The sequence below is a fragment of the Podarcis muralis genome, chromosome 7 (genome assembly GCF_964188315.1).
Source record: "Podarcis muralis chromosome 7, rPodMur119.hap1.1, whole genome shotgun sequence".
In the NCBI taxonomy this organism is placed as follows: domain Eukaryota; kingdom Metazoa; phylum Chordata; class Lepidosauria; order Squamata; family Lacertidae; genus Podarcis; species Podarcis muralis.
In genome coordinates, this window is record NC_135661.1 from 25,687,515 (window position 1) to 25,790,224 (window position 102,710).

At 49.3% G+C, this 102,710-nt stretch overlaps 1 protein-coding gene and 1 non-coding gene across 3 annotated transcripts; both read left to right on the top strand.

The window, feature by feature from the left end:
• Window positions 1-23,026: 23,026 nt before the first annotated feature.
• On the top strand, window positions 23,027-86,966 carry SEMA4C (semaphorin 4C). 2 transcript variants are annotated; one of them, XM_028740612.2, is made up of 15 exons: window positions 23,027-23,119; window positions 44,787-44,992; window positions 72,497-72,645; window positions 73,660-73,722; window positions 75,935-76,033; window positions 76,155-76,251; window positions 76,570-76,686; window positions 77,280-77,431; window positions 77,913-78,088; window positions 79,397-79,541; window positions 81,053-81,248; window positions 82,080-82,195; window positions 82,837-82,994; window positions 83,463-83,533; window positions 84,651-86,966. In XM_028740612.2, the coding sequence occupies exons 2-15, from the start codon at window positions 44,875-44,877 to the stop codon at window positions 85,490-85,492; spliced, it is 2,499 nt and encodes an 832-aa protein (XP_028596445.2). In that variant the 5' UTR covers window positions 23,027-23,119; window positions 44,787-44,874; the 3' UTR covers window positions 85,493-86,966. The 2 variants fall into 2 exon arrangements, with proteins under 2 accessions (XP_028596445.2, XP_028596444.2); XM_028740611.2 differs by lacking the exon at window positions 23,027-23,119 and adding an exon at window positions 23,314-23,687.
• On the top strand, window positions 80,093-80,165 carry TRNAK-UUU (transfer RNA lysine (anticodon UUU)). The gene has a single exon. It is a non-coding gene; the product is annotated as a tRNA-Lys (tRNA).
• Window positions 86,967-102,710: the final 15,744 nt, after the last annotated feature.

The following is a 102,710-nucleotide window of genomic DNA, read 5'->3' on the forward strand; positions in this document are numbered from 1 at the left end:
AACACCAAGGAAACTAGCGCTAATACATCCAGGAACCTCACCAAAATGCTGGAGAGGGTGCACCTCCACAGGCACATACCTCCACATGTGGTGGGAGTGTCCCAAAATCCAACTATTCTGGACAACAGCCATACAAGAAATATGTAAAATAACTAAGCAAGTATTAGACTTCACCCCAGAATTGGCCCTACTAAACATCTTCCAAGACAACAATGCCCATTTACACCCCACAAAGAACTCATAACCCACCTACTTTCAGCAGCCAGAAACACCATAACCAGACACTGGAGAGACCTGTCAGGAGTAAGCATGGACCAATGGTACCAAATAGTATGGGAAACAGCACTACTAGAAAAATTAACTAATAAACTGAAACTGACACGGGGACAAACAGAAGAAGACGCCTTCACCCCGGTATGGCTCCCCTTTATCACATACACAGCCCAACAGGACAATGACAATAAACCACCAACAGCATACAAATCAATATGGCTAACCTGATCCAAAACACCCACCCACCTCACTCACACACGAAAACAAAGATCACCACAGCCAATCACAAACAAACAATCACACCCTAGGCCAACCCCAACCTCTCTCACCACCAAAGAAACACAAGTGAACAACACAAGCACGCTGACACCAAACTCTACATACATTAAGCATAATAGAAACACCGCTACCCGACCCCACCCCCATCCATTTCCCCTCCCTCCACCCCCCTTTCTTTCTTTTTTCTTCTCCCCCTAATGCCTCAACAAATGAAACAGATTTGTAAAAATGTTACATGGGGAAAAAAATACGAGGCATTACACTTGCACTGTAAAACAAGAAAACCCTTAATAAAATATTTTTAAAAAATAAAAATAAAGCAAGGGATATTCTAGAGGCAGCTTATAAATATAATTAAAACAATCCACAGATGACAAATCAGAACCACCAACAATTCAAAGAGAGCACCCATGTTCAAAGCCAATGAGGAAGCCAGCATCTTCCTTTTCCTGAAAGTCAGCCGAGTGGGTCTGGCTGATGGAAATGGACAGGGACGTCCAGAGGCAAGGAAGGTGCCATAGCAGACACTCCTGTTCAGATGTGGGGGGGGGGGGCTGAGCAGGCCCTGTGGGCCCTTCTCCCATCTCAGACTTCCCAGGCAAAGTAATGGCCAGCTTCCTTGCAGAAGGACTTTTCCACGGCTGATTTGGCACAAAGGGTTAACCCAACCTTTGCTAACTTAGTACTGTCCAGTTGGCAGGGTGTGTGCGGTTCTGTAGAAGTCCAGTCCTGAGGTTTCTCACCTCCTGCTGTGCCCACTCCCTCCAATAATCAAAACAGTCAGGCCTGCCTTTGCAACAGTAGTGGCCTGAAAGGTCCCCGGATTGCATTCCTGACTCCCCCTACCTGCCATCCAGTTCTATGGTTGCCACCCTCAATTTCCTGCCATGCAGCCACACAAAGTGTGCGTGCGTCCACACATGGGTGTTCTGCATAGGGCCAGCCTGCTAAAACAGTTGCTGGATTGAATGAGCAGCATATTTTACCTGTAAGCAGAAAATGCCAGTGGGCATGGATCTGGCCTGCAGCCATTTTCACTAGGGCTGAGGAGTCGCTGCAAGCAGCTGAGAGGGGACCTGTTGGGCATTCCCATTAGGAGATGGATGACTTCTTTGTCCATTTGTCATTCAGGGAAGCAGTTGTGTGGGCGGCAGTTTGTGTGCAGCAGCAGCAGCAGCAAAGGTGTGATTCCTCTTTGGGTGGTGGAATCAGGCAGCCCAGATGCTTATGCCTGCCAGGACAGGGGACCACTTCTGTCGGGGCTCCATGTGGGAATTGGTTTCATCTTGGAAGTTTCCTGCCTTTTGTGTTGTCTTCTACAAGAGCTCACAGTGAGAGGAGGCAACAGTTGATCCACCATGCCCATTCCACAGGCAGAAGCCAATGGGACTGATGGCATAGTGTCCTCCAGGACACCTGAGACTGCAGGCTGGGCCACCTAACAGAAGGGTTGGTCCAGGCCAGAGGTTTCCCTCCTGTGTTGTGTAGCAGTGAAGTTACTGAACTATGAGCAAAGATCCTTTGTTGCTTCTGCTTTGAATTAAGCAAATTACTAACACTCCCATTTGGGGATATCTCAAGGGTATAGGGTGCCTGGCTTTGGTTGGTGGATCAGGGCCCTGACTGTGGCCTGATTTAAGGTTGGTTGCAACAGCAGCACTACCACCATACAATTATATGGTTCAAGATTAAAAAGGAGGCCCCCCCAAAAAAATACATTTTTGTGTCTGAAAAATCCTCTACACACAGAAGGTCCCAGGTTGTCCAGTACTCTAACCTAGCTTTCGCCAACTTGGTGGCCTCCAGATGTTTTGGACTTTAGCTCCCATCAGCCCCAGTAAGCATGTCAGTATGCTATTGGTGGTGTTGGGCAACTCTTGGTGCAAGCAGGCAGGGAACCAATAGCAGTGAACAACTCAGATTGCCATATAATTTACTCATGTCAAATCTGTATCCTTCAATGCATCCCATATATGCATACCTTTACATGTAAATAAATGCTAATGAGATTCAGGGCAGGGGAAACCAATGATGTAAGCAGAGTTCTAGGTTGTGACTCCCACCCGTCTCTTAAAATGCAAGGGCACTTTCCCAGCACAATGAAGTCAGACAGGTTGTGTCCTGTGAAATCTATGTGGGACAATGGTCCTGGGATTGGTGATAAATCCCTCAGGATTAGCCACTGAGCTTCTCTATCTTTAGCCCTTTGAGGAAGGGACAGGCCAGGCTCTTAGGCTAGCTGGGGACTTTACAAGCCACCCAGGCCCTGTCCTGTTCAGTCACCAGTATTGTTGGCAGGTCAGTGTCCCAACTGCAATGTAAATATCCACTTCCAGGGTGGGAGGTGCTCTTCTGGATCCAAGGAGGGCCAGAAAAGATATTGGGGGAAAGGCTGTGGGTTGCACGAGGCAGGGTCTCCCTTTGCCTTTTTCAGTGATTCCCTCACTGCATCCACAGGCAGCAAGGTGCAGAAGCTGACTCAAGCGGTGGACTTTTACACATCTATTTCACAGATATATACCCTGCCTATTAGCAAATCTTTTCACAAGACAGCTTACAAAGATATAAAAACGATACAAATGCAAACAACAGATTGCCAATCTGTACTCAAGAGACAGTGGAGTGTCTCTGGGTGTGAAGTCAAAGCACTGAGAATCACAGCACCTGCTGTGGCTGCGGAGAATGGTAACTTGTGATTGCTGCCTCCTGCGTTGTTTTTGTTGCATTAGGAGCACCAAAGTGACCTCTCCAGGATGCATGCTTGGGCCGTGTGTATGGACTGCTCAGATGACAAAACAGCCTTTCTGATGTGGTTCAAAGGAAATTATAGCAATATGTTTGGCACCAGCTTGGCTGCAGGAGTTGCTGGAAGGAGATGTATGAGGTGCCCTCCAACTGTCTTGAGGACTCCACTCCAGATTTGTGTAGGGTTTACTTCTCACAAGGCAGCGGCTACAAATTTTTCCTCAGGGTTTACTGCTTTCTTAGGAATGAATATAGCTGCAAAGCAATGGAGATTTAGGATCAGAGTTTTCCTTCTAGAAGGGCTACCTTCCCAGGTTGACAAGCCCCATCTGCCCCTCATTTCCCTCTACAGCAAGTGCAACACGTCCTTCTTGGCCATTTAACCCACTCTTGGTCTTGTCTGCTCAATTTGCCTGAACCTGTATTTGCATGCAGGGGAATTCCCTAACTCACCAAGGGTTTCAGACCCATCAGCTCCCCTCACCTGGTTTAGCCAGCCAGTGGAAGCCATTCCCTGGGGTGTGGCTGCTGTCGCCTGCTGACAGCTTGTAAGAGCCACAGGTGAGATCTGAGTACACGGTAGGGACCAAAGGTGCACAAACCACCACAGAAGGAGCATGACTTGGCCCCACCAGAGGCACTGCCCCTCCCCCAAACCTTTATACAGATATGGTTACATTTAGGGTGACAGATGAAGGCAGAAATGAATTGCTGAATGGTGCAGCAAGCTTCAATGGCGCTAGCATGGGGTAGGGTTCTCTGCACCAGGCAGCAAAAAATATTGGTGGCACTTGTTTTACTTGGCAGAGTTAGCACACAGCTTGAAGCTGGCTATGTATTGAATCCTTGCTGGGAGAGCAGGCTTACCTTGGTTGCTCACAGAAAATAAGAAAGCTTAGGTTTATTTTAGGAAACACTTACTTGGGTAGAAAAGAGTTCCTAGTTCTAGCCAACTAAGTTGGAGCTGCGGAGAGTTGTGCTTGCCTCTTGCACTCAGCGGAGAGACGCACAAATATGTCCTCTCTCCATCAGCTTCAAAATGAAGAGCATGAAGAAAGGGGAAGCAGGATCCTGGGTCAACAACTCTAAGAATATCAGCCTAACATCAATAGAAAGGTCAGCACAGATTTTGTTTATAGTCCTTTTTGTTGGTCTTCCCTTCTCCATGACGTTCCGTCTCCAGCTCCTCATATTTTCTTTCTTCCAGGTCAAACAAAGACGGTATCTGTCCAATAGGAACAAATCTCCCAAAGTCCAACCCAAGAAAGAAGTCCCCCTCAAACTTGTTCATTCTTTGTTGGCTCAGTAATCTGGTTATTCCGGGGGCTTCTCTCTTCTTCTGGCCCTGCAGACTTGTATTCCCTTGGTTGTCTTCCCTGTTTCTTTGGTTCCCAAAAGTTGCAGGTTTCTGTTTGCATTCTTGTTGAACTCTTTCTTCTTCTCCTTCCCCCAATGGGGTTATCTCTCCTTCTGTGGCTGCAGATTTTTTTTCCACTTGTTTGGTCCCATCGACAGAGATGCTAAGTTTAAGACTGAAGGTCACCAGCTGTTCAGTCATGATTGCGCTCTGTTCTTGCAAGGTTCCCACCAGACAAAACATTTTTTGTATCTCTGCCAGTAATTTTCCTTCGGCAGCCATTGCAATGTCATCAGTTCCCTCCAGGGGGATTTCCATCATAAATCTCACCCAACAGTCAGTTACTTTGTTGTTAAAGATTATTTTGTTTCCAATCAGTTCAAACAATTCAGTTTCAGTGTAGCACTTAATCCAAAAAGGCAGTTGTAACACAGTTCCACGTTTCGGCTAGTCGTTTGACAGCTCTTTTTGACAGCTGTCAAACTCCTTATTCTGTTTCTCGGGCTCCCGCGCAGAGCGCCCCCCGGGTCTGGGGGGGGTCAACTTGAAAAGCAAAACCTCTGGAATTCCTCTCTCTTCAACTCCTGCACAAATTACTTCTTAATTCAGTTTATGAAAGTTCTCAGTTTAAGCACCAAAGTCTTTCCGACCTGGTGCTCTCTCTTTGCTTTAAGTCTTTTGGTGGGGAAGGGGGAGTGCGGACTTCCTTTTTGACACGTCCCCCCGATCGTACTCGAATTCATAAATAAGAAACTTTTAGTGCCGAAATTTCCTTTTACTCACGGGTTGCATTTCCAATCCAAATTTCAGGAAGAAAGACAGCGCTCTCCGGTCATGGCTCGCGGCTTCGCTCCGCCAAGGCAGCGATCGACTCTCAGCTCCACGCCACTCTCCGGTCCACTCCGTAGCCTTTAAAAAGGCTCTTCGCGGGTCAGGGAGGGCGCTTAAGGAGCCCACCGAGTCACCATGTCCGCAGGCTTCAGCGCCTGCGGTTTCTGAGGGTCCCCGTGTCGCCGGCACGGCAAGACCCGTCCTTAGCGGAGCCGATTCCCTCCGGAGCTCGGAGGGAATCCGCCATTACCCGTTCGCGCTATCCCGGAGAGACTAACTGGGGCCTGAGGGCCTCGGACGTGAGAAATCCGGGCTAAAACTGTTGTCTTATTTTGAGGATACTTATTTGGGTAGGGGCAAAACGGGGGCAGGGGGGAGGGGAATGTAAGGTGGTAAAAACCTGGGATTTGGAACTGAAACATTATGATTTTGGATTTAATATAAAGAGGGATGAGTTTGTGGGAGAAAAATTAGGCCGACCTTGGAGAATAGATCCAAGATGGGAAAGGGAACATGTAAAAGTATGACAATTTAAAAATGGGAAACAGATAAATTGGAAGGAAAGATTTGAAAAATTTTTAAGAGATTTAATAAATAATTTGCTGAGTTATGTAATGAAAATGGAAGGTGGGCAGGGGAGTGTGGGGAAGTCACTGAAAGAAGGGAATGAAAATTTGGTTATGTTTTGTTTTGTGTTTGATTTACTTTTGTTTGGATTTCTTTTATGCAAGTTGGTTTTTTTTTTTTTTTTTTTAAATTGAAAACTGAATAAAAATTATTTAAAAAAAAAAAAAGAAAGGTCAGCACAGAGATCAAAGGATAGTGAGACAGATTGGGAATCTTGGAGGTTCCCTTCTCTATCTGCTTGCAAACCCTGCAACAAGCTGAGTTGCATCCCAGCAGGTCCAAAAGCAATAACCACACTCTGAATGCACACCCTACCTTCTCTGAGCTCTTCCCAAAACATTTTGGAAGCCTGAGGTGTATTTCTAAAGTAAGCTAAAGTGGTACAGATAAGTTGGCATATGCAAATTGTATGCAAAACTGCCTCTTCTTTTCTTCTCCTTTGGTGATGTGTTTCCTCTTTTTCTGTCAATGTGTGAATGATCACCCTAATGAGACACAGTCTGCAAAGAATGCAAGAGAACTTCCCTCTGGATGGTAGCCAGTGGGTGATGCCCGTCTGCCTGTCACTGTTAAGGGTGCTCAAAATCCGCAAATTGCTAAGTGGGAAATGGCCTTGGAAGCAACTTGGCCAGTCTTCCTGCAGGGTGCGTTGGGACTGGCCAGATGGCTGTGGGCGGGTTGCCAAACTGATAACAGGAAGTGTTGGGAGAACTCTGTCAAAGGATGCTTCCTTACCTTGCTTTAGGCAAAGGAAGGCAGCAGATTCTGGTTAAGAGGCAGCAAATGGCCAGGATTCTTTTTTAAAAAAATAATAAACACTCTTTTAGCTATGTGCAGAGAAAGTGGGAAACCATTAAGATTTCCTTTAAACCACCTTGGGCCAGTCAAAGGGATGAAGAAAGTGCTGCTTGCCCATGACTTGCCCTTCTTGCAGTTGTTGCCTTTCTTGCTCACATCCTGCTTCACCTCAGCCCCAGTTCAGCCCCCTCGGCCCTCCAGTACCTGGAGAGAGGCTGGCGAACTGGGAGAGAGGGGAAGCAATACCTGGCAGCTGAAGCAGATCCCTGGTTTCAACAGAACTGGGAAATCCCAGGGTGGGGTTAACTGTCACACAAGTAAGAACAAGATGCACATTTCTATTTATTGCAAAGAGTAAATGTGGAAACAAAGACTTGTTTTGGTGGAAAAGGACACACTGCTATGGCTGAGAATGCCCAGTTGTGTAACAAAGGTGTTGCAGTTTGGAATGGTGGTTAAGCACATGAAACTTAACCCAGTCTGAAAGTTCCCTCCGCCTCCTTCCATTTTGCCTCCTCCTGCAGGGAGTGTAAGTGGGGGGGGGAGGGGGGAGGGAAACGCTCAAAAAGTGCTCTGTAAACATCCGCCATTGTTATTCTCTCTATACTATGGCTGTGTCTTTCCATCAACTCAGAAGTGTACCTACTCAGTGCAATAACTCCAGGTCACTTAACACTATATATAAACTTTTCCAGCACATATTTTTGTATATGTGTGATGCGAGATTATTCCAATGCATGTGAAATAATTGTCATTGTTGAAGAACTGGGATAGTATGTATTTGGGACAGATACAGTCTAAAAAAAGAGCTTTTTCTTTTTATTACTATTCATCCTGCCATTTCTCCAGAGAGCACCATAAATTTCAGCCTGGCTGTAGGATGATAAAGGGTAAGCAGATACTTGAGCCGGTATCTCCTGGATCAAAGTCCAGCACTCAGTCCACACACACACACACACAAACACCCCCCAACCCCCCCCCCCAAAGCTGACCTGAAGCCACAACTGGAGGGTGGGCACTATGATTCTTGGTGAATATGGATTTACACAGGGATTCCATCACATTGAGAGAAGCTGCCGTGTTTCAGCTGTTCTATTAGCACAGACCCTTTTTATGCCTCTCCACAAATAAACTTTGATTTCCGAAGTCAGATTGTGGCCCCCCTGCTACCCCTCCCTTCCCTGTTGCCGTTGAACTATTGTCAGAGACCATCTGTTGCTTCAGCTGCGGTCTCCCTCACGCTATGGGTGGGGCTTCTGGACAGCTGCAGTTTTTGACATTTTGCACCACAAATACGGTTTCCTTGCAGATAAGTTTTTCATGGGGGGAGGGGGGAGCACAAGCCCTTTTCAAACAAGCCTTCACAGTCTGAGATTGTTGCTTGTATCACTTAGCAAAAGTGAAATGACTTCTCTTAACCAGATAGATCATTAATTCCCAAAGTGTGCCTCAGCCCAAAGAGCAAACCTGCAGAAGAGGCTGCCTACTGATCTCTGCATGATTCAGCATCCTGGCCTACCATGTCTTCAAATAGCTGCCACTGGGAACGGATAACTCTGCACCTCTCCGCATCAGGTGCAAATGCTTAGTTCATTCCATCACTTCCATTGCACAGAAGAAGCCAAATTAGCCATCCTTGAAGAAGGCTGCCCATTGCATCTCTGAATGAGTTGCTGCTCTGGGCAGCAGTCCCAAATCAGTGGCCAAGTACATGTGACATTATTGCTGCAGAATTTTCCTTATAGAAATAGCCTGCACAAGTGACCTGACTGTGGTGTGAGGAGGCAGTGGAACTTTAACGCATTGCCTCCACTGCACTCTAGACTCTAATCAGTGCCATCCAGAAAAATATGCAGCTGGAACAAATGGGCATTTCTCCCCTCATGCAAATTGTAGGCAGGGAGGACTGATCTGGATTGGGACTGCAGCAGGGGAGGGGCTAAAGCTCCTCTGCCCCCATGTCAATGTTCTGATGCAGATTGGGCCCCCATGCCCTCGCCATTTCTGTAAGAAACAACCCTTCCTTAAGGCAAGTGAAATAATTAAATGGGGATGCACACCTTATTTGGTCCTCATGCACACACACAAGGGAAGAAGTGCAGTCCTTGATTCTTAGCCTTTATAGAAGTCAACCTTTCCCCACCCCCAAAGTGGAAGAATTATTTGTGTCCCCCAACTTCTAATTCAGGGAGGGGGGGAACAGTGTGTCCTCAGCTTATCAGAAGTCTGGGAAACCCTGACCATACCAAGACACAATTCAGCCTATTCTGTGGGAAGATTCACACCATCAAACTGGCCAAGGCAGAGCTCATGAGCAAGGGTGCACATTTCAACCCATGGCGAAGGACTAGTGTGCCCGTGCTTTGCCCCACCACTGAGAGACCTTGACACCTTAGAGGAAAAATCCAAATGTTGCCTTCCTCTCCCAATATTTAACATGATGCATAACTGGGAAGGTATCTTGCACAATCGCCACCAGCATGAATGGATGCAATGCAAGAGCATTGCCAGCAGCAGCAATGTTATCCTCTGTAAGGAACAAAATTGTAAACGACAGAACTATTGCTAGAGAAGTCCCTCTCAAGCAGTGCTGGCTAGGGTGCTGGGAGTTATAGTCCAGAACACCTGGAAGGGACCAGCTTGGGAAAGGCTGCAGTGTTATGTGGCCTCTGCCCCTTCTCCTGCTCCCCGACTTCAGACATCTACACCACGGAGTGAAACTGGTTTAAAAGGAACGCTTTATCCCCCAGGGAAATGTTCTGGAAGGAGTGCTAAAGATTTCTCAGCTAAACAGAAATGATCAGGAGCAATCTATAATTTCCCAGAGGTTTTTTTTGTCAGGGTGGGGGAACAATGATAGTTAAAACTGGGATAAAAACAATATAAAGTTCCCACCACTGCATGTCATTCCAGCCTTCCTTAGGAGGCTCAGTGGGGCTATATTCTGAATCAACAGCCAGGATCAGGTTACATACTATTAAAATAATTTGGTGATTCACCCCAGTTATAAGGAGCCCTTTTTCAAACCACCTCCTTTGCCCTTGTTCTGGCTCAGGTGTGATCCCACCTGAGGGCTCTCTCCAATTGCAGGTTTTTGCACCACTTCTGGGCTTGGCTAATTATAGCCCCAGCCAAGGAAGGGTCAGCAGCTCCTTCCAGGGAGAGCGAGGTCTGGCCCATGGGGCTCAGATGGGATTGCAAATTACTTTTAGAAAAAGGAGCAGTAACATGTGACTAACCTGAGCAGCCCCAGGCACCAGGTAAGTATCTAGTGGAGAGAGAAAAGAAGCACATTTATGATGTGATCCACCGTGAACAGCACAGGGAGCAGAGGTGAACCGGGAGCTCAGATTAGACTGAGCAACTGTTATTTCTTCCGAAATTCAGAAGGTTGGCATTTTCCACCTTTACTATTAGCCATCACCCCTCCCATGCCTCTGCCCTGCTCCCAGCTGCTAAAGGACAGCTTAACTGGAGGAAACAGTAACGCAGGCGAAGCTTTCCCTGAGAATGTGAGACACAGAGGTCCCAGTTTGCATCTCATCTCAATCGATCAGGATGCCAATTTTTTAACTGCCTGCTGCTCTCCTACCTTTAACCATTAGTGGATCTGCACATGTTGACAGAGGTCAGTGCTGACATGCACAAAAGGCTCCTGCTAACTTACATTGTTAAAGTTAACTCTTTCCCAGCCTGGCCCACCTTACAGGGTTGTTGCAAATCAGGGATGGGGGTACCTGTGTCCCTTTTGATGCTGCTGAGCCTCTAACTCCCAGCACCCTTAACTATTGGACATGGTGACGGGAGCTGATGGGAGTTGGAGTCCAGCAACATCCAGGGATGATGCCTGAAGAAGTGCTTTGGGGACTAACATGTTTGGGTGCCTACATGCTAATTCATTGTTATTTGTCATCCAGCTGGGGGAGGGATTCAGGATCTAAAGGTGGCCTCCGGAGCCACTTCCCCTGCCTTCTTCGGGGCCCCTTCAGAGACCCTTCCCTGCAGCAGCAACACCCACAGGGTGGGAGTCAGCGGAGTTTTATTGCAGTAGTAGACCAATCGAAATTAACTTAGTCATGTTCATTTTAATGCATCTACTCTGAGTAAAGCTTTGTTGACTACCACCCATAGTCTGCAGCGAGGATCTCCTCGCTTGAATGGGTTACAAGCAACTAACATTTAGTCAGAGTAGACCATTGAGATTAATGGACCTAAGGTAGCCATGGCCATTAATTTCAATGGGTCTACTCTTAAGTTACGGTAAGTAGTGTATAACCCAGTGACTTTTAAGTGCTAGGCTAAGACCTTAAAAAAAAGCCTAGACATTTAGTATTTAATAAATGCAATTCTGTTGCTTAAACACACACACACCTCTACTTAGCGAATTAATGATCACAGGCTGCCTGAGGAGAGACATGGGAAGCAGGGCATATTCCACCAGCTTTGCTGGAAGAGCAGCTCCATCAAGAATGGGCTGCCCCTGAATTGCTTCCATTCAAGCTGCACATTATAAAAACTGCTGTTTAAAAATTGGTGCCTGCATTTGTCCCACCCCCACCTTCCTTCCTTGTCCCTTTTTCCTTTTGTGTTGTGTTTTCTAGATTGTAACCCTGCGGGCAAAGACTGCCTTGTTTTAACAGATTGTATGGAAGCTGCTCTGAAAACCTTTCTGGCTGAAGTGTGGGACACAAATGTTTTAACTAAATGAATAACCTCCTAAGGCAGCCCAGTAAGGACTGAACTTCCTCAGTGGCTGTGGAATGCTGACTGGCTGTTGGGAGCAGGGCGGATGGGGGGGCACCAAAAAATGGCTGAGAATCAGTGTGGCTGGCTGGCTGGCTGCCAATTCCCCCCCCCCTAAAAGGACCCAAACCCCAAAATGGCTCTTCTCCTCATTTTTAACTTTGAAAATTAGGATTTGGTTCCTGAAGATCTGATAACCCATCTGACGATTGCTGCAAGGCTTACGACCGCAAATGTTTGGAGAAGTGTGGTGCTAGTCTGACAATAACTTGGCACCAACAACTGTGGAGTTTTGTGCTCATGGACAAACTGACTTGGCAACTTTGTGCACAAGGAGAAGTCAGAACACTGATAAATTTTATGTAGTTTGGTCAAATTTTATATCTGATTCAGCCACTAAGCAACATAGATTCAGGCAGACAGGTTCTCATGGAAATCTTTCCATGCCAGATGTAAACGCTTCACTGGAACTGGCCTCTGCACTCCCCATTTGTGTTGTGTTGGTTTCTGAAAAATGAATAAAAATAGTTGTTCTATAAAAAACCTTTATGTTCCCACACATGGTGATAAATGATGGGCAATGTTTCATATGCCTAATTTCTGCATGTTAGTTTGCACCCTAAAGCACTGAAGAAATAGAATCAGCTTAATAGCTGGTTAAGAAATAGGAGGAGAAGCTGGGAACCAGTGCGTGCTGCGTGTGAATGGAAGAGGACTGGGGTTCCAGCAGGCACCAGATGGGTGGAGAGAGAAGTTGTGAATGATTGTGGGAGTGAAAGCTTCGAAGTTCCACACGAGGTCCTGAGCTTGTGATGGATGAGTTCCTGTTTGGAGATCTGCGCAGCGGGAAACTGTCTGTGTGGGTGGGTTAGGCAGAGAGACCCAAGCGCTTGCATTGTTCAGCAGAGGGTGGGTGTGGAACAGATGCAGGCCTGATTAATTAATTTCCCTTTGGATGAAAAGGAAGGAGAGCGTAGATTAGGAAGCAGATTGGGATGGGATTGATCTGCTGGCTGTTTTCCTCCCCATTAGGAGTGTAGCAAATGGGTGTGGGTGTGTTAATCGTTTGCCCTGGTCTCTCCCACCCCATACTGAGGCTCATCCATCTGCTCCACTTGTGACTGACACATCCATAAAACGTAATGCTCCATGTAAAAGGAACTCAAGTGCTGCTCCATTGGCTGTTAGAGAGTTGCCAACTTTTCCTCTTGCCTCGCTCCTATCCCTTTCAATTTAGCTTGGCACACTGACATAGAGTATAGCTATTGTGGCTAGTACCCATGATGTGTGCATGGTGGACATTGGACACAGCTCACAAACCTTTGCTGTTACTGCTGCTTGCCTCCCAACTACTGCTGCCAGACAGAGCCAGCTGCCTCACTCTTCCCAATGGCTGAGCCGGCCCTGGCCACCCTCTGTGCTAGCCTCAAGAGCAAGATCTCCTTCCTGATTAGCCACTGCCAGTCCAGAAGGGGTGCATAGAGATTTCTTTGCTCTGTTCGTGTGCAATACTTTAGCTTTCCTTTCCCTGAACCTCATTTGACTTTTTGTTCTCTATTCAGTCAGACTCTGGAGAAATCCTGTTTGGATCTCTTTACAGTTTATGTGGAGCTTTCACCATCCTTAGTGACAAGCTGCATATTCCCCCCCACCCAGGAGATCAACAATTTCACATCTGAGTTCTTGGAGAACTCTCCAGTGTGTGCCATATGAATCAATGAGCTTAATTTTTAATTTGTCAAAGGTTAGCTGTGGAACATCAACACTTGCCATCCCTGTCTGACGTGCTGGATCCTCAGTACTTAACTCCTGATCCTAATTCTCATGGGATGACGACGGATGATGACAGGCCAGCAAGTAAAGATACGTCTTTCAGAGGAGAGGTGCTGTCATAACCAGACACTCTCCATATCCTGCAATAGCCCAGATCTGCGTCAGTGAACTCCAGCCCCAGTCACCACCGCCAAGGCCAAGATTACACACTGCCAGGCACCCCGGCAGGGGAGAGGAAGCCTCTGTTTACACAGGCAAAGCTGGATGATCATCTGCAACAGAGACAAGGGAAATGCTGAGGCAGCAGGGCTGTTCAAAAGGGGCCTGTGTGGTAGAGGGGAAACTCCCAGGCAAAGGGATTGGACAAAGGGTTATGGGGCACCACCCTCCCCATAAACAGGGGGAATTTGCTCCTGTGCAAATGTGAACCCAGACTAGAGCCTCAAATTAACACTGCCCATCCCCAACAAAATCCTGGCCACCTCCATGGATGCATGAGCCCTTATAGTGAGTCAGGCCTCTGGTCCGTCTTGCTCAGTATTGTCAACACTGCCTGGCAGCAGCTCTTCAGGCTTTCAGGCAGGGAGCCTCTCCCAGCCCCACCTGGAGATGCCATTGGGAATTGAACTTGGGAGCTTCTGGATGCAAGGCAGATACTCTGCCGCTGAGCTATGGTCCTTCCCCAGTCAGACCAGCCAGTTTCCCATTCTAATAGCCTTGCATCCAGACCCTGCACAATGTGCATTGGGAAGCAAGTTCTGTTGGGACTTGCATACCTATTAGGAACCAGCTTTCATATGGTTGAAGTTAAGAAACACCTGACAGCAGCCTTCCCCAGCCTAAGAATCTCCAGTTGTTTTAATCCACAGCTCCAACAAATATGGACAGATGGTGTTGGGTCTGATGAGAGCTGTAGTCTAAAGCATCTGGAGGTTACCAGGTTGGGGAATTCAGAGGAACGAGGAAGGAGTTAAGAGGGTGGGAGCCAAGACAGGGATAGATGGTCAGGCTCTGCTTATTACCGTTCCTCTGGGCAAGAGCACTGTCCTGCTCAGCTGGAGAAGCAGAATATTAAGGCCTTTGTGGCCAGCAATAAGCTCCATTTCCAGAAGCAAATGTATAACGTTAATGCAGGTTCGAAGAAAGGAAGCTTGGCATGGTTATTTACAAATGCACATAGAGAGCAATGCCCGAGGCACAGTTGCTCCTGGGTGCAGTTTAGATTGGCTTGTGCTGATTGATTCTGGTGCCTCTGGGTGCTTCAGAGCGATCTGAATCTCAAAAGAGTGCATGATTTGGGAGGTGCCTCCTTGGCCCCTCAAACTGAGCAAGCTTTGATGTTGATGGCTTCCTGGAATTGAGAGGTGGGTATACTTAGGGCAAAGAAAGCTGCTGACATCCCAGGAGCCAGCCAAGACAGTTTGGGCTAAAAAAAATTTTTTTTTGAATGTGGGAGGCTTGAGCCAATGTGCTTCCCTAGACACAGACCAGCAAAGGAGGGCGCAGGGAGCAAGGTGACAATGCTCATTCCTTGCATGCAGAAGGTCCCATGTCAACTTCCTCACATCTCTAATTAAAAAGGATTTCAGAGTAGCAGGTGATGCAAAAGGCCCATTCAGAGCCCAGTCGTGGACTAGAAGGGCGATACCCGTCTGGCAGGCTGGTATCAGGCAGCATCCAGAGTTTATTAAAGTTTCACTTTGTTCATTAAATGACTTAAACATCTACGGTATTTCAAAAGAAACTCATCTTGCAGAAGATTAAAATGTACAAAAATTAAACAATAATATAAAACAGTCTAAGGAGTACCACGATACCATAGCCACATTATCCTAGCAGACAAAACATCAGGGATAATCAGCTAAAAATATGCAAAATAACCATCCCAGCAGATGTTTGCAAGAAGAAGAACATCGTGACTTGACACCGGAAAGATGGCAAAGTCAGCGCCAGAAGGTCTTGCAGGGACAGCAGTCCATGGACAGGGGGGCCTCCCTCCTCCCAGGCTAGCAGCACAGACTCTCCAGCAGATGGGCATGGAGGGACATCTTTGTCAGCTCCCCAACACCACCAGCTCAGTTTGCTCTCCAAATGTTTTGAACCACAACTCCTACCAGCCCCAGCCCTGTTGGGATGGGAGTTGTAGGTGAGCTCCAGGCTGGTGAAGTAGCCCCTGAAACACACTCTTGGAGGTGAAACAAGCTTGTGATGCCATCACTTCGCCAACTCTGTCACATTAATTTGCGCAGGATGTTCCCTGGTTCTCAGCGCTGCCTCCTCCTCCCACTCCTTCATGGCTGGTTTTCTCTCTTTTGAGCCACCCTCTGCAGCTGGGCCTTTAGCAGGCAGCCAGCAGGGAATGAGATGGTGTGTCTTATTCTCTGTGACAGGAAATGCCTCCCCTCCTGATCTCCCATCCAGAGGCTTGACCAGGCCTGAAAACAGGTCCAGCTGGGCTCTGGTGGCCACGGCTGGACACACACCTCCCTGTTCCTTCTGCCACACTCTTGCACAGCTCCTGTGAACCTCAGAAAGGCTTGTGCTGCAGGACAACTTCCCAGCAGCAACTGGAGCTTTGGGGATCCCCATCTACAACTATGCTTAGCTGGAGTTGATGGGAGTCATAGTCCAAAACCCCCAGAGGGCACCAGGCTGCCTGAGTGGTTTGCCACACGTCTGCCACCAGGCCTGGCACAGCAGCCTCCCTCTGTCCCCTGCTCCCCTTGCCTCTCCAGAATATTGCTTTCCTGATTCTAATTCAGTGCGACGCTGACGTAGCACTCACCCGGGACTCTCTAATGCAAGGTGCTATATAGATGCAGAATCCCGCCTGCCTTCTCTTAAACGGATGCTGGAGCTGAAGAAGACAGGCGGTGCTGCCTGGTGGCTGCCTTTTTCAGCTGTTGCAATTACACTCCCATCACCATCAACAGCAGGCCCACTGTCCTCTGCACCCCTTCCCTGCACAACTGCTTCAGAGACTAAAGCTCAGCGATCTGCAGCAGGGACAACTTGTTTTCTCCCAATATGGTAGGAACAATAGTGGAACAGCGTAGGAATCTGCCTCCAATGGAGCCACTGATCCATCTCTAGCTCATTATGGTCTGCACTGCGTGGTAGTGGCTCTCCTGGCACCTCGGGCAGGAAGACTGTCCCAAGTGCTGGGGGCTGAATCCAGGACTTCCTGCATGCAAAGCAGATGTTCTGTGACAGCTGAGCTGCAGGCCTCCCCCAAAGCTGCCGAAAGCCCAGTTCCTTTTGTGGAAAACTCCTCTCTGTCACATAAGGGAGTCTCAAGGAGAGACCCTGAAGAACAAGCAGCCAGCAGGTTTGTTAGAGAAGAAAGGAAGGAAACCACATCTGACAAAGGAAAACTGGAGTACCCTGAGGCGTTCATGATTGCCACAGGGCTTGTCCTATGCCAGCTCTAGACTTCTGCTTGTGTGCTGTGTACCCTAAGAAATAGAGGCCAGGAGAAGGAGAACAAGGGTGGATTAAGGTCGGCATCATTTGTTTCTGGCCCTTTATCAGCCACAAGACAGGCAGACATTCAAGAGGTGATGCTTCCCCAGAGGATGGGGGGGGGGTGCAGGAGGATTCGCTTTGCATGTTTTTCTACTTGCGGCACAGCAGTGAATCTTTAAAGATGAAAGGACAGGGCATTTCTGCCCGCTGTGCACACAGGAACATAGGAATCTGGCATATACCAAATCAGACCATTGGTCCACCTTGCTTAGTATTGTCTACACTGACTGGCAGCGACTCTCTGGGGTTTCAAGCAGCGGTGTCTCTCTTAGCCCTACCCGGAGATACTGGGGATTGAGCCTGGAAGCTTCTGGCTGCAAGGCAGATGCTCTACCACTGAACTGCGACCATTCACACACACTGAGACCACTGCCTGGTTTTGATGCTAGCCATACTGGGAATGGAAATGGCTCCGGATGCCTGGAAAAGGCAGCAGCAGACATGGCTCTGCTGCAAGGCAGCAAACATGTCCGCTGCTGGGGAAGGTCAATTTTGATTATAGCAAACTGTCACATCTTCTCCTAAAGCATTCTGGGAATTGTAGTTCGGTAAGAGTGCCCATTTTTTTATTGAGAATTCATAATCCTCTTTCAGAGAACTACAACACTCAGGTTCCCCTGTCCTGGGAAAAGAACAATTATGCATTGCAGGGGGTTGGACTAGATGACCCTTGGGTCCCTTCCATCTCTGATTAAACCAGTTTAAGGCTGCAATGCAGCCTTCCTAAATCTCGTGCCCTTCAGACGACAGCTCCCTCCCGCCATCCCCAGACACCACAGCCATGCTCCCATCAGCTTCAGCATCAGCACAGCTGTGTTGGCTGGGGCCGAGGGGAGTTGCAGCTGAAAACATCTGAAGGGCACCAGATTGGGATAAGCAGTTACAGTGCACACACCAGAGGTGGCAGGTTTTAGGTGCAAACTGGGAGGTCAACTGAAAGATTAATGCAGGAAATTGAGAACTACAGTATCATCAGGAGGCCCTGCTGGGTCAGGCAGAAGGGGCATCTGGTCCAGCATCTTGTTCTCACAATGGCCAAGCAGACACAGCGGGAAGCCACAAGCAGGACTCTTCCCACTTGCAATTCCCGGCGGCTGCTCTGCAGAGGCATATTGTACAGAAGAACGCAGCCATCCTGGCCTTTGGCAGCCTTCATCACTTTGTCTAACCCTCTTTTAAAGCCATCTCCTATCTTTCTGAACGCGGGTGGTGCTGTGGGTAAAAGCCTCAGCACCTAGGGCTTGCCGATCGAAAGGTCGGCGGTTCGAATCCCCGCGGCGGGGTGCGCTCCCATTGTTCAGTCCCAGCGCCTGCCAACCTAGCAGTTCGAAAGCACTCCCGGGTGCAAGTAGATAAATAGGGACCGCTTACTAGCGGGAAGGTAAACGGTGTTTCCGTGTGTGGCTCTGGCTCGCCAGAGCAGCGATGTCACGCTGGCCACGTGACCCGGAAGTGTCTCTGGACAGCGCTGGCCCCCGGCCTCTTGAGTGAGATGGGCACACAACCCTAGAGTCTGTCAAGACTGGCCCGTACGGGCAGGGGTACCTTTACCTTTATGAAGCCCTTTCCGTGAGGTAGAACCCCACCCCCACCCCGAGGGGGGACCAAATCCATCAAGATGTCCTTCTCCGACACAAACTCATTTGAAGGCCAGTGTGGTGTAGTGAGGGATTGCCCAGGGTTCAAAGGCCAGCTTGGCCATGATGCTCACCAGGTGATCTCTCAGTCACCATCTCTCAGACTAACCCATCCTGGAAGGTTGTTATGAGGAGAGAATGGGGAGGCAGAGAGCTGTATGCACCAACTGTAGGCTCCTTGGCAAAAAGGCAGGACAGAAATGTAATAAAATGAATGAATAAAAGAAATAGGAGTTGGGCAAGAAGAATGGTTTTAATTAGGCTGGCTCGGAAGCAATTATTGTGCTGCATATTCATTGGTGGGGCAAATTGTTTCTTTTGCCTTAGGGCACATATTTTATTGCAGCCCCAGAGAGGATATCCTGGGGCCAGTCTTCTAAGAATGCCATGTAACTCTCCTTCCCCCCATTACAGGCCTCTTCACACCAAGTTTCTTGCACTCATAAACCAAGTCTTTCTGGTGCTCCCTTTTGCTGACCGTCACTTGAGTCATTTTGGTTGCAACTTTAAACTCCGCCAGGCAGATGCAACAGCTGGAGTATTGCTTGCATGATCACCTTTCCAGGGATGAAGACAAGATGCGTCACTGTTGTTGCTGGAAAGTGCTGCTGCTTTCCCCATTCACTGCAATGTCTGCTGGGCAGCTCCAAATAGTTTTGGTGTGGAAGATCCAAATGCAAGTCCACACGCAGAATTATTACATGCCAGTTTGCGAGCCCCACAGTGGAGCACCTTTTTTGCATGCAGAAGGTCTCAGGTTCAGTCCCTGACATCTGTTGATAAAGGATCACGGAGCAGGTGACAGAGAGGACCAGTCACTGCTGGAGACTCTGAGGAGCACTTCTGGGTTTCCAGCCCTCCCATGAGAGGAATGTGCCATGTAACCATGATATTAATGCCCCTTGCTTCCCTGGATGGAGGTGTGCCTGTGGAAGACTCAGACTTTTGCACAGCTGGGGTGCAGCCTCCCGCACAAAGGTAAGAGCCACATCCCTTTCTCTCCTTCTCCTCTGCCTTTGGCCTTGCCCCCACTGGCATGCTTCTCTCAGGCTGAAAAAGCCCCCCCCCCCCCATCCGCAGTGAGCTAAATGGACAATAGCCCATATGGAGGAGACAGCTTCCTGTGTCCCACGCAAGCCCCTTTGATCTGGAGGCAAATGGGTGTTGTGCAAGAGCACAGCCCAAATGACAGGAAGGCAGAGATAACAGGATTGCATGGATGGGGAAAGCCCAGGTGCAGGGAAAGAGGAGTCATCAGCTTATCTATTTAGGCAACTTGTATGCTGATTCAAATGCGGTTTCCAATAAAGGGATAAAACAGAATCAGCAGAGAAACACAACCTGGTGCCCTCCAGGTGGTTGGGCTACAGCTTCCATCAGCTCCCCCCAATGTAGCTCTAGGATGCTGGGGCTGATGGAAACGCAGCCATGCAAGCTGGTGCTGTTGGGAGTTGGGAGTCCAATAGATTTAGAAAGTACTAGGCTGGGGAATCTGCCATAGGGCCACAACGTGTTCAATGAAGCCATAAAAGATAAGGGCACCCAGACAAAACAAATAGCCCTGTGCCAGAGATAGGCAGGAATCAACCTTCCCTACCCAACTGCTTTCTCTAGGAATGTCCCCCCACTACCACAAAACAACAACAATTGTGCTTCAGGAAGAAGCCATCTATTGGCGCCCCAGCATTGCTGGTGGAAAATCCCTTCAGGTGCTCTGTTGGTGACCCATGAGGTAGGCTGTGTGCAAAGCTGAAGTTGGTTCAGCCCACCAGTCCTGCAGAACATCAGCAGGACCTCCCAGCTTCAGGTGTTTGCTTGTTAATTGCAATCACCTATTAGGATTGTTTATATGCTGCTCTTTATGCCTGAGTTCAGAATATTTGTGGGGGTATCAATAAGCTACAACAGGTGACTTGTGAGATGATTCCTAGAAGTCTTTCCTGCTTGGCTGTGCCTCTTCGGTGGCCTAACCTCAACCTGGTGCTGCCAGGTTTTTGGACTACAATCCCCATCGCTGTTGACAATTGACCATGCTGGCAAGGGATTGATGGGAGTTGTAGTCCAACCTGGAAGGCACCAGGTTGGAAAGGACTGATCCAGAGACAGTGGATCATATCCAACTAACTTTTACTAACCTAACTGTATATTAATTTCAATGGGTCTACTCTGTGTAGGATAAAACCAATTCATGTTAGAGAGCAGATGAACGAGGGACTGCTGTTTGTGGTGCGTATAGTCACCCCATTTTTGCCTCTAGTCATAATCATAGAATTATAATCATAGAATTGTAGAGTTGGAAGGGACCCAGAGGATCATCTAGTCTAACCCCCTGCAATGCAGGAATATGCAGCTGTCCCATACAGGGATTGAAGCTGCAACCTTGGCATTATCAGCACCATGCTCTGAAAAACCTGCAAGACCTTTTTGGTCAGATGGGACAAAAGATATGTGTGCACATCAGGACAAGTAAAACCTCTCACAAACCCCTTTTGATGGAACAATCTCCCCTCCCCTTACCCCACATGCTGTTGGGGGGTGGGTTCTCCTTACCTTGTCAGAGCCAAGTAGGAGACAAGGGTACCATGGCACTAGCAGGACTCATTACACTATTCATTTGGCTCCAGCTCACTGCCCGCATCCAGTGCCATTCATTCTCAGTGCCAAGAAACCCAATTCAAAAGTTACCTGTGCTCAATTCAAAAGTTACTAGGACAGGGACCTTGCTTAAGCCAACTCTCTTGCCATGCCCTCTCCCACTTGCAATCTGGGGATATTTATTCAGACCTACTTTACAGAGTTGTTATAGGATTACCAAAGAACTTTGAATAATTTAAAGTGCATTGTTATTGTTGTCTTTATATTGCCTAAGAGAGCAGCTTCTGAGCCACATGAAATCCTGACTGGCCTTCAGGAGGGATAGAGCAGTGATGGGGAAGAGGGGTCTTGGCCCCGGGAGCCCAGAAGTGATTGGGAAACTGAGACAGAGGCTGAAGCTCAACAAGCAAAGGAGCTGGCTGTAAGCCTGATGCTCGTGATCAGCAGGTGACTGAGGAGGTTCCCCCCTTATTAGATCCCACAGCACCAAAGTTCATAGAGCCAGAGCCAGGAGGAATCTCATGGGTGCCTTCCTTCAAGCCAAGTACCCAAGGCCAACTGTGGAACTCATTCCCACTGGAGGCAGCAACAGCCACCAACTTGGATGGCTTCAAAAGAGGATGAGACAAATTCAAGGAGGGCTAGCTATGGCTCCTGGCCACAATGGCTATGTTCTGTCTCTACAGTTAGAGGCAGCAATGCTTCTGAACACCAGTTGCTGGAAACCACAGGAGGGGAGAGGGCTCTTGTGCCTGGGTCTTACTTGCTGGCTTCTCATGGGCATGTGGTTGGCCACTGCAAAAACAGGATGCTGGACTAGATGGGCTCTTCTGGTGTTCTTAAGTACCTACACCACCAGTCTTAACTCCCTGTTTCAAATTGCACTTCCATCAGTCATCTGAGTGGGCATGGATGTCTTCATCTGGTTCACTTGTTCAATTGGTCAAAGCTTGCGGGGGCTGGGGGGGGGACACACATCAAAGCACATTATTTCTTGAGAAACTCCCAGATAGATGTGAATTGTGGCTTACGTTCTTGTGTCCACATGGCTTCACAAACCAAACCACCGGATGCAGAACAAATGGGCGTGTGAACACAGCCCAGGAGGCAGAGGCTGGAAAGACCTCAACCAACCCCAGTCTTGTTGGAGCAAACTGCGTGCTCAGGTCTTTGGGGTGATGTGACCACTGGCCTGATCTTTTTTTGCTGGGTTGCGGAGAAAGCAACGTCATTGTGATGGGAAGGCAAGTGGGATGGTGCTCCCTCCTCCTCCCAAATTACTTTTTTACTATGCTTTATTATTGTTTATATATTGCACATTTGTGAAGTTTGTGTATGCTTCCTATATCCAGTGTGTGTTTTTCTAAAAAAAAATGTTTAGGGGTACTCTCATTTTGACTCAAGAAAACCACCCATTTCAAATGGGGTAAAATAAATACAGTAAATGGACAAAAGTACAAAGATTCACAAAATGTTTAGGGGTATGCGTCCCCCTGCATCCCCCCCAGAAAAAAGCACTGCCTATATCCTTAAGAAAAAGCATTTAGAAGTGGCAATTGCTTGTGAGCCCCTCGACCCGCCAACTTCCAGCACCTGCCAGGAACATTAGCCGGCACAGCATTTGGCCCTAGAGCCATTTCACACATGCACCCCTTAAACAGGCTTGTGGCCTTAATCCTGTATCTGAAACCCGCTCCTGCTGGAAGGAAACTCAGCCAGTAAAACGAATTCGCGGGGAAGGGAAGGAAAGGGAATAGGAAGGTAACATCCAGAAAGCATCTCTGCCCGGCAGAGGGCAGCGCTCAACAGGCGCGAATGTGCTTGAATAATCCGTGTGAATCCTTCCCCGGCGCCTGGACGCGGAGCATAATAGGCTCGGCTTTGTTTCGCGGCGAGTGAGCGCGGAATGGTGGCTCCGTGAGTTGTAAGCACCCAGGTAGACACGTGCACCTGCGAAATCAAGAGTCCCGGGCCGGGGGGCTGCGGGGCTGGAGGGGGAGATGCTGGAGGGCCTCCCCAGGGCGCCTTCCTCGGCCGCGGAGGGGCGCGCTCTAGGGAGCCCGGCGCCTGGGGAGGGCGGCGGCCGAGCGACCCCGTCCCGCGGGAGCGAGGAGGGCGAGGGGTGGGGGGAGAGAGCGCGCGCCCTGGCCGCCCCTCGCTCCCGACTCCCGCCTGGCGGCTCCCGCCCCGGCCCTGACGTCAAGGAAGGAGGAGAGTGAAAGCAAAAGGGAGCGAAGGAAGGCGGGAGCGAGCGAGGGAGCCAGGAAAACACTCCCGCGCCAGCCGAGCAGGGCAGCAGCCGAGCGGGAGGAGCAGCCGGAGCAGCGCCGCCTTAGGAACGGCCGGAGGGTCGCCCGAAGTTCTGGGGTGGCCGCGGGGTGCGGGAGAAGCTGGGGCGCGCGCGGGAGCCTCTGTCCGGGCGCCGACTGTGGATCTACGCCTTTCCCATCTGGCGGAGCCGAGGAGGCGCAAGAGGACGGCGCGCGGGGCTGGCTGCCGGAGAGGTGAGCGCCGAGGAGCCCGCGGGTCTTCCCCGCCTTTGGCGCGCTTGGCTCCTCTCGGGCCGCCGCCGCTATTGTCTCGCCGCCGGTCTGTTTACCTTGCCGGGCGGGGTCCGGGGAAGGGGTCGCTCGAGGGGCGGACGCTGCGCGCAGGCGAGAGAAAGGAAGCAGAAAAGAAAGCGCCCCCATCTCCTCCCCGGGGCCAAAACGGCGTGTTGCGTGGCGGCGGCGGCGGGGGGGGGGGTCTGCCTTGCGAACGCCCAGCCCGGCCAACAGAGAGTTTCCTTGGGGAGACCCCCGTCAGATAACGCCACCCCCTTTGCCTATAATGCCGTGTGCACGCGCGGGGCCCCCTCGCCTTCTCCTTCGCCGGCGCTTCAGATGCTCCCATCCTCTGATTTCCCCACCATAACATCAACATTGCAGAGAAGCGCTTCTGGCGTGAAATTAATTTATTTGTCGGGGGGGGTGGAGGAGAGAAAGACGATTCCCTCTTGGAAACGGGCTCGGGGTGTGACGATATACCCCCCGCCCGTCCTTCCTTCCGTTGCTTTCTCCTGGGATCCAGTAGATCGCGCATTGGCCAAGGATGGGCTTGGCCAGCGCCTTTCTCTCCGGAGAGGGTTGGGGGTGTTTGTGTGTGCGTGTGTGTGTGTGTGTGTGTGTGTGTGTGAGAGAGAGAGAGAGAGAGAGAGAGAGAGAGATGATCTGCCTATTTGTTGCTGGCCCCGCATATTTTTTTGCAAACGACCAAGTGTTATCTGGAACGTGGGCGCGATCCTGTTGCACGTTCATTGAGGAGTAAGTGCCGCTGGCTGCAACAGTTCCCAGGGAAATATGCGCTGGATCGCTCTTCTCAAGAGCTTTTGCGGAGCACCTCTGCCCCACCTCAATTTCTCACAAGGGCTTCGTTTTCCTTTCTTCTTTCTCGTGCTAACGCAGGTTTAAAATGTTGTTTTAGGCTTGCTTCCCTCTTATGGGCCTGTTTTCTTTTTAAGCCAAAGAAAAAAACAGCTGTGGAAAGTTTTCTGTTCGCCTCTCGCCTTCCTTCGCAACTCCCCCCCGCCCCCCGAGCGCGCTGGGGCGTGTGCCTGTGTTTGCTCCGGATCAAGTTTCTTCTGGTGACTTTTGGAGGAGCGCGTTACGAGATCTCCCCCCCCCCCGCCTGCCCGGGGCATTCCCGCCCCCCCCCGCCCCTCTGCATCATTTGGTAGCCGGACCCTCCTGCCTGCCTGCATAGTTGTTGTTGTTGAGTCGTGTCCGCCTCTTCCTGACCCCCTGGACCAGAGCAGGCCAGGCACTCCTGTCTTCCACTGCCTGCCTGCATAGTTACTTAGAAGCAAGTTCCCCGGCCTTCCAAGCGAGGCATGCGCTCATCCTCTGCGCTCTTAGGCTCGCAGCCCGATCCCATTGGCGCTTCCCTGGGAGCAAATCCTGTTAAATTCAGTGGGGCTTGCTTCCAGGTAAGGGGAAGCCTTGACTCTTGGGTCGGATTGCAGCATTCGGTGGGCCTTGGCAGTCCTCCCCCAGGTGTGTGGAGCGGGGAAGGGTTGTCCCTAAGCCAGCTGTTCTGGCTTCTTGCTTGGGGCCCAAGAGCAGCTGCCCGGCCCAGGCAGAGAATCGTGAAAATTATTCTAGCAGATATTTGGCTAGTGATAGCACTACTCAACCTTTCCTATTCCTTTCCTTCACCACTAATATATATCTCACAATCTTAATCTAATATTTATTCCTGCTGCTGCAGTTTTTGGGTCTGTTGCCCTCCCCCACAGACAGGCTCTTCCCAAAAAAGGAAAGGGGAAAAAAGGAAAAGGAAAAAGAAGATGAAATACTGATGTCTCTCTTGTCAGCAAACATTTGAACCCTGCATGTCTGGGGCGGCCTCCCCACTTTTCAAACAGAGCAACACAAAAAAGTCCCTTCTGTGTATGTGTACACAACACCATCTGGGCTGCTTTTCTTTTCAGCCTCTATAGTCCCTTCCCCCTCCTGCTTTTAATGTTATTTTCTCTCTCTTTTCTCTCTCTTTTTTCTCTTAAGTAATTTGAAAAACGCAAATAGATCCCTGGGGCTTGTTCACATCAGTACAAAGCATGGGAGGCAACAGCCGTTCAATGTAGCTTTTTATTTTAAATAAACTCTCCAGTTCAAACCTGGCCAGATAGCCCCAGTCTCCCTTGCCGTTTCTCCACACCCACACATCCCATAGCCACACAGAATAGGGTTGCCAGCTGACCAGGAAAAGCGAACAAAAAGCCCCTTGCTAGGCTTGCTCTTGTGGCCTTAATAATAGCCTGATCTGCAGAAGCAGCAGGGAATGCTTTTCTGGGCATGGGGGTAAGTGTAATGGCCAGCTAATACCTGCCAGTGAAGTTGCAGAACAGCTGCTTTAGCAGGGCGTAGGACCGCTGGACAGTTGGGAAGTAAGCAACTCTGCATACCATAGAATCACAGAGGGATGGAGTGTGATCATGTATTTGATGGAAACACTTGATGTGGATTCTTTGCTCTGTAAAATGTGCTTTCCACACAAGCAGAGAAGGATCCCCCTTCTCAATGCCTCATTAAGCCAGATATAATTTGCTCTGTGTGTGTATCAGCCTTTGAAATTGTTGGTAGGTTCAAGGTTGAGGGACGCGGGTGGCGCTGTGGGTAAAACCTCAGCGCCTAGGACTTGCCAATCGTCAGGTCGGCGGTTCGAATCCCCGCGGCGGGGTGCGCTCCCGTTGTTCGGTCCCAGCGCCTGCCAACCTAGCAGTTCGAAAGCACCCCCGGGTGCAAGTAGATAAATAGGGACCGCTTACTAGCGGGAAGGTAAACGGCGTTTCCGTGTGCTGCGCTGGCTCGCCAGATGCAGCTTGTCACGCTGGCCACGTGACCCGGAGGTGTCTGCAGACAGCGCTGGCCCCCCGGCCTCTTAAGTGAGATGGGCGCACAACCCTAGAGTCGGACACGACTGGCCCGTACAGGCAGGGGTACCTTTACCTTTTACCTCAAGGTTGAGAAAAAGGAAGGACTTATTTCCATGTGAAGTTATGAGCTTGTGGAATTCGCTGCCACAAGATGTGGTGATGGGCTCTAGCAAGAAGGACCAGGCACATTTGTGGAGAGGGGGGGGTGTCTGCTTGTGAGTCTGCAGAGGTGGAAATAGTTAGCTGGGCTTCTCCATGGGACTCCGCTCCATTTAGCTGGGCTGCTCTTGGACTAATAGCTTTTGCTCAGAACCTGTTTGTTGTGTGTATGCCAGCTGGGTGTCAGTTTTCCCTCTCAATCCACTCTGGCTGAGGTTTCTAATCTGTGAGCTGATTTTTGGTGTGGAGGCGAGGAGTAATTGTCCCTCCTTCTTAATTAGCACAGGAGTAGCAGCATCTGCAAAGTAAGTTAGCAAAGGAAATGTGGGCAGTCTTTGCTTATTTATTCCTGCTTTCTCTCTTGCTACTCAGGTTCCCCAATTTTCTTCTCTTTCTAGACTCATTTTATTTGAGGGAACCTTCCTCACAGGATTACTGTAAGGATTCAATTCGTTTAGATCATCTTAGTAGGGTTCTGATAGTTACATGACTCTGGGTTGGGGGCTAATGACAGCCTCCCACGTTAACCCCCTGTCAACACCTTGCTGGTGCTAAACTGAGGATGTTGGTCTTTCACGAAACTGTTCTACCTCTACAAGTGTTTTGCAAGATGTAGACTGCTTAGGACTTGAGTGAGATGAACCCCAGGTGAGTTTTCCTCTGCTGGAAAAAGCAAATTGGGTGCTAAGGAGGGACGCATCCTTCCCCAGCCTTTCCCGACCTGGTGCCCTACAGATGCTTTGGATGACAACTTCCCTCAGCCCCAGCCAGCACAGCTGATGAGAATTGTAGTCCAAAACATCTGGAGGGCACCTGGTTGTGGAAGGCTGCTTTCACCTGAGCTATGCCTTCTGCTTGGACACACAAAAGGGAGCGGATCCATATTGTCAAATCCCTCTCTCTCTTACAGAATTGGGGGCCAGTGGGATGACTATGTATTCCTTTCCAGCAGGGGGCACCCTCATGCCCTCCTCCTCTTCCCAAAGGAGGGGAGTGGTCTCCCCCCCCCCCTTTCTATTTTCTGTTCTGCAGGCAGGATCTGGGAATCTTCAACTCAGAAGCATTTTGGGCTTTGTGGGGGAGGGGTGAGAGGAGGCAGTAGTAAAGCTAGTTACTAAATGGCTCAGAGCCACAGATCCTCCTCCTTGATCTCTTGACGGCTCTTTTATCTCAGACTCTGTGGCTTTTGCCTCTGGGGTGGAGTCGGCTTCATGGCTTCCAGAGGACTGAAGTGGCTTTCAGAGGGGTACTAATTTAAACACACGCGACACTGGTGTTAGCTTTTTGTGCCAACCAAGATCTTCCCAGCCAGGGCAGGAGGCGGCAAAGTGCATCTTTTGTTTTCTCTCTCGTTTCCTCTCCTCCTTTTGCCTGCTTTCCCCTGCCTGCTGCCAACACAGCATTTCGTCAGGGATTGCCTCTGATTTCTGCTGCTGGGTGGCTGCAGCATTTGGAGCTGGTGGCAAATGTCACCAGGGCAGTAGTGGGCAAATGCTTTCTGGGGAGGGTAGATTTGGGCATGAAACAAGACACCCCCCAGTTAGACCTCCTTAACCCAAAGATGGACTCATTTTGAGGCCCCACAGATGTAGAGCTGTGCATACCCAAAGGTGTATCCAGTGTTAGTCCTACGCAGAGTAGACCCGTTTAAAATTAACACACATTACTCTGTTCAGTCCATTAATTTCAATAGGTTTGGTCTGACTAAAGCCTATTACTTTTTCTATTTATTACCTGCCCTTCAGGAACAGGCATGCTACATGGGAAATAACATCAGGGGATCAAAGCAAGTGAGTCAAGCTGTAATGCAGCTGTGCTGGCTGAGGCCGAGGGGAGTCCAAACCAACTGGAAAGGCTGCCATAATGAATTGCCTGTGGAAATGTAGTTAGTTGTCCGGGGTCCTGCCCAGGCCCAGTCCGTGATATAAAAAGCCAGGCTGTTGGGACCTCCAAGTACTTCACTCTCCCAGTCTGGGGCCTGTTCCATTTCACAAGCGGCCTCCCTCCACGTGGTTCTTTGCTCATTTTCATGAGGGGTGGGGGCGACTGGAGGTGTGTAGGTGCAGGTGCTGCCTAGCAGGGCTTTTCCTCAGCCAGAACTCGCTAGAACTCAGTTCTGGCACCTCTCAGATGGGGGCACCATTGCCATTATATAAGAACAAGGGAGGTGTTCATAGTGAGTTCCATCACCTCTTTTTCTAGAAAAAGAGCACTGCATTTTGGGGAAGGATCCTTTAATGGACTCCTACAGTTTGCCACTCTTGTTCCTGTTTAGTTCTGCCTTAAAGAAGAGGCCCTGGACTAAGCCCACCCACCCACTTGCTGCAGTGGGTGCTCTGCACCATTGTTCAGGGCAAGCTGAGAGACCCACAGCCACCAGGGTGAAACTGAGGGGACTGCAAGGGCTGTTGCTCAGGGGCACAGTACCTTCCTTGCATGCAGAACATCTGAAGCCAGGGCTGGGAATTGTCTTCCAGCTGAAACCCTGGAGAGCTGTTGCCAGTCTGTGGACAATACTGAGCTTGATGGACCAATAGCTCTAAGCTTCATATGTGCACAATGCTTCTATATTATATAATGCTAATCAGCAACCTTTACATGAGCCCTAAAAGGTTGGCCAGTGCTGTTATCCCCATTTTGCAGATGCAAGACTGAGGGTGAGAGAACTGTAGTGTTCCTAATGCCATTTAGTGGCAGAGTGTAAGAGATTAGAACTGCAGACTTCTTGGTGTGAATCTCTGCCTCTTAGCCACCAAGGATGACACCAATGATTTTGTTTTTATTCCTAGTCTGTCTTGCCAAGGTGTGAAACTCCTCCGTGGAGGGACAGGACTGATTGGCATCTTACAGGCATTCATCTTGGATGTGTTTTTCCCACCACAGAAAGCATCCCGATTTCCTTGCTGGAGCAATCTAGACTGAGCCAGCCTGCTTTGTTCCTTCCTTCTGCCTAAATTTTAGCTCCTTGGATGAGGAGTTCCCTTTGTATTCTTGCCTAAGACTGACCCACCATGTAGTACAGCACTGATGGGGGACCTGTGGCCCTCCAGGAGTTGCTGGTCTTCCAGTTCTCATCAGCAACTAGTGTGCTTAGGGGTGATAGGGGCTATAATTGAACATCTGGAGAGCCACAGGGTCCCCATCTGTGTGGTAGTCTAAGGTAAAAAGAACCGCTGCCCCTCGACTTATGGGAGACAATCCCCTGGAAGCCCCGGTGGAATGAATGGAACATCCTGGGAGATGGTCCACGGTGGCCAGATCTGTTTGTGTTCCTAATTACTCTCTTTATTGGCACCCCGAAATCCATCCCCATGAAGTAGCCATTTCAGGTGGACTGATCTAGGCTGAATCATTTTTATTCAGAACCCAATAAATGTGCTTCCACAGTCTTGCTCTTCTGCCTTCTCTCTTGGGGCTTAATTTTGTCCTCTTCCCCTCTTTGACTCACTGGCTGTTCCGGAGCCTCTTTTAGTTGGGAGTTGTGCAACTGCTCTGCTGACTTCGACGGCTCTTTTCTTCACAGCATCCAAAAATGGGAAGATCTGTGATAACTCAGTGGGAATGTATATTCACGCAATATCTCTAGTTTAAAGGATCCAGTTCCTGATGGGTCTGAGAAAAGGTCTGTTTCAGGTGTGGGGACTTTTGGCCCCCCAGATGCTGCTGACCTACATCTCCCCTCAGGCCCAGGCAGCATGGCCTGTGGCCAGGGATGATGGGAGATGTAGTTCTGCAGCACCTGGAGGCCCCAGGTTCCCCAGACATGGCTTATCGAGACCAGCATTCTGCTGCCTACAGTGATCTGCCAGATTTATTTAAAAGATTTGTTGCATTTCTATTGCAACTTTTCCCAGGAGGAGCTCAAGGTGGTGTCCATGGTTTTTTCTCCAGAAAGCCCATGAGGAGAACATGAGGGCAGTGGTCGTCTCTTGCTTGTGGCAATCAGAGACCCCCTGCCTCTGATCTTGGAGAGGTTATATGGCCATTATGGTTAGTGACCAATGCCTAATCTCCTTTTAAATTCATATTTAAAACATTTAAAATTCACCACATCTTGTAGAAGCAGATGCCATAGTTTAACTATGGGTACATTTTCTAAGCGCTGTTCACATACTGAAAAATAAGATGGCCCCTGCCATCTGATAGGCTCACAATTTATTCATTTATTTAGAAGCATTTCTAAACTGCTTAATATTTTAAAGCAAGATACAGGTACAAACAGGATTTCCAGGGGGCGGGGGCGGGGGGAGAGTCCAGTCTTGAGCTCCTTGGAGGAAAGGTAAATGTAAAAATAAATAAATAAATCTTATGGGTCAAGAGAAAAATGTTTATCCACAAGACACAGGAAGCAGTTAACAAATGATGCTTCACGTAACTGACATGGCACGAAAGGAAAAAGGATTGGGGAGGGAGGAAGAAGAAAGCGAGCACTGGAGCAGCTGTGCCTTCATTAGATGATGGATGGGGCCAGGTTGCCCTTCCCTTTGCAGAATGTTCTTCCTGGGAGATAGGGAGACATGGTTCCATGGCAGAGGCCAAAGCGTGTCTCGCTTCAGCTCTGCAGTCTCAGGTAGCTTTGGTGGTTCTTTGATATAGCCATAGGTAAAAATTGGCTCCTTCCTACTGAGTTGGCATCAGCTGGTGAAGTAACGGTGGAATGGCACAGATCTCCTTTCAGCCAAAGTGGAAAGGCCTTTAAATTCTCCCCCATGGAGAGTGAACGCCTGGTGTTACCGTCTGCACTAATGCAAATTTCTCCAGCCTGTTGGCTCACTTAGGCAACTGCAACTGTTTTGAGATGTAAGCCGCTATCTAACTGTAGCAGCTGAATATATTTGCATTGGAAAGTAGTCCTCACTGGTGTATAATTGAGAGCTACCTGTGTGTATTTGCATTAGTAAGTGGCCTGGTGGTTTCTCTAGTCAGGATTTCACTGCCGCCCCTGGAGTCTGATGGACACTTCAGCATTAATAGGAATGTTCCTGCCACCTTTTGCCAACATAATCAGCCCCCTATCAAAAGCATCCTCTGACCCGTTTGAAGCTGCTCATGCAGGCCTGTGGGCAATGGTGGATTTCTTGCCGCTTGGCTCTTCAGCGATTGACGGGGGCGAGGGGGGGTGTCAGGTTGGAATGTGCTGCTTGTTAGTGGATGTAGACAAATTTGCAAGTGGCTTCTAGGGTGTCTGTGGCTGGAGTCAGACGATCCTCCCCCTCCCTGCCAGAGTTTGTTAATTTTATTTCATAAAATACAGTACTGCATGATTGTGAAAAACAGAACAAAAACCTTCAAAATGTGTTGAAGTGCTTTGAGGAAAGTTTTGATGGGGGCACAGCAGTGCTGGCTGATGGGGATAGCAGTCCACCTGTAACACAGCCTTTCCCACCCTGGAGTCCTCCAGATGTTTTGGATGGCAACTTCCACTCATTGGGAGCTGTGGTCCAAAACATCTAGAGTGCACTAGGCTGGCAAAGGATGTGTTACGGTATAAACTGATTGGCACACTTCGTTCCTGATGCACCGTCTGGGAAAGGGGCAGAGCATGCAGAAGGCGTGAGCTGCAACCCTTTTCCAAAATCTTGGAGAGCTGCTGCCAGTTGGTGTAAGGATGGACAAAGAATCTGACTTGGCCTGACGCAGTTTCCTATATTCCGGTTGGGGGGGGGGTCGCCCCCATTCAGTCCAGTAGCTTTCTTGTTGGCGTGCATGGTTTGGCTCAGCCCAGATGCATAAACCAAGAGGGGGGGGGATTGCGGGGCAGGGTGTGTTGCTGGGTTCCAAAGGTGTGCACTAAACAGACTTTTCCACATTTGTTGCTTATCTTGGTCTATTTCTGATCTGGTTGTAAGCACCTGCTCAACACTTGCCAAGGTTGCTGCCATTCTCCTGAGATCCAGCAGTGATCTACAGATGTGGCTTTCCTGCAGAGGGTGGGGTTTCCTGCTGCCACTGACTTTCAAACACCCCATGGTACCAGAGTGGGTTTCTCCTTTGCTCGCAGTGCAGGAATTAGAAGGGTTTGGCAGGACTCTGACCAGCCAATTCAACCTGCCTCCGGCCAGCAGCACTTGGGGGAGGGGGGAGTTCCAGCTTGAGTTCCACAGCCCCCAACTTGCAAGCCACCCAAGACAGCCTAACCAAATATACAAATAGCCGCAGTTGTCTGTTGCAGTGAACACATCAGGGTCTTGTGGGACCTTCAAGATTAAGATGTGTATTATGTCGGGGATGGGCAAGGCAGATTTCTGGGTGATTTGAAGGAGATCAGAAGCATTTCTGACTCAGTTTGTTTAACAGTAGCAGCAACAAAACTCAGCCAGTTCCGGTACCCAGAACTAATTCCTGGACTCCAAATTATTTAATTCTAAGCACACATATTTTGCACCAGGCTCTAATTGGTGGATTTGGGGGAGTTAAAAAAACAACAAAGCAAAGCCTTCTCGCCTGCTCATCCCTGTATTATAGGGTATACTTTCGTGGATTACAGCATGCACAACATCAGGTGCATGGACCTCTCCTCAGATGGCAGACAGATTATACATTTTTCAGATGGGAAGGGGAGGTGACCTGTGGGGAGAAATGGGAAGAGAATGCAAAATGCAGAGTTTGTGACCATTCAGTTAATGCTAAAATGTATGCAATATAAGCCCAGTGGATCATTCGTGGAAGCATTAATTGGTGATACAACACAATCATTCTAGATTTGCTGTGTTATTTAAGAGGTGGAGTGGAAAAGGAAACCCCCGCGCAGATAGAGTCAAACTTCTTGATAAATTCTAATCCAGCATTTTCACACTGGAATCTCTCTTCACATTTTAAAGTTTCTTATGACTGAGCACAGATGAACCCCAAGTTGAGTGTTTTCTCCTGTGCCCCAGGGAGCTGAATCTTTATGAAAAAGGCCTGGAGGAGAAGCTGTTGAGTGCTGGAATCTTCCTGCCCCCTTTATTCCAATTTTCACATTTGCTTTTTTTATAACTGAAGTCTGGTTTTTCAGGCAGCTGCTAATATTAAGCAGTGAGCTATTTTTAAATTTGCATAAATTTATAGTAGCCTAGCACATCCAAACCCACATGAATTCCGGGGTGAGGAAGTTTGTATAACATGATTTCAAGTGTAGTTTGCAGGGTGGTGGGGCAGGAGAGGGAGGCTAATTTGCAAAAAGAGGCCTGGGGGCTGCAGCATGTCTTGAGGTTGCAGCCTTTGACCCGAAGCAATGCTGTGCTATCCTGGAATCTGTGAGAAATGCATTCTGTACGTGTTCAGGGTGCTTATTTTATTACTCCACAGTTTCCCCCGATTCCTTCATGAAGTTAAGTAGGAGCAGGTTTGAGGAACCTTCAGTCTGAGGGCCGCATTCCCTCCTGGCCAACCTTCTAGGGGCCACTTCCCAGTAGTGGGCAGGGCCAGAGGCAAAAGGAGGTGGAGCAATGGGTGTCACCTTTCTTTCTGTACTGAAGGGGACATCTGTGCAAAAAGCACCATCACAGTTGGGTGATGCAGTTCCAGCAAGGAAGGAAGCACTCTAGGAGAGCAGGGCTGGCAAGAGGTGGGGTCCAGGGAGAATCCCAGGGGCCTGGAGGGGCCACATGGCCTCTGGGCTGACTCCAAAATCCTTCCTTTACATGCTTCTCCCACAGTTGATGGTGACGGCCGAGATCCAAGATCCGGCTCTGCTTGGACTGTGCTTGGTGGTGGGGCTTCCTGGTGTAATAGCCTTCGGTTCCCACAGTCCACTGACCCTGTTCCTTCTTCCCTTTCCGGAGATCCATTTATATGCTTCTTTCTGCCATGAACTCTGCCTCCTTCGGGGACCTTGGGAGGAGGGAGGGCTCTTCCTGTTTCCCTTAATGAAGAACAATAGCAGCTGTGACTCCCACCATCCTCAGGCCAGCTGAATTCTAAAAATGGTCTTGTCCAGGGCTTTCCAAATGCTGCGCAACTCGCCCTGACCCTGCATCTCAGAGGTGCTTATGGGAATGTGGGCTGTGTGCTCTGCAGCCAGTTCACCCTTTGCACGCTCTGCACTTGAGTCCCACTTGACTTGCCCTGGAGATGTGAGCTCAAGCCCAGGGTGCCAAGACGTGTGATGTCTCTCAGTTAGTGCTGCAATCTGTAAATGATGGAAGAGTCAAATCTGAACCAGTCCCAGGAATCGGAGGTATCCCTCAAGGCGAGAAGGATAAAAACAAAGTTGCCAATAGAGGAATGCCCTTGTAGCAGGGGTGGATAGCCCTTTTCAGCCGGAGGGCCACATTGCCTTCCGGGGGCCGCATCCCAGTGGTGGGTGGGACCAAAGGCAAAAGTAGGTGTAGCAACAAGTGAATTTTAGCTTTATACCATGGGCTAGTGTCTACACCCCCATCCCCTGCTATTTATTCTCTGCCCTGGCAAGTGGGAGGCATGATCAGAGGTCCAAGACAACAGTCCAGCCAGGCAAGAACCCTCAAGGAAGGTGCAAAGCAGGTGTGGTCTTGGGCAGCAGCTAGTCCTGCTAGCTAGGCATGATCAGTCCAGCAACAACTGGCGGACCCAAGTTTGAGAAAAGCTGTTCTAGGGGGAGAGGGTGTGGCTGCGGTACAAACCCAATTGCCTCAGATAGAGCCTCAAAGGGCCACATTGTACAGACTTAGTGGGGCCACAGTGTAGATAGCACATCTCTGAAAAGGGTGGCGATGATTGTCAAGGGATATATTGCAACAATGGGGAGGGGGGGTTAGTGTAGAAAAAAGATGTCTGGGCATGTGGAGGATAACAGAGGCCTATCAAAGGATGCGCGGCATGGAGAAAGTGACCCCCCCCTCACCCCCCCTTTCATAACACTAGAATCAAGAATCCTGCAATGAAGCTGAAATGCTGGGAGATTCCAGGACAGAGGAAAGGAAGCACTGCTTCATGCATGTAAACTGGGAATTTGCTGCTGTAAGATATAGTGATCATCACCTACTTAGGGATTAGGCAAATTCACACAGCATGAAGCTATCAGTGCCCACTGTCTTGATGGCTGTATCTTACCTCCAGGAGAGACAGCATCCCTAGGAATGCCAGCCGGAGGAGACGACTGCTGCACTCACAGCCTGATGGTGGGTTTCTGAGGGGCACCTACTTGCCCACTCTGGGAAATGGGCTGCTGGACCTGAAAGGCCTTGACTTTCATCCAGGTTCTCATGTGGGCATCACTACACAGAATTCACCATGTCTAGGTCCCTGCATGCACAGTGGGTCTCTCTGGTTGTGACAATCCGTCTCGGTGATCTACAACATCTGATTCTTTTTATGGAGAATACAGCAGCTAGTTCAAAAAAGGAATTGCCCTCCAACCCCAAAGGAAGATAATGGACCCGTTTTGGCTTGTTTTCCCCAATCTGGGATGGAGCCAGGCATAGCCAATGCCATGTCCTCAAATCTTGTGGTCTGCAACTCCATCATTCCTGCCCATTGGCTGTGCTGACAGGGACTGGTGGGAGCTGCCGTCCTCCCATGCGTCACATTGGCAACCCCTGCTTTGTGGCATCTTGGAGTGAGCCTGCTCTCCACCCCAGGTATTCGGGGGCCTGAGCGGGAAAATCAAAGTGGATTTTCTATTCTGTCCACTCCACAGTTTAGGTGCAGGCACACTCTAATCAGGAACTTCTCCTATGCAAACCCATTTGAAAGGAACAGGAACTGTGCCAGAATGCTGCTCTTGGAGAGGAAGTGGATTCTGCTCCAAGAAAGTATGCCCCATAATAATACGTTTGCTAGTCTTTAAGGTGCTATAATGCCTTTTGTTTTCAAGCTAGGGTTGATAAAGTACCAGGGAAACACAGCCTGAGTAGGGCAAGGCGATTGGGTTGAGTTAATGAAGATTCACCTGTGGAGGATGCACCAGAAAGACCAGCCAGCAACCATGAGCATCTTGATGTCCCCCTCAGTTCCACAACAGTCAACATTAGAACTCTGCTTCTGTGTCATTTGGTGGTCCTTGATGTCGTCCAGGATAAAGAAGTCCACATTTCTTCCTGTCTTGACTTACTGCATCTTTTCTGCTCTGTGTGTGTGTTGGGGGGGGGTACCTTCCCTTGTCCCACATCAATGCTTATTTGGGGATTGTGACGCATGATGGGTGTGTTGTTTACTGATCCATTACCCGCCTCTGCAGCCTCCTCCTGTCTTCTTGGGGATTTCTGAAATAGAACTTGGCAATGGCCTGGTGGAGACCATTGGTGTAGCCTGGCATCTGAATGGTTGTTTCAGCTGCCAGCAAGTGAGATGTCTCTTCCGGCCTCCACCCCCCCATCCCCCCGGGATAAGTCAAGTTTTCCGTAGGTCACTCACCCCCCGGCTTCTGGCTATTCCTAGCCATCTTGGGCTGAAGGTGCCAGGTTGGCCCAGTGGCATGTGAACCGGAAAGCCATTGGCAATGGCTGCCCCACCGTTGCATGCTCAACTGGATGTTTTGAGCGAGTGTTCGTAAGCCGTAAGAGGGTGCTCTGTCCTGGCCTCCCACCCCATTCCATACAGAAAAGCTGAGCAGGCTGGCGGTGGAATCTCTTGCTTCAACACAGACAACAGGTCAGGCTCCTCTGCGACACGCAAGAGCAGCAGGCATGCTTGGGGGGCAGATTTCCTGCTGGATCAGGCCTCTGGCCCACCTAGTTCAGCACTCTGTGCTCACAGCGGCCAGCCGTATGCCTGTGGGAAGCCTGAAAAGCAGGGCCTGAGCACAACAGCACTCTGCCCACATGGGATGCCAGGAGCTGGCCTTCAGAGACGCACTGCCTCTGACCGTGGAGGTGGGGCATAGCCACCGTGACCAGTAGTGATGGGTGTATGTGTTGTGCACGGAGCACCAAAGCCTTTGCTGCTGCTTCCTGCCTCCCAGCAGCCGCAGCCAGAGGCACCTGCTTCCCTCTGGCCAGTGGTTGGGCCGGACCTTCAGGGCAGCTGTGTCTATGCTGGGAAAGGGCCATAGCTCAGTGGCACAGCACCTGCCTTGCAAGCAGAAGGTCCCAGGTTCAGTCCTGGCATCTCCAGGTAGGGTTGGCAGAGACTCCTGCCTGAAATCCAGTCGGTGTAGACCGTGCTGAGGTAGATGGAACATGTAAGACAGCTTTCTGTGTTCTGTGTTGTTTCTGCTCCTGATAAGGTTCCTTCCTAGTTGATGCTTCGCTTTTGTCAGCCTGCACTGCAGCTTTTCCCTGAAAATAAAAAAGGAACACAGGAATCCTGGCTTTGAGACTGCTGGCATGAAGTGGTAGCCTCTGAACATGTACAGAGTGCCTTTCTCTCTGCTGTGAACTAGTAGCCAGCTTTTGGTTGGATTGAGGACCGGAAGTCTTCCCTTCTCTCCTTCCCTCCCGTGCCGCCTTTCACAGCGCCTTGCATCCTTCCCAGAGTTGATGGGGGGGGGGGGGGGGAGGCGTGAGTTTGGCCAGGCAAGGCTGCCTTTGCCAGAGATTGCAGAAGACGTGATCCATCTGCGTTCTTGGTAGTGAGGCGGACTTAGCTCCCAGGGGCAGAGGAAGGTGTGGTTGCAGTTCCGACTCAGCTGGAAAAGGAAAACATTGCTGCTTTTTTGGAACTGTTAATTGTTTCGTTCTCCCCCCCCCCCTTCCTACATGCAGCTGACTCAGCGCTGGCCTCATTCGGAAGACAGGAAGTGGTTAAAAGCACAGGAAAGCCACAAGAAAGGGGATTTGACCAAGGGGGGAGGCTTATTTGGGGAGAGTTGGATCGAAGGATTTGTGGTGAGTTGGCTGGGCTGCATTTCTAAGTCCTGGCAGAGGTTTCTGGTGTGGAGGGCCGTGGCTCTTGGCCTGGATCTCGGAGAACATTGCTGTTTCTTTCTTTTAAAATAGAGCCAGTGCAGGCTATTTTGCTTCCCCCATTCCACCCCCCTCCACACAGTTAGTGGATAATAAAACTGGGTGGAAACCTAGTTTAGATCCTCTAGTCATCTACATAGTGGTTCGTGCTGCATGACCACCCGTGGCCCTGGTGGTCAAATAATTGGTGATATTTTTCTTTTCTTGTTCAGCTGTAAGCTTGAGGTGAAAAGGCAGATTTTGCACTGGCCTTTGCCCCCACAGCCTTTTGAAAGCTATTGGGCCCTGACCCAGCCTGCCCTCAGCAGAGACCCACACTTGGCTCTGCCCCCCAAAGACCAGGGAAACGGCAGCATTTTCACTTTTGTTAGTTGGTGGCTTTGTAGGCATAGATGCAGCACTTCGTAGATAATGACTAAAAAGGGTTGCATCCCATGCTGGTCCTCCTCAGAGGAGACCCTTTGATGTTAATTGACACTTACTCATTAATTTCATTGTAGAAATTAGTTGGATACCAACCATATACAGAAATGTAGCAGGATGGCTGAAGGAAGCAGGTCATTCAAAATGGACTTATTTTACTACTTTATTTTTGGCAGTTAATATACTTTTCAGTCAATAGTGCCCTCTGGGTGGGTCTGCCATGAACTTTTCGCTCAGACAACTGGCTCCCAGTCGTTCCTTTTCGCTGTCTGTGGACCTACCTTAAAGGGTTGTTGTGAGGATTAGTGAGGTAAATGTTTGTGAAGCAATTCTGAACACTTGGAATAGGTGTGGAGATGCTAAGTAGTGTTTTTAGGTCTGCACTTTTCCCGTTTTACAGACTGCGCCCCTGAGGCTGCGGGGCAGGAGTGACTTTGCCAACCTTGCCTAGGGAATAACTGGCAGAACATTTTAATGGGCCGTGTTCTTTACATTTATCCTTCCAACAGCAGGGCTGTCAGGTGAGCTCCAAGTACCCCCAAATTACCCTGGTGCCTGAGTGGCTTGTGGGTGCACGTGACCAAGCGCAAAGCTGATCCCAGGTTTTCTAGGTTCAAATACCTTGCTTTGCTCTGTAGGTATATATAGTTACTTTAATTTTAAATTAGCCCTAGGAGGTGGAGTGCCGCGAAAACTGGTTCTAGCGACCCCATGGGCTGTTACTCATCCCCGGCTTGTGATCTGTTAAGTGGGCATAATGATGCAGGCCAAATGGCTGCGGCTGTTGGGAGCCTTGGCAGGGAGCTTTGATGATATTAAAAAACCACGGCGTCCTAATTGGCTTTGTGTGCCTGATGGGGGAGGGGAGGGATGGGCCTCGGCTCATGGGGTGGGCTCTCTGGGGCAGTTTTATACTATGTTTTAACCGGCACACTCTGCAGTCTTGCTGTGTGAGTCCTGCTGACCGGAGGGTCATGTGGGGAGTTGACTTTGCTGCTTCCCTGTCTGGAATAATTTTAAGAGAAGGCAAACTGGCTTGCAAACAAGCAGAGCCAAGAGACAGGTAGCCCCCTCACTCCTGCCGACTTGGAAGGAAGCCAGTTTGGGAAGTGTGGCGTGAAACTCTGCCCTTGGGAGGAAGGGGGGCAGCCAGCAAATCACATTACTGGGGACGAGGAGAGCAAGGACTCATTTTCTCCTCCAGCACATGTGCGCATGTGTGTGAGCACATGTGCGTCGTGGGAGCAGCACGCAAATATATAAATCACTGTGTCAGATGACAGAGCCATCTAATCCAGTATTCTGTAAGCAGCTCGCCAGCTCTAGGAAGCTCACAGGCAAGGTTTGTGAAGGCGGAGATGTTTTGTAAGAAGGGGCCTGGCTCCTGGTTCGGGCCAGTAGCCCATCCAGTCCAGCACCCTCTTCTCACAATGGGTGACCCCCAGGTGCCTCTGGGAGACCTGCAAGGAGGACCTGAGCACAAGAGCACAGCTATGTAAGCCAGGCGCCAAATGGCTCCTTAAACCAGGGTTACAGTTGCCAAAATTGAATGTCTAGTTTCCACTTTGGGGCCAGACTGCTCAAAAGTCGTATTTTTCAATACAACTTTTTTGTTCCCGAATTTCTTTCTGATTGTGCAGATAAAATATCACAAATAGAATTCTAAAGGATGTGTTGCTAGTGTGTGAAAACAGACAAGATCCCCAGGCAGGCCCCTCCAGGTGGTGGAGACGTCAGCTGCCACCCTGACACCTGGGCATCTTCACTTGGTCGCAAGTGGCCAGTAGTCAGGTGCAAAATGTGCCCGGCACCTGGCAGGTTTTGAACACTGGCGACAATCACTAGTGGTTGTGGATAGCTGCCTTCTTCATGAATTTGTCCGCGTCCTCTTTTGTGGGAATCAATTCCCTACTTTTAACAATGTGGTTTCTCTGCTCTTTCGCCACAGCGCCTGATATTTGGAGGTATACTTCCTCTGTACATGGAGGTTTTGTGTTGTCCTCTTTGCTACTGATAGACCAGGCAATGTTGGTACTCATTTAGCCTTGCTGCTGCCTTTTTGTGTGGATTGCCTGCTGCTGGCAGGATTCAATATGTGCGTGGAGGGGCACTTATTAGCCCCAGAAGCCTTTTCTCAGATTACACGTGGGGAATTGAAACTGAGTCACTTGCATGCTGCCACTCAAGTTTGTGGCTGGGTGGGGATTTGAAGCCCCCCAAGACTATGAACCTGCGCAGAGTGCCTTTCCCTCACTATTGGGTAAAACCACAGCCGGTGCAGCAATTGCACATTGGGGCAGATTAGGAGACCTTTGTGGCAGTGGAAGTCTTCAGTTGTGGTCTGCCTTGGCTCAGAACTAAGCTCTGGTCGCTGGCAAGGAGGATTAAACCCAGCATCTCAAGTTGGAGGCAAAATTTAGGAAGCTGTCTTATTCCATCAGTCTTATCTAGCTCAGTATCATCTACACTTGCTGGCAGTGACTCTCCAAGGTTTCAGATCTGGGAGAAGAGGAATGTTTTTGCCCGGCACTTACAGATATATAATGAAGGCGCCCGACAAGCCTCCCTGGGGAGAGCATTCCACAAGCAGGGAGCCACCGCAGAAAAGGTCCGTTCTTGTGTTGCCACCCTCTGGACCTCTCATGGAGGAGGAGCACAAAGAAGGGTCTCAGATGATGATCACAGGGTCCAGGTTGGTTCATATGGGGAGAGGCAGTCCTTGAGGTATTGATTACCTACCACAGAACTATGGCACTCCCCCTAATCAAGTTTGGGGTGTTGCCAACCTGATGCCCTTCACAGTTTGTTAGACTGCAATTCCCACCTGTCCCTCCCAACAACCTCTGGAGGGCACCAAGTTGGCAATGGCTGGCCTAGAGTTTTGGGATTGGACTGGGGAGAGCTGAAATTAGCTGTCTTGTTCAGAACAATTTTCTGGATTTATAAAGTCCTGAAATGAAATAGTATACAATTACTTGGTTGGCTGGTTCTCAGCCTGGTCTCTCCATTCTCTCCTTCCTGTCGGGAACGTGAGTGTTCACGTTTGTTTGTAATTCTCCATCCTCCCCCCCCCCCTTCCACTGTGCTTTGCTGGATGCTCAGCTTCTGATTTGGAGGGCTGCGCAGAGAGGGGCACCTGAGGCCCTGTCTGCACTTGTGTGCTTTAACCATTTTCAGACTGTCATGGTTAACCAACCTGGGAACATAATTCTGCAAGGGGGGGGGAGGGGAGAGAGCGCATTCTTGATGCCCTTGAAAATCTTGTCTTTCCAGAGTTCTACAAATCTCAAGCCAGGTAAGACTTAGAGGATCTCAGGCTGCTGCTGTTGGATTGGTCTAGCTATTGGCTATTCCGAGGCTGTATTCCAGATGTAGACAAATGTATTGGCTCAAGCGTGTGGGCTAGCCCTGCCCCTGAATGTCAGTTAGATTCAGAAGTGATGGGGTTTAAGCACATTCTGCACATGCTCATGGGCTTCAGGTGGAGAAATGGGAAAGACTCAGAACAACTTCGGACATAGTAAGCTGCCTTTAACTGAGTCAGGCTGTTGATCTATCTTAGCCAGATTCTGAAAGGAACCCTTGATCAATACAAATTAAGCAGCAGCTGTGGCTCTGTTGCGCTTGGATGTGATTCACCCACAGGTGTGCGGCAGGAAGTTGTGCCGCGCTCTCCTTGGGAGAAGTGAATGCCTGTTTCTGCAGAACAGGAGTTTGAAAGTGACATTTTCTTGAAGAGGTGCTATCTGTGCAAATTGAGCCAGGTATTCTGGACTTGCACAGCAAGAGGCAGGTTGCTCCTTCAAAAATTGTGTCAGGGTTTTTTTGGTTGTTTCCCCCCAGAATCTAGTTTCTATGTTTGAAGCCAGAAAAAGATTTTCCTGGGTTTGAGCATATGGCAGATCAAAAAGGATTTGGTTGATTCGGCCAACTCTATGATTCTATGTATCTACCTTGTTCTGCCTAATCCTACTGTAGAGAAGACCAGTTTAAATATGGAAAAAATGCCTTGCTACTCTTTTTCTTCCCAAAGTTAATATTCCATGGCGAACAAGTTGGAAAGAAAGTGATGAGGAACTTATTCTATCAAATTAAGCCAGTGTAGTTCTGCACTGTTGGATGGTTTTTCTCTGTGGTGCCCACCCCATTCCAGCTGTGTTTAGCAAACCCAAGAGCAAAATGTAGCAAGGAGGCTGTTAGCACAACAAGTAATCCGGCCAAGCTGGGCCTGCACGCAGCACAACAAGCCCACCAGCCATTTGACCCGAGGGAACCCTTAACAAGCATTGTGGTTGGTTGGCTGGTGAAATTAAACCAGCAAATTATTATAGCAGTTAGGTTTTCTTTCTTGAGAAACATTACAAATATTTTTAAGTCTTAGGGCAACAATCAAAACTGCTGAATTATTAGTGTACATTTATATTTCACCTTTCATACTCCTTCTCTTTATTATATCTTCACAACCCTGGGAGGGAGGTTGTGCTGAGAGATGGTTGGCTGAGGGTCGCCCCCAGCAAGTGGCGTGGCTGAGTGGGATTTGAACCCGGCTCCCCAGGCCCTGGTCCAGCACTCTAACCACCACACGGGCCACAGCATTTATTTCCCCGAGTGCCCAGGCCGCTTCTGGAGAATTTAGGGATAGGGTGACGTGAGTGGGATATGAATTGTGGGGTGTATGAAATGGTTTAATATAACTTGGGGTAATGCACGGGGAGAATGGAATTGATTCGGAGTAAGACATCTTGGGGAATTAATTATGGGTAAATGAACTGAAGAGGAGCTAATTCACACTCCGCCACTACAGTAGTTCAGTTTCCCCAAATTCTCCAGAAACACTCTGGGCACTTGGGAAAAGATCATGGCTTGTAGTGTGTGTATATTCACCTCACTCTTGACTCTGCTTAATAGTTTTGTGGTGGGGGCTGGCCTGCTTCTAAAAACAATTTGAGAAGAGGACGTGGCGTGAGTGTGTGTGTAAGTAAAAAGCAGGTGTTTGACAACCAGCCTCTCCCAGCCTGATAGCCTCCACATGGGGATAATTGGAGTTGTGGTCCAAAACCAATCACCCTAAGAAGCAAAACCTCTCCAACTCTGCAAAAGAAGCAGCTGCCCAAACTGCACCAAAAAACACAGAGGAGCACACATGCTTGCACATTGACATTCACCAGCTGGAAGTGGTGGCTTGAAGGAGCCTTCACAGATCAAATCTCCCCCCCCCTTCCCCGCCGCCTTTAAAAAGAAGGTCTTCTCGTCTGCCTCCAGCCTAGGAAATGCATTCATAACCTGCTGTTCCTCTGTCCGAATTCCCCAGCTTGAACTCTGCTCCCAAGGCTGAGAGTCTTGGTACACCTCAGATCAGAAACCATTATCAGCATCACAACCTTAATGGGCACATTAGTGGTTACCTTTTTTAATGCTCTGGGCTATATTTCACAATGACTCTCTTTCAAGTCAGTGCCCTGTGATGTCCAGGAAACCCTTTTCTTGATATAGACACACAGGAAGTGGAATTTCAGAATTGGACAAGTGATGTATATGTGCTGGGGGGGGGGGTCCTTCCATTTCCAGCCCTGGTTACTCACAGCCTGACTCATCCTCGCTGCCACATGCTCCTTCCCTTCAAGCAGGAGCCGATCATCGCAGTACCTGAGTGGAAACTCTCTCAATGCCCCCTTTGTTCCCCTCTGCATCCTCTTTCCCTCCCCCTTCCTTTCCCACCATCCGATTCTGACACTGTTCATTCATAATTGAGGCCGCTGTAACCTTAGCCAGGCTAACCTCCTTCCTTCCATTGTTGTCAGGGCCCCTGACGGAGCGAGAGGAAGGCATCGCAGCAGGAGCCTCCTCGGAAGGCAGCGGGAGAAGCGGGAGCCTTGCGTCCTGGTCAGCATGGCCGCCAGCCCAGCCCTGGGCATGTGTTTCCTGGCCTCTGTAGTTCTGAGTGTGGGCGCCTCCTCGGTTAGCAACTGGTGGAACCTGGTGCCCCGGAAAACAGTCCCCTACAAAGGTGAGTCAAGTGCGCCTTTTTGACCCAACCTGTATGCCAGGGTGAAAATGGAAGCTCGATAGATGTCCACTGTGTGCTTGCATATCCGCAACAGAGACCTAGATAACATCTCCCTTAAGTGGGCAGTGAGGTTACAGGCTTTCCTCTCCCCTTCTCTTCTATTTTAAATGCGTATTGGTGGCTTTATAGAAATCACAAATGCATAGTGTTTATTTTAAAAAAGCAGCCGCTGCCCCTGAAAAGCAGAGGGCCTTCTTGGTAGTGGCGCCCGCCCTGTGGAATGCCCTCCCGTCAGATGTCAAGAAAATAAACAACTACAGTGGTATCTCGGGTTAAGAACTTAATTCGTTCTGGAGTTCCGTTCTTAACCTGAAACTGTTCTTAACCTGAGGTACCACTTTAGCTAATGGGACCTCCTGCTGCTGCCGCCACACAATTTCTGTTCTCATCCTAAAGCAAAGTTCTTAACCCGAGGTAATATTTCTGGGTTAGTGGAGTCTGTAACCTGAAGCGTCTGTAACCTGAAGCGTCTGTAACCTGAAGCGTCTGTAACCTGAGGTACCACTGTATCTGATTCTTAGAGGACATCTGAAGGTTTAGGGAAGTTTTAAATGTTTGATGTTTTATTGCTTTATTATTATTAATATTCTGTTGGAGCCGCCCAGAGTGGGTTGGGAAACTCAGTCAGGTGGACAGGGTATAAATAATAAATTATTATTATAATTATTATAAACAGTAATATTTTAAAACAAGGTTGTAATGGTGACCAGACTGAACAAGTGACTGTAACAGATGCTAAAGCTACAATGCAAAAGTGTCCAGTAGTTTTCTCTATAGCACATTTTAACTTTACAGATCTATTACTCTGGCCTAATGTCTTACCCACTCTTTGGAAGACTCCAGATAAGACTTTTTCATGTCTGAAACCCTTTGTGAACTAGAAATGCACCTCTTTCTCCAATAGAAGGGTGGGCTGGCAGTGTTAATGACATGTGGGCTAATAACTTGGAGGTCCCCTCCCTTCCCCCAGCCACTCTTTGAGCCAAATGTCTTGACTCTTCCTTGCCGTGAGCCTAGTTTCAGAGGAGATGGAGACCGGTGCCTCTGGCATCACCCAGCTATCTGCTCTGCTTGGATTCTTCTCTTCTTTTCTCCTCTGAGCTTTTCCTTCAGCAAACTGCCTTGGATGGGCTGAGGGCTAGCCAGGACTTCAAAGGCAAACAGGCAAAGCAAAGGAACCCAGAGACAGAAAGCGGGTGTCAAGCGCAGCCAGGCAGCTCTTCACGGGGAGCTGATTTTTATATATTTAGGACACCATCCAGCTAACACGGTGCACTACCAGTGCAAAGATTCCCCTCCTGCACCCTCCCCAGGTCTGCTTTGGAGGGTTGGGGGAACCCCAGAATGGGTTTAGGGGCACAGGGGGAGCGGGGTGTGTGTGTGTGTTTCTATTGTGCAAGTGGAAATCCTTGTGGTGGCAGGTTGCTTAACTCTGCACTTCTTTTGGAAACAAACCATTATTTCTGTGCTATCCCTGTAACTGAGAATTAGGAACAGAGAAGATGATTTTGAAAAGCCATTGTAAATATGTGAGCAGCCCACAGATTAAGATGTAAAGAGTTGTAGAAAAGCTCCAGGCAAATGTGGGTGGTGCTGTGGAAAGGGGCCTTGGAGGGAGAAAAGGGGCCTAAAAATACCACATTTGATCCCCAGGTGAGCTGCTCTGGAGAGGGCATTCCCTGAATGGGGCACCAAGACATCTCTGTCCTTGGCAGCTGCCCACCTGAGGCTGCCCCCAGCCCCCTCCTCCTCCTCCCACTTCTTTTTAGGGTGAAGCCAAAGAAAGCAGGGCAGCGCCTTGGGCTTTGGGTGATCTGGGCTCCAAGGCAGGCAGGGACTCAGCAGAAGTTCTCAAGGGTTGTTGGTTAAGGGACTTTTACCTCTTTTGACCCTCGTGGTATTTCCTTCTAACTTCAGGCTGTGGCTGGCTAAGGGGTTGCTTCGTGAAGTTGCAGCCCAGATGGTGGAATCAGACCTGGGCCTGAATTTGAGTCCTGGCTCTGCCTTAGTTTACTTGTTAAGGACCATTTCTATACCATTTGATATATATAAAAAATCTCTACGACAATTAAAAACACGGTAAAACTATTAGTAGAAACTACTAAAACAATTAAAGTTACTACCAAAGCAGTTAAAGCAAAAAACAAATGAGATAAAGCATTGTAATATACTCAGGAGGAAGTGTCAGTGGCTATACAAAAGCAACACTTAATCTAGCTTTTACTGTTTTGAAAACTGGAACTTTATGCACCGCCCTGCCAACAGTCACTGAGCTTCTAGTCCTGATGGCTGAGGTGGGAATACGTTTGAAAAAGTGACTGGAGCAGATGCTAAAGCTGCAATGCAAAAGAGTCAAGGTTTTTTTGTTTTTGTTTTGTCTTTCTTGAATGCAGTTTGGGCCTTGAATGGGAACCGTATGGGGTGGATGAAAGCAAGGGCTGTGGATCAGGGTGACCTGGCAGAGTCACCTGGCTGGTTGGTGTGGTTACCCAGCCTTTTCATTAGATAGAGCTGCTCCTGCCCCTCCCTTGCAGCACATGTGGGGAGGAGGAGATGCCTAGAGTTTCCACCCAGCCAGAATTGTACAGGCCTGACCAGAATTCTGTCCTTTGGGCCATTTGCCAGAACCAGGAGAAGGCAAATGCCTGCCAAGCCAATGCTTGCTGTTATTGTGCTCTAATCGTCACAGGGCTTGCCCATACGCCAAAGGGATTGGGGGGGCGTGCTTGTTGGGTGTTGTGCATGCACAGTGTGCTGCCCGGTGGGGGGACGGGGGACTCTGCCCCAGAGCAAGAGGAACACGGAAGCAACTGCTGCATTTTGCAAGGCGTGTGTTGTAGTCTGTTTCAGAAGGCTGTGCTTCTATGTGGGCAGGTCCCACTCCTGAAGGCTTGAGGCTCCTGCATGATCTGGAACCTTGCCCTGTGGGATGCAGTACAATTGCATCTCAAGTGGGGGTTTGCTCCCAAGGATTCTGCATATGCCCAAACCCTTGGAGCTGCTTCCATGTGAGCAGCCCACAGCTTCCCTCCACTCCCACACAAGCAAGGCAGAGAGTTTTCCCAGCACAGAAGAACTTTTAAGCCCTCTGCCTTGCTTGGAGAGTGCTGGCCCCAGAGGCCCTGAGATGCTCTCATGAGATCTTGGGGGGCTGTCTGAATTCCCATGAGAGCTGGTGGGAGCATCCCAGACCTTGCTTCCCAAGGAAAAGCTGGTGCAAAAAGAGCTTCGAAGCTCTCCGCCTTGCTTGCATTTAGCTTGTGGGATTTCAGCCAGTGGCCTTCAACCACGTACAATTGAAATCATGCAAGTTAAATGCGTGTAAGATGCAATGGTACTGTATAAATGTAATGAGTAAATAAATCAAATGTAATACAGTTGTTGGGTTGCATTGTAGCTGATGTGCATAGGTTCCCTATCAGATGTCTGTGTTCAACCCACTGCCTGTGTATGTGTATGTACCTGCTGGTGCATCTCTATTTATGTATTTCCAGCATCTTCTGAAGGGCTGCGTGTGTTGCATTTTCCAGCTGCCATGTGGGTACACCAGCCAGCCCAAAGTACACCTGGGCCTTCTTAGTGACAAACGTGAAGCATCGTCTGTTAGCGGCTCCAGGCATCTTGTGAAGATGCATCTTTTTGCTCAGGCTTTTCCTGACTCGTGAGATTGGACTCCAGGGCTGTGCAGCCCTTTCCCAACCATCAGGAACATGCCTTATGCAGCTTCAAATGAGTGGTCGACCCAGCACAGTATTGCTTGCACAGACCGGCAGCAGCTCCCCAGGGTTTCAGACCAGAGCCCTCCCAGGAGAGTCTGAGGATTGAACCTGGGACCTTCTGCGTGTGATGCAGGTGCTCTGAGTTACACCCCATCCTTTCTTTGGAAGGAAGCGAGGAGGCGCTCTGATTCCTGGCCATTTGGAAGTTCCTTCGTATTCAGCCACACAGGCAGGGTCTCCGTTGCATCTCTTGCACTATGACATGTTAAGTCACTTTAGGGCACCCCAGAGAGGCTCTTTGGCTGCTGGTTTTCTAGTGGGGCTCACAACTATTCTGCAAAGTTCCTTGCTGTTGGTGACTTCTGTTAGCACCAAATCTTCCAAGGCAGCCTTAGCAACTCTCCAGATGCTTGTAAATCAAATCAAATCTTTATTATTAGGGTCAATGACCAGCATTGAACTAGATCCATTAAACTACAACTCCCATCAGCCCCAGCTAGCACAGCCATATATGACACAGGGGCTGCTGGGGTTTTTAGTCCACAGCACCTGGAGATAACCAGGTTGCAGCAAGCACAGGGCAGGGCAGGCTGCGCTGGGAGTCCAAAGCCACTTCCTTGTTCCTGGCTCAGAATGGAGACTTCTCCAAGAAGCTCGTCCCTTGATCCAACTGTTGACAAGGAGGAAACCTTAAAAACCACAAGGAGTGCTGTGATCTGGTGGAACTTTGCATGTGGGTTTGACTGAGGCTTGCAAGAAAGCTGTTAATTAAGCTGGGGAGTTGGGGCAAGCCAACACTGTTAATTAAATGCAAAATAGGGAGGAGTTAGGCCAGCAAGAGGCAGAAGCGGCTTGAATTGGAAATCCAGTTGGATGCTCATTTTTAAGAAGAACCCAGACTTGGAGAAGTCAGCTGATTTTGCCACTGGTGTCACTCCAGAGAGGGTCAGACGGAAACACTCACGGCTTAGGCCCCTTTGTGCACAACTGCAGTGCTGTGGGACCCTTTTTTGTGTGGCATGATCCCACATGGCTGTGGATGGCATCTGAAGAACCCATCCATGTGGCTGGGGCCCCATGTGTGGCTGTTTCCCTTGCCAGGGGTGCAGAGGGACAACTTGTGTAGGAAACACAGGAAGCTGCCTGTGTCAGACCGTTGGTCCATCTAGCTCAGTATTGCCTACACTGACTGGCAACAGCCCTCCAGAGTCTCAGACGGTAGACTCTACCAGCCCAACCTGAGGACATTGGGGAGTGAAGCTGGGACCTTCATGCAAAGCAGGTGCTCTGCTGCAGAGTTGTGTCCCTGTGGCTTGCACAAAGGGTGGTGTGTCAACCACCTAAGGCAGAGGTTTTCAACCTTTTTAGGTCCACAGCTCCCTTGACCAACTACATTCTTTCTGTGGCACCCAGTGGGGCTCAGGAGCCAAGTTACAGAGGCGGCAGCCCCTCACCCCTTTTTAAACACCCTCCCTTGTAGAGGGTTCCCTCAGCCTCCTCTCTTCTCCCCCCTCCTTGGGAGTCCTCTGGGCAGCCGCAGCTGCTGCCCCAGGTCCCTGAACTGCACCCCCTGCCCCAAAGAGAGGTGCCTCCTCACACTGCCCTAGAAGCACCATTTGCCTGGGGAGCTTGTAGCCAGGGCTGCTGCAACAAACAGCTGTGAAAGCCTTTGGGAGGCAGAGACATGAGAGGGCATCAGAGGAGGGAGGGAGGGAAGGAAAGAGGGACAGAGGACAGTGTTGCCCGTGGCACCCCTGACCACCATTCAAGGCACCCCAGGGGGCCACGGTGCACGGGTTGAAAACCACTGACCTAAGTAAATAAATGAATTGAATTCTGCCTCGCCTCCAGTAGAATTCAAGGGTTCTACTTGAGTCCATACAGTTTCCAGACAGTCTGTACTCCTAGTACTGACTCCTGTAGCTTCAGCAAGGTTGTAGCCTCATGGGCCTTCGGGCCATCACGCCTGGCTCTGTGGGTTTTTTGTGGGAGTTTTTTTTTGCAGTGCTGTCATTCATTCGGATTGTGTGACCTGCACTGATCCTGCTTGATGGATCGGCAGAGTCTGTTTGGCTGGCAGATGGAAGCTGGGAATGGCTGTCAGAAAGTGCCCTGTGGGCCCCGTCAATCAGTGTTTGCACCAAGGTTGGAAGCAAGCAGCTCAGGGTACACCCCATTTAAGATGATATTCGGTGCCATGCCTTGTTTGCAAACCAAACTTTATGCTCTTCAAAGTTCACTTTGGGGGGGGGGGGTTTAACTTGGGGTGAAGGTACTTTTTTTGAGTCCACATTCCTTTGTGGGCAACCTTCCAAGGACCACTTGCCAACAGCAGAGAGAGTCGGAGGCAAAAGGGGTTGAATGAGACTCTGGCTTTGTGTGCTGGGGTTTTTGTGTCAGCCAGGCTGAAGCCAGACGGTTGTACCCACAGACACATCCCTCCATTCGGGCAAGCAAGAGGCATTTTCAGAGTGCCTAGTTTAACTCTTTTGATGTCCTTGCCTCCAGATGAAATGAAACCCAACGTGCACAATTGCATTGGCTCACACCCATCCCTTGTTCCCCTGGCTGCTCTCTTTCTGTTGCTCTGCCCCACTTGGCGAAATTTAGACTGCAATATCTTGCTCAGGAGCCTCTCTTTTGTGTTTGCTTATCTTACTCTGCAAAGCATTGTCAGTATAGATGTTGAGGCATCATCATCAATAATAATAGTAGTAAATAATGAACAAGAACCATAATACTAACCTATTAAAGAAACTCCTTTGGGGCAAGAGGACCCGGAAATGCAGGGAGAAGAATGCAAAAGGGCAGCTCACCACTTGCCTTCCTCCTACCATCTTTTCCAAAGATGATTTTCTATTCAAACAGTAAAGGAGCATGTGCTTCCCAGATCAGCTTTTAGACCGTTTTGTTTTCCCCACTTCTTCTTTTCCTTACCGGGGGGATGTGTGGTGTTCTAAAATTCACTGATGACCCCAAGTTAAGAGGCGCTGGCAGAGATGAGGATTGGAAGACGACCAAAGGGTGATACTGAGTGAGCTCATAGGCTGGAGCAACGGAAGCTGGGAGGAAATTAATAGGGCCTTGTGTAAGGCGATGCACTTGTGGGCTGGTGGTGAGCTCTTGATCTGCTGCGGACTCGTCATCCAGAACTGACAGCGTAGGGAGAAGGACTTGGCAGGGGAGCAGTGGGGGAGGAGGGGCACTAAGTCGCTTGATGACTCTCCTCTGAAGTGATGGGGCTGTACTGCTGGCAAATACAATTCTTGGGTGTTAGGAGGGGCCAGTTCTGGAAGGTACTGAGATAATAAATAGCAGAAGCAGGACTGGGCTGTGTTGGTTCATCCGCCTGAGCAGTTGACTGTGTGCTTGGACAGGAACTTTTCTGACAGCGCTGAGGATGCTAAGTGTCTAGCCTCAGGCCATCTGTATGTTCCTTTCCCAGCATGCTTTCGGGTGGGGGGGGCGGGACCTTTTCCATTCTGCATGGTTTTGTTGGTGCCTCTAAAATATTTCCTCCCCCAGCGAATGACTATAAAGCTTCATATGCCTTGTTGGGTTGGACCAGGATTAACTGAGAGCTGGTAGGTGTGTTATTGAGAACTGAGTGCAGGCACACCATGGGGTAGTTCTGTTTCCGCCCTCCTTTCTTTCGCTATGATATGCCAAGGGCTCCAGAGGTCACTGTGGGCCACACCTAGGCAAGGGCATAAGCCCTTCCTCCTCTATTCATGCCCCTGCCCTATCTTCAGCCATTGCTCTTCTTCAAAGAAACGGTTATGCAATAATATCTGTGTCACTGAGTAGTATATACAGAGCTCCTTTATCTTCCCCCCCCCCAAACTGCATGCTGCTGAACATTAGAAGATTCAGGTCCCACATAAGAAACATACTTCTTGACATACCACATAGTTAAACTATGGAATTTGCTCTCAGAAGAAGTAGCGCTGGCCACCTCCTTGGACGGCTTTAAGAGAAGATTAGACCCATTAATGGAGGAAAAGGCTGCCAGTAGCTACCAGCCATGATGACTGTGCCCTATGAGAGGCAGTGTACCTCAAAATGCCAGAGGGCTGTGACACTCAAGTCCTGCCTGTGGCTCCCCAGGGAGGCGCCTGCTTGGCCACAGTGAGACCAGGATGCTGACCCGATTGGCACAGCCTCTTCTGAAGTTCTTAACTGCAGCCTGCCCCAGGTACTTCTCATATCACAGTAAAATTAGGAAAGGAAGACCCATTTGGGAAGGTTAGTAAAACACAGCAGAAGAGCCTTTTAAGAGCAGTCCTTTGGTTGCATGCAATAGCTTGCTTGATTTGATCCAGGAATCAAGATATATGGGTTTAAAAAACAGAACACACTTTTAGAGCAATATATTCTGTATGAAGAACATACAGAAGATAGATCTGGATCCAGATCTCTGGGTGGCTTGCGGTAGGTTGGCAAGATTTCTAATGGTATAAGCAGCAACAAAGTGGCCCCTCCCCCAAATTATACTGTTTAAATGGTGAGAGCTGGGTGTTGGAGGGCAGTGACCAGGGGTGGATTTTGTGTGTGGAAGGACTCTGAACACCCAGTTCTGATGCTCAAAATCAAGTCCCTGGGCTCAGAATTATTTAATTCTAAGTGCCTGTCTTTTGCACCAGACTCCAGGTGGTGGGATTTGGGGTTTTCAGTAAAAACAAAGTAGGCAGATCCTGCACGTCATCAAGCCTGCCCATCCCAGTTGTGGATATGAAACATTAATGGCCATATGGACAAGACCATTGCTGGGATCTTAGCCTTAAAGAAAAGCTGTGGCATCTTGATATTTAACACCTGGAAAGGTCAAGCCTGAGAAGTTGCGCTTATAAACACACATGGTGGTCTTGTCTTATTTCACTGCAGTTTTGCGCTCCAGTCCATCAGGAAATGGTAGAAATCGCAGCCTTTTTGTTAAAACACTAAGCAATGTTGATAGTGTTGCTGCTGCTCACTTTCATAAAATAATAATAATATCCAAACTATGTCGCCTGCTGCAAAGATGCTTATTGTGCAACATCAGAAGTCTCTTCCGACCATCGAGACAGATTGGATTAATAAACAACGGGATGTTTTGATAATGGCTAGCTTGATGCAACAGATCTGAACTACATATGGAAGCCTGGGGGTGGGAGCTTTATGGCAGATTTGGGCCCCAGGATCATGGAACACTTGCAGACTTAATTGCATATCTGCAAGATGACCCCCTCCAGCCCCTCAGGATTCAACCAACTCATTTTTCTTCTGGATGGGTAGACCAGGTCTACAGTATTTCATTTCAGAAGTGGAAGGTGCTTTTTAAATAATAATAATAATAATAATAATAATAATAATAATAATAATAATAATAATAATAATATAATCCTTTCCTTATCAAAAAAAAACCACCTAGTGCAGGCATGTACAAAGTCCATTTTGGGGGCCTAATCTGGCCCTCTGGTCGATTTAATCCAGCCCCTGTGGCAGTTTATTTCCTGCAGCAAAATCCCCCCCAAAGCCCTATAATCCTAAAAAAAAGCTCAACAACTTTGGTTGGACCTCACTCATCAAATCCGGCCCTCTCTGAAAAAAGTTTGGCCACCCCTGACCCTAGCGCTTTGGAGAGAGAGCTTCTAGCTCAGCTTGACCTCATCTGTGCTAGTTTTTGCATAGACCTGTTTTATTTCCCCTCGCTTGCACTTTCCCCCCTCGTTGGGGACTCTGCCCTATCATTCGGCAACACGCACCTGAATATTCCTACCCTACCAGGTTAGATCTTAACAATTTAATATTTTGATTAAGCCTGTGTGTGAAATAATATGTAAAATGGGGAGGTGAGAGGTGAATTGCGATTCCCAATGAGAGCCAGGGTGGTGTAGAGGTTAGTGTCAGGCGAGGACTTGGGAGACCAGGGTTCGAATCTCCATTCTTTCCTGTAGATCACTGGTTGTCCTTGGGCCCGTCTCTCTGCCCCTCAACCTATCCTACCTAACAGGGCAGTTGTGGGGATTAACTGAGGAGGGGAAGAGCCATGTGTGACACCTCAAGTTCCTTGGAGAACATAAATAACATAAACATTTATATTTATCTCTTCTTTTATTGTTGCATTACATAAAAATGTATAGTAATTATAGTGGCCACTGCGCTTAAGTGGAAAGCAGTTCTGGAAGGCTGAACCCACATTTTTTGCAGTCTCAACTCCCCTCACTACTGCAGTCACCCAACCCTCCGAAGAGTGAACCCTCTGCAACAGTAAACAATGGGATGGGGAAGGAGTGGAAGCTGGGTGCTTCTTCCTGTGAGTGCAAAACCACAATTGGATATGACCCATGGTAGTTTCCATTGAAAAAGAAAGAAGGCATGTGAGTAGCAAAGGTGGGGGGGGGGGGGCTGCTGCCGCCTCCCCACTTTCTGTGCTGAAGTAAGAATCTGTCCTCGCAGCTGATCCAGTCTGGCCTGGAGTTTTTCCTCTGCTCATTCCTTGCGCTCTGGCTCTGCCCAGGCTGCCTCAAAGGGGTGCAGAGTGTTTGGGCATCCTTACTGCCCATCTCTCACCATGGAGGACAAGGCTACCGATAGCTCCTGGCCAGGACGGCTCTGCTGTGTCTCCGCAGTTGGAGAAAGCAATGCTTCTGAATCCCAGTTGCTGGAAAATACAGGAGGGGAGAGGGTTGCTCTTGTGCTCGGATCCTGCCTGCGGGTTCCCCCCAAGAGGCACCTGGTTGGCCATGGGAGAGCAGGATGGTGGGCCTTGGACTGGATTCTGCAGGGCTCCTCCTAGGTTCTTCTTATTGGAAATGGGCCTGCCCTTGTTGGACTTCTGGACTTGTTGTTGTCTGAAGATTACAGTCGTACCTTTACTTCTCAAACGTTTTGGCTCCCAAACAACCAAAACCCGGAAGTGACTCTTCTGGTTTCCGAACGTTCCTTGGGGGGCTTCTGCTGCTTCCAATTCGCTGCAGAAGCTTCCTGCAGCCAATTAGAAGCCATGCTTTGATTTTTGAACGCTTTGGAAGTCGAACGGACGTCCGGAACGGATTCCGTTCAGCTTCCAAGGTATGACTGTATATTAGTGTGGGGAGGGGGGTGTTATTATAATTTATGCATTAGGTTTGTTATATTATACTGTACTCTGCTCCACAGGGATTAAATTTAATGAAGAGTGAGCTAGAAGTTCATAGAATAAAAATAAATTATTTAAATCAGGACTAACTCATTTGCTTGTGAGTAAGAGCTCCCCAGTGAAATATAGTGTTACTGTACTTCCAAATAAATAGTCGTAGGATCAGGCTCTCAAAGGATTAAAGCTGTCCTGGTCCTGGGGAGAGGAAGTGGAGCCTTCTTGTTTGAAGCATTGCCTTGTCTGGTGAATTAGGACTGTGCCACCGGACCTTATTTTCTCTCAAGGCTTTGGTGCCTTTTTTGTGAGACGAAAGATGGAAGTTACTTTGCTTTGGTTTCACCCTGCCTGAGTGGCGGAGAATGACTCCTGTTTCAGATACAAGGGCATATAATTCTATTTTATTCACTCGATTTGCTTCTTACATGCTGTGTGCTGAGTGTGGCAACTGCTTCTGTGACAAGGATTTGAAACTTCTTAATGTGATGTCTGCACCGTCCCATTCACACATGCAGGTCATCAACTGGTGAATGTGCACGTGTGAACCAGGTTTGAGGCAGGTCTTATTTGCATGCTGAATTGGCTAATGGATCTCTACAACTGAAGGCTGGAAATAATTCTTCCTCTCCTCTTGTCAGACGGATTTGTGATATCTATACACTTAAACCATTTTTGCTCTCTGCTTGTACAGCTGATCTGACTAGCTGAGAGTTCAAATGGGAAAGTCACTGGTTCACCATAACCCATGAACTCAAGGCCTTAAGTAAATTCACATCTTAAATCTTCAGTCTTTCCCCTCCCATCTGTAGTATGATGGTAAAGGTAAAGGGACCCCTGACTCTGGGCAAATCTTGCTTTATTGGCCGAGGGAGCCAGCGTACAGCTTCCAGGTCATGTGGCCAGCATGACTAAGCTGCTTCTGGCAAACCAGAGCAGCGCACGGAAATGCCGTTTACCTTCCCGCCGGAGTACCTATTTATCTCCTTGCACTTTGATGTGCTTTCGAACTGCTAGGTTGGCAGGAGCTGGGACCGAACAACGGGAGCTCACCCCGTCACGGGGATTCGAACCGCCAACCTTCCAATCGGCAAGCCCTAGGCTCTGTGGTTTAACCCACAGCGCCACCCACATCCCAAGTATGACAGTATGAGTATACAAATACCGGGTTTTTTCCCCATTTTAATGAACAATTGAAAGCACTAAATGTTTCTTCTTATGTTTTTAAAGAATCCCACTGCAGAGTCTTAGAGATGAGGCTCCATGCCATAGGCTGCTTCAGGGTTCCCCAGCCTATTGGGGGTGATACTCACAACACCTTCCAAGCAAAATACCTATAATGACCCCCAAGAACACACACACGTAAACACAGAGAAATAAAGCAAGCATCAACTCCCCCCAAAAGACAGAGGCTGCAGCATCACCAAACAAGCAAAAACAAAAAGAAACCTCTAAATGTTGTAAATTGAGAAGGCTTGGAGCAGGGGGTCCGGAACAGTCACTAGGTGAGGAGACTGAAGGTGCCATGGTGTGTGGGCTCCTCCAGGGCTCCTCTGTTCTCAGAGTGTTTGTGCCCCCACCACACTTCCTTTTCCTTTCCTTTTTATGAGGCCACAGCCTTGCCTTGGCTTCAATCCAGAATACTTGAACCCCCAAAGTTGCAAGCAAGCTTCTAGATCTCATGGTTTCTAAGAGAGGAAGGCTCTGGGAGTCGGTGGAAGGGGCTCGGGCCTTTTCTACACCCAGTGCTGTTGAGAACATGAGAAGAGCCTGGATGCCAGATGAGACCAAAGGTCCTTCTAGTCCTTTTCCCACCATGGCCAACCAGATGCCCCAGTGGGGAGCCCTCAATCAAGACCTGAGTGCTGCCCGGGCGCCTGTGCCCTACCTGCTGCCATGGCCTCACAAGTTGGGGCAGAGAGCTTAACTGGCATGAGTAGTGTGGAGGTTTGGAACAATCTGATCAGTTCTGCCAGACAGCGTTCGCCTCCTGTCAAATAAATCTTGCTTTTTATTAGATGCAATAAGTGGAGAGCACCCTCCTCTTCTAGATGAACCTGCAGAACACGGTTTTCCTGAGATTTGCCAGCTTGTCAGGCAACACGCCAGCATCTCTGCCTCTCTTTCTTTGGCACCTTTGGGCTGGAGGTTTGCCCTAGGATTGGCTCTAAGAGAGGGAGCTGTGGGCACCTGGAGAGTGCGTGGTCTCACCTGCTGGGCTCTCCTGAGACAATTGCCAGCGGTTGCTGCAAACACCTGATAATGATCTCATGCTCTGTTTGCAGCTCAGACAGAGTCCTTGGGGACCTCTTCTTCCTGCTAGCAATGCTGCCTTCCCTTATGTCATCCTTTGCCATAGGGATGCGGGGGGAGGCTTGGGCCGGCGCCTGGCAATGGTCTTTATCCCCTTGTGGCAACCCGGTCTATTTTAGGTCCAAACGTAAGAGGTAGCTTGTGAGGTTTTTGTTTTATACGGTGAATGACTTACTCTGTGACTGCAGCCATGCTGTGAACTGCTGCATTTCTCTTCTCTCCAAAGAATCTGGTCTATTTTGGAGAATCCCAGGTTTCGTTTACATTAAGGAACAAGTTTCTAGTCCACGTGAACCTCACAGCCGGCTCTCGCCTGAGTCTCCCCATATTCCTTGAGTCACGCATTCCTTTCCACTGCTTTTCCACTGTTTGGCATTGGGACAGCAGCCACGTGGCCCACCAGCCAAGGGTGGAGAGACTGCACTGAGCATTATTTAGGAGGCCTCCTGTTCCCCTCACAGGGCTACAGCTCCCAGAGCGGTTTAACAGTCAATCCCTCTTCCCAAGGAACCCCCTGGAATTGTAACCTGTGAGAGGAATAGAAGTCTCAGTACCCTTAACAAACTACAGTTCCCAGGATTCTTTGAGGGAGGCCAGGACTCTTTAAAGTGATATCATAGTGCTTTAACTGTATGGTGCAGACAGGGCCTGGGTGAGTCAGACAGTTCGTATTGTCTCTTCACTGACTGGCAGTGGCTCTTTGGGGTGATGAACCAGTCCAAACTTTGGGCTGCACAGGGTTCTTTCAGGGCAGGGACAACACAGGCGTGGCAGCCCCAGGCGCCCTCCCTGCTCTGGTTTAGAGAATAGGAGTCTCCCCAAACACAGAGGGAGAGGTTAGAGCCATTTATAATGGGAGTAGGTGGGGTGAAAGTGTACAAGGAGGGGCCACGGACCTCCCACCCATCTCGTGCACAGATGACACACAGCCGCCTGCCTGCCTCCTCCTCTTCCACTCCCCCTTTTGCTGCTGGGCACCCAGAAGGCAGAGCTGGGCACCCAGCCTGGCTCCAAATGGAGGCACGCCGCTCTAATCCCTCTCCCTCCAGCGGTGCGTGTCAGCACATTCTGCTGATTCACGGCAAAGCCACTGATTGCAGGGCCGGGCTCCGTAATTGCCTGGCTGGGGTGCTTGGCTGAATGAGACCCATCCTGCCAGCTCTGCTGCAAAGGCCTTGCTCAGTGCTTGAAATGCCCGAGTTGGCAGGACAGCTTTGCTGAGTTGATGCCATGTGGGTCAGTGGGTGGTGGCTGCTTTTTTTCCTTGCTGCATTTCCATGTGAGTAATCTGTTGGGGGCTGCATGCCAGCAGTTGGTGCGGCCACCCCCTTTCCTCCGTCTCTCTCTCTCTGCCACCCCTTTCTCTCATTCTGGCACCAATAACTCTTTCTCTCTTCCCTCCTCTGTGTGCCACCCCATTCTCCCTCTCCCCCCCCGCTCTCTCTCTTTGCCCCTCCCTCCCTCTCATTTTGCCACCCATCCTCTGCCCCCTTCCTCTCCTCCTGCCCCCCTAGCAGGCTGCCCGAGGAGGGATGGCTTGCTTTCTCCAGAGGTCTGAACTGATTGCTCACACTGGGCTTTGGAATCAGTCCTCTGGCCGCAAGTGGCCCCTTCCTCTCTCTTTTGGGAAGCCTGCAGTTGTTGGGCCTGATTCTTAGCAACAGCCCCTGAGATTGCCTCACAGGACTATTCCTCCTAGCAGAGAGGAAACTGTGGAATGCGCTTGTAGGCCAGCAGCCTTTAAATTGCCTTCTGGGGAGTCTTGGGGATCCCCAATAGCTTATCTGGGGGTTGCAGATGGCAATGGCAGATGAAATCTTCCCCAAGAGACAGCCTGTCCTCTGTTGTCGGCCTTCCCCTGGAATGCATAGGCATGGAGGAGCCCTGGGTGTGTGTTAGGGCGTATTCATTTCACGGTGGTACAGCCCAGTAGCCGTTGACCAGCACACCTTGCTGTGCGCCCTAGAGCATGTGCCAGAGCCATAGAATCATAGGATTTTGGAGCTGGAAGGGACCCAAGGGTCATCTAGTCCAGCTCCCTGCAATGGGACCGTCCTGCACGACCTCCCAGGTTCCAGCATCTTGCTCAGTCAGGCCAAAAGTCCATCTGGTCCAGCAGGCTGGCTTCTAACAATGGCCAACTGATACTTCCAGGAAGCTTGCAAGCAGAACATGCGTATAGGCAACTGCTCTCCTCTGTGATTTGCTCACAGCCTTTGCTATTGTGTGGTATACTGCCCCTGCGCCTGGAGGTTCAGTGTAGTTATCAGTCATTGGAAGAAAAAAGGAACATTTAGCAGAAAGTTTGTGCGATGCAAGAAGAACATTTTCCTCTTGAACATGTGCAGACGGTTCTGCAGTGTTATCTGAGCAATCTAGGGAGGAACCACTCGGAAGCAGATATTTTTAGGTAATGTAAGAATCAGTCCAAGTAGCTTTAGGCAATTGCAACTCAGCCCTCAGCTTGTCAATGAGGCTATTGTCCTACTTTACAAAAATGTTGTACAGATTGCAGCAGAGGTGGGCACTAGCAGTTCTCAGCCTAATTTCATTCTGAGGGAGAGGAGAAGGGAAGCAGGGGGAATGAACAGTGGAAAGCCAAAGTGGATGGGGGGGGGGTCCTATGCAAGTGATCATTTCAGTCTTTGGGTAAAAGTGATCCAGGGATGGAGGGGAGAAGAGGTTGTCTGTGGGAGAAAGAAGACAGCAGAAAGAGAGCGAGCGAAAGGGGGTGTGAAAGGGAGAGATGGAGGGGATGGGAAAAGAGAAAGAATCAGGAGAGGAGGATGTTAGAATGAGAGAACAAGGGGGTGTCAGAAAGAGAGAGCCAGAGAAGGCCCCCCCCCCCCCGGCTTGCTTCAACTCTTGCTGGCTTGCAGGTCCTCCATGGGCAACAGGCTCCTGGCCCCTGCATTAGAACAAGCCGGATAATGCGGAGGGCTTTAAACACCTCGCATGAGAGACCTGCACACTCAGTATTGGTGATCAGCTGTGAAAGCAACGCAGAAGGAAGGCACAGAGCATTACTGCTCTGCAGCACTGGAAATATGACAAATGGTACCAAATCCTGTGCGGTACCAGCACGCTATTCAAGCCATCTGCTCCACCAGGTATTTGGACTTGGTCCCCCCCCCCCCCCAGCACCTGCCAGCCTTAATGATAGCTCCATTCCCTGGCTAGACACACCGAGGATCTGTCAGTGTATATTTTGGCAGCGCCTGTCTATCTTGTTCGGATATTTTTCTGAAGTCTTCTTGTAATTGAATCTGAGTGGAGCAGGAGCCGGAGCCAAGGCCCAGGAAAGCAAATTCAGGCCTGCCTTTTCTGGCCCTTGTGCTGAATAAATTTGCCCCATGATATTCTTGTAAAGAAGCTGGTAAAATGCGGTCTTGACTATGCTATCACTCAGTGGATTTGTAACTGGCTGACTGACCAAACCCAAAGGGTGCTCATAGATAGATAGATAGATAGATAGATAAATTTATTGTCATTGTCCGTATATACACAGTATACACAACAACGAAAATCAAACACCCACCCAAAGACCGGGTTCACATACACATTTGCACGTATCTCCATCACTCTCATCCTATTCAGACATAATCTATAAAAACGTAACATAATCCAGAATATAACATAACCTATTAAAGGCATAACATAACCTAAAACCTATCTCATTCCTTCCTACTCCCTGCTTGCTATTCCTTGCAGCTGGCCCTGAGATCATTATTTAGTGCAATCAGAGCTCTTGGATAGAAACTATTCAGAAGGCGTGTGGTTCGTGTTTTCATTGTCCTATATCTTCTGCCCGAAGGCAACAGTTCAAAGAAGTTGTGAGCAGGATGGGTGGGATCTCTCAGGATATTGTGTGACTTCTTCAAAGTGCGAGACGTGAAGATCTCATCCAGGGTTGGTAGTTGGAGCCCAATAACATTCTGGGCAATTTTAATTATTCTCTGTAAAGCTTTTTTATCCGTTTCAGAGCTGCTCCCATACCACGATAATATACTATAGGTTAAGACACTCTCGATGGTACTGTGATAATAGGACAGAAGTAGGTGCTGAGATAGATTCAGTCCCCTGAGCATTCTCAGGAAATACAACCTCCCCTGCACCTTCCTCACAACCATATTAATATTTGCAGTCCATGAGAGGTCCTCAGAGATATAAATGCCCAGGTATTTAAAACTACCAACCCTCTCCACCTCCTCGCCATTTATGTGCAATGGTAAAAATACACTTTTCTTTCTCCTAAAGTCAATTATGAGTTCTTTGGTTTTTTTGGTGTTAAGCATAAGATTGTTTTCTTTACACCATTGAATTAACCCCTGTACTTCTTTCCTATAAGCAGTCTCATCGTTCTCACTAATGAGCCCCACCACTGTTGTATCATCCGCAAATTTGATGATTGTGTTGGACTTATACAGTGGGGTGCAATCAAATGTGTACAGGGAATAGAGAAAGGGGCTTAGCACACATCCCTGAGGGGCTCCTGTGCTTAATACTAGAGTAGAAGAATAGTAAGGTCCCATTCTCACTGTCTGCGGCCTATCAGTCAGGAAATTCCTTACCCACAGACAGATCTTCTGATGTATACCCAAATTGGTCATTTTAAGAAATAACCTGTCTGGCAGAATTGTATTGAAGGCAGAACTGTAGTCCACAAACAACAGCCTTGCATAGGTTCCCTGTCGTTCTAGATGACTCAGTACAGTATGGACAGCGATGGAAATAGCATCATCAGTAGATCTGTTTCTTCTGTATGCAAACTGGAACGGGTCTAGAGTGGATGGAAGACCAGCCTTAATATGATCTAGCACCAATCTCTCAAAACATTTCATAACAACAGATGTTAGGGCTATTGGTCTATAGTCATTGAGAGATACCACCACTGACTGCTTGGGGACTGGCACTATAATCGATGTCTTCAGGCAGGTAGGGACAGAACCCTGCAACAGGGATAGGTTAAAAATGTCCGTAAATACACTCATCAATGGTTCCTCTTCATCCTGGAGAGGAGTGACTAGTGGGGTGCCACAGGGTTCTGTCTTGGGCCCGGTCTTATTCAACATCTTTATCAACGACTTGGATGATGGACTCAAGGGCATCCTGATCAAATTTGCAGATGACACCAAACTGGGAGGGGTGGCTAACACCCCAGAGGACAGGATCACACTTCAAAACGACCTTGACAGATTAGAGAACTGGGCCAAAACAAACAAGATGAACTTTAACAGGGAGAAATGTAAAGTATTGCACTTGGGCAAAAAAAATGAGAGGCACAAATACAAGATGGGTGACACCTGGCTTGAGAGCAGTACATGTGAAAAGGATCTAGGAGTCTTGGTTGGCCACAAACTTGACATGAGCCAACAGTGTGACGCGGCAGCTAAAAAAGCCAATGCAATTCTGGGCTGCATCAATAGGAGTATAGCATCTAGATCAAGGGAAGTAATAGTGCCACTGTATTCTGGCCACTGGTCCCATCACCTCCTGGCAAATAGAAGGGGAAGAAATGGAGGCAGTGAGAGATTTTATTTTCTTGGGCTCCATGATCACTGCAGATGGTGACAGCAGTCACGAAATTAAAAGACGCCTGCTCCTTGGGAGAAAGGCGATGGCAAATCTAGACAACATCTTAAAAAGTAGAGACATCACCTTACCAACAAAGGTCCGTATAGTTAAAGCCATGGTTTTCCCAGTAGTGATGTATGGAAGTGAGAGCTGGACCATAAAGAAGGCTGATCGCCGAAGAATTGATGCTTTTGAATTATGGTGCTGGAGGAGACTCTTGAGAGTCCCATGGACTGCAAGAAGATCAAACGCATCCATTCTTAAGGAAATCAGACCTGAGTGCTCACTGGAAGGACAGATCGTGAAGTTGAGGCTCCAATACTTTGGCCACCTCATGAGAAGAGAAGACTCCCTGGAAAAGACCCTGATGTTGGGAAAGATGAAGGGCACAAGGAGAAGGGGACGACAGAGGATGAGATGGCTGGATAGTGTTCTCGAAGCTACAAACATGAGCCTGACCAAACTGCGGGAGGCGGTGGAAGACAGGAGTGCCTGGCGTGCTCTGGTCCATGGAGTCACGAAGAGTCGGACACGACTAAACGACTAAACAACAACAACAATTCTGCTCTGGTCAGACCTCACCTGGAGTACTGTGTCCAGTTCTGGACACCACAGTTCAAGAAGGACACTGACAAACTGGAACGTGTCCAGAGGAGGGCAACCAAAATGGTCAAAGGCCTGGAAACGATGCCTTATGAGGAACGGCTAAGGGAGCTAGGCATGTTTAGCCTGGAGAAGAGGAGGTTAAGGGGTGATATGATAGCCATGTTCAAATATATAAAAGGATGTCATATAGAGGAGGGAGAAAGGTTGTTTTCTGCTGCTCCAGAGAAGCGGACACGGAGCAATGGATCCAAACTACAAGAAAGAAGATTCCACCTAAACATTAGGAAGAACTTCCTGACAGTAAGAGCTGTTTGACAGTGGAATTTGCTGCCAAGGAGTGTGGTGGAGTCTCCTTCTTTGGAGGTCTTTAAGCAGAGGCTTGACAACCATATGTCAGGAGTGCTCTGATGGTGTTTCCTGCTTGACTCGATGGCCCTTGTGGTCTATTCCAACTCTATGATTCTATGATTCTATGGTACGTTGATGGCCCAGTTCTGGGCCGATGGATGACCAGAGGCTGCCAAGGGCACCTGCCCTGACAGAAACAGAGAAGAGGTGGCAACGAGCCACACACATTCTCCCTGCCTTGTCTTCCCTATTCGTTTTGAGAGTAATATTTCTTGTTTCTAAGATGGGAAACATCCAGGAACATAACCCTCTTTGTGGGGAGACTTGCCCATTACCTTGTATGCTCAGTGGTAAGGCAAGGGCATTCTGCATATGCTCAGATATGCTTCCTCTTCCAGGGAAGGGGAACTTCTTTCAGCCCAACCAAGGGCCGCATTCCTTTCTGGGCAGCTTTTCAGGGGCCACACAGCGGTGGTCGGTGGGGCCAGAGGCAAAAGTGGGTGGAGTAGGCTGGTTTCTACCTGAACACACGCAGCCCTCTACCATTCACCCACAGAAGCCGTATCAAGAGTGCTAAGGCACTTTCCAGTCAGGCAAAAACGTGAAGACGAAGTGAAGGGGCAACGGGGGCTGTGCAGAGTCCCCAGGACTGCACAGAGAGGCATGGAGGGTTCTGGGCTAAGCCTGGCTCAGCTCAAGCCTGCCTGAGGTTGCAGTTCTTGGCTTGCATAGCTGCCAGCCCCCTTCTCTTGTGTAAGGTGGTCCCTGTCCATAGATGAAGGCCTTAGTGCAGTTTTCCCAAACAACCAGCAAATTAGTCTCTTTACAGTCAGAGTTGGGGGCTGGAAACTGCTGGTTTTGTGGCAAGGAATGATGAAGGGGCCTTATTAGATCACTTCCGCTAGGATGCTGGATGATTTCATTTGGAGCTCAACACCCCCCTGTGATAAGCTGGAGATCCAAAAGAAAGGAAGTGTTTGGAGCAGAATGCTGATCTGGATCTGGATCTGCATTTGAAATATATAACAGCATTTGTAGCTCTGGCAAGCAGCCCCAAGCAAAGAAAGGCAGCGCTGGCTGCACAACGACAGCACATGCCAGCCTCCCCCAACCTGGCGCCCTCCAAATGACTATGACCCCCATTGGCTCCGACACGCTGGCTTCTTACTTGCTAATCCAGAGCCGGAGAAAGCCTGCAGTGTCTTACGAGGGCAGGGCAACAGGAACAATTGCTGTGGGCGCGACCAAGGGCAGGACACAAAATGGGTGTTGTCAGAGATCGTGCAACCAATCTGACGGTTTTCAAAATAAATGTTAAATGACGCTGTGGGTTTTTCTTTTTCTTTTTAGGGTGGCATAATTAAGCATGCTTTAGATGAAAAAGCCAGATACTGCCTTGCTCTGGGGCTTTTGAGGGCAGTGGGCCAGTCAGGATGGCACCATTGCAGCTTCCTCCTTGGCCCTGCGCCTGCAGCCTGACACAGCTCAGCGCATTCAGTCACTGAACGCTGCTGTGGGGGGAGGAGAAAGCAACATGGGCTGGAAGAAGCCGGCAGATTTTCTGCACAACAGCTTCTGAGCTGGGCAAACTTGGCATTTGGGGAGCAGCTTTCCTTCAGGATCCCCAGTGGCAGGTTGTGTGGCTGGCATGATAAGAATTGTGAGTGTGCTTGAGGTGCACACATGATGAGAGAATCTCCATTTGGGGGCTTCCAGAACCTTCCATGTCCCCCCTCGGCTTTCTCTTCCCAGGGAGTTGGGAAGGCTTCCTTCCCAGCCTCTCCTGCTGAGGGAAAAGGGGCTGATTGAAGCCAGGCGTTTGGGGCTTTTGATCAGGCGGCGTGTTGTGGCAGCTCCAAGGCCTAATCGCTCCCAGATGCCTGACCTCTGCAGCGTCTTTGGGTGCTGGGCAAATTGCAGATGCTGGATTTGGAAGCGCCAGGAAATGGGGAGGGGGGCCGCCGAGCGCTGTACAGAAAGATTGCTGAGGGAGCTGAGCCAAGAAGCGACAGGAGTTGCTACTGCAGAGGCAGGCTTCCTGGGGTGGTTTGGAAGGGCCCCGTTTGGATCCAGCCACTGGCCAGGGGGGAGCCCACCTTCTTCAGGCAACCTGGTTGCTTGTTTGGATGACTGTGCCTTGCCCAGACCCAGGCTGGACGAAGCAACAGCACACCTGCCCCTACCCCTTTGCCTCGGGGGGGGCTTTGCTTTCTCTCTGGTAAAATGTCAGTGTCCTCTCTGGGCTGAAGTTCACATCTTGCATTTTAACACCTAGGTGTGAAATGTCTCATTGTCCAGTCATCTGGATGTGCCAAATTTCAACTTTCTGAGTGGCTTGGAAGTGTCACCAGCATCATTTCCCACCATTTCTGGGTCTTGTGCATGCAACAGGTTTTCAGCTTTCTGGCTAGCGTGGAAACAGCATAACTACATATATAGCAGGGGTGCGGAGCCTTCTTCTGCCCAAGAGCCACATTCCCTTTTGGGCGATCCTCCAAAGGCCACATGCCCATATGGTGGGCGTGGCTTGAGTCACAAGTGGGCACAGCAGTTGCTACCTCTTCCCTCCTCCGTCTGCTTTCCTTCACTGTTGTGTCTGCCCAAAGTCACTTAGCAGGACTAGAGCAGGCAGGTGCAGCGCTTGGCTGGGCTTCTCTCCCCACCTGCCCCGTCACCTCACTCCCAAGCAGCCAGCAACGCCTGGAGATCCAGCATGTGGCTCCCCCCACCCTCCAGCACTGCTTGAGTGCCAACCATTTCCTGATGCGTTACAAACTCCCCTGGGGGATCTGCTCTCCGCCACACAGAGGGCTGCCTCTTTGGCGAACAAAGCACTGCTCTCAAGGCCTGAGCCGGCTGGGAAAAGGGTTCTCTGTCTCTGGTTACACTCTGGATATCCCAGACAATGGTCCTTTGATCAGGTCTGGCAGGCAGGAGCGGGGCTGCAGAGGCCTCCTCCAGGTGGGGTGTTTTCCATGGATTCCAGCTGCTTCCTTGCATGTGTGGGGGTGTCATTGGGCCCCTCTGCAAATCTACCCACTGGGAGCCCTTTTGACAAACTTACTTTTCCTGCAGCTGCCTCCAAGGACAATGGGGACGTGCAGTAGACCTGTGACAGACTCTGCTTCCAGGTCATTTGTACTCCACTCCACTGTCCCGACTAACTAGATCTTATGAACTTGGTCACCTTGTAAACTTTACAAGGTAGAGCCTCTGGTCAGCTCTCCTAATAGCTTGTGCCTTATAATGGCACTGTTGTACCACCGTCAGCTTAAAAAAGAGAGAAAGATGTCCTGCCTCCAGCCCACTCTGCCACCTCTTTGTTCTCTCCCAAGACTGAGCACTATGCCAGGAAGAAGAGCCTGGCTTCTGGATCAGGCCCAAGGCCCATCTAGTCCAACATCCTGCTCTCACAGTGGCCAGACAGAAGTACCAGTGGGGATGCCACAAGCAGGACCTGAGTGCAGCTGCCCTCTTCCCACCTGAGATTCCCAGCCACAGATATTCAGAGGCATCCCATTCATTCAGAGATGGAGCAGCAGCCATCAGAGCCATGAGCCACTGACAGTTCCATCTTCCATTCTCCTTTTGGAGCCACCCAAGCTGGTAGCCGTTGCTGTGTCTTCTGGGAGCAATTGGGAATAACACCAGCCTTCCCCAACCTGGGGCCTCCAGGCGGCATACACTGCTCTGCAGCTTGTGCTGCCTGCCTGTGCCTGGGGCTGCTTGCCAGATCTGTCAAGCCTGTCAGTGTGTTTGTGTGTGTCCACATCAGTATTCCACCGCAAGCACGCTTGTCCCTCTTTCTTTTGCCCATCTGGCTTATCACAGGGGGCAATGATATCACCCAGCCTCCTGGTAGAAGTGATCTAATAGGCGCTGCTTCATTCTGCTTTGCCATGAAAACAGCTGTTTTTAGTCCCCAGCTCTGGCGCTGTAGCTTCCGGTGGCTTATAGAGAGACTAATTTGCTAATCACTGAGCAGGGGAATGGAAGCGATTTTGTAGGATTAACCTTCCCTGTGCTAGTATAGTGGAGCTCAGCGATGTCCCCGGCCATGCTGGTGACTGAGGCTTGCAGGATTACGCTCTCAAAGAGCGATGCCAGTTTGTTCATGGGCCACCATTGTGCTGCTATCTTTCCCAGGAGCCTCTGTTCCTGGTCTTCCCGTCTTTTGTGGGATGAGTGCCCTGCATCTGGGTAACAGAATGCGCTGAGACCTTAATCCCCAAATGCAGATTTTTGCTTTTCCCACTCTGATGACTTAAAGACTTTTGACCTGGTCATCACTCAAGGCTTAGAAATCAAGGGAAAGGGTTAACCGGTGCTCCCTGGAGTCTGTGTCATGCATTGCAGCCAAGTCAGAGGGGTTCTTCCGCCCCCTTAAGCAATTCTGCCTTGTCCTGCAGAGTGTTTTTAATTCCTTTGAATCGGAGACATCCGTAGCCTGTTGCTTGACTTACGGAAGCAGCAGCAGCATATGAAAGCGTGGTTTTCTAATTGCGAGGTTTGTGGGGTGCTGTTTCAAATGAACCACGCTTAACATTGAGAAAGGGAGGGAGGAGAGGCAGAGGGTGTTATTGTTTCCTCAGACTGGCTCCTGGCTTGCAAATCATGGTTTGCCTTTACCACTCATGTGCCAGCTCTTCGCCCAGGGATCAGGTGGTGGTGATTTATTTCATTCATGTATTTCAAAGTAATTCTACAAAAACAGTTACTTATATAAAAACAGTTAAAACTGTGTGTGTGTGCGCATGCGTGCGTGTGTGTGTGCATCCATATATATAAATCTCTCACTCACTCACTCACGCACACACACACACACACACACACACACACATGTATGTTAGAGGCTGCTGCCCCTGCTAAGCTCAGAGTGTGGGCAGAGTGCTTCTGCACTCCTGTTCAGCTTGCAGGCTTCTCACAGGCATCTTGTTGGCCACCCTGAGAACAGGATGCTGGACTTGAGGGGCCATTGGCCTGATCCAGCAGGCTTACCTTACATTATTAATGTTTTGCTTAGGTCTCCTTTGGAGAATTGCAGTGAAATGATTCCTCAGATTAAAGGAGATGCTGGATGGCCCTTGCAGACACCCTAAAGGGAAAGTGGGCAATCCTTGGGTCCTCGCAAACCCATGGTAGCTTCTGTGGTTACTGCACTGCAGATGGTTAGATGACTGTTCTTGCCCTGCACAGTGGTATCCCCTGAACTCAAACAGTAGAAGGGGTCAGGACTGCTCCTTTGTTATACTCTGGGATACTAGTGCATATGAGTGCACAGCCTCTAGGACAGCTTTTACCAACCTAATGTTCTCCAAATGTTTTGGACTACAACACCTATCCTCTGTGTTGCTGGGGCTGATTGGCGTTGTCACCCAAAATATCTGGAGGGCACCAGATTGGCAAAGGGAGGGGGAGAGAGAAGATTTTGCTGCTCAAAATGGCCCAGCCACGCAGGGGAATGATTAATGATGTGCCTGGAAGTGATATCATCTCTGCCCTTCTTGCGATGGGCCGGTGATGTTCGTGCGCAAGTGCCACCCCCACAGCGAAACAGTGTTTGCACCTGCTAGCTTCAAAAATAACACGAAAATTGCTATTTATTTCTTTGAAATGTGTATCCCCACTTAGAAGTTTGTAACCGGAATTCCAGCAGTGAACATAAATCGTAAAAAGAACTACATTAAATAGAATGGCAATTAAAATCAATCACTTGCAGCAGCTGGAACGGGTAGGAATAACGAAAATATTCAAATGCCAGATGGGACATTAAACGACTTGGATGAAAGTTTTTGGCAGACAAAAGAAGCTCCCTGTTCACCAAGAAGCCTCTTAAACTTCACAGAGATGGTGAATCTGTGGCCCTCCAGATGCAGGACTGCTAGCTCCATCGCTGTAACAGGAGTTGGAGTCTCAGCAACCTTGCGGGGGGGGGGGGGCACAGATTCCCCATGTTGTTTAACATAGTGGGGTTATCCGGATGTTTGGAGTACATTGTCAGCAGAATGCTGATGACACCCAGCTCCATTTCTCCTTTGCATCTGCAGGTGAGGCAGTGGAAGTGCTGTACCAGTGTTTTGCCTCAGTCATGGACTGGATGAGAGCCAACAAAGTGAAGCTCAATCCAGATAAGATGGAGGCACTGTTAGTGGGGGGTTCCCTAGACCGGATGGCTAGGAGATCGCCTGCTCTTAATGGGGTTACACTTTCTCTGAAGGAGCAGGTTCATAGCTTGGGGGTTCTGCTGGATTCATTGCTGTAAGCTTGAGGCTCAGGTGGCCTCAGTAGCCCGGAGTGCCTTCCATGAGCTTCGGCTGGTGGCCCAGCTATGCCCCTGTCTGGTCAAGGTTAGTCTAACTACTGTTGTCACTGCTCTGATAACCTCAAGGTTAGATTACTGCAATGTGTTATACGTAGGGCTGCCTCTGAAGACAGCTCGGAAACTGGTGCAGAATTCACTGGTCAGGTTGCTCACTGGAGCAAGATGGTCTGAGCACGTTACACCAATCCTGGCCACCGATTAGTTTCCTGGCCCAATTCAAAGTGCTGGTTTTGACCTATAAAGCCTTAAACGGCTCAGGACCGCAATACCTCAAGGACCACCTTTTTCCATATGAACCTACCCGGACCCTGAGATCATCTTCTGAGGCTCTTCTTCGCGTGCCTCCTCCGAAAGAGGTCCAGAGGTGGCAACACAAGAACAGGGCCTTCTTCAGATGTCCATTAATTTCATGGGTCTACGCAGACACTATCAGGGATCCAATGCAACAGTTTCTCTAGTGGATCACACATACCATTGTGTAACAAAGTTATAGAATTGTAGAGTTGGAAGGGACCCCTAGGGTCACCCACTCCAACTCCCCCCATGCAGGAATCCCAACTGGATTATACATGATCATACAACTAGCTTCCAGCAACCTGCTTCTGCATTCTCTAGCATATTGCTCACAGAACAAGTATCATGCCACAAGGCTCTGTCCTTGTGCTACATGGGATGTTACACTCTTACGGATTCTTCCTCCAGAAAAGCCCACCTATATATGGGAGCAGCCCATAGATAGCCTATATGGTGCTGTAGTGTTAGGGCCCACATGCTCAGATGTGCCTCAAGGGGGCTTCCTGAGGGCTTGCAGCTCAGGTTGGTTACTTCAGCATGGACAGGATCAAGGCCTTCTTCGTGGTGGCCCTTGAACTGTGGAACTCCCATCTGTACAGGCATTTAGGCCAGCACTGGAGACTTGCCTCTTCAGTGCTGCCTTTTAACTGAGATTTTCATTAGCTTGGGTGTTGTCAGAGCTGCGTCTGAAAGTATTCTGCATTCTTGCTAATGAGTCTATATTATATCTTTATATCTTCTCTTGTGTGTGCCCTGCTTTGTGAGGGTGTTGCCTGAAAAGACACTGGGACATATCTCTCTATCTGTCTGTCTACCTCTCTGTTAAACACAAACAGGACCGGGATCTGCTGCCAGCAGAGAAGCAAGAATCCTGTTGTCCTCTCTTAACTTTTAAAAACATTGTTCATGTTTAGTTTTTATTACATTGATAGCCCACCTTCCCCCAAGGTGCTCAGGGTGGTATATATGCTTCACCCATTTCCCATTTCATACGACGACACTGCGAGGTAGGTTAGGCTGAGAGATGGCGCCTGGCCCAGAAACACCCAGTGACCCTCATGGGCCTGAGTGGGGATTTCCCTCCCAGATCCTAGCTCAGCACTCTAACCACTGCACCACACTGCCCCTTAACGTTGCCTGCTCTTCCCTTGCAGACCTGAGGGAAGTGACGAAGCGCTTCTCCAAGATGGGGGTGTTCAACTACACAACACTGACCCTGGCTGACCCCAAAGGGCTGCTTTACGTGGGGGCCCGAGAAGCCATTTTCGCCCTCCGCACCAACAACATGGAGCTTGAGGAAATGGTGAGTTGCAGATTGGGCTGGCCGGTGGTCTTGGGAGGTGCTACACAGATGCATTAATCACAGAGATGCCTGCCAAATCTGCCTTTCCCAACTGGGTGCCCTCTAGTTTTGGGGACTGCAACTCCCATCAGGCCCAGCACCATATGGCTGTGCTGGTTGGTGCTGAGGGGAGCTGTAGTCTCATCAGGTTGGGACGGCTGTGCCAAAGATCCATCTCGTTCTTTGACCCGTGTTCTAGCAGTGCTCAAGAATCCCCAAGATGGGCATTTGAAGGCCAAGAGCGCTTGCTGTGCTGCTCTTGGAGAAACCTGGAGAAGAGCCTGGAGAAGAGGAGGTTAAGGGGTGATATGATAGCCATGTTCAAATATATAAAAGGATGTCATATAGAGGAGGGAGAAAGGTTGTTTTCTGCTGCTCCAGAGAAGCGGACACGGAGCAATGGATCCAAACTACAAGAAAGAAGATTCCACCTAAACATTAGGAAGAACTTCCTGACAGTAAGAGCTGTTCGACAGTGGAATTTGCTGCCAAGGAGTGTGGTGGAGTCTCCTTCTTTAGAGGTCTTTAAGCAGAGGCTTGACAACCATATGACAGGAGTGCTCTGATGGTGTTTCCTGCTTGGCAGGGGGTTGGACTTGATGGCCCTTGTGGTCTATTCCAACTCTATGATTCTTGCTTCCCAGCCGTGTTCCGCTATCAGGACTAGCAGCTGTTGGGTTGGTCTGTCCTTACATAGCAAGCTGCCCTGTAGAAAGCCAGGCCTCTTGCCCACCTTTTCTCTAAACTAGAAAACTGCAAATGCTGCAGCCTTTACTCCTAGGGAAGTTGTTCCACCCCCTTGATTGTTTTGGTTGCTCTTTTCCAACTCTATAACACCCTTTTTAAATGCTTTTATCGTGCTGCTTGTGGCTGTGATTGTGTGACTTTCCTGTTTAGGCAACATAAACAACCCCAAGCCCTTGTGATAGGGTGGGCTTCATAGGATGCTTAAGAATAATTTCTACTTCTTCGCAGATCCATTGGGAGGCTCCAGCAGAGAAGAAAGCAGAGTGTATTCAAAAGGGCAAAAGTAATCAGGTAAGACAGGACATGACCCTGGGGATCAGGGCCATAACTCAGCCTCCTCCAACCTGGTGCCCTGCAGCTGCTTTGTACTACAACTCCCATCAGCCCCAGGCAGGACAGCTGTCCTACATTCCACTGAAATCTGAGCCAGTTCACGTTTTCTTCACTGCAGACTTCTAGACAAGGAAACAGAGAGGTGTCTCCCATTGCTTTTTCAGGGGTTGTTTTCAAGAGCTGTCCTTAAGAAAACTGAGGACAGCGTCTGAGACCTGCACCCCGTGGGGATCCTCTTGCCCAAGGATCTCCCACAAAAGGATGGGCCTTTGTCCCTACCGCCAAACATCTCTTGGCAGCGGTGGGCAGGCAAGCGCAATATTGCCATGGCTTTGTCAGGCATCTGCAGTGAGGAACTTGCTGCTCTCCCCACCTGTTACGCTAGGAGAGTATTCAGAGAGGACTTGTCCCTAAAGGAGTTCATGGTAGAGGTGAGATTTGGATCAGGGCTTTCCTGATTCATAGCTCACTGTCCTGGCCATTATGCTACACCATCTTGGTATCAGTGTGTGCATGGGCCCTTTCCCTGTGAGCCCCCAGGCACCCTGCAGAGAGTGTGGCTGCTTTATACTTCCCCTTTCCATTGCCCTGCCCCTGGAAACACTGGTCTGCTCTAGTCTGCTCAGCTTCTCGCCTTCCCTGCTAAGCAAGCAGACCAGGGCTCTCTGCGCATCAAATCTTCCCCTGCCGACTTCTCTGACAAACGTGAATCCTCACTGAGTTGGGCTGGCTTTGGACCAGACAGGTGTGCATCTGGCAGTCAGCCTTGCTTCCTTGCTGACTGGGCAACAGGAGAGAGGGAGACTGAGGCTGCATTCCTCTCCCTACCTAACCTGGGAGTAAGCCCCACTGAATTCAGGGTGACCTGCATCTGAGTAGTCACAGTTAAGACCACAGCTTTAGCAGCCTCCCACTGCTCTTTCTGTTGTCGCAGTTGATTATGGATCATTGTTGATGGGGCTTCAATGTTAGGTCCCTTGGTAGGTTTTTAAATCTTTTTCTCAGTGATAAAATGTGGCCCCAATTAACCAGGCAGCTGAATTTCTAACTTTCAGTAAAAGAAGATTTATTATTTTTTTAAAAAACTCTGGGTAACAGGCATCCTCCGTAGAAGAGAGGTGTTCCCTTTGGTGTGAGAGGGAAGCAGAGATGCCTTTTCCTAAGCAGGGTCTTCCTACTATATGTGCACAGGCTCCATATTTAAAAAAGAACCACATCGCCACCCTCCCTGGGGATCCATTTGTGTGTGGATATGAAAACAAATGCTGATGTGATCCAGCTAATTAATCAGTTAATTAATTTCTTACGTGAAAAAAAGGCAAGCAACGAGTGTCAGGAAAGTTACCACAGGGATTGTGGCTTGTGGCGGCCAAGCATTCATCGCTTTTTCATCTTTCAACGTCTCTCCAGTTTGGGTTATCCTTTTCTGTTTTGTCCTGAAAGGGTTTTCATGGCCGCTCCTGAATTTGCTGGCTTAATAAGCCAGGATTTGATACCAGGTTGCTGTATCTGTGTGCTGAATCCTGCACATTATTTGCATATAATATACATAGATGCATGCTTTGGTTACATTTACAGTGGTACCTCTGGTTACGAACGCTTCAGGTTATGAGCGCCGCTAACCCAGAAGTAGCTGCTCCTGGTTGCAAACTTTGCCCCAGGATGTGAACGGAAATCACGCAGCGGGAGGCCCCATTAGCGAAAGTGCACCTCAGGATAAGAACGGTTTCAGCTTAAGAACAGACCTCCGGAATGAATTAAGTTTGTAACTAGAGGTACCACTGTATTGTGCTTTTAATTGGTGTCATGGGTACACTGTGGTGGTTTTTGTGAAGGAGCTCTAACCTCTGATTGCTGAGTTTGGCTTCTGAGGAGCCTTGAGGACTGGAAACGTGATTTTAAAGAACGGCAAGATTCTCCAGATGCTGACTTCTGTGTGTCAGCAATGCAACCACAAAATGAAAACAACCCACACCCTCTGGGTCAGGTCATTTGGCAGAGAATGAGACTCTAAATCTCAGGGTGGGTTTGAGCCCCACGATGAGCAAAAAATCCCTGCATTGCAGGGGGTTGGACTAGATGACACTCGTGCTCCCTTCCAGCTCTGCGATTCTATTCTGCGTTTGTGGCCTTTGGGGGTCTCACTAAGGTCCTTCTTTGTCCTCCTCAGACTGACTGCTTCAACTACATCCGTTTCCTGCAGAGTTACAACAGTTCCCACATGTATGCCTGTGGCACTTATGCCTTCCAGCCCAAGTGCGCCTACATTGTGAGTATGGCGGGGAGCTTTTCTGCCCATGAATTGTGCTTGGACACGTGGGCGGAGTGTGCTGCATGGGGGCGACTGGCTCAGTCCCATCACACTCCTCTCTTTCTTGGGCTCCTTGCAGAATCTGGCCACCTTCTCCTTGGACAGGCTCTCCTTTGAAGACGGAAGGGGGAAGTGCCCCTACGACCCCGACAAGGGGCACACGGGCCTCATTGTGGGTAAGTGGCACCCAGGGCTGCCTGCCTTCTTCAGCCTGAGGAGCAAAGTCCAAAGGGCAGGATGTCCCACTGGGAGGCGCTCTTTCGCAAAGCTCATTCAAATGGATTCTGCAGAAGGACTTTGGGGTGCAGTGGGGGGAAGAGCCAACTTCTGCAAAGCTTTTCTTGCCTGGTCGCCTGCAGGCAAGTTCTTGCTCTCCACAGGCAACCAGGCAAGTAACAGCTGGCCGGCCTGCTCCCTGCCTGCTCCCCCTCAATGCAGCCTGGGCCTCAGGGCTCTTCAAGCCAGGTTAACCCCTTCTCTCCCACCCATTTTAGAGGAAGAGTTGTATTCGGCAACACTCTACAACTTTCTGGGCACGGAACCTGTGATCCTGCGCAATCTGGGCCCCCAGTATTCTGTCAAGACTGAGCACCTGCCCACATGGCTCAATGGTGAGATGCGATGGGAAGCAGGAGGGTGGTTCTCCAGTTGGGCTCTCTGTGCGCATCAGTGCGTCGTGGCTCCTCCTTACAAATGCATGTTTTCCACAGTGGGTTCCAGGCAGAGGTTCACAAGTGTGGCAGGCATATGCTGCTTGCCTTGGTTTACTTAGCTTGGAAAAACCACCACCCTCTGCTTCTGTACTCTGAATGTGGAATCTCGTCTGCACATAGCTCCATATTGTCTGTGCTAGGCATGGGGAGCCTAAAACCAACCGCTGCTAAAGCCCGTGTGGTGTAGTAGTTAAAACATTGGACTGAGATCTGGGAGAGCAGAGTTCAAGGCCCCACTCAGGTGTAAAACTCACTGAGTTACCTTGGGCCGGCCACTGTCACTCAGCCTAATCCACCTCACAGGGCTGTTGTGAAGATTAAATGGGGAGAGAGGTCCTTGGATGAAAGGAGGGGTATAACTGTCATTGGAAGAAAGTAAGCCAGGATTATATCTGCGCATGTGTGTTTGGTGGGGGCTTAGAGGGGATTGGGAAGGATGTGTTTGGTTTCAGGACTGGCCGTTCATCTTGCTTCCTTTCCTCCTTTTGTAGAACCCCACTTTGTGGGCTCGGCCTTCGTCCGGGAGAGCAAAGGCAGCGACAGAGGGGATGACGACAAGGTCTATTTCTTCTTCAGCGAGCGGGCGGTGGAGTACGACTGTGACATAGACCAAGTTGTGGCCCGGGTAGCCAGAGTCTGCAAGGTAGGCGGCACTTCCAGAGGCGATGGAGAGTTATGGCAGGCTCTGTGTGGCCCAACCACCTCAGAAGACTCCAGCTGGGTCAGAGCCCAAGGCTTGTCTAGTCCAGCAGCCCAAATCAGAGTTAAAGGAAGGATGTATTTTATTCTTTTATTGCAATGAAACGATTTTCTTATATACAGACACTCCAATAATAAGTCCTTAATAGGACTTATTTTGATGCAGTGGATTTCACCCTCTGGCCAACAACACAGAGGTCTTCATCATTGGCCTAATATAGCATCAAAGGAATGAAATGTGAGAAATCTAAAGAATAAAAAACTTTAACAAGTCAGCATTTCTAGAATAAAAAACAAACATGCACAAAACAGCAAGAAGCTGATTCTCACTTCTTCCTCTCCAGCTCTTAAAATTTTGCCTGTAAGCTCCATGAGACAGGGACCTCTCCCCCCCCCCCTCTTAAATGTTAATTATCTCTGTGCAGGGGGACGTGGGTGGCGCTCGGACTTTGCAGAAGAGGTGGACGACGTTCCTGAAGGCACGGCTGTTGTGCTCTATTCCGGAGCAACAGCTGCATTTCAATCGGATCCAGGGAACGTACACTCTGAGTGGGGATCATTGGTCTGAAACTAGCTTTTTCGGTGTCTTCCAGGCACGCTGGTAAGGCAGCAAAGAACTGCTTTCAGATTTCTCCTGTGGGGCTTTGCTCTGCAAAGGCTGAGTGGGTGGTTGGCAGGGCTGCAGGAGTGCAAAAATGTCACAAGGTACGAGGGTGAGAACAGAATTCAGCTTCCGGAGAATCTCTGCTTTCACTTTTTTTTTTAACAAGCAAGCATCTTGTCCTAAGGCCAGAAACCATATTTGTTAGGTATTGATAGATGGACTATTGATACAACTGAATTATTTTTTTTTAAAAAAAACCCAGTTTTTGAAAATGACTTTCAGTGAAATTTCCTTAAAACAACATAAAAAGAAATCTATATATTAGAAATAAAACCATATCCTTTAAAGCATGTGGCCCATGCCTATAGAAATTTTGGGAATAGGAGGGGTGATCAGACAAGATTTCCAGGGGAGACGGGTACAACTTCAGTGTGTTATAGGTCTCTTTTGGGCACACACACTAATTTGCCCATAGTGAGTCATGCAACATGGGGGAGAGAGCAGCATAAATTGCCTAAATTAATCTACATGATTTATGTTGGATTTTGTTCCTGGTGTCCCACCCCCCCACCCCCACCCCCCAAAAAAACTTCCTTCCAATGCCAAAAGGAAAGATGTGGGGTTGGGTAGGGTTAGAGAGGCTGTCATCCCATCCTGATAGTTGGATAACACAGTCAATGAAATGGGAATAATTGCAGGAGTCCTGTTCTTTCCCTCAGCCTGTCCTGATATAACGGCAATAAAAACTTCCCAAGCTTGATATCTGAAAGGGGAGGTTGAAACAGTTGATCTTGAATTATTGTTCAATTTACTGGCTGCTGGTAGAATCTGTAAAGCAAAGGGTGGGGTGGGGGGTGGGAATGGGAATGGCACAAATTCTCCACAATCACCAACTGGTTAAGCAAAATATAGGACACTACATGGCTGATTTGCTTTTCTAACTTGTTTTTCTGGAAGCTATTCAAGAAAATAAATATGTTCTTTGAAAAATGGTCTTTGTTTATTTGGGGAATAACAAATTTCAAGATAAAAAGCAAGCCTAGTGTATGGTTGTTTTTCTATGTTGTCATATCAGTTTAGGATTTAATTATGGCAGTCATATCAAACATATATGTTTGTGGTTTTATTAGAACATATTTTCTTTTATTTGTAAATATTTCTAGTTCAGTACCATTTTTTTGTTTGCAACTTCTTATGGGTTTTTTTTTGGGGGGGGGGAGTAACAATTTAAAATAAAATCTTCCCAATCTTGGTTGCTCTCTATCACTAAACTTATTTCTGCCTCCTGCCCTTTCTTTCCTGCAGGGGCGATATGGATGTTTCTGCCGTCTGTCAATACCAGATTCAAGAGGTGCAGAAAGTGTTTGACGGTCCCTACAAGGAGTACAGCGAGGTAGCTCAGAAGTGGGTTCGGTACTCGGACCAAGTGCCCAGTCCTCGTCCTGGAGCAGTAAGTACTTCTGGGGAGGAGAGTGGGAATCCCAAGTGGCTTCCCTGCCCCCCCCGAGAGATGGGGTGCCCAGCTGCTGCCCCCTTCTGGTCTCTGAGGGCAGAAGTGTACCCACCACTCCCTTCCCTCCCAGTTTCCCCTTGGACAGATTGGCTCACAGATGGTGCCAATCCTGAGATTGCTTCTCCAGATCCAGATTCTTCCAGAGTATCTTTACTTTTTATCACATGTGGTAGATACCGCATGCCACTACCCAGGGCAGGTGGCAGCAACACGAAAAATGTAAGCACACCTTTGGAAAATGTGGATGTGACGGAGCAACTCAGTGGAAATTTCCCTGGTCTTACACGGAAGACTTGGCATGTCCCCAAGCTGATGTGAATCCTCACCCCAGCTGATGTTGTGATTCCTGCATCACAGTGGGTCATACTAGATGACCCATGGGAGCCCTTCCACCTCAATGATGCTGGGATGATTCTGTGATAATGGGCTACAGTGCTTTGTGTCTCCAAGCCCAAGCATGATCGGGCTGACAGTTGAGAGTATAGGCAGCTGGGATAGCTCAGTTGGTAGAGCACGAGACTTTTAATCTCAGGGTCGTGGGTTCAAGCCCCACATTGGGCAAGAAACTCCTGCATTGCAGGGGGTTGGGCTAGATGACCCTCGTGGTCATTTCCAACTCTGCAATTCTATTATTATCTCTCTGGGTGTGTTTTCTCTGGCTGTATCTCTGTCATAAGTGTCTACTCATCTGGTGAAAGCTACATTTCCTGGCTTCAAATCCCTGCGTCTTTTCCCATGTGCACATTACAGTGGTGCCTCGCAAGACGAAAAGAATCCGTTCCGCGAGTCTCTTCGTCTTGCGGTTTTTTCGTCTTGCGAAGCAAGCCCATTAGCGGATTAGCGCTATTAGCGGTTTAGCGGGCTTAGCGGATCAGCTGATTAGCGGCTTAGCGGATCAGCTGATTAGCGGCTTAGCGGATCAGCTGATAAGCGGCTTAGCGGATCAGCTGATAAGCGGCTTAGCGGCTTGGGAAAAAGGGGGGGGGGGAGGAAAAAAACCCTGCAGGAACTCGCAAGACATTTTCGTCTTGCGAAGGAAGCCCATAGGAAATTTGTTTTGCGAAGCACCTCCAAAACGGAAAACCCTTTCGTCTTGCGGGTTTTCTGTCTTGCGAGGCATTCGTCTTGCGGGGCACCACTGTACTTTTCCCAGGTGCCTTCTTATTTAGCCATGAGGAAAGTGTGCTCTGCACACCCGGAGCAGCCAATATGGTGCTCTTCAGCTGCTGCTGAACTGCAGCTCCCCACCTGATTGTGCTGCTTGGGGCTGATAGGAGCTGGAAGGCACTCCTTCTGTACGCTCTCAGAAGCACTCTTCTTTATGACTGTTTTGCATCCATCATGGCTGGGCCTTGTCAAATTAAAATCATTTTTGCAGAGCCAAGGCTTAATCTGTGTCAAAGCATTTCCAGCTCTGACCTAAGCCCTGCATCTTCCCTTCCTTCCAGTGCATCACCAACTCCCTGGAGCTGCCTGACAACACGCTCAACTTTGCAAAGAAGCACCCCTTGATGGATAAGGTGGTCCCTCCCCAAGGCAACCGGCCTTTGCTGGTCAAGAAGGAGGCCAACTTCACCCAGCTGGTGGTGGAACGGGTTCATGGCTTGGATGGCAAACCGTATGAATTGCTCTACATTGGCACAGGTATGGAATTCTAAGGCCCAGAGCACTCTTTGCATTTTAGAAGGTACCAGTTTAACCTCTGGCATATCAAATAAAAGGGTCTTGGTTAGTGAAGGATGCCAAAGCTTCTCTGTAGGAGGTCTTGGAGTGTTGCTGCCTGCCGGAGTAGACCAGGGATAGGGAACCTGTGGCCCTCAAGATGGTGGACTACCAACTCTCATGCCCCCCCCCCTTGCCAATGGCCATGTTGGCTGAGGCTGTTGGGAGTTGCAGTCCAGCCACATCTGGAAGACCACAGGCTCCCCATCCCTGGTGTACTTGCTTCACAAACTGAAACTCCACTGTCAGGCAGAGAAGATGGGGGGGGGGGGGGAGGCTGGCTCTGTATGTCGAGTTGCAGCACCTCTGCGGATAGGCTGAGTTACTGCTCCAACCTGCTCCTGGGTTTGGGGGATGGAAATGCCACATGAGCCCCGCTCTTGAGTCAGATGAGAACATAATTTCAGTTTTGATGCTGGGGTGGTTCTTGGAAGGAGTGGCCTGAGGAAGGACTGTAGCTTAATGGTAGGCACCTACCTTGCATGTAGGAGGTCCCAGGATCAACCCCTGACATCTGCAGGAAGGCCTGGGAAAGATTCCTGACCTGGAATCCCAGAGAGCTGCTGACCGGCAGTGTCAGCTAGGTGGACCTAATGGCCTGACTCAAGGCAGTTTCCTAGGTTCCTATGATATGGTAACTGGCAGAGACAGTGGTCCCTAGGGCAGCTCTGTTCTGGCAGCTCTCTCTGGCCCAGAGAGCACCTTCCTGTGATGCTTCTTTGCCATGACCTCCCTCTCTTGAATTTTCTGAAGATAATGGCTGGCTGCACAAGGCCGTGGTCTTGCCATCGGGTGTCCACCTGATCGAAGAGCTGCAGATCTTTGAGCATGCCCAGCCTGTCAAGAGCCTAGTGTTGTCCCTGCAGAAGGTAAGAAATGTCCCTGCATGGGCCGGGGTTGGAAACACGGGGGGTGACAGCAGGCAACAGTCTTTTCCTTGTGGTGTCACAAGGCATGTCCCCAATCACACCACATGATGGGCAGTGCTGATGTGTAGGCCCACCCAAAAAGCCTTGCTGAAAACAGATTCTACAAGTTAAGACCACTTGCTTTTGCTTTGGCTAATTCTACTTTCAGGATTCAGACATCAAAGAGTTAGTGAGCAGGTCTTTCTGACGAGGGATTGGTGGAATTGTAGTGTTTTGGAGGTGAGAGAATAGTGGGATGTGCTGGTCAGGAGATGAGGGCAGTGCAGCCAAACTGAGCACGACAGGATTGGGGTCAGCCACTGTGCACTTTGAGGTTTGCTAAGATTTCATCAGAAACTGCCTGTATGGTTCTCTGCAACCATAAGGACTAGAAACCTGGACAAATGTATGTAAACTTAGATCCACAACATCCCACATTTGGCAGAAGATGTTTGTGCCTTTGCAGCAAGAGCATGCAATAGAGCAACCCAGGGAATGAGGCAGCGCTGACTTTTTCAGTGGTATCTGAAGATTAAGGTGGGAGCAAAGTGGTATAACTCTAGATGCTGCTCCAGTATTGATATTCTTCCCTCTCACCCCAGAGGGTGCTGTTTGTTGGCTCCAACTCCCAAGTTATCCAGCTTCCTGTGGCCGACTGCAGCAAGTATCACAGCTGTTCTGACTGCATCCTCGCTAAGGACCCTTACTGTGCCTGGACGTGGAATGGGAGTCGCTGTGTTCGCATAGATGCCTATGATGGGTAAGAAGCACATCTTGGAAAGTGGCAAAAGAGGGAGTGAAAAGGAAGGGAAATGTGGAGAACACCCTGAGACATCAACTCTCAGGAATCTTGTTCAGCTACTCTTCTGTGTCCAGATCTTTGCTGAATGCTCTTAAGTAGCTTCCCTGCCTTCTTGTAACCACCAGGCCTAGAAACTTCTGCAGTTTCTGGGGGTCAGAACTCTATGCCTGCACAAAAAGAACTTACAGGCACGCAGAATACATGGTTTTATGGTCCTGTTGCCTTTTATTTAAATAATTTATATCCTGCTTTTCACCCGTGTCTCAAAGTGGCTTACAAAAAAATAAATAAAACAGACAATGTACAAATTTTAAAACAAAGGTGACCCCCAGCTTTTCCTTGGTATTGTGGTGCTGTTCTGTAGCTTTGTTCCCTCTGTCTTTGTGGCGAAACATCTTCTGATGAACTGGCTTTTGGCTCTTTTAGGACCTCGCTGCTGTTCCAGGATTTGGGAGTGGAGCCTGGGATTTGCACCCCCCTGCGCACGTCAAAATCAGGTCAGTCCTCCTCTGCAATTTTCAGGCAGTGTTGTGTTGTGGTTACTCTGTGGACTCCTCGTATATATGCTTTGTGGGACCTGTGGTTTCAGCATTGTGGTCCTTCAGTGACAAGACAAGCTTTACTAGGGTGTGATTGTGTGTTTCAAATGCTCAGTTGCAACTCCAAAGCTAGCATCTTCATAGGAAATGCCACAAAATCGAGTTTTACTCCTCCCTCATGCCAAGTGATAGAAACACTCCAGCTTTCATCAGTAACTCTGGAGCAATGTCCTCAGTTGTCTCCACACCACACACCTCCTTTTTATCCTCACAGCAACCCTGTGAGGTAGGTTGGGCTAAGCAAAAGCGGCAGGCCTAGGCTCACCCAGGGAGCTTCATAGTTAGTGAGGATTTGACCCTGGGCCCTCCCTGGTGTGCTGTATCATGCAACCCACAGGTTGCGCCCGGATGGACTCTCGCTGCAAGGAGATTTGGTTGCTTGTCTGAGGGCAGTCCTGGGACTTGTGGCTGGACCATGAAAAGGAGGAGGCATAATTGCCTCTTGATCAAAACTCACATGACATTGAGTCTGCAAATCTTTCTAGAAATGGTGGTGGGAGCCTGTGGGCACATAAAATGAAGCACAACAGAACAGAATTAGGCAAGAGGCTGCCTGATCAGAATGTCTATACTAGGTCAGGTTGGTTATTGTTAATTTATTGCTTTGAATATAGCTCAAGTCAGTAGAGCATAAGACACTTAATCTCAGGGTCTTGGGTTTGAGCCCCATGTTGGGCAAAAAGGTTCCTGCATTGCAAGGGGTTAATTACCCTCGTGGTCCCTTCAGCTCTACAGTTCTATGATTCTGTGACACTATACTGAGTAGGGCTGCCATACACCCAGAATTTCCCGGACATAGCTGGGATTCGTCTGCCGGAAATAGCATCTGGGCAGAATTACGGAAATTCAGGGAAAATGTCCGGGAAACCCCAGGCACAGAGCACAGAGCTTTTGCTTTGGAAGCAAGAAAATCCTGTGCTTCGTAGACTGCAAGGAGCCCTGTCTGTTGGCAGAAGAATAGCTAGGCGTGATGTCCTCCCCCGTCTCTTGTTCACCCTCTCCCTTCTCTCTGCAGGAACCAAAGTAATTCCCAAGAACATCACGGTGATGGTGGGCACAGACCTGGTCCTGCCATGCCGCCCAACCTCCAACCTGGCCCAGGCTCGCTGGACCTTCAATGGGCAGGAGTTGCCTGAGGAGCGGGACTCGGTCCTGTACGATGCCCACCTCAAGGCGCTGATCATCTTGGGCACCAGCCTGAAGCACAGCGGGCTGTACAGGTGTGTCCAGCTGGAGGAACGCAATGAGCTGATGTCCGAGAGCTACGTGGTGACCGTGGTCTCTGGCCCGGCCATGTCTCTGGAAGCACGAGCCCCTCTGGAGAACCTGGGCCTGGTGTGGATGGTTGTGATCGCTCTGGCCGCCGTGTGCTTGGTGCTTCTGTTGGTGGTGCTGTCCCTGCGGCGCAGGCTCAAGGAAGAGCTGGAGAAGGGCTCCAAGGTCATCGAGAGCACCTTGGTCTACCCCATTGAGCTGCCGAAGGAGGCAAAGAGCCCCACCTTCATTCCCAGCACCACCTCGGACTCGGACGAGAAGCTTTGGGACCCAGCCAGCTACTACTACTCTGACGGGTCCCTGAAGATCGTCCCCGGCCATGCCGTGTGCCAGAACGGAGGCACCACACCCTCTCCCACCACCAACGGCATCCCCGGGCAGCCCCTGCAGTCTCCCCCGCTCCACTCGCCCAACCGCATCAACCTGGGCAACATCCGCGGCTCTTCCTCCAACGGCTACATCCGCCTCAACCTGGGCGCTGAGGAGCGGCCAGACTACAGCGACCTGGCTGAGGAGCTGCGCCGGAAGCTCAAGCAGAGGCAAGCGCTGCCTGACTCAAACCCCGAGGAGTCGTCCGTATGAGCAGCGCTGTGGACTGGGCCTGTGTATTATTACTCAACTACCTCATAAACTAGGCTGGGATCACTGCCCCTGGCTGGTTCTACTTCTTTTTTTAAGAAAAGAAAATCCTATTTAAATACTTCCTTCAGACACTTCGGCCCCCAGTTTTTATACACTGCCAAGCCCCCATTACTGGCTGCTCCAGCCTCATTCAGTGTTTTTAGCCGTGCTTCCTTCTGAGAAATCCCCAGGACTTTGTGGGAGGTGTGTTCAACTCTTCCTTTGCCTTGGATGGTGAGCCTGAACCTCACTGGAGACTTAACCATTGGACTGGCAGACCCAGTAATTCAGGCCTGCCCACCCCCCCACCCCAAAACGGCTCTGTGGCTGATGACAGAGTGGACAGCAAAAGGCAGGGCAGAGTCTCGTTCCCAGTACACAGCTGCTGTTGGGTCCATGCTGTTCTGTTTGCCACTTCCCTCTGCTGTGCTGACCAGGAAACTACCGGCCAAATGCAATAGTTGGGCCAGGGTAGCTGAGAGTCTGTGCCCATGCCTCTGAAGGAAACACTGAGGATTAACATGAAGATGCATAAATCCCCCCCCCCCCCCCGGGAGTAATGCCACAAAGGGGGCCTGCATGTGTGGGGCTGGGCCTCTTCAAGCTTAGATGGTGAGAGCGAAAAGGGGTTGGGAAGGTGGCACAGGGAAGAATTGAGTTCCGGGGAAGACTTGCAATAACTGAGCTGGAGACTGCTTTGCCTGGAAAAGACCCACCTTTTGTCAAGGGTGGCACCACCAGGGAAGGTGCGCAGAATCTGGGTCTGCCCAAGGGATTGTGGTCAGGTCAAGGCAGAAAGTTTTGAGTGGCAATCTCCCATCCTGCTAAAGCCTTTCAGGCTTATGTTTAATTCAGTGGGGCTTGTGCAGGAGATCTCCCCAGTAAATCACACTCTTCCCAGTCTGATTGGCGCCCTCCCCATGGCACCTCCAGATCTGCCACCTGTGGTGACCACCTTTACTTACCCCGTGGTAAGACTTGCTTCTGGAGGGAGAGAGAACCCGTGTGTGTGTGAGAGAGAGAGAGAGGGGGGGGGGGCTCTTCCTTCAAAGCAATTGACTGCTGTGACTAAACTGAGCTTCCTCCCTTCTTTTTGGGGGAATGAGGAGCATGCAGTGTAGATACCCCCACCCCCCTGGCTGTATCCCTGCCTGGTAACCAAGCCCTCAACACAGCCAGACCCTTCCCCTAATCCTGCATGCCTCACACCACTGCCAGCAGCTGACTCCACCCCCTCCTCTCTTTTTACCCTTTTTTAATCCAAGAAAAAACCCATGTAAATAATAAGAGGGGCCTCTTGATAACAAGGGTCTCTTGCTCGCCCTGCCCACCTCCCCCAGGCAATTCGTGTAATTTATTTGTTACTGAAATATATTTATTTGATGTAAATATCTGGATATTTTTATATTAATAATAAAATGGAGAATAAGAATAACATGATGAGTACTGTGTTCATTGGGGCGTGGGGGTTTCTCTTCCATTGCAGAACATGCCTTCTCAGGAGAAGAGTGTGCATTATATGTTATTAATAATAATTGACGGCAGTAATAATATTGTTAAAGCCTCATTGGGTGTACACTGCATTTTACAGAACAGAAGAGGTCCTTGTCCCAAGCAGACTGCAATCTAAATCTAGATGGGAGAAGGAGGGAGAGAACAGGAAATTGGGAGAAAAAAAGGTGAATGTGGTGTGTATTCAGGACCAGCCCTACTCAAGAGTAGACCCATGGACATTAAATGGCATGGCTAACTTATTGCTTTCATTGGCTCTCTACATTGCATTTGGAAGAGAAGAGAGCGAGGCAAAGGCGTCATCTTGGGAGGAAGGCTGAATAAGGGCCATATATTGGGATATGATGGTGGGTGGTTTCTGATTGTCTCTTCTCAAAAACGAAGCCCTGTGATTATGCTAACCTTTGCCAAACTCCAGATATTTTTGACAACACCCCGGTGTATCTCTTGCAATGAGGAGACCTGTAGTTCAAAACGTCTCGAGGGCGCTAGGTTGGTGAAAGTTGGTTTCCTGCAATTTTTTTATTCCTGGCTATGATGCATCTCAGATGATGAATTGCCCAAGACAGGACAAGCTCTTCTTTTTCTGCCCTTGGAGGCCACTCCTGGATATCTCGCTGTCCTTTCGTTAGCTTTCCCATCAACTGGGCCTCTTTCCCTGCGATCTTCGGGGCCTGCCCTTGTGACAGCCTGCCAGTCTTTTCCCTTTCGCTTGTGAGCTCATGGAAAAAGAACAGCAGGGCTATAAAAGGGCATTTCTCTGTTCCCAGCACTCCAGAGGGCCGAGTGGGGTGGGGTGGGGTGGGAGAGCCTGCTTCTCCCTGCTAGGGGAGGAAAGAAGCAGAACTCCCAGGAAGCCGCTCTCTGGGCTCTGTTGTCACAACTGCCAGTTCAATGCATTCCCCGCTCCTGTTGATTTGAAGAGGCATTTATAAATATATTAAGGATGGAAGTAATGGTGTGTGTTGCAACAGATTTCTCCTCCCCCACTTCTCCTGCCTTGATTCCCTTCTAGCTTCCAGTCTGGGAAAATAATCCATAGTTTCCCCCTGCTACACATGAGGCGCAGATCAGGCAATCAGCTAACAATAACCTTGCAATGAAGAGATGAAATTGGGTGTTTAAAAAGGATTTGCAAGGAAGCTTCTGGAGTGGAACGTGGAATCTCAAGATATCTGTGCATCCCCAGCTTGTGACCTATTTTGGCATCTCCGCATTCAGCTCCTTATTTTCATAGCACTTACAACTTCTTTGCCAAGAGTGAGGCAAAGTGTTTTTGTGTGTATCAATTAACATGGTGCTTCAGCAAAAAATAGACTGCTCTCCACCACCAAAAGAACTTAAAATCTACATTTTGACAGAGGGGGAAATGGTGAAGAGAAGAGAGGGGAGGGGAGGGAAGGATCTTTGTGAGCAATGAAGTTAAACCTACATAGGCTTTGCTAGAATTGGCAATGAAGATAAAGTCAAAGGCTTTGTGATCCTTGCAACACCCCTGTAATGAAGGTCTGTATTACTGTCAAGTTGTGTAGGATGAGGCACAATCGTTGCTTAGCTCAGACCACAATAGCGAGTTCATAGCAGAGGCCAACCCTAGGACACAAAGTGCAACTGTCTGCCACTACTGTCTAAATGAATCAAGGCACGCTACCCGTAGAGCCACTAAGTCCAGAATCAAAAAATTGCTATCTGTACCACAGGGCAGTGACCAGACCTGTGTTGCATTTGGCATCCTTGCTTTCTAATCCAGCACTGACCGATGCCCATTGGCACTGGCGGGATGGACAGCAGGGAAGCCTATGACAGGTGGCTCCAGAGCCACAGAATCCATCCTCCCAAGAACTCCGGGAGCTGTAGTTTGCGAAGGGTGCAGAGAGTTGTTAGGAGATCCCTGTTCCCTTCCGGGAGTTGCAGAGTGATTTACAACCAATCCCTCTTCACAGAGAACTCTGGGAAGGGAGTGGGGGACTCCTAACAACTCTCAGCACCCTTAATAAGCTATAGCTCCCAGAATCCTTTGGGGAAAGCCATGCCTGTTTCATGGGCTTTAAATGGAGGGTGTGAATGAGGCCAAAGAAGGCAGGCAGGTACCAGCTGGCTGAGGGCGGGCAGGATGGTGGGGCAGTGCCTCATTTCCATAGCAGAGCAGCCTTCATTGTGGCTAGCCAGATCATTTCCCCAGGATGGAATAAGCAGGTTACTTGCTTCCCTTTTTGTTTATTGATTTTAAAAATGATTTGTGGGGGGGAAACTCCTAAGCTGAGAATCATTCATGGGCAGATGCAACTGAGAGTGTGCAATGACTGAACGGATTGTAAGCTCATATTAGTACTGTATGGGGCAAGGCTGGGTTAATTCCTTAGTTTTTCACTGATTCATCTTAAACTAACCTAAAGTTCAAAAGAAACAAAAACACAGAATCATAAAATTGTTGAGTTAGAAGGAATTCCAAAGGTCATCTAGTCCAACCCTCTGCAATGCAGGAATCACAGCTAAAGGATCCCTGACAGAAGGCCATCCAGCCTCCATTTAGAAACCTCCAGTGAAGGAGAGTCCACCTCTTCCGAGATAGTCCACTGTCAAACATCTTTTACCATCAGAAAGTTCAACCAGCTCAGCTCAAGAAGGACTGAGCATGGTCAGCACCCACAGAATGCTGAACGTCAGCTGGAAAAGAAAAGCAGAGGGCTGGGTGGGGTCAAATGGAGTTTCCTGGAGGAGAGCAAGGCTGGCTGGCTGAGTCCCTGAACAGGAACCCTCCTATTAGGAGCTCAGGGTACACTGCAACACTTTGTTGCAGGTCTCGCTTAACAGATAAATAATAACCATATGTCTTCTAAGACTCACTTGTGTAAGAAGTAATAATAGAGGCAGCCCCAATAGAAATGGCAGGAAAAGGTCCAGATAAGAGCTGTCACAGTGTGACATTGGAATGGGTTTGGAGATGTGTTTTTTTATAGGGTTTGAACTCTTGAAACAGATGCATAAAAGAGGCCCCATCCATCTATATATGTCTGCAGGCAAAGGATGGGAAATGTGTGATGCTCAGTTGACTCTTCCCAGTCTGCAGGGGGGGGGGGGAGCAGGTCTCACTTTGGCAGAGAGTCTTTTCCCATGGCCTTAGGTTGCCTGGATAGTTCCTGTGTTATGCCCATCCTGTCCACTTAAAAAGAAACAGCTGGATTTCAGGCAGGAGCATGAAGCAAATTTGGAAAGAGAGCGGTGCACTTTGGGGTCACGTGGCTCCCTCTTTCGAGAACTGAACACCAGTCTGGTCCCCCCAGAGGTTTTGGGGCACATCACTCATCGGTGCCAGTGGTGTTGGGGAGGGCTAGTGACTATTCTTGGCAGGCGATGTGATAGGCCTGAGGACTGCAGGGCTTCCCCATCCCAGCGACCAATCCCACCCCCACCCCACCCCGAAAGGAAAACAACAACAGCGGGCAGAGGAAACAGAGACGGCATCCTCTCATCAGTGCCTTCAGCTGAGCAAGAAAAAGAGTGCAGGCATTATGGCTCCCAAGCACACACAGACATTCCCCCATTAGGATTTGAGCACAGATGGCTTCCCATTGCCTGCCCTCGCTTTTGTGCTGACACACAACTCCCATAAAAGGTAAAGGTAAATGTACCCCTGCCCGTACGGGCCAGTCTTGACAGACTCTGGGGTTGTGCGCCCATCTCACTTAAGAGGCCGGGGGCCAGCGCTGTCCGGAGACACTTCTGGGTCACGTAGCCAGCGTGACAAAGCTGCATCTGGCGAGCCAGCGCAGCACACGGAAACGCCGTTTACCTTCCCGCCAGTAAGTGGTCCCTATTTATCTACTTGCACCTGGGGGTGCTTTCGAACTGCTAGGTTGGCAGGCGCTGGGACCGAGCAACGGGAGCGCACCCCGCTGCGGGGATTCGAACCGCCGACCTTTCGATCGGCAAGCCCTAGGCGCTGAGGCTTTTACCCACAGCGCCACCCGCGTCCCCACACAACTCCCTTGCCATGTTCTAAATACATCCCGCCAGTAAAGACTGGGCTAAAACTGTTTTGCCCTGCATGCTCCTCTTTTTATGGGTGTGAAAGATGGGAGATGTCTCCTGCATGTGCCAAAGCTGTGGGCAGCAGACCAGGATGAAATTGCGTACGTATTCTGTCCGCCCCCACCCCCACCCCATTTTTAATTGTAATATGTCAGATGTCTTCCCAGGGTGAACTAGAGGGACTGAACTGACACAGAGCATTTCGCAGCTGCTTCACACACATTGAAACTAGTTGATTTGTTTCATCTATATTTTGAGAGGGAGGTGAAATTTCTTTAGGTGGGAATAATCATTTCCACCCACCATTTTTCTTCCCACAAAAACGCCTGTCCTGAGGAGCTTTTTCGATTGGGGGGAATTCAAAATGGCTGGCACCATGAGAAAAAATGGCTGCCACTTAGTCAGCAGCAGCAGAATATCGAGAGAAACTTACACTTGCTTTTACACAGTGGGCAGATCGTTCCCCCAGCAACTCATTTTATTCAAGAGCTGCACTACAGTTAAATACTTCCCTCCAAAAGGACAATGACTGAAGCAAGCCTATTAAAAATATAAAGTCACAGTGTGCCGTTTCATAAAATCCTATTTTTAAACTTGAACTGCAAGGGAAAAAAAACATTTTTTACATGTGGGTTTCTGTTTTCCTTTTGTTGAATAAGACTGTCTTGCAAAAAAACCAAATAAACAAATACAATTTATTCAAAAGCAGATACAAACATTTTTGGGAGAGGGAAGGGGCGGAACCAGAGATTGCCAGTGAATCCTATGCAAAAATCAGAAAGAAACCCCATTGAGCTCAGCAGTTTACTCCCAACTAAATGTGCTGAAGAATCAGCTATATCATTCAGAGAAATGCGTTTTTGGAAGGGGCCATTTCACAAAGGCATTTCTCCTCAAATTGCTGGGACAATTTTGTACTTTTTTGGCCCAGTGTCTGCTTCTCCCCAGCCCTGGCATGAGCAGCAGCACAGACTCTGCTAGAGCCTTGTTTCTAGGCCCCTCAGCTGCAGGCGCCCATTCCTTCGTGCCAGGCGGAGTGAGAAGCTGAGGCAAAGGAATGGCTCTTCAGAGCTGGTTTTCCTGATAACAGCAGCGGAGTTAGGATCCCCTCGCCTTTACAGTGCACAGAGCAAATGGCCGTATGGAAAAGGAATATGCAGACTGTTTTAAAAGCCTTTGAACTTTGATTTTGTTCCAAATACGACCAGTGGTTTGTACTGATGAACCAGCCTATTCTGGCTGTTTACAGCAGCCTTGGGCAGCCTAGTGCCCCCCAGATGTTATGGACTTCCATCAGCCCCAGCCAGCTGGAGTGGTAGTCCAAAACATCTGGAGGGCACCAGGCTGCCCAAGCCTGTGAAGTCAATTCTGTGCAGCCAATTCTGTTCGCCTCTTCCTTGCAGAATGAGCCGTGTCTCTGCTCAGCAGGGGGCCGTGGAAGATTTGCTCCGGGCGGAGGACGGAGGCGGCCTGCAGATGAAGCAGCCTGCGTCAGAAACAGCCCCGACACAGCCCTGTAGATGCAAACAAAGGCGAGAAGGGCTGGGAAAAGCACTGTACCACAAGCAGATTTGGCCTCCTTCCTAGCCTTTCCCACAAGCTGCAGGAACAGACTGGTGCTGGAGCGATGGCTGAGAGATCGCTCTGGCCCCGTCCTCTCCAGAGTTTAACTTGGCCACCCTCCAGATGATTAATCTTAATTGAATGGCCGTGAGGGAACAGGGGGAGAAAGAATCCACGCCACCACACCAAACTGTCCGGCCCCAGCATGAGAATTTCAGGCTTAAGAAATGTGGAGAATTGGCAATTCCTAGGTCTAATGCAGGAGGGACAGCGAGGTATTTTCAGATAACGGCTGCTGTTCTTTGAGAAAATGGGGGCAACAGACTCCCGAACCCTAGAAACCAAAATAGTATGTTCACACACCACCTTTTTTCTCTGCTCTTCAGTCTCTTCCACATTAGGGCCCTCTAGTTTAGTGATACTGAGACTTTTGTTTTATTTTCCCTTTTTTTGCAACTAGCTGGAAGCAGGTCCAGCCTCTGGGACTCCATGTGGCAGTTTATTTGTGTTTCTTTTAGAATGCACGTTTATTAAGTATCCACCCTGATCTGTTTGCACAAAGTTTGAGGTGAAGCTAGATGATATCAGCTCTGCTTGTGCATTTATTCTGATTTGTTTGCAGGGAGATGATACTGCATTGCGTCAGGCATGTGTTTTCCCATCGCTTTCCTTATTGCAAAAAGTCAGATATTTTGGAAAATGGGTTTATTGTGAAAGAGCTCCAGAACAGCTTTAATTGTGCAGCCCTCATTTTCTATTGTGTGAGCCAGCTCCCACGCAGACTGGAAGGTCCCATAGAGCTCTAATCCCTGTTACAATCCCACAACACAACTGTCACCACAGCTAAAGTGGGTGCCGCCTTATTACACCAGCCATTTCACTCGAGGGCCCTCCCCCCCTAGAGTTGAATATTTGCGTATTCATGTTGTTGTTGTTGTTCTTGTTGTTCTTGTTGTAGTTAATACTAGTAGTGGTGGTGGTGGTGGTGCACAACAGCTAAAATGAAAATGTAAAGGAAGGAAGAGAGAAAGGAAATGGGCAAAAGCTAGCTGTCCAAATCCGTGGAGGAAGGGATCAGTTGCAGGAGACATAATGGCAGCAGTGGTTTCAATCTTTGCGACTTTAGCACAAAACCAAAAATGTCCATTCTTAGGTTGGCTAGTAATAACAATTGGAAATAATTGTTTTAATCTTTTTAAAAAAATTTTTAAAAAAATTAAAATAAATATATTTTAATATTTATAAATTGCTCTTCTGGATGAAGGTGAAGTATAACATAAAACATAAAACAGCAGCCTTGTACAGCAGCAGTAATGTGATATATTAAAATTTCAAAATCAAAACAACTCAACCCCACACCTGAAAACAGCAACACATTAAAATACTGTTCAGACAGTAGTAAACAAGCCCCAAATTGGTTAAAAACCACATGAAGCAGGCTGCTTTTAAAAGTCTCTCTGAGAACAGAAGTGACCACTTGGGTGCCGTTCCCTAGAGAAGGCCCTGGCCGGAGAGCCTGCCCACTGGACAGGTGAGTGAACAAGCCGGTGAGTGAACAAGCCAGGCCTCCCAAGCTGATCCAAACGACAAAGAGGTTCCTACAGGCACAGGTGGTCCTTCCATTTACCTGGCCCAAAATTATGTAGGGCCAGAGTGGCCACATGATGTCCCCCGGGCCTCTCTGTCATGCCCACAAAACTCTACCCAGGCCACCCCACCCTCTCCACAAGCATTTTTCTCTGGCTGGAAAGTGTCCTTGAACTTGCCTCCTGCTTGCCTGCGTGGAAAGTGGAGAGGATTGTGCATGGAAACGATAGGCTGCTGTACAGAGGAAACATTTACATTTGCTGCCCCACCCACTTTTGCTCCTGGTCCCACCCCCACTGGGGGCTGACCAGAAGCAGATGCATCCCTTGGGCTGAAAAGAGGTTCTCCATCCCAGGCTTAGAGCTTTGAGGTATAAAAACAGCACTTTGAATTTCAGGGCTGGTAGGGGGCCATCTTTTTAAGCATCATAAAAAGCAGAGACAGCACCTTGCTGACAAAGGTCCGTATAGTTAAAGCTATGGTTTTCCCAGTAGTGATGTATGGAAGTGAGAGCTGGACCATAAAGAAGGCTGATTGCCGAAGAATGGATGCTTTTGAATCCTGGTGCTGTAGGAGACTCTTGAGAGTCCCATGGACTGCAAGAAGATCAAACCTATCCATTCTGAAGGATATCAGCCCTGAGTGCTCACTGGAAGGACAGATCCTGAAGCTGAGGCTCCAAGACTTTGGCCACCTCATGAGAAGAGAAGACTCCCTGGAAAAGACCCTGATGTTGGGAAAGATTGAGGGCACAAGGAGAAGGAGACGACAGAGGACGAGATGGTGGGACAGTGTTCTTGAAGCGACCAACATGAGTTTGACCAAACTGCGGGAGGCAGTGGAAGACAGGAGTGCCTGGTGTGCTCTGGTCCATGGGGTCATGAAGAGGCGGACATGACTAAATGACTAAACAGCAAAGGGGGCCAAAGCTGTGGGGTGAAGCAGGGGGAGGTGGCCGGGTGAACATTACCCCTCTCCCTTCCATCTTCTGGAACAGCTGATCTGTCAGGTGTAAACTTTTTTTTGAAAAGGCTCATAGAATTCAGGGCAACTATGATAGGGATGGTGGCAGCACAGCCAGGAAGCTCAGAGCAGCCAACGCAGAAAATTGTTCAGTCGCCATCTTTTCTCCCAGGGGAAGGCAGGACAAGAGGAAGTGTGAAAGAGGGTAGCACTCATGGCCCTCTCTCTGCCAGTGCATCAATCACACTTTGCCAGTTCCCCTACCATGGTAGTGTGATAGGACAGTGGTTTGTGGAGAGGGGGAGAACATTTTAAGGTTTAAGAATAAATGGAAAGATTTAAGCAGGCCGTCCCTGCCCACCTTCCTGACATCATTTGCAGACCCTCCAAGTGCCGCCATTCTCCAGGAACTGTCCTGGATTTACAGAAGGCGTCCCTGTTTCTCATTTGATCCTGGAATGTCTCGCTTTTCCTTAGGATGTCTCTATTTTCATCGGAGGGTAAGTTGGAGGGTATGGAGTTATGCGACCCCCGAGCCAAGGAGATAAGGTACTATACAACTGTTAGAAGACACCTGAAGACAGCCCTGCATAGGGAAGTTTTGTTAATGTTTAATGTTTTGTTATGTTTTTATATGTTAGAAGCCACCCAAAGTGGCTGGGGCAACCCTGTCAGATGGGTGGGACATAAATAATAAAAGGACGAAGAAGAAGAAGAAGAAGAAGAAGAAGAAGAAGAAGAAGAAGAAGAAGAAGAAGAAGAAATAGGACATCCCTATTTCCATTGGAGAAATGTTGGAGGATATGCCCTGGCATGTAGGAAGAAATCACAGCACATTTTATGGCTTTTCCTGTGAACCACAGACACTCTGTCTTGGGCAGTCCCTGTGAAGCATTGCTGCTCAGAATCCTGACCCCTATGGCACAGATCTTCACATGGGCTGATTTTCCCTGGTCTCGTTGAAAGTTTGGCGAAGAACCTCACAGATCCTCAAGGGGCATCCATTATCTTAGGGGATTTAGCCTCCCAGCCAAGGCTTTCCCCTCCAGCCAGGATGGCTCCAGCCTGAGAAAAAGCAGGCTGGGTTGGGGCACTGAGTTCATGCTGGATTATTAAGCAATGTTAGAATTGCCAGGAAAGTTGCTGAGGATTAGCTGCTGAGGGCATTGGGTTCAAGTCCAGTGCAAACTGTAAGGAAAGGCTAAAGTGTATTGGTTGAAAAGCTCCCTCTCTGCGTGGGTGGGGGTGGGAATTGTGTGTGGTGGGGGTGGTAAAGGTTTATAAAATGATTAACTTTCTCTCCCTCTCTTTAATAACTGGACTGTTTAAAGTGGTATCATAGTGCTTTAAACATTTGGTGGGAATGTGGCCCTAGAAAGGATGTTGCAATAATGAGAAAATGTTGGCTTGGCCTGGAACGCCTGTGCTTCTCTCCCTCCCTTTCTCTCTGTGCACACAACAGACAACTTCTAAGAAGTTGCCCTGGAGGGGCTGCCAAGGGTTTCGGCACCAGAGATAATGCGCCAGGAGGCTGGCCTTTTCCCGCTCCTCAAGGGGCCTGCAGACTCCAGCGCGTCTCCTTTTGCGTTGTGTCGTCAAAGACCGCCTGCTGCTGGTCCTTTCCAGGCTCTGCACAATCGGTGTTGCTGGGCGCCTGGGCACACCATGGTGTGTGCGTGGGACGCAAAGTGGCCTCTTCGTTGCTGCTGCAGAGCACCCTTCAAGTTTTTCTATCCCATTAAGCCGTCACTAAGCAATCTTGACAGGAGTTCCATGCTACCATCTTCTATACAAGCAAGAGAAATGTGAGCTTGAAGGAAACAAACTCTCCCCATCCTGACACTGGGCTTGATTTCCCTGATGTTTGTGGGAAGCAGGCCATCCCAGGATGTTTTGCCGCTTGAGGTGAAATGGAAAGTGTTCTCCCGCCTCCTCCTCCTCCTCTGCAGCCCCCCACCATCCTCCTCCACAAAGGTCACTGCCTGATGCAACTGGAGACAGCCTGGGAGTTAAAGGAGGCCAGATCTGTCACCCCTCCCAGCTGCCCGGAGTCTGCCTAACATCACAGGGTAAATGAGGAGGGGAGGGGAAACCATGTGCACCAGCTTGAGCCTCTTGGAGAAAACATCTGGAGGGGACTGATGGGTGTTCAAAATATCTGAAGGGCACCCAGGTTGGCAAAAGGCTTCTTTTAGGCCTAGGATTTAAGTGCCAGAATTCCAGGTGCGGCCCCAGAAATGTAGGGGTGACGGACTCCAAAGTGGGCAGAGGGGCAGGGGAACTATGCCAGTGCTGTGCAGTGGTTGGAGAGGCAGCAGTTATGACTGACAACCTTCTCAAAACAGAACTGATATAACAATATTATCACTGAGCGTGAACAAAGTACATTTCGCTTGACACCAGGTGACTTGGGCACCAGGTTGTGGGTGCCCAGCGATGCACACTCAACGTGACATCATGATGTCGTGTGTGCTCTGCTCAGCCTCTGCCCACTGCCACCGCCCACCACAGCCTTGCCTCTCTGGTGCTGCTGCTGCGGAGACCCGACTGGGGCCTCGGCCTCTGCTGTGGGGCCTCTGTTGGGGCCCACTGTGGCTGTGGACGTGCTTCCGGAAGTGTGGCCCAGCCACGGTAGGCCTTGGTGGAGGCCTCGCGTTGGAGGTCTTAGCCTGGTCGCCACAGTGGTGACGTCACAGCTGTCAACTTACAGATTTGAAAATAAGGAAACAGCAGCCTTGAAAATAAGGGATCAGCAGCCAAAATAAGGGATTTTAGTCAACCAGCTGCTGAAATATGAAGTTAAAAGGGACTAGATAATTTGGGAGAGCAGCGCCAGTTTTTAGCCCTTCGTTTCCAGAGGTTGCTGCTCAAGACACCAGCTGATGAAACACTGCAATTAAATAACTACAAGCAGCAACCACTTTTCGCGCAAAATGAAGTCCAAGCTACGAAAATGCTGCTGCAGTTCAGTATCTTTTCTCTCGTGCTCCATCTGCAGCTCTCAGTTCCATCAGGCGGGGCGGGAGGAAGGTGGGGGGGAATAGCGCCTGAAGTAAACCCGCAGATCAGACCATCTATGCTAGTCTACCACTACACTCTATGGGAGAAGTGCTTGCGGTCCTTCCTCCACTTTCCCCCTCTGTGCTTAGCCCTTGGAACACCTGTCCGCGCCTCCACCTCTGCCTCCTCTCTCTGAACTGCCCTCGCTCTCCTCTCAAGGCTCCTCAGCAATTCATAGGCCGTGCCAGGCTGCCCATCTCATCCGGGTCCTTTGGCGAGCAGCCACAGTACAGCATAGCGGGAGCTTGACATGAGCCAAACTTGACATGAGCCAACAGTGTGACGTGGCAGCTAAAAAAGCCAATGCAATTCTGGGCTGCATCAATAGGAGTATAGCATCTAGATCAAGGGAAGTAATAGTGCCACTGTATTCTGCTCTGGTCAGACCTCACCTGGAGTACTGTGTCCAGTTCTGGGCACCACAGTTCAAGAAGGACACTGACAAACTGGAATGTGTCCAGAGGAGGGCAACCAAAATGGTCAAAGGCCTGGAAACGATGCCTTATGAGGAACGGCTAAGGGAGCTGGGCATGTTTAGCCTGGAGAAGAGGAGGTTAAGGGGTGATATGATAGCCATGTTCAAATATATAAAAGGATGTCATATAGAGGAGGGAGAAAGGTTGTTTTCTGCTGCTCCAGAGAAGTGGACACGGAGCAATGGATCCAAACTACAAGAAAGAAGATTCCACCTAAACATTAGGAAGAACTTCCTGACAGTAAGAGCTGTTCGACAGTGGAATTTGCTGCCAAGGAGTGTGGTGGAGTCTCCTTCTTTGGAGGTCTTTAAGCAGAGGCTTGACAACCATATGTCAGAAGTGCTCTGATGGTGTTTCCTGCTTGGCAGGGGGTTGGACTCGATGGCCCTTGTGGTCTATTCCAACTCTATGATTCTATGATAATCTGGGACAGCAGCGGGACACGGCGCTGGGATAAGGGAGTTTCCCACCAAATAAGGGACGGTTGACAGCTATGTGTGACGTGCGTGGGGCGGGGAAGCACACATGTTCGGGAGGAGGCCTCTGCCCATGGCCCCATGCAGATGGCGACCAATGTGTTGCACGTGTGACATCACACGTGCAACACATTGGGTTGCCCAACCAGACAGCCACAGTGGAAATTTTGTGGGTGCCTAGGTCCCCAGGCCCCCTCAGAAGTGGCACCTATGCTTCTGAGTGTACATGTATAGGATGGCACTTACCTGGGAGGAAGCCTCAGTGGAATCTTTAGGGCTTGTCCACAATGGAACAAAATGTGGTTTTGCAGCTGCCTGTCCCCCATTACTATAGGGATGTCCACATGATGTCTTCCCCAGTCCAGTGTTGTCCTGGACCTTACCCCCTTTAAATGTGGGAAGTCCAAAATGACCAAAATCAGGAAAAACCCACATTTAAAGGGATAAAGGACAAGATAGGAATGAGGAGAATGCCATGTGGACACCCCTGTATTACTCGGGAGACAGGCAGTTGCAAATCCATATTTTGCTCTGGTGCAGACAAGCCCTCAGTTCATGAAATTATACTCCTCGGGATTTTATCTTGGCTCAAGTGCTATTCAAATTTTTTAAATCACGGATTGAGCAAAGAAGTGGAGCGTGTAGTTATCCAATCTGCAGATGGCCCAAAGCCAGCAAACACTTTGAAGGAAAGAAGCTAGAATTAAAAAAGAGCTTTATAATTAGGTCTGAAAGCCTTGGTCAATTTATCAATATGATGGATTGATTAATTCACTAAATTGTGGGTTTAGAACAGGATGTTTAATAGGCTTTTAAGAACTTGAGAACAGTTGCAGTGGGTGGAAGAATAATGGGCCACGCAGTTTGATTTTCAAAAACAGCCTTCCCCAACTTGGTGCCCTCCAGATGTTTTGGAATACAACTCCTATAAGCCCCAGCCAGCACAGCTGTATGGTGCTGGGGTTGATGGAAGCCCAGCCCTGCTGGCTGGGAATGATAGGGGTTGTGGTCCAAACTCTACAGAGTTACAGCAAAGGCTGATTTAGGTTGGAAGAGTGGCATTTAGATTCCTTTGGGCTCCACGCCTATCAGCTTCTGATTCCTCCTTTATCCTTCTTGGTTGGCAACAGGGAATCTGTGTCCCTCCAGATGTAGTTAGACACTCATTTCCAGGGGAAATGGGAGTTTCAGGCTAGCAATCTGGAGTCTCACAGTTTCTCCATGTTTCTGTTCCTGATACTTCCAGGCTCCAGCCTTAACACACCAGAGACTGTCCTCACTGGGCGTACTCACTTTCTTCCTGGAAGCTGATTCCAGTAGTTTCGAAATCCAAAGCTGGCTACCATGCACGCGAAGTGGTTGTTTTTTCAGTCTTTGGACAATGCATTCATTATGCTTCCCCAAACAATATATGTTTTGTGTCTTTTGCAATTTAGTCAAGAGGAGCAATTGACTGCAATACACCTCTTCATCATCTCACTTTGTGCTCAGATGCTGCAGTAGTATTATAATCAGCAGATGATTGATAAAATGCTAAAATACAGAGACTTGAGTGGGTGGGGAAACCTTCTTTTAGAAGCTCACAACCTCAGTGACCATAAAATTAGGCAAGTGGGTGGATTAAAAGAAGCAGAGGCAGAAAGAATTTGGGCAAATGAAATTTCAGAGTGTTATGTGGCACCAGAAAGTCAAAGACTCCATGGCATGGAGAAATTGGGGTGAGTTCTGAGGAGAGCATCAGAGTTGAGAGAGGATTTAAAATTAAGAAAACATCTGAGGAGCATTTGAAGGAATTGGGTAAATTCAGCTTAGAGGAAAGAAGATTAAGGGAAGAGAGGATAAGACCCTTCAAATGTTTAATAGGCTACGGTAAGGGATCTAGAGATTCACTTGCAGGGAGGTTTATCTAGGGGCCAACAAGAGAAACGGTGGCAGCAGAGCTGTGAGTCACAAGCACACAGAGCCCAAGCAAAAGGCGCAAATGGATGAGCATCAGGTTCAGCCCCACATGGCATCCCCTGATTGTGTCCCCTCTGAAACCAGAGAGCCTCTGCTAGTCAGTGTGAACAATATTGAGCTAGAGGGACTAAGGGCTTGACTCTGTTCCTGGTCCAAAGCTGTGGAGCACCGTTATTGGAGAAATCTGGATGAAGCTGGAATTTTCTGGCCTTCCGAGTCTCTGATACTGGCTTTCCCCTCATTTATTTAGTGACTGAGCTAGTTCCATTTTTATCTCACCTGTTCCTAAAGGCACAAGCCAGCGCACTTAATAAGAGTTTAAATTAAAGTCACCACCTCACACCTTAATCCTGGCTGTTTGGATGACTGCCCAAAGAGGAAGGCTTTTCAGAAAGTATTTTTGGGCTTAGACTCAGACAGATCTCTAGAGGAAAAGGTTTCCCCAGATGTGGGGCGGCCACCATAAACACCGCAATCGAGAAGCCACCCCACACCCCACACATCCCCTCTGTTGTTTGTATACAAGTTCTAGCTGCAAGCCAAATATCCTCAACGCTTTGCACAGTAATCTGGCAGTGTGTGGGTACCATGGCTGGGTGCCAGGGGCAAGGCATGCTGGGGGGGGGGGACCAACAACAACGAGCTGTCCTGGCACCTGTAGCCTCCTGCTTTGATCAGCATCTGGATGGCTGCCAGGTGGCACAGGGCCCAGCCACCTACCTCACCTGCCCTCCTCGTGGGAGGAGGAATAAGCCTCCTGTTGCACTCTGAGCAGTGCTAGAGGCAGCCGGTCTCCTGACCCTCGAACCACCTCTGCCCTAAGCTGCAATCAGAGGTTTCTGGCTTTCTGGGGGAGGAGCATGACCTGCTAGCAGAGAGGGAGCCAGATCTCAGCAGAAGCGCACCCTGCGTCTCTCGACTGCCAGACACTAGAGCTTTAATTAAACAAACTCTCTGAAATTAGAGGTCTTCAGGCTGCGTCTGGTCAGCACCGCCTGCTACTTTGAGGTCAAGGGTGGGTCTACTGCCGAAATAAGGCTGAGCTCAGAAGCTGGTGGCTGGGTGCTAGCCGTCTTCTAGTCTACTGCATGGGTACAATTCACATTGCAAAGCCAGCAGAAAGATTGTGTTTGCCCTTAACGATGGCTCCCGTTTACACTCTCAGTCTGCAGGGGACTATTCCTTAGCCCCATATGCAGCGTTGACCCACCCATGAGGCAAGGTGAGGCGACCGCCTTGGGCAGCAGGATCCACAGGGGCAGCAGATCCAGCCTCCAAGGACTGCATCGCCCACTGCTGCTGCCATGGTGACAGAGACGGCTGCTCCTTGGAGGCTGCATCTTCCCCCTCCGCTCCTCAGCAGCCGCTCAGCGAATAGGAGGCACTGCTGACCTCCTCCCACCTGTAGGGACAAAATGGCAGGGGCTTCCCTCTGGGGTCTCCTTGGCTCTGCTCTCGCCTGGTGAAATTCAGAGTGGGGCCCTTCCCCAAACCTGCATGCTGGCCGTTGATTCCCATTTAAATCCAGTAGTGATGTATGGAAGTGAGAGC

Excerpts from the sequence above, each read along its gene's own strand:
- SEMA4C (XM_028740612.2), top strand. The coding sequence starts at position 44,875 with ATGGCCGCCAGCCCAGCCCTGGGCATGTGTTTCCTGGCCTCTGTAGTT. Across the intron at positions 72,646-73,659 it reads ACATGGAGCTTGAGGAAATG|ATCCATTGGGAGGCTCCAGC; the intron begins GTGAGTTGCAGA and ends ACTTCTTCGCAG. Across the intron at positions 73,723-75,934 it reads AAAAGGGCAAAAGTAATCAG|ACTGACTGCTTCAACTACAT; the intron begins GTAAGACAGGAC and ends TGTCCTCCTCAG.